This window comes from Enhydra lutris, unplaced genomic scaffold, assembly GCF_002288905.1.
Source record: "Enhydra lutris kenyoni isolate GAN:26980312 unplaced genomic scaffold, ASM228890v2 scaffoldscaffold2, whole genome shotgun sequence".
Classification (NCBI taxonomy): domain Eukaryota; kingdom Metazoa; phylum Chordata; class Mammalia; order Carnivora; family Mustelidae; genus Enhydra; species Enhydra lutris.
The window spans coordinates 8,018,972-8,163,150 of NW_019154086.1; the positions used below are offsets into that span (position 1 = coordinate 8,018,972).

Here is a 144,179-nt window from a genome sequence, read left to right on the forward strand (position 1 = left end):
TATCTTAGAGTAATTATTTCCTTAGCTCTGGTTTTTGGCATCTCAAAGGTTTTGAAGTTTTCTAAGTTTTGTTTGTCTAAGCTATTCAAGACCATACTACCATAAAAACTTCTGCCCAGAATGCAGATTTCCTAGTACTATATTCCTAGAAGTGAAATTATTAGGTCAGATGTGTAAACAGCTTTGTAGCTTGCCAGTTGGTACTTAGAGACGTTGGACCAATTTGAAATGCAAATGCAATATCTGGGTGTATTTATTCCCAAGGTCTGGTCAATAACAATACTTTAAAAATATTTAAGTTTGTGATGAGTCCTGAGACCTTCTCTTTTATATAAGACTCAAATCTTTATACTTTTAATGAGCTTTTTCAATCATATTTGCCTTGTATATATTTTTGTACAGTCTGTGTTATTTGTGGTGGAGTCCTATTCCATTTCATTGTGCTGAGGTTTTTGTATATATCTTTCTATAAAATATATCTATCTTATAATAGAAATGCATTTCATTTTTCTTTAATAGTCATAAATTTATCTATCATCCATTAAAATTAAAATTTAAAAATATTTGATTCTTTAACACATCTGCAGCTTTAAATAGTTAACTGTGGGTATTAAAGACTTATTATTAATCCATTTCCCAAGATTTATTACTTAATGTTTCATATGTGTTACTTATTTTGTACTGTAGGTGCTTGTGGTCTGATATTTTGAGTATATTTCTGGGATCTTGATTCAATTTCATTTGTCATTTTTTTCCCCTTTTTTTTTTAAAAGGGGCAGAGGGAGAGGGAAATGCAGACTCCACCAAGCAGGGAGCCTAAATCGAGATCCATCCCAGGACTCTAGGATCATGACCTGAGCCAAAGGCAGATAGATGCTTAACTGAGTGAGCCACCCAGGTACCTCCATATTCTTGCTAGTTTTATTCTATTAAAATTCACCAAGGAGTTTTAGTATTTTGGAATATGGTATTTTAATTGTTATCTCCTGCAATCTGTATGCAAACTTTGGTGAATGTTTATTCTATTTTTGTTTACCTGTATGTCCTAATTTTTTCTATAGTGAACATGCAGAAATAGCATACATTTAAAAATAAGAAAAATATGACATAAAGGATCTTTAGTGGTAATGAAATGTAAGAGGGCAGCATGATTGTAACTTCATAACTAAGCATTGATTGGAATAGGCAGAAAAGTGTGGATCATTGTCTCACTGGCTTCTTTACATAGATTCATCAAGCTCTCCTGTTTATTGAGGGCTGAAACATTTTATTCTTAACTACAACTCTCAAAGAACCACACTGAGACTTGCAAGACCAGGAATAGTCTTGGCACAATATAAGTAGTTTGTTTGAATTTGCTAAATACGTAATAGTGTCACCTTGATATTTTTTCTTTTTTTCTTTTGTGCTGATAACAATTGCCATAAATTAAATAAAAGGGGTGACTTCTGTCTGATTTCTGTTTTTGATTGAAATGAACTGACTTAGGGGCACCCAGGTAGTTCATTTGGTTAAGCATCTGCCTCTGTTCAAGTCATGATCCTGGGGTTCTGGGATTGAGCCCTGCATGGGAGCCTGCTTGTTCCTTTCCCTCTGTCCCCTACCCCAACTTTGTTCTCTCTTGCACATTCTCTCTCTCTCTCTCTCTCTCAAATAAATAAATAAAATAAAAAAAGAAAGAAAGAAAGAAATGTGCTGACTTTGCTTCCAGACATGATAGAGTATAATAGGGACTGGATTTACCCTTCAGCCTTAAACAGCTAGAATGCTGGACAAAATATATAATAGTTTTTGGAATGTGAACAGCAGGTAGAACAAATCTGTGATCCCTGAGAGATGAAAAGCAAATGAGGTGAGTTTTACAATTGACTCAGTATACTGCATGGATAGACTCAGTGCAGGGAAAAAGGAACTAATGCTCCAGGCTACAAATATAAATTGGGAGTTCTGAGAGGTCAGTGCAGCTAGAACTTATGGGGCTGAGTAAAGGAGGGGAGGAAACCACAAAGAGAGAGCTCTGGATATTTACAGAGAGACCCCTTTAAGTCTTTGGTTGAGTGATCTGCACATTTGTAAGTGGAAACTCCTGAGGCATGGAAAGGATCACCCTGAAGCTGTAAATCAAACAATTCCTGAAGCTTCCATGGAACTGGGAATATTTCTTGCCAGAGTAGAAGGATCTCATAATTTCCAAGGCATTGGGGATTTATCTCAGAGAGCTGTTTTCTTAGTAGTAAGGCTAAATTAGCTGTAGACTAAATTAAAGACTCCTCTGGCTTCAAAGGAGGCTTTGAAAAGGACAAACTGATTCTAAGTGACGTGATTACACCAGAACACAATCCAAAACTAATTGAGGAAATTCAATGGAATCTAGCACCAGAGGGATAAAATTCACAATGTCAGGCATCCAATAATAAAAAAAAATTACCAAGTATGCAAAGAAGTGGGAAAATATCCATAAGTGAGGGAGAGGTCAATCAATAGAAACAGTCTCAGAAATGACAGACATGATGGAATGAGAAGACAAAGATATTAAAACAGCTTTTATAAATACACTCCATATTTTCAAGAAGGTAGAGGAAAACCTGAGATAGAATGGAAGATACAAAATATTTTAGAAATGATACATAGGGATGCCTGAGTGTCTCAGTTGGTTAAGTGTCTGCCTTCAGCTCAGGTTGTGATCTTGAGGTCCTGGGATGGAGCCCAGGCTCCCTGCTCAGCAGGAAGTCTGCTTCTTCCTCTCCCTTTACCCCACCACCAGGTTTGCGCATGCACTGTCTCTCTCTCAAAAAAAAAAAAAAAAAAAAAAAAACAAAAAAACGAAAAAGGCAGTCTTTTACAAAGTCTTTATACGAAGAGAAACAAAGGAAAGTTAGAGCAAAAGTTCTTATCAGAAACTATACAAACTAGTATAACTACTTACAAATTTTCTTTTTTTTTTTTTTAAGATTTTATTTATTTATTTGACAGAGTGAGCACAAGCAGGGGGAGCCACAGGCAGAGGGGGAAGCAGGTTTCCTGCTGAGCAAGGAGCCTGATATGTGGGACTCAATCCTAGGACCCTGGGATCATGACCTGAGCCAAAGGTATATGCTTAACCAACTGAGCCACCCAGGCGCCCCCACTTACAAATTTTCTGTTGAACATTCCATTTAATAGAATATAAGTAATAGGTCTTCTTTAATTAATTAAATTTATTTTAGAGTGGGGGAGAGAGAGAGAGAGAATTTTAAGCAGGTTCCATGCCTAGAGCAGAGCCTCTCACAGGGCCTCTCAAAGGGCTCAATCTCAGAACCCTGAGATCATGACCTGAGCAGAAATCAAGAGTTGACTGCTTAATGGATGAACCACCCAGGCTTCCCAGTTCTTCCTAAGTTAAAAAAAAAATTGTTTTCTTTCTCATTTGTGATTTTACTTATAAAATTCAGCTAACTTTGAATTTTGCTAAATATTTCATAAAACCAAATGATGATTTTTATAGTTTTTTATTTCTATAGTTTTACATTCTACTGTTTTATTTGCCTTACACATTATTTTTCTTTACCTTTTTAATTTTATTTTGATTTTCTCCAGTTCCTTTTTCCTTTTTTTTTTAAGATTTTAGTTATCATTTGAGAGAGAGAGCTCAAGTTCTAGAGCATGGGTGGGGGTGGAGGTAGAGGGAGAAATAGGCTCCCTGCTCTGGGGGCTCGATCCCAGGAGCCCAGGATCACTTGAGCAAAGGCAGATGCTTAACTGACTGAGCCACCCAGGCACCCCTTTGTGGTTGAATAATATTCCATTGTATGTGTGTATGTGTGTGTTTCTGTGTGTGTCTCTATTTTCTTTATCCATTCATTCATCAGTGGACATTTAGGATGCTTCCACGTCTTGGCTATTATGAATAAAACTGCAATGAACATGAGGACACAAATATCTCTTTAAGACAGGGATTTCAGGGGTGACTGGATGGCTCAGTTGGTTAAGCATCCAACTCTTTTTTTTTTTTTTTTTAAAGATTTTATTTTTATTATTTATTTGACAGAGAGAGATCACAAGCAGGCAGAGGCAGGCAGAGAGAGAGGAGGAAGCAGGCTCCCTGCTGAGCAGAGAGCCCGATGCGGGGCTCGATCCCAGGACCCTGAGATCATGACCTGAGCCGAAGGCAGCGGCCTAACCCACTGAGCCACCCAGGCGCCCCAAGCATCCAACTCTTGATTTTGGCTCAGGTCGTGCTCTCTGGATTGTGAGATCAAGCCTCATGATGGGCCCTGTGCTGGGCGTGGAGCCTGTTCAAGATTCTCTCTCTCCCTCTCCCTCTGCTCCTCTCCCAACCTCTTTAAAAAAAAAAAAAAAAAAAAAAAAAAGGATAGTTATTTCACTTCTTTTGAATATATACCCAGAGGTGGAATTACTGGATCATATGGTAGTACTATTTTTGATTTTTTTAAAGGAACCTCCACACTGTCTTTGATAGTGATGGTCCTAGTTTACATTCCCACCAGCAGTGCATAATGGTGCTAACCCTTGTTATGTTTTGTCTTTTTGATAATGGACATTTAACAGGCGTGAGATGTTATCTCATTGTAGTTTTGATTTGCATTTCCCTGATGATTATTAGTGATATCTATCTTTTGGCTGTACCTCTTGGCTATCTGTATGTCTTCTTTGGAAAAGTGTCTCTTTGGGTTCTTTGCCCATTTAAAAATCAGATTATTTGTTTTTTTTTGTTTTTTTTTTAAGATTGAGTTGTATGAGTTATTTATATATTTTCTCCTATACATTGCCTTTTCATTTTGTTGATTGTTTCTTTTACTATGCAGAATATTTTTTTTCTTATTTTAATATAATTTTTTATTTTTTTATTAGCATATAATGTATTATTAGCCCCAGGGGTACAGGTCTTTGAATTGCCAGGTTTACACACTTCATAGCACTCACCATAGCACGTACCTTCCCCAATGTCCATAACCCAACCACCCTCTTACCACCCCCACGGACCCCCTGCAACCCTCAGTTTGTTTTGTGAGATTAAGAGTCTCTTATGGTTTGTCTCCCTCCTGATCCCATCTTGTTTCATTTATTCCTTTTACTACGTAGAATCTAAATTTTATGTAGTCCCCACTCATTTATTTTTGTTTTCATTGCTTGTGGTGTCATATCCAAAAAGTTATCACAAAAACCAATGTCAAGGAGATTTTTCCCTATGTTTTCTTTTTCTTTTCTTTTTTTAAAGATTATATTTATTTATTTGACAGAGAGAGAGAGAGAGTGAGCGAGCACAAATAGGGGGAATGGCAGGCAGAGTGAGAGGGAGAAGCAGATTTCCAGCTGAGCAGGGAGCCCAATGAGGGGTTCAATCCCAGGACCGTGGGATCATGACCTGAGCCAAAGGTAGATGCTTAACTGACTGAGCCACCCAAGCTGTCCTTTTCTGGCTTTTTAAAAAGGTTATCTATACATTTAGAATTTTTACATCTTTTTGGTGAACTGTAACTTTTTGATACAATGATTTTCTTTGTTTCTTGTTACAGTTTTTGACTTAAAGTCTGTTTTGTGTGATGTTAAGGATAGCTGTTTCTGCTCTCTTTTGGTTTCTCTTTACATGGAAAACCTTTTTCCATCTTTCACTTTGAGCTTATGTGTGTTGTTAAAGCTTATGTGAGTCTTTCACGGGCAGCATCTAAGTCAGATCTTGTTGTTGTTTTTTTTTAATCTAGTCAGCCATTCTGTGCCATTTTTTTCCTTAAAGATTTATTTCTTTATTTGATGGGGGAGGGGCAAAGGGAGAGGGAGAGAGGATCCCGAGCAGACTCCATGCTGAATGTGGAGCCCAGTGTGGCACTCCATCCTGTGACCCTGAGACCATGACCTGAGTCAAACACCAAGAGTCACACTCTCAACTGACTGAGCCACCCAGGCACCCTTTCTTGTTTTTTAGGAGAGAGAGAAAGCATGTTAGCTGGGGGTGGGGGAGAAGACAGAGAGCACAGAGCCCTGACGTGGGGCTTGATCTCTTGACCCTGAGATGATGATGATCTGAGTGGAAATCAAGAGCTGGATGCTTGACTGAACCACCCGGGTGTTCCATGTGCCTTTTGATTAGATAATTTTTTTTTATTTTTTAAAAAGATTTTATTTATTTATTTATTTGATAGAGAGAGACACAGCCAGAGAGGGAACACAAGCAGGAGGAGTGGGAGAGGAAGAAGAAGGCTCCCCGCCAAGCAGGGAGCCGGATGCGGGGCTCAATCCCAGGACCCTGGGATCATGACCTGAGCTGAAGGCAGACGCTTAATGACTGAGCCACCCAGGCACCCCTTGACTGGAGAATTTAATGCATTTACATTTAAACTAGTTATTTTAAATTTGATAGGTAAGGACTTACTAATGCCACATTATTGTTTTCTGGCTGTTTTGTTCACTTGTTCCTTTTTACCTCTTTTGTGAATTGATGGTTTTCCATAATGGTATGCTTTGATTCCCTCCTGTTTATTTTTTGTGTATCTGCTGTAGGTTTTTGCTTTGTGGTTATTATGGGGGTTACATAAAACATTCTATAAATAGAATATCTTATAGCTATAACATACCACTTCAAGCTGATACCAGCTTGACTTTGATTATATATAAAAACTTGATTCTTTCACTTCTCCCATTTTATATTTTTGATGTCACAATTTATAACTTTTTATATTGTATATATGATAAATTATTATAGTTATAGTTATTTTTAATACTTTGGTCCCTTAACCTTTATACTTAGAGTTTAATGGCTAACACTTAACTATATTATAGTATTAGAGTATTCGGAATTTGACTACAAACTTACCTTTTCCAGCATGTTGTATGTTTTCATGTTACTAATAGTGCCCTTTCATTTCAACCTGAAGAACCCCTTTCAGCATTTCTTGTAAGGCTATTCTAGAGATGATGAACTCAATCAGCTTTTGCCTGTCTGGGGAAATCTTTTTCTCTCCTTCATTTGTAAAGGACAGCTTTGATAGGTAAAGTATTATTGGTTGGCAGTTTTTTTTTTTTCTTTCAGCACTTTGAATATATCATCCCACTTTCTCTTTGACTTCATAGTTTCTTATGATAAATCCATTGATAGTCTTATGGGAATTTCCTTGTATGTGAGGAATTTTTTTTTTCTCTTGCTGCTTTTAAAATTTTCACTTTGTCTCTGAATTTAGAATGTTTTATTATGGGGTGCCTGGGTGGCTCAGTGGGTTAAGCCTCTGCCTTCGGCTCAGGTCATGATCTCAGGGTCCTGGGATCGAGCCCCATGTTGGGCTCTCTGCTAGGCAGGGAACCTGCTTCCCCTGCCCTCCACCTGCCTCTCTGCCTGCTTGTGATCTGTCAAATGGATAAATAAAATCTTTAAAAAAAAAGAATATTTTATTATAATATGTCTTGAATAAAATCTTTTTGAATTGAAATATTTTGGGAACCTATGATTTTCTTGAACTTGTATGTCTAAATCTCTCCCCAGGTTTGGTGAGTTCTCAGACAGTTATTTAAATAAATTTTCTTCCCTTTTCTCCCTCTTTTCTTCTTCTGGGACTCCAACAATGCACAGAATTTTTTCTTAATGCTGTTCCATATTTCATTAGATTTTCTTCATTCTTCATTCTTTTTTCTTTTGTTCTCCTCTGAATAATTTGTTTCTTTTCTTTTTTTAAGTTTTTATTTTTTCAAATAATCTCTACACCCAACATAGGGCTTGACTCACAACCCTGAGGTCAAGAGTCACATGTTCTTCTGACCGTGCCAGCCAAGTGCCCCTCCTCTGTATAATTTCAAATGACCTGTCTTCTACTTCACATATTCTTTTTGTTTGATCCAGTATGCTCTTGATGCCCTCTATTGTGTTTTTCATTTCATTCATTGTATTCTTTCATACGAATTCTTTAATTCTTAGAATTCCTGTTCTTTTCTGTGATTTCTGTCTTTGTTAAACTTCTCATTTTGTTCATGTATTGTTTTCCTGATTTTGTTGAATTGTCTTTCTGTATTTTCTTTAGTTCACTGAGGTTCCTTAAAACAACTATTTTTAATTCTTTATTGGGCAAATCATAGTTCTCCATTTCTTTGGGGTCAGTTCCTGGAAACTTACTGTTTTTCTTTGCTAGTGTTATGTTTCCTTGATTTTTAAAAATGTTTTCCAAAGTCTTGCATTACTGCCTTCACATCTGAAGAAACAGTCACTTTAGCCTTTACTGAATGGCTTTGGGAGAGAAATACCTTTTGTCAGGCCTATTAAGGATTCTGAGGCTTTCTCAGATCTTGTCTATGGATATCCCTGCTTCATATTTATTTTTCCCTCTTGCAAGTGGGTGGGATTCTTAAGATTTTATACAAAGCCAGGCTGGGTGCTGACAGCTTCCCCTTTGCTTTCCCTGGGTTGGTGCTGAATGCTTAAGTTTACTTTCACCTAATCCTGCAGGGCTTGGCCAGCTTTCTGCAAAAGCTCACTCTAACTGCCCCTCAGGACACACACAGGGAGCTGGCCATAGGATGTGGGTGTATGTGGGTGGGGCATGTTGAGCTTTGTTGTGGGTCCCTGCAGGCCACTTGGGGCATCCCCAGGAGCTCCTACTTGGTCTTCTTGATGGAATACATGACACAGTTAATAAAATCTCTGTCCCTTTGATGCTCTTCAAGAGCCCTTGTCTGCTGGTCTCCAGCCACTCTCTAACCCAATCTCCCCCACCCCGACTCCCAGGTCATGCAGTACTCCTCAGTATTCTGGAGGGGTGAAAAAAAAGTGGGTCCCTTTGGCAGCATCATGGACATCTGGGGATGCTGGACACTTAGTCACTCACTCTCACTATCTCCTGTGGGAGAAATCATGGGCTGAGTAGGTCATTCTTGGGACTGAGATGTGCTGCCTTGGGGGAGGGGTGACATGGGTAAAGAGAAACTCTTTCCTCTTTTTCTCTCCAGTGTGTCCAACATCAGATATTTTTTTTGCTCCAACAGTGTGCTGGAACTTCTCCATTGGATTCCTGGACTTCCACAAAGGCACTTTGTCCATGGGTGACTGTCAGAGTCAGTGTTCTTTAGGGAGAAGATGATAGAAAACTCTCATTTCACCATTTTGATGACTTTACTCTGTATGTTGTAGTCAAAACATTTGAAAGCATTATTCAGTCTATATAGGTGCTTAACACATCAAGAGTAGATTCAAGAACTCAGCAAGCATAAACTGTGGAAATTTAGTGTTATTGTTGTTGCCAGTTGTTCTCCATAATTTAGCAGGCTCTGAGGTTATTTCAGAGAAGACTTAATTCAGAGTTCCAGAAACTACCTCAAACTTGCATATGCTAAAAAGAGACACAAGACTACGTGTTTCACTGAACCAAAGGTCTAGAGAGAGCCTCATGAGGCACCAGATTGGATTCTGGAAAGCCACCAGAAACCAAGTTGTTTCTTCCTCTTTACGTCTCTCTGTGAGGTCTCGTGGTCTTTTATTTCTGTTCTCTATGAGAGCATGCTTCATTCTCTTCTTTCCTTTGCTTTTTTGTCTGCTCAGCCTCTCATCCATTCTCTTCAGTATCCATATAGCCTAAATAGAATGGCTATATCCAATTCTAAATTTCCATAACAGACAATCTGATCAGCCCAGCTTGGCCAGGTATCTATCCTTGGGCCAATCAAATGTGGCCAGGAATATTAAATCAATAAGAATATACCTATGGAAATTACCCCCATAGGAAAGGGCAGTTCTCAGAGAAGAATCCCAAAAGAAGTCTCTTACAACCAGATATCATTGATGTCATTGCAAGGACTTATCAACAAAAGGAAGACCATGACAAGATAATTAATTAATAACTGCCTTATTTTGAAAAACGATATGAGGCAGCTAATTCTTAAAGAATGTACAGGTGCAGATTTTAATATAATAAGCCTGGAAAACACATAAATTCAGTATTAAAATACTTTACTCCAAAATCATTAAAAATTTCAAGTGTGGTTTAGTTTATGTTATTGTTCTAAGTGGAAAGTTTTATTCCTAGTGATTACAGGTAAGTGTGGAGATTTTAAAAATGAGTGTTTGGCTGCTTTGTTTCTTTTTACTTAAACACAGTCTGTATTTTAGCCAAAATTAAATTAGTAAGAAAATGTGATAAAATAAGAACTAGTAAATCAATTTGAATTTAATCAACAGAGGGAGCTAGTTTTAGATATTTAAAATATCTTGGTCAATTGTAATGTTTTAGTTAATGAATTGTTGAAATTTCATAAGGAAATGAAACCCAGTTGTCTGGCTTTACCAGGTGTTTCTATATGACTATAGCTAATGGTACCCCATAGCATGGGTATTAAATGTTTTAGGCTACATATCTTGTTTTACTGCTAACTGAGTAGGGGAAGTAAAATGCGGAACAAATCATTACTCTGGACAGGAAGCAATAGAAAGGCAAATCAACGTTGTTCTTGACTTGGTCCTTTGCATTGTTTTTATACTTTTACTGGAAATACTTTATAGCAATGCCCTTTTGGATCACCATTTAGTTGATCAGTAAATGGGTATCTGATATAGTGCAAGCCCCAGCTGGGACTGAATGATTTTTTTCCCTTGGGGAAAGGCCCTATAGCCTGAGTTAGTTTGCATATGATTCAGGTGGCTAGAAAAGGGAGAGAGTGCTCTCTTGGGGACCAGGCTTCCCACAGTTGAGGAGAGGGGCTATATTCTCCAGCAGGCATGGGTGCATACCCTTTTGTGCAATTATAATTAGAAAGTAGAAATGTGGGATGCCTGGGTGGCTCAGTTGGTTAAGCAGCTGCCTTCAGCTCAGGTCATGATCCCAGCGTCCTGGGATCGAGTCCCACATCGGGCTCCTTGCTTGGCAGGGAGCCTGCTTCTCCCTCTGCCTCTGCCTGCCACTCTGCCTGTGCTCTCTCTAGCTCCTCTCTCTCTGACAAATAAATAAATAAAATCTTAAAAAAAAGAAAGTAGAAATGTTCTGGAGTGCCTGGGTGGCTCAGTTGGTTAAGTGTCCACCTGTGTCTTAGGTCATGATCCCAGGGTCCTAGGATCAAACCCTGCATCAGGCTCTCCGCTCAGCAGTGAGTTTGCTTCTTCTTCTCCCTCTGTGATCTCTCTCACTTTCTCTCACTCTCAAATAAATAAATACAATCTTAAAAAAAAAAAAAACAAACAAACAAACCAGAAAGTAGGAATGTGAAGGAGGGAGGGATTAAGTAACAACAAGCTTCATTAAGTTGTTCTGCCTAGAACCCTTAGTGAAGTGTGGCTTAGGGGTAGGCTCAGGTTGGGGGATAAACAAATAACTGCAAGTAGGCTCTTGGGTAGCTTAGCCTCTTGAGTTTCTTTGTGATGGGAAGTAAAAGTCTGGAGAATTGGCTCTTCCTTTAGAATAACCTCAAGAGTTAAAAAGCTGGGCTCTTGCTAGCCTCACTTGAGCCCAGAGTTTTCTCAAAGAGCCCAGTCCTGCAGGGATTAGCCACTGACTTTTGTCCAGACAACAAACAAACAAACAAACAAACAAACAGCTCAGAGGTGGCTGGAGGGATTCTACCAACAGATTACCAGGGAGGGAATACGCAAGTAGTTGTAGTTGGATAGTGCAAACAATAGTGTGAGAATTGGTGGCTCTTCCTTACTGGGGCATTTGCAAGATCAGTGAAGGAGACTCCAAGAGTGGCTGTGTACATTAAGTGAGGTGACAAGAATGTGCTTATACCTGCAGCTCTGCACTTTCCCCTTTCCACTGGATCATCCTCATTTACTTACAATCTGGGTATAGTGTCTCCCATCTTTAAAAAAGCCTACACTAGATCCTTCATCCCTCTTCAGATGTCAGACCATCTCTGTCTTTCTTCCCAGAAAAACATCTCAAAAGAATTACCTACATTCTGCCTTTAATTCTTTATCTCCCTTAAAGACTATTCTTTAGCTTTAGGATGCTTTTGTCATTAAATAACAGAAAACTGGGGATGCCTGGGTGGCTCAGTTGGTTGCATGTCCAGCTTTTGATTTTGGCTCAGGTCATGATCTTGGGGATCATGGGCTTGGGCCTGTCATAGGGCTCTGCTTTTCTTTCTCCCTCTGCTCCTCCCTCAGGATGTTCTCTCTCTCGCAAATAAATAAGTAAATGAAGTCTTTAAAAAAAATAACAGAATATTCTGAATCAACTGGGGATTTATGAATTTAAATAACAAGAACCCCACAAATAGACCAGGCTTCAGGTGTGAGTTCTAGCTCTGCTTTGTGGCAATTCTCTTGAGTCTGCTCTTCTTTTTGGCATTGCTTTATCCTCAGGCTGGTTCAAGATGGTTTCTGCAGAACTAGGTGTCACGTGCAGAAATGACAGTAGCCAATGGAAGAAGAGAAGCTGTCTTTTCTTTATGCTTCTTTTTAAGGAAAAAGAGACCTTTACAGAAATCTTCCAACAAACTTCCCGTCATGTTCTGTTAGAATTATATCACATTCCGATTCCTAAATATATTGCTAGAGGAAAGTAGATTATAGTGGTTGGCTTGCACCAATCAGGATTTACATTGGAGTTGGGAATAGGATTCTGTCTGAAGGAAGGAAGGGAGAACAGATTCTGGTGAAGTATCTAACGTGTCAGTTTAACTCTTGTCCACAACACTACACTGGGATGAAACCGCACAAGGCTCCAAATTCCAGTGAGCATTTCTTTGTCTTCACCTTACTCTACCTTTTAGCAACATTTGTCTATTTGAGTACACTTTAGCTTCTGCCACATCATGTTCTCTTGGTTTTTCTCTTCTCCATTGTTATTTCTTCTTGGTTTTCTGTGTACCAGGATTGTAAAACAGGACTCATCCTATTTTGTCTTCAGCTTTTTCTTCCCAACACAATCAGATGATTCCAACATTTCAAAGTAAAGAATGAGATGATTAGCTAGGACTTGCAAAGGAGGTGGTGAAGAGTGGGTTTTATGTCTGTTAGTTGATTAAAAATCCATCCTTATAAAAGAGGATGAAGAGACCAACCTCTTTTAAGAAATTAGAGAGAAAATTACTTTAGAGATTTGTAATATAAGTTTTCTCCCACAGTAGGGAGAAAACTTATATTACAAATATAATATATTGCTGCTTCTTCTCGATCAGTTTAGTGAAAGGGTTTATTGGGGAGCACTTGGAGAGTGGGGTCATAGAGGACTGGAGTCTGTGGCTGGCTAGCTGCTCCAATGGCAGGGTAAAGAGGTGATGCTGTGTTGGGGATGTCTGCTTTCCCAGAGTTTTGGACAAATGATGCTTCAGAGCTTCCCATAGACTTTATATAGTACATGCATAGAAAGCAGTTATAAGGTTTTCTTGGATCTGCCCAAGAGAGCTGCTTGGGGAAAAATAAACAAACCCTGGAGATATACTCTTAGATTCTGGGTACTGAGGGGAGGATTTAATGTGACCAGCCATGGGAGAGGCATTTACTTAGGACAAAGGAACTTCATTCCAAGATTTCCTGATATAATGGAGCTCTGAAAAAGCCACAAAATAGTCCCATGAAATAAGAATAAGCTCTAAATAACCTAAGTAACTTTGTTTAGTTTGTAAGTCAATTAAGATCTTTCTGGCCCCATACCTTTTCTCCCTCTCCAGTCTGTTTCAACCCTGAGGAAGGTTGAAGGTTTTAGGTGGGAAATGGAGCTGAAGGTTTGAAGTGAAAAAAATAAAGAGCCACCTATACCATTTTCCCACTAGAGGCAGCCAGGTTGGAGCACACTCAAGCTGGGGAATGGTGGAGAAGCTTCAACTCATCGATTTGGAAGTTGTTACTACTTTGGACCACTTGTGATACTGAAATGAAAGTGTGTTTGTGTATGTGTGTCTGACCAGAGGTAACTTGATGATGTTTTATTATTTAAGAATGTCTAGGAAAGTCACAAAATTGCCTTTGATTTTATTTAAGGAGCAGGAAACAATCAGTTCCATTGAGGGGATGATTTGAACAGGTTGTGGAGAAAAAGAATAAAGTGGTTTTCTGATTATACTAAGTGCATTCCTCTTGCTCAGTGTATCATTAAGATGGACTTTTCTGTCTTCCATCCAACTTCTAAATGAGCTCGTGCCCAAGATCTGTGCTAGATTTTCTCCTCATCGTTGTCTACATTTTCTTGATATGTTATCCTTTCTCATTGTATGGCTTTGATCCACTTTATGCTGCCTTCCAAATGTGTACCAAATGTATACCTTTAGCCCAAACATTTTCTGAGCCCCAGAATCATGAACCCAATATACTGGCAACTCCACTTCCTGCTAGTCTAATAGGCATCTTTACATGCAGATTTTCCTGTCCCCATTTCCCCCATTTGTTTTTTTCCGGTTCTTTCCCATAATTAATAAAGAGCATCAGTTGCTTAACCCCTAAATTTAAAAGTCATTTTGGATTTTCCTCTTTTCTTTGCCGCTTACTTCCAGCCCATAACCAAGTCTTATCAGTTCTATTTGAAGAATATATCCCTAGTCAATCCTCTTCTTTCCATCTCTACTGTCATCCCTTCCTCCTAGTTACCATCAACTTCTCCTGAGCTAGTCCAGGCCCTCCTTCCTGGTCTCTCATCTTCCCCTCTATCCCTGTTAAACTGTTTCTTACATCACCAGAGTGAATTTTATTTTATTTTATTATTTTTTAAAGATTTTATTTATTTATTTGTCAGAGAGAGAGAGCACAAGCAGCAAGAGTGGCAGGCAGAGGGAGAAGCAGGCTCTGCGCTGAGCAGAGAGCCTGATGCAGGACTTGATCCCAGGACATTGGGATGATGATCTGAGCCAAAGGCAGACACATAACTAACTGAGCCACACAGGTGTCCCACACCAGAGTGAATTTTAAACATTTAAATCCAGTCATATCACTGTTCTGATTATATCCTCTATTATGTTCCTATTTCATAAAAATAAAATTCAGGTTCCTAATCATGACCTGCAGAAGCCTTTATGATCTGGTCTTTGTCTTCCTTTTTAAGTTCCTATTGACCATCCTCTCTTTGTTCACTGGGCTGCAGTCACTCTTCCCTGAATGGCCCAGTCTTGTGTTTACCTCAGGGGCTTTGTACTTCCTGTTCCTTCTGCTTAGAATGTTCTTTTACTGACTCCTTCTCAGCCTTGATGTCTTTGCTCTAATATCAGCTCTTTGGGAAGGTTTTTCCTGAGCACCTGTCTAAAGGAGCTCCTTCTGAATCCTCTGTTATTCTCTATCTAGTCACCTTATTTCTTATATCAATGGCACTTATTACAAATTTAAATGATCTTATCTGTTTACTTATATTATTTTCTGTTTAATAAATAGGGGAAACATCCAACAATGAATAGGTATCCTCTGAAGGAACCAGGTAAATCTGAATTAGAAGAGTCCAGAGTGAAATCACAGGGGTCCTGAAGTTTGTTCAGAGGGGAGGATGTCACTTCAAGGTGGGGTTTTGTCCAACTGAGTGGGCCACTGCCCCACTCTGCCATGCTACCTGGGAAGAAGGGTATAATATCCTCATGGTTGGGAGAAGATAGATGTTAGCAGTAATTAGTTTTCTCTTTTCTGCAGCCAGAAGATGATAGAGAAGGAAACTTACTTAAGGCTTGAGCAGGCTCTCGCCAAGAAAATCCTATCAGAATGGCATAAAGGGCAATACTTCTATGCATTCCACTCTGTAATGGCCAGACTGAGTAACAAATCCTTCAGTACAGAGGGCCCAGGTAATGACCTCCTTCCTCAGGGACAGAGGGCTCTACTGGAGCCCTCAATACCTCCTAAAGCTGAAAACAGATTTAGTGTACACCCAACTGATAGAGGATCCAAGGTGACTTGGATAAGGTGCTGTGAGTCACAGAAGTGATAAGAAATTCTGGGATACTATCCTATGTTTATAACTTCCATGCCCTCCTCCACAACCAAATTCAAATTGCAAATAGCAATAGGTGACAATGAATATTTAATCAATGTATTATGGTGGGAAATGCACGAGCATGTGGCCAGACATCTGATTTTGAATTATATCTCTGTCACTTACTGGCTTAATGATACTGGGCAAGTTATTTAACCTCTCTGAATCTTAATTTCTCCATTTAAGGAATAAACTTAACTTTGTTAAGTTGTTCAGGTTTAAGGTTCTGATACGTGGAAAGGGCCTGACAAATGATGGTATGATCATTATGGTGGGAGAGCTTTTGCTTATACCTCGCTGTGCTAAAACACTTCACAGGCATAATAAAATGCAAGGCCTATCTTAACTTTCTTCTCCCATCTCTATGCTAAAGCTTGGAGGATCTGAGACTTTTAGAGAAGCTGAATGCTGTAAAGCAAGAAGTTGATTTCATGTAAATTAGGGTCAAGATTGACACCCAACATATCATTGATGTATATTAAGACATGGAGGTACCTGTGATCCATGCTGGAAAACAAAAGGCAATCTAATTCCAGGGGATAGGAGGTTACCAGGAAGTAGCACTGTTACAAGGTGGCAGGCTGAATCATAAGAGATTAAGTTTAAACAGAGGAATGACAATATAGGTCAGTTCAACTTCTCAGTAGACAAATGGAAAACCATTTGTTTTCCAGTCCAAAGGCCATGAGACTATGTTAATTCCTCCACATATCAGTCAATTTTTTCAAAGCCCCCGTTTTCTAGCCCTTTACCAATGACATCTTACATATCCCTTCAAGGACTGGGTAATTGTTTGCCATGAGGGATGAGACAATTGTACATAAATGTGGGTGGTGGTGGCAGTTGTGTTTTCTGTTGTAAAGCTGAAGAAGCTAAAAGAGCAAGTTTGAGAGAAATAGTAAATCAGATGTAAAGAGAATGTTTCCTGGTTCATTCTCTGCCCTGGGAGGGTCCGGGAATATTCCTGGTCATGGGTTCAAAATGATCTCCGTGTAATGTGGGCGTTTCATTTTTCACACCTATGTCAATATGAACAACCTCCCTTTTAGGTGTTCTTTTTCAGATGCAAGATGAAGGCTTAGATGTCTTCCCTATGCTGAGTTCTGATTTGTCACAAGATATGGCCTTGCTAGCCTACAGGCAACGTCTGTCCTCCTGTCAGCATTATCCCCCAAATAAGTAGCATAATCAGAATGGAAGAAAGCAAGTAACAATTTTTTTTTTCACTTAAATAGCACTGTTTTATTTGTACCATGCAGGTACCACTTTTATAACCATCATTATTACATATGTTTATAAACACTTCTTGAAATGCATTACAGAAGAACTATCACATCCATTCTCTGAAATAACACTCTTCTCAAAGTTTTTTGGACAGAACAGACAAGAGTTCTGTGTAATACAGTGTATGACGCAATGCTTGGTGCATAGCAGCAGTTCTCTGACAAAAATGATCCCTATTGTTATTACTATTACTGTTGGCACTACTCCATGAGGATCACACCCTTAGCCTCATTGGGGGCATTCTTGAAAGTCAAATGTCAGTGTGGTCTTCAGAGATAGTTTGTGGAGGGTGGTAAATCCCAGCCTTAAACTAAATTCTTGTAACTTGTTCCATCTATGGAATACACATGTTCCTACTTCTCTCTCTTCATCCACGCATCCACCCATCTATCCATTCATCCATTCAGTGTGGCACAAACCAGGGAAATAATTTCCTGTTAGTCAAATCATCTAACAAGAAACAGGGATTCTTCAACCTTCCAGAAGGAAACCTCAGTAGAAACACTTGAGAGTGAGAGAATGGATCTCTCGTGGTGGTTCTATGAAGGAAGACTTGTCAGAACCTTTCGGTTAGAGTTTTCTTGTCTTTGGACAGTGCTTAGATGAGCCATTCCTGTCTATTGGTCTCTAACAGCAACTACAGGCCTGAGCTGATCCATGTCCTGCTTGACCTCACATCAGCTTTCTGGCTGCCTCTGCATTTTGCCTGACTTTAATTATCCTGTAACAGCTGCTGCCTCCTTCCATGGTGCTGCCCCAAACCCGGCCTGGCTTCCAGTTGGCTTCATGAGAGCAGGCAGCCAAGGAGCTAGAAGAAAATTTCTCCATGTCTTTGCAAAGGGATGTTTGCCCTGATAGTGTGACTGCTGTGAGTTGCAGAGTCTCTCTTCTGTAATCCTTGCTATTAGCAGTGGTGTTTTCTGCTCTTGAGTCCGTTGTTGCCAGAGATAGCTGGGAAAACCTTGCAGATCACATAAGGAATGTGTCCTTGGATGTGGATCACTTTCATCAGGCAGAGAACCAAAACACTACTCATTCTGTCTCTCTAGAGAGTCACAGTCATGAAAGCCTTAACTGCATGGAGAAGCTAAGCAGCTGTATTAATATGCTGGAAAATACCCCAGCAAAGATATAGGGGCAGGAAGTGGCCCTGGCATAGTGCTCAGCCTACAAGGGCTGAGGCCTTTTCTTAGGGCTCTGTCAGCAGACTTAGAGTGTGGAACTGCTAGGAGTTTTAAGGTATTGGGACAAGGGAACCAAGGAGGAGCAAGTGCTCCTGGGCCTGGGCCTGTGGATTCCTGATGGCCTGATGCCATTCTCAGGACTGGAGGGTCAGTCAACCATTCCAGGACACAAGGGTCATAGGACGGTCACTGGGGAGAGCTGTTTGCTTGAAGCAGCCTGAGCCCACATGATTGGGGTGGAGAATCAAAATCATCCCCCAAACAAGTAGCATAATCAGAATGGAAGAAAGTATGAGGACTGGGTCAAGGAGAGTGGTTCAAGTTTGTGAGGGAGTCACCTTTTCTTGTGGAGCCCATGTGATTCTGGGGGGTTGGGTGTGAGGGCTTGAGTAGCTGTTCAGGGTGCAGAGATGGAATGTGGAGCCGGGAACATGGTGAAATGGGAATCCTGCAAGTTCCTAAGGCTGTAGGATTGATGAGATTCCTCGTTTAGTTGGCCATCCTGACTATAAAACCTTGTCTTATAAGGATCTGTGGAATTTTGTTCATTTCCTTTGTCCATGATGTGGACTGTTCTCACAGGAAAGGCAACTATGAAATTTGCAAGCCTATGAATAACCACCCTTTTAGGTGTTCTTTTTCAGATGCAAGATGAAGGCTTAGGTGTCTTCCCTATGCTGAGTTCTGATTTGTCACAAGATATAGCCTTGCTAGCTTACAGGCAATGTGTGTACTCCTGTCAGCATCAGTAGCTTCTGCAACCTGAGGATTCACATCTGAGGTGCCGGTATTTGGTTAAATGCCTTCCATTTTTTTCTCTGCAACCGCTCCACCATGTCTTTCTGAAATATTTTTTGTCATGTCATCTAATCATTTTGTCCTCTACTAGCAGAAGAGGAAGCCTCTGAAAGTCTTAAATGTTTTTTTTAAACTTGATGCTTAAAAAAATAGAGGCAAGTCAGAGAGAGTTGTGATAAACTTGAGAAAGACTATATAACACACATTTCGAGGACTATTTAACTATTGGTTAAATTTGAAAAATACTAATGTAATGAAAATAAGGGGTGTAGTAGGGTCTCATTTGAGTCTTCAGTTGACAGAATGACCCCTGAAGTCACCAGTGTCTTGGGGCCTCATGATCAAATGAAAGAACCACCAGAGCAGTGCTTCTGAAATGGTGTGTGCAGGTAGACTATTCAGGATCTTACTAAAATGCAGATGCTGATTCAGTAGGAGGGGGCAATGCTGCTCTACCATTCAGACTTGAATAGCTAGGGCTTAGAAGAAGTCTACAGAGTTCTCAATCCTGGCTCTATCTCGGAATTAGTCTTCTTGGGAATTTAAAAAGGACTTCCTTTTTAAACTTCTTGGGAGTTTAAAAGGACTCCAGGTGCCCAGGCTCTACTTTCAGTGATATAATTGGTCTGGGATGGGTCAAGCACAAGTCTTTTTGAAAAAGCTCTTGAGGTAATTCTAATATGCTGTCAGGGTTTAGTATTATTATGGTGAGCTCTAGGAGTCTATGAAAAAAGGTATATACACAAACATATGCATATATGCTTATGTATGCATGTGTATGACTATGTACTCATATAAGGTAAGAGAGTGTTCCTTTTCATTTTTTCAGAGAATGTAGAAAATAGAGAATCTCTTCCCTTTCTGCTTATGATGTGTGAGTAGGGATGGCAGAGAAGAATTGGAGGAAAAAGAAAAATGACTGTCAGCCAAAGAACCACAAAAGTGAACAAGGCCCATCCTTTAACCCACTGAACATCCAAGAGGTCTGAGCCATTGAGATAGGCTGCCTAACACAGAGTTTGTCAACCAAATTGGCCTGTCGGATCTTGGACTATGGCCTGACTGAGATTTTATACTAAAACTCTTTCTGTCTTTAAACCTAAGTAGCTAGCTCAATAAACCGGTAAGGGTAACCTACCTGCCAGTAAGTGATTTGGAAACCTTATTCTAAGCTTGGAAAATTTGAATGCATTGACCATAGACCAAACACCTGCAATAAAAGGGAGGGAAAAAAGGTTTTGACTGTTTATTCAAGCTGAAGAAGTAGGTTCAAGTACCTGATTTCCATTGCATCATTCATTGGAAAAGCAAAAGCAAAAAGAAATGGCTCTTTTGAAATCACAGCTGTCTTCAAGGATGGTGAATGTTGTTAAAAAAACAACTGTAAGTCAAGACCTCTGTTGAAAGAGTACATGGCCTGTTTGTTCAGCTGAGCCCCTTGAAGGGTTTACTTGAAGTTGGGGCTTGGGTGACTTGGGAAGGAGGGGCTGAATGGCTCACCTCAAATTGTATGGAAAATATGGACCTAGGCTGTGGTGGTGACAGGAAAGAGGGGAGAGGAGAGGGAGGGAGAGGCATGAGCAAGACCCATGCTAGGTGTGGGTAGTGAGATATGCCCAGTGCTGAGTGCCCAAGAGACCTTTGAGAGCAGGTTGTCTACATGAGTGTTGGCTGATGTAGGGCAGCCCTGTAATGTCTTCCTATGTTTGCCTTGTGTTCCTGTCTTGGGGTCTCACATGAAAGTGCTGGTCCTAAGTGAATCACCCCAGGGCCAGGGTAAAGAACAAGCCCAGGGAGGCAGAATGGGTGGCCAGGCAGCCTGGGAATCAGAGCTAAAGGAGCTCTGAGCACTGCCCTGCTAGTTTGCAGAAATCTCACGAGAGTCTGGACTTTCCACAGGTCAAGGACTGGGATTTAAACTAGTCCTATCTAGATCTCAAAGGGGCATGGCTACCCCAGCTGCCATGAGGGCCACATTTCAAGTGAGGTTTATTGAATGATGTGATGGAAAAAATGACTAAGTTTGTATGTTTTCCTTATGCATGTGCTTTGAACTATTACCAGTTTATAGTTTATTTGAAAGTAGCTGAACCCAAAGGGTAGAGGGAGTGGGTTATTTTAATATATCATATGGCTAGGATGAGGGGATTTCTTGACTTGCTACTTGAGAAAAGTGACTTATTGAGAATCTAAACTCTGAAAGACTCAAAAACTACTAGACTGTACTTCCTTAGTGATATGACTGGCAATTGTGGGAACACTGACCTTGATATTTGTCCAGGGAGATGTAAGGCTTTAGTCCCAAACCACATGGCTAGAGACTGTGCTCATTTTCCATTTCTGAATTGCTCAGAGCTCAGTTGAAGTCACAAGTTTTGAAGAGTTACAGAGTTACTTGGCAGAAATAAGTTGAATTCTTGGAAAAAGTTTAATGCCTTTGAATCATGTTTAAAGTTCCTGTGGCTGATGCTGGGTTTTAGGAAAGGATTTCCATATAGGTCAGTAATTTCACAGAAAAACTGTTTTCCTTAGCTATAAGGATAATTTAAAACACATACAATATAAATGCACTAATGTATTTTTTGCCCAGTGCATGGGCCAGGGTGCTGGTAGCAGGGCGTTGGTCTGGAACTATGCTGAGGGGGCATGCTGGGTTTGAAATCCTGGCTGAATTCCTCTTATCCAGCTGTGCACCCCTGAGTGGGGCTACATCTGCTGGGGAGGAAGGGATGCCTTTTTTTCTAATGCTCCTGCCCTGAGGGGGTACCTTTCCCTAATTCACACAAGGGTGTCTCATAAGCAGGCAACTGAGAGACCTTAGGAAGTGATGCTGCATGACACTGTTAGTCTCCCTTTGGCTCTTTTGAGATGGTGGTCAGGATGCCTGTCCAGGTGTCCATGTTGAAGGCAGGCAAAAGGAAACTTGGATATGCCTCAGAATGGATCCGTTTGGACTGATCAGTTCTCAGTTGCTTTGGGAAAATTAAAATATTTGCAGACTTGTTATTTAACTCTAGACAGCAAGCCTCTGTATGTTCCTGAATTAGCCTGGGCTTGCCTTATCAATGTATTACATTTTCAAGAGCTTAAAGATAAAAATGTATTATGCCCAGATGGCATTCTCTGACTCTTTAGAGTTTTGGAGGTGAGTGGTGGACACCAGACTATAAGCTCTATGAGGGCATGGGCCTGGTTCTATCATGTTCAATGGTGCATATCCTGCTTTAAGCACAGTGCTTGCTATAGAGTATGCACTAGATACATATATTTGAATTAAATGATGTATGAATGGTGCCTTGTGGAGGTGGATGAGGACAGAGGAGAAAAGACAAATTTCATGTGGTGGCTGACCGAAAACAAAACCACATTTATTTGGGGGCACATTTAAAACAAGTCCTTCTTAAAAATAATTTCTCAGGGAGCTGGCTGTTATGTTAGTAGAAGAGCTAAAAGTCAATAAGATTTTATAAAAGTACATGCTTATTTGTATTTAACTCTAAACATTTAAGTGTCCTTATTGATGGTATAGCTTCCTGAGAAACATGTGTGGGGGGCATTCACTATTTTTTAAATCAGATTTTGCTGAATATCTTCTATGACTGACACTAGGGAGATTATATCCAAGACACAGTTTCTGTGCTCACGATGCACACCAGTGTGTGTAATCCAGAAATGGTCTCTGGAACAGATGTTTCTAATAAGGTGTGTCAAGTGCCATGGCAGAATGCCCAAGGTTCCCTACGTGAGCAAATCTGGGACACATCTAAACCAGCCTGAGTAGGATGAAGGAAGGCTTCCTGGAGGAAGTGGATGTTTTCAGTCTCTCTCAATATATATGGTTCCTTGTGATTAGGTGGGCTGTGGCTTTTCTATTTTCTCAGTCTTCCAAGGTATAGTCCCACTATAGGTTCTGTCCTGGGGTTGGCCATGCCTCCTTCTGTGGAGAGCAGCTCCCACCTAGGAGAAGCTTACACCTGAAAAAACATCCCCATTTCCTCCCCTGCAGCTGCTACTTGACCCCTGTGGAGAAGAACAGAACTATACTTAACATATCTTCCAACACTGGCCAAAATTTGTTGAAAAGAACGTTGTATGCAGGAATTTCTGAATGAAAAATAGCCACTTATTTAAATGTTTTAGCTATAATGTTTTCTGCTTCTAAACTGGCTATATTCTCAGATTAAGAAATTTGAGTGATGTTGTAAAGTTTAGGATTTTCACTTCAAGAATAAAAATTCAAATCACTTGTGTTCCATTCCTTAGTGTCTAGTTTTTGTGAAGAACACTATGACAGGATGACTTTACAAAAAATGGACCATCTCTCCTTGGTGATAGCAAAATAAAGAACAAAAATTTGATTTGGGTTTGAAAGTTTCTATCAATTGAATAAGAATGGTCTCATTTTGAACAGCTTTCATAGTATGTATATAATTATCTGTTGATTACACCCATATCCTGTTCTCATTTAGGATGCATTTTGGAGGGGAAGAAAATTTAAATGTATTGGTTATTAAAATGAGAGGCTAATAATACTCTAGGTAAACAGGTGGTATGCAGGGCACTTACTGGTTGGCTCATAGACAGCTCTGTTCCTTGGGGAGGCAGGACTCTGGTCAAAAATTGAAATGGAAAAAGATAGGGTGGTTTGCTATCTCTATCTGGATGACCCTTGTGTACTTTAAACTCAACTCTAAACCTATCAGCTTCTGCCTTAAAGTTGCTCTGCCTTTGTGTGCCCGTCCTAGTAAAGGTTATCACCGGCCATCTAGTTGCCCAAAGAAGAAACCTGGGCATTTTCCTTTATTTCTCTTTTATTCTTTTCTTTTGCTCTTCACTCCTTACTTCTGGTCACCTACCAAACCCTGTTGGCTCTACCTTTTATTTATTTATTTTTTTTTTAGTTTTTATTGATTGATTGATATATTTTTTTAAGATTTTATTTATTTATTTGACAGAGAGAGCACAAGTAGGGGGAGCCGCAGAGGGAGAGGGAGAAGCAGGGTCCTGCTGAGCAGGGAGCCCAAAGCGGGCCTCAATCTCAGGACTCTGGGATCATCACTTGAGCCGAAGGCAGACACTTAACTATCTGAGCCACCCAGGCACCCCTGATTTATTTTTTGCTGTCCAAGGATTATTGAAGATACTACAGCACAGCAGAAAGATTCAAATGGCTCCGCATGGTGTTTGAAATTCATCCTGACTGTAGCCTGAGTGAACTGCAGGTTGGACATACTGCCAGATTCCAAGAATTTTAATATTTCCTTAGTGTCAGGCTCTACTTCATTGATCTCTTGATCCAGGGCTGAGACCTCAGGCACACAATTATATCTGCTTTCTGTCTCCTCCTGCTGCAGCTTGTTGGAGATATTTCTCACCGAGCCTTTCTGAAGCTGCTTCATCTCACATGTGGCAAAGCTGCTATCTTGTTGCAGAGTTTCTTCCTGGGAATAATGGTAATCTCTGTCACACACACTGGTGCGGATGTCATTGCCCAGGCATGAGTAGTACTTCTCAGTGATGCCACAGCCTGTCTTTTTCATAGTTTTGGTGTGAATTTGGCCTGTGTTGGTGGTTCTGATAAAAGATGGTTCTACTATTTGTTTATTTGTTTATTTATTTATATCTGGAATACATTTATTTATTTGTTTGTTTTTCTTTCTTTTTTTTATGTTCAGTTAGCCAGCATATAGTATATCATCAGTTTTTGATGTAGTGTTCAACAGTTCATTAGGCTCTATCCTTTAAATGCTACTCGAATCCATTCGTATTTTTGTATCCCCAGAACACTTCCCTCAGACCTCCATCATCTCTCACCTGGCTTGCTGGCAGGTAGCAGCTTTCTGATTTCCCTACCTCCTTTCTTACCTCACTCCAGGCCATTTTCCATGTGACATCCAAGCTGATCTTCATAATGTGCACATCTAATTGTCCCTCACTTGCTAAAACCCTGCAGTGGTCCTACACTGCCTCCAGTTAATGTCCAGGGTCCTATGGGTCACATAGCCCTTCAGGAATAAGTCCTGGGGGTCTTACCAGCTCCATCTGTTGCCCATCCCAATTTCCATGCTATAGTCAGCTTTCTACAGTTCTTTGAATATTCCTTGCTCCCTCCTACCTGGGGCTCTTTCTCCTGTTTTCCCTTATGTTTGACATGCTTACCAATCTCCTTTCTGTTCTTCAGATTTCAGCTTAAATGTGACCTTTTGAAAGCTTTTTTTGACTTCCTCAAGTCTGCATCAGGTTTCCCTATACTGGATATTGTTGATCATAGTCTGGATTGTGTGTCATTGCTTGACAAAATCCTCAGGTAGTTGATGAGACACTTGAAGGTGGGGCTCTCTGTGTCTCAGTGTTGTATCTCCAGTAATTACTCTGTGGCTGGTGCTCAAAAAACATTTGTCTATAGTTTGTGGGAGTCCAAAATGGATGATTGCCTTCAGAAAGATTTGATAGCAAATACATTATAATAAATTTTTTTTAAGGAATTTTATTCCCAGCCCCATCTCAATTCTTTACAGTTCTATCTTCCAAATACTGTGAAGTTTTGACAAGTGCATGGAATAGGATAGCCTGTTATGGTAGAAAAAGCCCTAGATTTGGCCAACTTTTAAATTTTTTTTATTTTAACATTTTTATTTATTTTTAAAAAGTATTTTATTTATTTATTTTAGAGAAAGAGAAAGAAAGAGAGATAGCACAAGTGGGAAGGGCTAAGGGAGAGGGAGAGAGAGAGAATCCCAAGTGGGGATTCAGACAAAGGGCTCGATCCCAGGACTGTGAGACCATGACCTGAGCTGAAAGTAAGAGTTGGACACTTAACAGACTGCATCACCCAGGCACCCCTTGGCCAACTTTTAAAAAAATCTTAGTACATGTCAGGCTTTGTATCTGTTATGCACATTACATGTATGATCTCATCTAATCCTCATAAACAGCTCTATTGGATAGATATCGTTATCTTCATTTGACAGATAAATTGAAGCACAGAGAATCAGACCTCAGTTCAAATCAATGTCCTCTCACCTATTAGCTGTGTGACCTTGGTCAAACAACTTCTCCTTCTGAATGTTCATCTTCTCAGCCATAAAATGAGGAAACACTTGCTGACTGACAACTTGGATTCTGAATTTTTAATTTCCTTATATACCACATACATTACACCTTGGCCTCCTACAGGAAGGCCACTGATTCAGTGCTGTATGTCAGTGAACAAATGAATGTGAGCTGTGGCATGGTGATGTTCCAGTCCACCAGCCATCAGGACAACTTTAGCAGCATAGCCAGTGTGTTTGTTCAGTTAAATATTTTATTACAACTTTTTCTTATTATATTATAAAAATATATGGAAATGAAAATAAAAATTTTGATGCTAGTGATTAATAAGAATAACTCACAGTTATTCAGCACTGTGCTAGTTATTAGCCCATTGGCTCTCAGCTTCAAATCCACTCTTCTTTGTTCTGCTTTGTGATGCAGGGACTGGGACTCTGCCAACCACATTTTTCCTTTGCCAGCTGCTTCCTTTTAGGCTCTGTCAATAAGGAACACTGGAGGAGACTGCATGGCAAGATGAGGAAGAAGGGATTTACTCTTTCCTCTTTGCTTCTGGTTTTTTTCTGGTTGGTTTCCTGTTCCTCTCACCAGCATCCAGCAATGCTGCTGCTTCACTCCGGCAGAGCCAGTTCATTCCAGAAGCAGTTTGTTACAAGTTCAGCTGGGTCCCCTAAAATTCATGTACTATAGTTCTAACCTTCAGTACCCCAGAATCTGACCTTATTTGGAGATAGGATCTTTAAAGAGGTAATCAAGGGGCACCTGGGTGGCTCTGTCAGTTGGGTATGTGACTCTTGGTTTCAGCTCAGGTCATGATCACAGAGTCGTGGGGTATTACCCTGCATCAGGATCTAAGCTCAGTGCAGAGTCTGCTTGTCCCTCTCCCTCTGCTCCTCCTCTGCTCTCAAATAAATAAATAAATAAAATCTTAAAAAAAAAAATAAAGAGGTAATCAAGTTAACATGCAGTCATTAGGGTGGGTCCTAATTCACTATGACTGATGTCTCTCTCTCTCTCTCTCTCTCTCTTAAAGATATTTATTGATTTATTTGACAGACAGAGATCACAAGTAGGCAGAGAGGCAGGCAGAGAGAGAGGGGAAAGCAGGCTCCCCACTGAGCAGAGAGCCCGATGTGGGGCTCGATCCCAGGACCCCTGGATCATGACCTGAGCTGAAGGCAGAGGCTTTAACCCACAGAGCCACCCAGGTGCCCCTCTCTCTCTTTTTTAAAGATTATATTTATTTATTTGAGAGAGAGAGAGAGATAGAGCACAAGAGGTGGGAGGGTCAGAGGGAGAAGCAGACTCCCTGCTGAACAGGGAGCCTGATCCAAGACTTTGGGATCATAACCTGAGCCAAAGGCAGCCCCCCAACTGACTGAGCCACCCAGGTGCCCAACTGTACTTATAGGAAGATATGCATAGAGTGCAGATTATGTGGAGAGACATAGGGGGAAGAGAGGTGTCTACAAGTCAAGGCTAGAGTGCTGGAACAGATCCTTTCTTAATAGCTTTCAGAAGAAGCCTTCCTGCTGACACCTTGATTTTAGACTTCTAGCTTCCAGACCTGTGAGACAATAGATTTTTGTTAAGTCACCCAGTCTGTGGTATGTTGTTATGGCAGCCCTAGCAAATAACATACAGTTGGATCTAGGTTGAGATTTCACCAGCTTGCAAAGGCAAACTCATTGAATCCCTACAGAGACACCAGCTCAGCTGGCTGGCACCCCTTTTCAGAAGCCTTGGTCCCAATCCATTGGGACTGTCCTCCAAGCTTCTAAGGTTTAATAATTACAACCTCTTCCCTTTGTTCTCCCGGTGCTATGAACTGAACTGCTTCCTGCTGTTGCTACTTGTGAAAGCTCAGTGTTCTTTTTGCCTTTTCAGTTACTTAGTGAATAATTCTTCATTACCTAGTTAAACATTGTTTTAAATTCTCTCTGTTAAAATAACTAGAGCCTAGGGGGCAGGTTTGCAGCTGGCAGAGCCTTGAGGGAACCACCCTGTCCTGGCTGAGCTGCAGGGTGGGGCCATTGCCCCAGTGGGTCTGGAAGGCCAGGCATTGATCCAAAGAGGATTATTCTCAAGACTGAAAGATCTAATGGAATTTACCATGCTGGGTTTTCTACTTATTTGAAACCTATTATTCCTTCCTTGTTTCAGTAACTATTCCTCCCTTTGGAATAGGGAATGCCTGACCAACTCTTGTATTTGCGAAGCATGTAACTTGTTTGATTTCATAGGCTCATAGCTGGAAAGCAGTTTTGCCTCAGGATGAATCACAATTCTAGTCTCACCTATAACTGATTTAGATATTTAGATGAAAGCTTTGATTTTAGACTTTAGAGTTGATGCTAGAATGAGTTGAGACTTTGAGGGTCATTGGGATGGAATGAAATGTATTTGGTATGCAATAAGGACATGGATTTGGGGGGGCCGGAGGCACAATGCTATGGACTGAATTATGTTCCCACAAAATTCGTATATTGAAAGTCCAAATCCCCACTGTGACTCTCACAGAGAGTGTAGCAAAGAGATCGTTTCTGGCATGTATTAGATACTTTTCTTCTGATGCTAGCAACAAGAATCATAGAGCTGACGTTTTTAGCACAATTGAGACAAAGATAGCAACTCTTTTTTTTTTTTTAAGATTTTATTTATTTATTTGAGAGCGAGCTCGAGCAGGGGTAGGGTCACAGGGTGAGGGAGAGGAAGAAGATGACTCCCACTGAGCACAGAGCGCAAGGCAGGGCTGGATACCAGACTCCGAGATCATGACCTGAACCAAAGTCAGACGCTTAACCAACTGAGCCACCCAGGTGCCCTAAAGATGGCAACTCTCAAGCAAACCGAAAGTGGTGAATTCTGTTTTCTTATTTGAATACACATTGGACTTAGGCCTATTTTCTGAGTCTTTAATTGTTAAGGAAAACAAAGTGAAGAACAGAATAAAATGTTGAAAATATATAAAGATGGGGTCAAAAGGCTTCATAAAACTTAGGGTGTCTTATTTTTTCACAGTAGCTTTTATGTTCCATATGCCATTCAGTTTTCCTGTTCACATGTTGGCCTCCTTAGTTGGGAGCTCCTTGAGGGCAGGCTGGTTATATTCAGTCACCTCTGTATCTCCTATTTTCCAGCACCATGGCTGGACCATGCTTGACATTTAATGCAAATTGATTAAGCTTAAACTTAAATTTTGGAAAAAGATATGTTTCAACTTCACATTGCCATTGTCATCTCAGACCTGTCGATGACCCAGGACGGAGCCAGTAGAGAAAGGGGCAGCTTGGTGAAAGGGGTGTACCTTGTCCAATTTAAACATAGAAATGACTTTCCGTTATGGTGGGTTATTTTGAGAGGGTTAGACATGATTTACATGTCAGTCAGTGGCCAGAATAGTTCTCATGTCTGGAGGGAATTTATGTCTCTGCTCTTCTTTGCCTAGGTTTTGAAACTTTCATTACTTAATAATAGTTGCTATTTATTTAGCACTACTGCATGTCAGGTGCAGTTCTGAGGGCTTTACCTAATGAGCTCTCCTTCAATAACCACAACAATGCTATGAGATGGGTAATCCATCTTATAAAGAATCTGTGGATCTGCAAAGTTAAGCAGTTTGTCCAAGGCCACACTGTGGGAAATGCAATAACTGGGATTAAAATGCAGGTCCTTCGGACTCTAAAGTTTGGCCCTTTCCATTGGTCTTCTTTCCTGCTCAAGCAGAGCCCGTAGACCCTTGGAATGGGACAATGGATCTCCTGACTCTCCACACCAGCATCCTTTCTCCAGGTATAAAAACTCAAAATTCCAATGATCTCTCTGAGAAAGTGATGACTAAATTTTCCAGGCCTCAGTTTGAACTGGTTAATACACTTTCTCTTTCTTATACACCATGCTGAAGGAGACAGTTTACAAAGTGGCAATGTGAGATACAGAAATGAGCAGGGAACGTGCCCCCCCCACCTCCCTGCCGCCAATGTCTCTTATCATATCTGTACTTGGAAGGGTTGATATAATGATTAACTATATTATAGAAGACTATTGGTTACATAGGGCACATTTAATAATATTTTCTCTTTCCGTGTAAATATATCCATAGTGCTGAGCAGCAGTGTTGTTAATCCAAATTGGGGATTGTGCAAAAGTCCTCCCTAAATGCCTTTGAAATGTGTTAAAACATATCTATATATTTTTAAAGAATTGTAAAAGATAAGAGCTGGGGTGCATGGGTGGCTCGGTCAGTTAGGTGTCTGACTCTAGGTTTCAGCTCAGTTCATGATCTTTGGGTCTTGAGACTGAGGTCCACGTCAGGCTCTGCACTCAGTGAGGAGTCTGCTTAAGTGCCTCTCTCTCTCTGGCTCTCTCTCCTTCTGCGCCTCCCTCCACTGCACTCTCACATGCACTCTCTCTTTCTAAAATAAATAAATAAATAAATCTTTTAAAAAAAGATAACAGATATCGAATCATATTTATTGTATCAGGTTTCCAGATAGAAGGCTAGAAGAACTTAAGGCTAGAAAAACTTAAGTTAATTTAGAAATCTCTAGATAATGTGAATAATACACCCAGAGATAGACATGAAAACTTCCCTTGAAATGGAGGTATAGAAAAAGTGGATTTTATTAATCCAGTGTTTTTCTTATTTTTCATCTGTCATTTAAAGGAGTATTGAAATTCTGTATCTTGAACCCTCAGACTTGATCACATTTCTTTACCCTAGATGAAGTGTCTTAAGGGTGAGAAGGCCACCTGGCTGTTTCAGAATGAGATTCATTGGAAGTCCCCGTCCCTCAACTCCTCTGCCCCAAGCTACGCCTTGTCCTTTATAGTCAGCTGATCAGGTCATACTTGAATTCTAATGGTACATCCAGAAGTGACCATCTCATTTACTCATTTGGAGGTGATTGTAAGGAGGAGTCTTTGGGAGAAGTGATGGCGTGGGTGTAGTAGCGGCATCCTGGTGCCCTGTACCAGCAATATTAAGGCTGAACGCTGCAGCATCTCATGCCTGGGGTGGAGGGAAGTGGTGTCCTCACCAGGCTGATCCTTCAAGTGATTTCGAGCCTGTTCTTAACTGCATCTTTCAAGCCTTGTTCTTCTAAGCTGGAGATTTTGTGCTCCCCGTACACCCTCCAAATGTTTTAAATTAGTTAATTAGTTAATTAATTATTGTGTTTTCACATCAGATGAGTAATGTGCCAAGGTCTGAGGAAAACACATGTCACACAATGGTGTGAACACCCCACCATCATGCTTATGAAATACGAAAGGATCCAAACATTTTAAATTTAAAATAAAAAAGAATACAGGGTGCCTGGCTAGCTTAGTTGGTAGAGTGTGTGACTCTTTGATCTCGGGGTTGTGAGTTTGAGCCCCATGCTGGGTGTGGAGATTGCTTAAAAATAAAACCTTGGGATGCCTGGATGGCTCAGTCAGTTAAGTGTCTGCCTTCAGGTCAGGTCGTGATCCCAGGATCCTGGGATCAAGCCCTGCATGGGGCTCCCTGCTCTGAGGGGAGCCTGCTTCTCCTTCTCCCTGCCACTCCCCCTCCTTGTGCTCTCTCTCTCTCTCTCTCTGTCAAATAAATAAAATCTTAAAAAAAAAAAAAACCTTAAAAAAGAAGAATAGTATGATGAACTCCCATATACTCTGCTTTATTTCTCTCTATACAGTATTTTCTTTTGCTGAACCATTTGAAAGTAAGTGGCAGGTATGATGCTTCACTCTAAAAACTCCATGTTGTCTTCTGAGTACAAGGATTCTGTCCTCCATAGCCACAATGCCATTATCATATGCAAGGAACATAACCTTGGTATACAATCACTGAGTATAGTTCATGTTCAAATTTTCCTTTGTCTTTAAAGGAAATACCACTTTTGTGCTAGATGAATTCACACATATTTAAAAATACCTTAGATCATCTCAAATATTCCAGGACTCAAGTTTGATTAATTTTCTATCTCAAACCCAGTCCATATTCAATAGTGTTTCATCTAAGGATATTTTGAAACATGTGACATTTGATGTTAATACTTTTGGAACTCTGGAATAACCCATGCCCAATATTCCCAATGTGTTAAAACTAGAAAGAAAACTCCTTTCTTTTAGCAATTTCTGTTGTTCTCACTGCTGGTTTTTGTTTTGTTTTTATCATGTTAACCATTTTTAAGTGTAGAGTTTAGTGGTGTTAAATATATTCACATTGTTGTGCAATAATCTTGAACTCTTTTCATCCTGCAAAACTGAAACTCTGTATCCATTAAACACTAACTTCTAGGTCTCTCCACCTGCCCCCTAGTCCCTGGCAACCACCTTCCTACTTCCTGACTCTATGAATTTGATCACTCTAGGTCCTCATGTAAGTGGAATTATGCAGCATGTTCGTGACTGGCTTATTTCATTTAGCAGTTTCCTCAAAGTTTATCCATGTTGCAATGTATGACAGGATTTCCTTCATTTTTCAGGCAGAATAGTGTTCCATTCTATGTAAATACCACATCTTGTTTATCCATTCATGTCAATGAATTCTTGAGTTGCTTCCACCTTTTGACTGTGGTGAATAATGCTGCTATGAATATGGGTGTTGTTTTTCTTTTTGAATCCAGGATCCAAACAAGAATTGTATACCCAATATTGTGCTAATAAATTCAGTTTCTGCTAAAAATAAGCTGGTGTTGACTCAGTGCTAGTCATCAGGGACCAGACTCTATCCAAATGCTTATGAATAGCATCTTGTACATGATTGACCTTGATTTATAAACCTTATGCTAAATACAGAAACTCATAGTGGATGTTGGTAAGTATGACTGCACCTCACTTCTGGGATTAGCCTTACACTCCTGGCTTTTCTTCATCCTTATATCCCTCCTTCATTCTGCCTCAGGGAAAATGTTGAGTAAAGAGATAGAAACTGTGTGCATGACCCAGAGTCTTCCTCTCCTCTTCCTTTGGTTGCTGGCTACTCTCATGTGCCTTCTGTTTTGCAATTCTGGGGTTAAGGTGGGAGTAGAGGCTGGCTCTGTTTCAGTGTTACCACAACAGGGTGAATAATCTGTTGATTATATAGTTTGACTCCCCAGCTCAGCTAGTACACAAATATTTGGCCCTCATCTCCTAACTCTTTGTTTTATTTATCAGTTGGTTCTTCCAGGAGGAGGGGGAAAATACTGATTTTTATTGGACTTCTTAAAAACCTCAATTATCAGGGAAACACCTGAATACCCAACTTGACCATCTACCTGCACAGCGGACCCCCTCCTGTTATGTAAGTCTACTCAGGATAACAAGTTATAATTTGGAAGATGGCAGGTTCTCTGTAGACCCAGTAAAAGAAATCCAGTATTGCCAAAGAGATATTAGCATTAAACTAATTTGGCTTTCCCCACTCTAGGGACATTCCTGTTAAGTTTTACTAATGCCAGTTATGAGAGGGAAAATTTTACTCTTTTAAAAAAACTCTATTTAGAAAAAAATTTTTTTCATTGCTGGAAACTGGAGAAAAGCAGAAAAGTACAGAGAGTAAAACAAAAGATACAAGAGCTTATCACCCAGAAATAACCACTTTTCATGTTTTAGTACATTAGTTTCATCTCCAACACACACTTCTCCTTTGAGCTCCAGACCATGTATCAGACATTCCACTTGATAGCGCATCTTGAATGTCTCAGACTACACTCAGCATGACCAAGAATAAACTGCTACTCCTCTCCCCCACACCTGTTCCTTTAACAGTGTTCTCTGTATCAGAGTGTTGGTATTTCCATTCATCCAGCTGTTCACACTAGAAACCTAGGCCAAGCTTGAAAATTCTTTTTCCTTTACATTCCATGTCCAATCCTTCAGAAAATTCCATTGATTTTTTTTAAAGATTTTATTTATTTATTTGACAGACAGAGACCACAGGTAGGTGGAGAGGCAGCCAGAGAGAGAGGAAGGGAAGCAGGCTCCCGGCTGAGCAGAGAGCCCGATGCGGGGCTTGATCCCAGGACCCTGGGATCATGACCTGAGCCGAAGGCAGAGGCTTTAACCCACCGAGCCACCCAGGCGCCCCAGAAAATTCTATTGATTTTAACTTTTCCTTCCTTTTTTTTTTTTTTTAAGTGGGCAGCAAAACAAATCGCTTTATTGAGTGGTAGTAAAGTAATAGTACAAAGCTCCCGAAGAGGGAGGGGACCCGAGAGGGTTGCCCTGATTTTAACTTTTCTATGTGTCTCAGATTCATTATTTATTTCTCTCCCGAGCAGTACTCCCCTGTCCATGCTGCCATCATAGGCCATCTGGATTATGATCGAGTCCACACTGTTCCCTTTTTCTTCTAGCTCACGCATGCTGGCCCCTAGTAATTTGTTCTCTATACAGAGACAAATATTTTCAAAGTGCAAATCCAATGGTATCTTCTACACCCCACCCTCACTTGCTTCCCCTCGTCCCTCAGAGGTAATGACTCTTTAACTGGCCTCCGAGGCCCTGTATGACCTGGCCCTGCTTACACCTCCAGCCCCATCCTACACGATTATCTGCCCAACTGTCTTTACTCCAACCACATGGCCTTTATCTCAGTTCCTTCTCCTTGCTGCGGTCCCTCATACCACTGGGCTCTACCCACTCTGTAGTCTCTACTTAGACAACTTTTTGTGTAGGTATTGTACAGCTGTCCATCACAGCTCAGTCAGCAGAGAAGCCTTCACCAACCTCCCTGACCAGGTCAGACTGCCCCTGACAAGGGCTCTCTGTCAAGTGCATCTCCATCACAGCCCTTAGAATGATTGCAATGCATGTGTGGTTTTTGTTTGTTTGTTTTTAAAGCTTTTATTTAAATTCCAGTTAGTTAACACACAGTGTAATATTAGTATCAAGTGTACAATATAGTGATTCTACATTCCATACAGGTCTGTTTCTTTTTTTTTTTTAAGATTTTATTTATTTATTTGACAGAGAGAGATCACAAGTAGGCAGAGAGAGAGGAGGAACAGGCTCCCTGCTGAGCAGAGAGCCCAATGCGGGACTCGATCCCAGGACCCTGAGATCATGACCTGAGCCGAAGGCAGAGGCTTAACCCACTGAGCCACCTTGGTGCCCCAGGTCTGTTTGTTTCTTAATGTTGGTCCTCCCTCACTAGACTGTGAGCTCCTTGAGGCAGGGAAACTCTCACTATTTGCTCCATATTGTATCCTGAGCACCTAGAACATACTTATTAAATATTTGATGACTAGGGAAATACCTGTCCTTTTGGCATTTTATTATACTCATACTCCTATTTGCAAAAATGGGAGCATAGCGTACCTCCTGTTATATAATTTTTCTCCCCATTTAGCAATAAATGAGTATTTGAATGCTGTTCTTACTGACAAAACCCATTCCCTGTAATTTTCACTGTTTCCAATTTACTCCTTGAGTCTTCATTTGGAAAGTCTACTTTAGAGTTGGATATGGATAGCAGACCTGAATTAGCACTGGCTGCAGCTATGACATCTGATCCTTTTTCAGGGCCCATCTCTGCACCTGGCAACAACCCTGGTCTGTGGAGAAAGGGTAGCACGGTAGTGAGTATGTGGAAATCAGAGAGATGAGTTTTATAGAACTGTTCTGCTTCTGTTCCAAAGAGGTCTGTCTGGATATAAGAACAGTCTCAATCAAGCTACTTCAGGAAAAGTGGCATCTAAGCAGAAATCTCTCTGAAATTGAAGAGCAGAGCCCTAGCTAGAGAGTAGGTTCAGGATCAGAGTGGCCTCAGGACTTCAGTGACAGGAGCCTATGGTTTTCTACCCAGTCTCAGGGTGACCTTTCTTAGCTACTCTCTTCATGTTGGCTTCAGTCTTCTCTTGTTACCTTCCAACTCTCCCTGCTTACTTACCTTCCAGGTCTCTTCTACTCTTCAGAGGCTGGCTTACAAATGGCTTTAGTTTGGTTCTGTCTCCACATCTGGTATCTCTTGATGCTTCCTTTTACCTTTTTTTTTTTTTTTTTTTTGCTCTCAAATGGCAAACTCTGTGTTTCTTATTTCAAATTTGAGATTCTCTAATTGTCCCATAGGATCTTTTTGAGCCAGCTCTGTGTGTCCCTGAACTAATCTCTCTATATATTTGGCTGTCTTTGGATGGGTGCACCCACTCTACTTCAGTTAACAAAGGGGAGCAGCAGTCATATAGTACCACAGATGGTTTCCTGGGCAGCAGAAGGTGTGGGCTGGGAATTTTTCATTAGAGGAGGACTTGGGCAAATCAGATGCTATAACGGACTTACCTAACACAGCCTGTCTAATGGAACAAAGTACCCAACTTCATTTTGAAGTCTCTGTTTCCTCAGTTGTAAAAAGAGGAAAATAATCCATTTTGTCAAGGGGTCAGGATAAAAGGAAATAGGATGACACAAAACATACAGAACACAGCCTGATAACATATCAGCAAATGATACTCTTTTAGTAATAGTGTCATCTATAGCATATTAATATACAGTTGACCCTTGAATAGTGTGGGTTTGAATTACGTGGATGTACTTACATGCAGATTTTTTTAGTACAGTGTTCTTTTTTATGGTTTTCTTTTTTTTTGGATTTAAAAAAAATATTTTATTTATTTATTTGACAGAGAGAGACACAGCAAGAGAGGGAACACAGCAGGGGGAGCGGGAGAGGGAGAAGCAGGCTTTCCACTGAGCAAGGAGCCCAATGCAGGGCTTGATTCCAGAACTCCGGGATCATGACCTAAACCGAAGGCAGCCGCTTAATGACTGAGCCACCCAGGTGCCTCTTTTATGATTTTCTTAATAAAATTTTCTTTTTTCTAGCTTGCCTTATTGTAAGAATATAGTATATAATACATATGGTGTGCAAATTACATGTCATCAACTATATTATTGGTAAGACTTTTAGTCAACAGTAGGCTATTAGTTAAATTTTGGGGGTGAGTCAAAAGTTATATGCAGATTTTCAACTGCACAGGGTTTGGTGTTCCTCACCCCTGTGTTATTTGAGGGTCAACTGTATTTATAATTAACATGTATATTATATACATTAATATAATTGAAATAATATATTTTTAAATTGCCTCTGATTAGACTCGGTTACTTCTGGGGAGAATTTCCCAATGGATAAATTCTTCTGTGAATTGTTATGCCTCTGGGTGGGATAATATTTCTAATGCACAGGGTATAGGAAGAGTGATAGGAATGTTTATTTCTCTGGGAAGATGGTGGTCTATGGGCCCCTCTACACTGATTATATGGAAGTTATCCAAGATAACATGGGGACAATAGACAGCCTGTAAGTACTAACAAAGGCCATTGTGCTGAAGAAGTTGTTGGTCTGAAGCCAGAAACCAGATTTAGACTGACATACACGCTCTCTTTTGTATAGAACAGTTTGAATAATAATAGCTAATGCTTACATAGGGCTTCATATATGCCAGACATAATTTTTTAAGATTATGAGAGAGAATCCCAAGCAGTCTCCATGCCCAGTATGCCCAGTATGGAGCCCCAAATGGGGCTTGACGTCACAACTCTGAGATCATGACCTGAGTCAAAATCAAGAGTCAGACACTTAACCTACTGAGCCATCTAGGTGCCCCTGCCAGACATCATTGATAAGGCTTCACATGTATGTATTCATTTCCCCTTCTTCACAAACACATGGAGGTAGAGACTATTACTATCACCAATTTATGGATAAAGATACTGAGACACTGACCTATTTTTAAAATCCTTTCAATAAACCATAATCAACTGACCTTGCTTTAAACTTATGCCTGTCTCTAGTCCTTAGTCCTCTGGGTACCACATTTGGTACTGCTATTCTTTCAAGACTGGAGTTTTGCCTCTCTCCTTCAGCGTATTCCCAGGGTTAACATTCTTTCATAAACCTCAAACCTGAGGGCTGCCACCAAAGCCCTTAGTACCTTTATTTTTTTTAACAGTCCAGAGATCTTTTTTAAAAAATACCTATTATGCCTTTAATACCTATTATGCCATAAGGAATGGGTTCTAGAAATTCAGATTCCTTTCCAGTGATTTTCACAAAGTGTGCTTCTCTGGTGGAGGAGGCTGGCATTTCAGTTTGTTGGGGCTCAGGGCAGGCTGTGTGGCAAGATGTGCCACAGTGCCATATTGATTATTCTGAACTGAAGTTACTTAAGAAACAACCAGTGCTAGAGGGACACTCTGATCTTCCTTTGTGTCCAGAAAACAGGAAGTAAGTCTTTCATGTGAAAGGTAGCTTCCCTTTACCAGGAAGTATAGAGACATCCTTATAGTCAGAGATTCGAAATTGAGGGCCAAGTAGACTATGTAAATAAACTCCGCATAGATTCTCCACTAATTAATACCCAAACTTTTATCTTAACAATTTTCCAAAATTTTATTGTTTCTTGTCTAGAAAATATAAAAGCTGCCTGCCTTGGTTACTTCTTAGGTCCCATGTCTATGAGTCTCCATTCATATGAATTAAACTTGTTTTTGTCTCCTGTTTATTGGTCTTATGTCAATTTAATTATTACACAAGCTAAAAGAACCAAGCAGGCTAGGGATAAAATTTTCCTCCTCCCAACACATTGAACCCATGTACTTTCCTCTTTGGTTTCCTTCTTTTTCTGATCATTTCCCTTCACATATTTTAGGACCTTATCTTGTCTCTTAAAGTGCTTAATATGCTCAATATATACATTAATTCTCTTGGCAAGAATCTTGCCCTTAACTTATTTGTTAATAGCATTGCCAACAGCATGCTGGGTAATATTGTAGACTCTTCCAGTTTTGCCATGGAACATGCCCCTTTTTGAGCAATGCCATTGCTTGAGCCACATACACACAAGTCTAGAAGAAGGGTGATATTGTAGACATAAGGAAGTAGCATGGCTCAAAAAGGAACAAGTCCATGTTTTCTAAAAGGCCTAGAGAACATATAGTGGGTGCCTCTCTTCTTTCCTTTTGTTTTAGTCATTTTGGTGAACTATTGGAATATGGCAGTTCTGGTTAAAAAAGAAAAAGAAAAAGGAAAAACTTCTTAATATCTTCAGCAACCCTGGATAAGAGGTGAATTGGGACAGAAAACCATAATGGGACAATGAATGAGAGGCTACATGAAGATAAATTGCTCAAAAATAAGTGTCTTTTGGGAAAGTCCCTTTATGAGAGAACTGGAATTGCCATTAGGGCAGGTGTAGAAGCTTGAAGGGCTGCAGATGTGATTCTGTAGTGAGTGCTTGGAGGTGGGGTCAACTTAGAGTCTGGAGGAAGGGTAATATGGTGATAAATGTGAGGGACAGAGAGAGGAACATCCTGGTACTGCTGTTTCTGTTCCAGGGAAGCCCATTTGGATGTAAGGAGCAGAGGATCAATCAAGCTACCTTGAGAAAAGGGGGATTGAGGCAGAATTTCTCTAAAATCTGGTAGTAGACCCTTAACTGGAGCTGGAGGGTGGTCCAGAGTCAAAGTAATCTCAGGACCTTTACAGTCCAAGGGGGAAGGTGGTATATCAGTCATATGCTGGTAAATGCTTAGTAACTGGATTTCAAACAAACAGACAGACGAAAAGGTGCTGATTTTTAGCATTTACCAATTTCTGTGGTGTAAACTCTCCTATCATGGCCAATTTCAACCAACATATATCACTGAACTTGAAGTTGGAAGAAATACATGCAACTCTATTTCTCTAGTCAGTTTAAGTCTATGCTAACACATTAAATGTCAACTTTGATTTTTTCCTGAACTTTCCAAGTTTTCAAGAATGTGGTTTATTATTGTTTTGTAGTAAGAAAAAAGTAACAAAATTTATTTTTATTTTTTTTAAGATTTTATTTATTTATTTGACAGACAGAGATCACAAGTAGGCAGAGAGGCAGGTAGAGAGAGAGGAAGGGAAGCAGGCTCCCTGCTGAGCAGACAGCCTGATGGGCTCGATTCCAGGACCCTGGGATCATGACCTGAGCTGAAGGCAGAGGCTTTAACCCACTGAGCCACTCAGGCGCCCCTCCAATCCTGCATTTTTAAAAAATTTATTTATTTGACAGACAGAGATCACAAGTAGACAAAGAAGCAGGCAGAGAGAGAGAGAGAGAGAAGCAGGCTCCCCACTGAGCAGAGAGCCCCCATGGGATATGGACTGGTGTATTATGGATAAATTTCTCTGGTTTTGCCATTTGTTGAAGGTCAGTCTTAACTTTTGCCTTTGGCCCTCGGGTCCACCTCAGGGCTTGCAACAGGTTTGGTTGAGCTCCCTTCCAAATTTTGACTCCCTATTTTGTGGACATTTTTTCAGAGAGAGGTTGCTCAGAACAGCCTGGTAGGGGTTTTGGGAACCACCTGGACTTCCTTAAGTTCAGATCTGCAGAGGACATTCCAGAGTGATGCTCAGGGACCTGGCTAGGTGGCTCTGAGTAGAGTTTGGGAAAACTATAACCAGTACATGACACTTCTTTCATTATGTTGACTAAAAATTGAAAAGTTATGCTATGGAAAGTGTTTTCTGTATGTGGCATTTGTAAGAGAAAATAAAACCTTGACAGATCTTTTAAAAATAATCATCTCCAGATTTTTTAAAAAAGATTTTTATTTATTTATTTGACAGAGAGAGATCACAAGTAGGCAGAGAGGCAGGCAGAGAGAGAGGAATGGAAGCAGGCTCCCCGCTGAGCACAGAGCCCGACGCGGGACTCGATCCTAGGACCCTGAGATCACGACCCGAGCCGAAGGCAGCGGCCTAACCCACTGAGCCACCCAGGCACCCCTCATCTCCAGATTTAAATGATGAAACAGTTGGCTTTAGACTTGGCCCTGTATCAGATTTTGGTTTCTGGGCTTCCCACTTAGATCAGCCTTATGCTCCTTCTCATACAACTTCCCACCTTCCTGTTTCTGACTCAGGCAGGCCCCCAGCTCATTGTTCTTTGCGAAAGCATTTATTTTTTTTATTATTAAGCTGGGACGAGGTTGTCAGGAGGACTTGGCCTCAGAGGCCCAGGGCTAACGTGTGATGGGCAGGAGTCTAGGACACTTGGGCAGCTTCAAATCAGGTGAGGAAGAGAGACCAGGCCACAGTGTCTGCAGGATGGGAGTGTGAGAGGCTGGTGTGTTCCACCCATGAGCTGGGGACACACAGGTGAACCTGATCTGAGGTAGAAGCTGCAGGTTCTCTGTCCTCTGGACCCTCAGCTATTAACTGGAACCAGAAGACGATCACAGGACAGAAGGTAAGGCTACTCTTGTTTGACACATGGGTGGATATTCCAGTTACCTCCCACTTACAAGTAAGATATATACAAAGTCGTGATCATCCTACTTGAGCCTGGGGTGGATAAAGCATTGGCTCAGGAGCTATAAGTCCTGAATTCTTGCCTCATTTCAGCAACTAACTAGCTGTGTGACTTTGGGGAAGTCACTTAATTGTCTGGGTTTATTTCATGATCTACAAACTGCTTGTTTGAAGTAGTTGTAAACCAGCCTGGGAAGACTCTTAAGGATTTGAGAATTGCTTATATCGGGCTCCAAGTGTCCTGCCTGTAACTCTTTTTCATTGGCTTTTATTTGATTCACTGGAGTATTCCTCTAGTTTCTTCCACCTGATGGCCTTCCAAATCTCGTTATCAGAGTCCTGGTTTTCCCCTTTGTTAAACACTAGCAGAGCCTCCAACAGATTCACCTATGAAAATGGTTCTCAAAGGATGGACGTGAGACCAGGACCAGTAACATCTGCATCACCTGAAGCCTGTTAGAAATACACTACTGGGTATTTACCCCAAAGATACAGATGTAGTGAAAAGAAGGGCCATCTGTACCCCAATGTTTATGGCAGCAATGGCCACAGTCACCAAACTGTGGAAAGAACCAAGATGCCCTTCAACGGACAAATGGATAAGGAAGATGTGGTCCATGTACACTATGGAGTATTATGCCTCCATCAGAAAGGATGAATACCCAACTTTTGTAGCAACATGGACGGGACTGGAAGAGATTATGCTGAGTGAAATAAGTCAAGCAGAGAGAGTCAATTATCATATGGTTTCACTTATTTGTGGAGCATAACAAATAGCATGGAGGACAAGGGGAGATGGAGAGGAGAAGGGAATTGAGGGAAATTGGAAGGGGAGGTGAGCCATGTGAGACTATGGACTCTGAAAAACAATCTGAGGGTTTTGAAGGGGCGGGGGGTGGGAGGTTGGGGGAACCAGGTGGTGGGTATTAGAGAGCGCACGGAATGCATGGAGCACTGGGTGTGGTGCAAAAACAATGAATACTGTTACGCTGAAAAGAAATAAAAAAAAAGAAATGCAAATTCTCAGACATCACTCTAGACCCACCAAATTAGAAAGTCTGGGGTTGGGGCCCAGGTTATGCTGATGCCTGCTCCAGTTTCAGCGTAACGGCCAGAGGCCATGGGTCCAAATCCCCTCACTGGCCTGGTCTTTTTCTTTTTTTCTTAAGGAAGAAGGTGAATGTTTTATTATTAAACTATTTATCTTCTTGCAAGGCTGTTGCTTCATTGTATAAAAATAGTACCAGCAAGCACAGTATATTGCAAAATTAAGATAGTATTCCTCTTTATCTGATACTATGCAACTAACTAACCTTTCTCCACTGTCAGTTATTTCCAAAGGAAAGATCATTTAAGTATTTTGACCCCAGCCCAGGGACAGATGTAAGCAAATTACAATATTCCCTAAGGTTTAAGATTACAATATTATTCTTGAATTACGTAATTTTTTAAAAAGATTTTGTTTATTTATTTGACAGAGATCACAAGTAGGCAGAGAGGCAGGCAGAGAGAGGAAGGGAAGCAGGCTCTCCGCTGAGCAGAGAACCTGATGCGGGGCTCGATCCCAGGATCCTGGGATCATGACCTGAGCCGAAGGCAGAGGCCTTAACCCACTGAGCTACCCAGGGGCCCCTTGAATTACATAATTTTTATAACTGGTTTTTAACCACACATCATTTCAGGATTTTGACTATTACAACTGGAGCCTTGCCTAAAAATCATAGGGTGTTGCAAAAAGGATGCATATTGTGTTTTTCTGCAATCATTAGAAAATCAAGGGATGTTTTCTTCCATGAACATTGTTGCAAGTAGTTTCTTTTTCCATTGGCATTGCTGGAAGTTGCAATTTTTTTTACTAACTTATTATTTTTTTAATTTTTTAAAATTTAAATTAAAAATTTTTTTATTAACATATAATGTATTATTTGCCCCAGGGGTACAGGTCTGTGAATTGTCAGGCTTACACATTTCACAGCACTTACCATAGCACACACCCTCCCCAATGTTCATAACCCAACTACCCTCTCCATACCCCCTCCCCAGCAACCCTCAGTTTGTTTTGTGAGATTAAGAGTCTCTTATGGTTTGTCTCCCTCCCGATCCCATCTTGTTCATTTTTTCCTTCCCTATCCCCCAACCCCTCCCCAACCTGCCTCTCAAATTCCTCATATCAGGGAGATCATATGATAATTGTCTATCTCTGATTGACTTATTTTGCTCAACATAATACCCTCTAGTTCCATCCACATCATGGCAAATGGCAAGATTTCATTTATTTTGATGGCTGCATAGTATTCCATTGTGTATATATACCACATCTTCTTTATCCATTGATCTGTTGATGGACATCTAGGTTCTTTCCATAGTTTGGTTATTGTGGACATTGCTGCTATGAATATTCAGGTGCACTTGCCCCTTGTGATCACTACATTTGTATCTTTAGGGTAAATACCCAGTAGTGTGATTGCTGGGTTGTAGGGTAGCTCTATTTTCAACTTTTTGAGGAACCTCCATGCTGTTTTCCAGAGTGGCTGCACCAGTGTGCATTCCCACCAACAGTGTAGGAGGGTTCCCCTTTCTCCGCATGCTCTCCAACATCTGTCGTTTCCTGACTTGTTAATTTTAGCCACTCTGACTGGTGTGAGGTGGTATCTCATTGTGACTTTGATTTGTATTTCCTTGATGCCGAGTGATGTTGAGCACTTTTTCATGTGTCTGTTGGCCATCTGGATGTCTTCTTTGCAGAAATGTCTGTTCATGTCCTCTGCCCATTTCTTGATTGGATTATTTGTTCTTTGGGTGTTGAGTTTGATAAGTTCTTTATAGATTTTGGATACTAGCCCTTTATCTGATATGCCATTTGCTAATATCTTCTCCCATTCTGTCAGTTGTCTTTTGATTTTGTTGACTGTTTCCTTTGCTGTACAAAAGTTTTTGATCTTGATGCAGCCCTAATAGTTCATTTTTGCCCTTGCTTCCCTTGCCTTTGGTGATGTTTCTAGGAAGAAGTTGCTGCGGCTAAGGTCGAAGAGGTTGCTGCCTGTGTTCTCCTCAAGGATTTTGATGGATTCCTGTCTCACATTGAGGTCTTTCATCCATTTGGAGTCTATTTTTATGTGTGGCATAAGGAGATGGTCCAGTTTTATTCTTCTGCATGCGGCTGTCTAATTTTCCCAACACCCTTTGTTGAAGAGACTGTCTTTTTTCCATTGGACATTCCTTCCTGCTTTGTTGAAGTTTAGTTGACCATAGGGTTGAGGGTCTATTTCTGGGCTCTCTATTCTGTTCCATTGATCTATGTGTCTGTTTCTGTGCCAGTACCATACTGTCTTGATGATTACAGCTTTGTAATAGAGCTTGAAGTCTGGGATTGTGATGCCACCAACTTTGGCTCTCTTTTTGGAAGTTGCAATTTTTAAATCCTCTATACACCACTAATTTAAGACCACATTGCTAGATTAAGTTGTTTACTTAAGGGTTCCGTTTTCATTCCTCAATATATTTTATGTATTTCTCATATGCTTCTTCACTCATTAATTCATCCAGTTCTGAAGGGTTACTCAGTGTATCTTGATCAGCCAGCCATCTTCATAACAAGATTTGTTGACAAGTCCCAGATTTTATACAAGAGCTTCATTATTTCAGTTACTTCTCCTGATAGAGGAGAATAGAATTCACTATCAGCTTTCTCACTTTCCAAAACACCAAACTCATCTTGTTTTCCACTTTTGTCCCAACTGCAGGCAGACTACAGTAAACAACATTTCCCAAACTTTTCTGTACAAAATTGCTGATTTCCATAGTCTCAATACCATTTTCTGTTGCTATCCATTCATGTTTGTCTGGGAGTTAATGTACAGAATGCTGAGCAGAGGCTTCATGCAGCATCAGGCCAGTAGCACCTGCCCTCAGCCCCCCGTGTCTTATTATTGTACCCCATTTTCCAGACCTACCCCGCTCACACACCTTGTCTTCCAGTGATGTCTAATGATTTGTATTTCTCCAAGTACTCTTTGTTCTTTTATACCTTTGGTGTGTTCATTCCTCCTTTTCTCTGGAAAGCCTTTACCCTCTCCCTTTCCTCTCATAAATTCTTGTCCTCCCAGGTGAGCTCACATATTACCTCAGCCATGCAGGATGTCCTCCTAAGAGAGCCACTGGCTACAAAGGCAGACGTCTTCTTCCAGTTTTTGATGATTCTTTCATTCCACCATGAAATCCATCTATCCACCCCTTATTTCTTGACTGAAGCATATGTAACTGGGCTTGTGCCATATTCTGGGATATAAGATGACTTGACTGGAGCTCACAGCTTACTGCGGGAGACAGACAAGTAGCCAGGAAATGACAATACAGTGCTTCAGTGCACCCATAGGAGCAAAAGCAGAGAGCAGTGTGTACACAGGCAAGGGTTGCAATACATGTAGGTATATTGCAGAAGCTTTATGAAGGCAGGAAGGACATTTATCCTGAAGGAGAAGTTTTGCAGGCATCAGGAAAGTATGAAGTCTGGGTCGCCTTTGGTAGAATTTAGACCCTGAAGCATTTTGTTCATTCTGCTGGTTCTACCCTCCCACACCTGTTACCACTCATTCTGGAGAAATCAAGTTAAAATGAGCTGCATGTTGGGGTACCTGGGTGACTTAATCAGTTAAGCTTCCAACTTTTTTTTAAAGATTTTATTTATTTATTTATTTATTTGAGAGGGAGAAAGAGAGAGAGAGAGAGAATCTGAAGCAAATTCTGCACTGAGTGCAGAACCCCACTTGGGCTTGAGCTGACCATGGTGAGATCATGACCTGATCCAAAACCAAGAGTCAGACATTCAACCAACTGAGCCATCCAGGTACTCCTAAGCATCTAACTTTTGATGTTGGCTCAGATCATGATCTTAGGATTGTAAGATGGAGTCCCGTGTCAGGTTCTGGGCTCTGAGTGTGGAGGCTGTTTAAGATCTCTCTCTTCCTCTCCCTCAGCCCGTCCTCTTCCCACTCCTAAATAAATAGATAGATAGATAGATAGATAGATAAAAAATAAACTACATGTTAAATGCATATGTATGTATGTATTTCAATTTTTGACAGGAAACACAAATTCTCTGAATCAGAAAAAAGATAATTTATTATGCACAGACCATCTTACCAGTTCTCTGCATCCCTATCTCTATAGATAATGTGATGAAAGCCTGATGTTACTGTGAGTGTACAATGGGGTTGCACCATAGGAGATGAATGCTGAAATTATGAGACTCAGAACTTATATAGGGCAGCTGGCACATGGGTCTGTTTCCTCCATCTTCCTCCTCCTGAGAGAGAAACCTTTATTCTGGAATATAAACAAATCCTCTCTGGGGAGGGATGACAGTCTTTACTTTTCCCTTCCTACCCTGGAATATAAGGAAATAGCATCAGAGGCTTCCTTTCCTTAGAGGGTGAATGGGTTACTACTTGGGCAACTAGAGCTCAGTCCCCTGGGAGTCTTCTGCTAGGGTAGAACACACTTCAGCACTCCCATCGAGAGACAGGAAGCTAGCATTTTTGTGTACCAACTCCTGGCTCTCAGCTGCAGGTCACTCTTGGGCACTTCTGATGAGACCACCTGCCCTTATAACTGAAGAATGCTCTCAGGCAGAGTGACGCTTTTGGTGTGCTTATACGAACTGTCTGTGGGTGACCTCCAGGATAGACTGAGGGGATATGGACATGATACCAATTATGTGATCTTACCTGTCTTCATGTTTCTAAAATGGAGATCATAATATGTAACTGCACTGGATTGGTGGGAAGATTAAGTGCATCAGAATTCATAAAGTGCCTCTCACATTTCTTGAAAAATAGTTGATACTCAATAAATGATAGCTTTAATAGTAATAAGTTAATATGAGGGACCAGTGGTTCTTCTTTTGTAGCTGACTTAAGACTTGTTTCTATCGCTGTAGGTTGTGTTAGAGTAAACAGTTGACTGGGGTCAGAAGGGGCAAACTATGGTTTTAGGAATAGAGATTTCCCTTAAGTGAAGCTACCCATTTGCACGGAATCTATTCCTTTCAAGCGTTATAAAGCCAACTAGTCTAGTAAGATATAATTAGATTGTTTTCTCAGTATTAAAGCTTTTGCCAGTGGCTTGTACATTTTGTTGCTTGGTAGGGAAAATAAAACTTCCACAGAACGGAGTTATTTTGCTTATAGCTATAAAGAATATTTATCAGTTCATGCTAAATCTCAGAGCATATCCAGGTTGACATGGTTGCCAACTGGTTGTGTTTTTTTCCTTTGTACTAAATCTAATTGTAGACATTATCACACCTACAGTACATGTCTGTGCATGCATCCCTACTAGGAAGATGTAGGGGTGGGGGGAAGGTAACAGCTATCTGCTTATGTCAAGAGAATGGGGCAGGTGGGCTTGGAAGTATATGAAAAATAATAAGGGAACTTGGTGACCAGGATCTATTGTGAATGGAGAATTGAGTTTTATTCTCTTTTTGTTTTAATAGGAGGGTGGAGCGGAGCTGCATATGGTCAGTGTTGTTCATACTTTGAGAGGTTCTGGGTGACAAGATGCCATGAGAGGGATTGCGTCATGTGTTATCCTCAGTTCTACCAGAGGTGGTGATTAGAGCCATGGAGGTGGAAGTGCTGAGCTCCTCCCAGTTGAGGTGTGTGCGAAGTGTCAGTGTTGTGCATGTTCTGTGTGGTGGGCTCAGGAGGCTAGCTGCACACCAGCCCTTGCCCCTTCTCTGTGTTAGCATTTGGCTATCAGATCCTTCTTTTGGGGGAAAGTGGACTCAAGCCCGTAGATGAATCATGTTTTGTGCAAGGCAGTCATGTTATTCCATTTGTATTTCCTGGAGTTTGGTCTGAGGTGGTCAAGTGACTTAGGAGAAGTCTGATGGGGATTTTAAGAAATATCTTCTTCCTGGTAAAAAGAGATGAAGGAGAAAAGACCTGCCCTTCTTCCTGCTTTTGGACTTGTTGGTACCGTGGCAGCTATTATGTGATCATGAGGGGCATCTCCATCACACGGAGAGTACGACAGAATGGGAAAATGGAAAAATTACGTGTTCTTGATAACGCAGAAGGATGAGCGTCTAGATTAGTCTGGGACTCCATTCTGCTGGCTTCTTAAAATGTGAGACTTCTATTGTTTAAATGACTTCAATGGGCTATTCTGTTCTTGAGGCCAACATGTCTTGATTGACAGAGCTCTGGTTACAGCACAAGTCTGGTCCGGGGGAGATAACAAAGACGCTGACATTATGAGTAAGCATCCATGGAAGAGAAGAAGAACTGAGGCACAACTGGGACCCCTGGAGAGTGCTCAATCACCACTGACCAGGACAGAGAAAGGATGAGGACTCCTTGCTGATCAGGAGGACAGCTGGTGCTCCCCACTGCTTGACAGTGCATGAGAGCAGGAGTGAGACCGCAGAGGCCACTTTGGTGAGGTGCAGAGGACTGGAGCAGCAGTGGCAGGCAAGCCTTGCGGTTCTCTCTGTGGGAGATGCAGGAGTCAGGGCCAACATGATATTATAGCTCTTGTAACCTGTTGGTGGTGGAGGAAATGAGCTTTGGAGCCAAACAGATGTGGGTCCCGTTACTTGCTTGAGCAGAGCTTCAGTTTCCTTCTCTGTAAAATGAAGAAAGTCATCTGCCCCATTGGATTCTTATAAGGATTAAAATACATTAAAATAAGTTAACTTCTCTAATCTGTAATATAGTAGAAGTTTATGAAAAGGTAGTTATTATTATTTAACAGACACATGCAAAGGTAATGAAGATTACTTCATGGTGAAGATACTTCAGTAGAAACCTGACCACTAGATGCTGAGTGAGGTAAGGCCAATTTGAGTTGAGACTTGCAAGAGTAAACTGGTGTTGACCTGCTTTGATTAGTCTGCTAAGAGAGAAGCCCCTGGGGATGGAGTTTCTGGAGACCATTTCTCCTCTGTCCCCAGACACATATCTGAAACAATAGACTTTCTTGTGTGGGGGAAGAACATTAATATTTGCTACGACATTGTTTTCCCCTGAGCAGTGGAGGAAGACAAAGGCAGAAGATGTGCAGTGCTGATATAAGTGGGAATGCCACAAAGTTTTACAAAGTTCCCAAGGGACTGGGTGGGGGCTTATCATGGGGTCTCAGACTCCTGAGAAGAGGGAGGGGGAAGATCATAGAATGTTCCCTGCCCATCCTATCATTGACAACCTTGGTTATAAAACACCAGAGGTACAAATGTAATAGCCAGAAACAGAGGCTTCCTGCCCACGGATATGAGGGGGAGATGGACCAAAATAACCTTACAGCACTAATAGCGGACTCTGAGAAGCCACCCCTTCTCTCCTGGAGCCCCTATCCACACACCCCTTCTAAGTAATTTCTAACCTTTTGGTGACTCACAGAAGGAAGAGGAATAGAAGTTACTGGCGTTTGTAGTAACAGGATGAGACAGTACGAGACTTCCTGTTGTGTGTGTGTGACAGCTGGTGATAAGTGGAGGGCTCTACACAGGAAATCCGCTCAGCTTCTGCAATGTGACCTGCCTGAAGCTTGGGTGCTCCTTCAGTCTGGATGTTGATGGCAGGACAAAGGGACGCCTGGACCATGGGCGATGTGGTAGAGAAGAGTTTGGAAGGGCCTCTGGCACCTTCTACAGATGAGCCCTCCCAGAAAAGGGGAGACCTGGTAGAAATCTTAAATGGGGATAAGGTAAAATTCGATGACACGGGACTCTCCTTAATTCTGCAGAATGGCCTGGACACCCTCCGTGTGGAAAATGCTCTGACCGATGTCATCCTGTGTGTGGACATTCAGGAATTCTCCTGCCACCGCGTGGTGCTCGCTGCAGCCAGCAACTATTTCAGGTCAGCACACCTAGGATTACAGTCAAACTGGGTGCAGGTTGTAAGGAAAATCAGTGACGATGTGAGAGCCCAATCTAACTAGGTGGCCATTGTTGCATGTACAGTTTGTATAACTATTTAGATTTGTGTGTCTATTCAAGATACAAGAAAGGAAGTTATTAAACCCTAGATTTTAGGGTTGGAGGCATATTAAAGGAGAAATTGGTATCATTTAAAAACAATGTTTATATATTACGGTGAATCTTCTCTGTATGTGTCTTTGTTCCAGAGGATGGAAAATTACTGAAGTCATGGGGATTTTTTCCCCCTTGGTTTGACTAGTGTGTTGGAAACATGATGTTGTCTTTGTTCACCAATAGAGGTAGAGAAAAGTTTGTGGCCCCTCGTTTGGAGTTATCAAATGACTTGCTGAAAATTAAGGGCTTCTATTGTGCACAGGGGTTGGATTAGAAAAGAAAGCATAACAAAGGTGCTTTTGCAGTGAGGAGCTCCCAGTTATAACACACTCTGAGACCTGGGCTCCATCCTGTCCTGCCCTTCTTGACATTGGGACTCAAGGCAAGTCACTGAGTGCTATTGAGTTTCTGTTTTGTCATCTGTTAGCTGGGGACAATGATTACCTTTCTGGATTGTTGTGATAACTAAATGGGAGAGGGAAAATGCTCTTACACAGTGCCTAGGGTATAGTAGATGCTCAATATGTCTTTGTGAAATTCTTAACCTCATTCTGTTTGGTTCAGATTAGAACCGTTTAATGAGTATTTACCATGAGCAAATGCCTGGGACAGGAATGTGGGAGAATCAGGAATTCAATGAATAGGGCTGGATCCAGAGTTCTCCAGATCACTGTAGACGTGGTGAGAACCAGTCCCTAAGGGAAATGAGGATGAAGAAGGTATTTGCGGAACTTGAAAAAGAAATGCCTTGGGGCGCCTGGGTGGCTCAGTGGGTTAGGCCGCTGCCTTCGGCTCAGGTCATGATCTCAGGGTCCTGGGATCGAGCCCCGCATCGGGCTCTCTGCTCAGCGGGGAGCCTGCTTCCTCCTCTCTCTCTGCCTGCCTCTCTGCCTGCTTGTGATCTCTCTCTGTCAAATAAATAAATAAAATCTTTAAAAAAAAAAAAAGAAATGCCTTTATAATTCTTTTAAATGATATTCTTCTTAACTCTTGGTTCTGGCTGAGGAAATTAAAAACTACCTATGAAATATCTTGAAAAGTATTGTTTTTTCATTTTTCTGAGATGTTTAGAGGGAAATTTTTCCTTGGACTTCGAAGAGCAGGGTCAATGGGCTGTTGTGGAATTGATTAGGTCCCATATGTAGACAAGGCAAGGGGACACCTGGGTCGGCGGGAAGTAGTGCCTGCTATGTGCCAGACAGACACAGTTATCTGATTTTATTTTTGTAGTAGTGTGGTGAAGGTGGCTGATGTTCCCTTTTACAGATGAGGAAATGGAAACCCAGCTTTACATATGTAATCATTGCTAGAGCAGGGATTGGACACATTGTAGAAATCCTTGTTTTTTACTGTAATACAAATTGCCCCTAAATTTAGGGCTTTGTTCCACAGGAAATATATAAAAGGTAACGGGTAGGCACAACATAAAGATGGGTTGAGAAAGATAGACACATTTCTTACTCACCAGTTTCGAGCATGGCTTTTGCATTGATCACAACCACTTTCAGAAGTAAAGGAAAGTCAACTTGGCTCAATATCCTGAGTACCCATTTTTAGGTGTATTCATTCTGTTTTGAATCACTGGAAATTGGTTGTCATACAAAGGTATACCCGATTAGCAGTTTGTTAGTGGCTTGGCATAGGACTGCTGGCTATATGCTCTCCAGTGCGTCGCTGGTTACTCTGGTCCTTTTGAAGGTGTTTGGGCTCAGGTCCTTCGCTCCTCGATGATGTGGGATCCTTAGGGAAAGTGTCTACCAGCCCTCAGAGGAGGTGGTACAATGAGTTGCTGGAGACTCCCACATGGTGTGCATGTCAGCCTGAGGATGAAGAGTCGCTTCCAAAACTGCCTGGTCATGGAGGGAAATTCCTTCTATTCTTTTCTTCAGAGCAGTGACTTTTGATTCTTATCTTGGTATTTCCAAGATGACTTTTTTGCTATAATGAACACAGGCCTGACGACAGGAATCTTTCTTCTAGTACTGTGAGCAGAGCTCTGGGCCACCAGTGTCACACATGCTCTCCCACAGCAACCCTGGGAGGAGGGTCTCTGCTAATAAAGTGACCAAGTGAGATTTGGCCCTAGGACTGATATTAAGTCAGACATTGCCTCACTGCCTGTCTTGCTTTGCTTCTAAGGTTTTGAAAGGGGTTGGGAGCCAAGTTCCTTTTATGCTCACACTTTGGAAGGGCAGAGAGTCTGCTCTGTCTGAGAGGCTTCTGACACAGTCCTCTGTGCTTGGGAGGGCCTGGAAGCTGGCTGTTAAGTTATGTAATTTTCCCTCCTTTTTTTTTTTTGAAAACATAAATATTTTCCACGGAGTGATGGAACCATAGTGTATTCAACCAGTCCCCTGTTGACAGACATTTGGATTGTTTCTTATCTTTTCCTGTATAACAATGCTGTAATGAATGACCTTATACATGTCATTTTATATGCATGCAGGACTATCTGGGGCTGTATTTCTAGAAGAGGGTTTGCTGAGTCAGGGAGAAATGCATCTGCAGTTGAAGGGGATATGCCAGATTCTCCCTGTTAGAGGTTCAGTTGTTGCGCACTCCCCACAGGCTTGCCAAAAGAGGATGGCTTCCAACTTTTGGATTTTTCCCAATCTGACAGATGAGAAACAGTATCTGTTTTGTTTTAATTTGCATTTCTCTTAATTTTTTAAAAAAGATATATTTATTTATTTGGGGGGAGGGACAGAAGGAGAGGGACAGATAGAATCTTAAGCAGACTCCCTTCTGAACACGGAGCACATGGGGCTCAATCCCACAACCCTGAAATCATGACTCTGGGATCATGACCTGAGCTGAAACCAAGAGTCAGACGCTTAACCAACTGAACCACCCAGGTGCCCTTTATTTCTCTTATTCTTAATAAGCTCAAACATCTTCCCATATGCTTAAGGATTGGCTGTAGTTCTTTTTCTGTGAGCTCTCTCATACGTTTCCAATTTTCATGTATATTTTTTTTTTAAAGATTTTATTTATTTATTTGTCAGAGAGAGAGAGAGGGAGAGAGAGCAAGCACAGGCAGACAGAATGGCAGGCAGAGGCAGAGGGAGAAGCAGGCTCCCTGCTGAGCAAGGAGCCCGATGTGGGACTCGATCCCAGGATGCTGGGATCATGACCTGAGCCGAAGGCAGCTGCTCAACCAACTGAGCCACCCAGGCGTCCCTTCATGTATATTTTTTAAAATTAAGATTTATTTTTATCAAAGTACTACATGCAGATAGTTAACAAAGAGTCAAATATTATTTTTTTAAGGATTTTTATTTATTTGAGAGACAGTGAGAGAGAGCATGAGAGGGGAGAAGGTCAGAGGGAGAAGCAGACTCCCCATGGAGCTGGGAGCCCGATGCAGGACTCGATCCAGGGACTCTCAGATCATGACCTGAACCGAAGGCAACCGTTCAACCAACTGAGCCCCCCAGGTGCCCAGAGTCAAATATTATTTAAAGGCTTATAATGACAAAAGTTTCTCTTTACCTCCTCTACCATTCGATTTTTCTCATCAGAAGCCACCATTTTTGACATTTAGCTGTTTGTTCTGGTATTATATTTATATTTCTTCAAAATATGCTTACTCCTATTCTTTTCTGATTTCTCAATGTTAGACATTATTTATTGATTTCCTAGCATGTCTGATAAAGACTTAGCACTTATACCTAAATCCCTTACCATACACTTCCTTTCCCTATAATCTCTCAGTATAATGTTATCAGTTTTTTGGGTTAAGTTTGTATTAAGAATTTACATTATGTCCATGAAAACATTGTTTCCTGTTGAGCCAAGTTGTGTGATAATGTTTTACTTTGTTTCTTGTAAAGCCTTTTATCTGAAGTTAATAATTCATTCTTTTTTCCATTTGCTTAATTTTGGGGCTATCTTTCACTCACAGCCTCTCACCATGATCTTTTATGTGGTTCAGTGCATCAGAGAATCTACCGATTCCACTCCCCCTGCCCCGAGAATCTTCCTCACTGACAGCATTTTATACATGTTCTTTGGACCTGCTGCCCAGCTATTATTGAGCTGCATATATAACCCTGGTGGCTGTAAACAGGGACATTACTAGTAACTCAGACAATGTAGTTCCCTTTGGGGGCCTATTTTAAAGTCTTGAGTGGAATGAGGAAGTTGGGAAGATATATAGAGTTGAGGCTGAGAAAAGGGCAAAGGAGAATAAAGCTTTAAAAGTAGCTCATGACATACATTAAATGTCAGATGTCCAATTAGTCTCATGGCAGGAATATCAAGGGAAGCATGATTTGACATTAATAATAATTTTTTTTTAATGTTGTAAGATTATTAGTGTCTTTTATAAGATGACTAAGAGAGCCGCCATTTGTCTTATGCCTTTGGACATGTCCCTAAATCTAAGTCTTTGCAACTGATTGTGCATTCTGTGTACTGAACCCAGGTCCCAAAGGATCTCCATCTAAGGAGGTGGTTCTTGCCATTTTGGGGGGCATGGAGCAACTCACTGCCACTTTGGTTCATCCCATAAGTGATGTTGACCCCTGAGGGCAATCATGCTGTGGGTCCCAGGGATGGCTGAGGGAAGGAGTGGTGAGGAAGAGAGGGATCATCAGGTTTCTCACAACCCTACCTCATAAGTGGCCTTTCTACATGAACAAAAAAACCTTTCTACATGAACAAAAAAGCTTGCAGACTGAGGCTGAGTCAACAGCAAGCTCCTTTGTTGCTGCTGATGCCCCAGATCTGCCTGGATCTTGGCTCCTGCCTTGTACTTCTGTACTTCAGTCTCTGGATCTGTTTCCCTGAGGCCATGATGAGGGGCCTTTGGCCACTGGCTACAAAAATCAAGCACAGGTCAGGAATGGGAATGGCATTGTGGGATGATCTGTTAATAATATTATTATATATTAACCAGTTACTGTATGACAGAAAGTGGGGTGAGAAGCTACTCTCAAACCACGTGTAGAAGTTATAAGTCTTTGCTTTTGCTGCATAGTAGTGTAAGGTGTCTACAAAGGAGCCAGCAAGCGTGGATGATAGTGTAAGTGCAAAAGAAAACAAGAATGAGTTAAGGCCCTCTGGTCTGGATTAGAAATCTGGCTAATGGTGAGAACATTGAAGATTGCTGTTGCTACAGTGGTGAACTCAAGCAAATTGGAAGAAGTACTGATTGTACTTCTAGCATGAGTTCCTGCATTTTATGCTTTTAATATTGTTCATTTGGCAGAACCAATGTGGTGGTTAATATTTAAGTACTTTAGGTCTATAGTTTTAAAAAAAATTTTTTTAAAGATTTTATTTATTTATTTGACAAAGAGAGAGAATACAAGCAGGGGTAGTGGGAGAGGGAGAAGGAGGCTTCCCACTGAGCAAAGACCCCGATGTGGGGCTTGATCCCAGCACCCTGGGATCATGACCCGAGCCGAAGGCAGATGCCCAACAACTGAGCCACCCAGGTGCCCCTAAGTCTATAGTTTCTTACCTGCAATTCTAAAATCCCCAAAGTGCTGATAATTGAAGAGCTTTTCATAACTTATTTGGTGGACAGATCTGTGTCTTAAACTGCATTTGTCTGATGGAGACATCTATCCTGAACTGAGGGGAGGCTACTTAGAGTCTGTTTATTCCAGTTAGGGCCACTATTCATATATTCGCTGCTGGAGTCCTCGTGTGCTGGATCAAGGAGTGCTGGAGGTGCTATGTAACATACAAACTACGGCAATACCCAAACGATTCTGAATGCCAGAGCTCATTTGACTGCAAGATTTGGCGATAATGTATTATGGGACTTTCTGATAAAATTTGTTTCATTTTGGTGTTATTCTTCTACCTTGTTTCATCAGAATATTTGTAAACATAAAATACTTGTAAACATAGTTTACATACAGTTTTGCATCCTTTTTCATTATAATCTCCCCCAGTTTCAGAACTCCTATTTATTTTGCTGTAATTTTTAATAGATGCATAATATGAAAATCATTCTCTCATTGTGCATGTAGGTTACTTCAATATTTTGTTTTTGTAAATAATGTGGTAATAAACATCTCTGTAGTAAGTATTTTTTGCAGTTTGGAATCTGGAAAGGCCAACATTTTTTGCGTCCTTTCTGCATACCAGGAACTTTGCTGGATTCTCTTTCATTTGGTTTAATCTTCACAATATCAACAATTAGGTAACAACAAGTAGATAACGTTATCTCGGTTTTACCCTCCAAGGAACTCACTTTGATAGGAAGGGGGCTTCCCCATTGGGATCCAAACTGAAAACAGATCTTTCCATTGGGCAGAAATGTGGCTGTTGAGACATTTCCTGTGTAAGACCCTTAACTCCCTCTCCCCACCATGCACTAGTATGACCTACATGGGCTGAAAATGAGGAGAAAATATAAAAATTATTGCCTCTATGTGCATGTGCCCCTCACCTTGCACACATAAACAGGATACTATGGGAACATTCAAGCCAATTTTTGTCTGGGGGCTGAGATAACAGACCCCATAGCAGCAAAGACTCAGCATGCCTTAGGACACCAGTCTGGGTCAAAGGATTAAATAAGAAATAAGGGAGCAGGTCAGGATGCAAGGTGAAGAGACAGTATGCTTTGAAAGTATAGGGTCTCAAGAACCTATAGGATATCATTGGAGCAGGAACAAATAATTGCTTGGTATAATGGAAAGAATAGCGTCTTAAAATCTTGTCTCTGGCATTTGATTCTATACCCTTCCACTTATTGGCTGTGTAAATCTTGGAGGAATTGCTTGGCCTTTCTGATGTTCAGTGCCATTCATTATACAACACAATGAAGCTAATGATTTGTGTTTGTCCCAGTAAGTTTGTGAAATACACATAATAAAATAGATTCATTTATGAATTTATTTGCCTAAACATTTTATGCAGGATAATGACTCAGATTTCTTCATTCTAAGGAAGAGAAATCAACTGGATTTATGTAGGTAACTCACAGAGTGCCCCAGAAGGCCAAACTCAGAAAACAGACAGGGGCCAGGGAGGCCAGGCAGTAGCCAGGACCACAGCCCAAAACCACCCAGAACCATGTGGGGAGGACTCCCTCACTGCTGCAGGATCCTGGAGGCCAAGGCTAGTGCAGTTCTGACCATGGGCATCTTTGCCCTTGCAGTTCATGGAAACCGGAGGCTGCTGCTTCTCCTGTTACCTCCGCTGAACGGGCTCTCCTCTGTCCCTGCTTCTTTGCATTAGCAGCTCCCAGTTCCTAGCCTGGAGTTAGTTAATCTGATTGGTCCAGGCTGAGTTACACATGCCAATGCCTTAGCTGTGACAGAGGCTGGGTAAGTGTGCCTTGGACCTTTGCAGCTTCTGGATCAGGAAGTGGCTTCTGCCACACACTACATCTCATTCCGAGGGAGAATTGCCATACCTATGAAGGGCTTCAGATGCTGGGCAACCAAAAATTGGCAAGAGTTTATTACATGCAGCCATTATGTGCCAGACCTGCATTAGGTGCAGAAGAAGGGTTAAGGCATCCTGAAAAATATGCAAGTGGCAGAGAATTCCATGACTCTTGTCTCATATGCATCAGAGATAAGGATCCTGAGATATTACAGGCAAGAGGACAGTTCTTTTGCACTTTCAGTTGTTTTCTCCCTTCAAATCTTGAGTAGCCCCCCGCATATCTGCAAGTGTGTGGTGTACAGGTGTCAACCATCATGCATGATCTAGAAATTGGCTGAAAGTGAGCTATGAGAAGGTCTTTGACAACATTACAATGGCTGGCATTTAGCAGACAACTTGTAAATATTTTATGTCAATACAAACTTGTTACTCCTCTTCAGTCAGTGATTAGGTAGCATCCTGGTCAGAGCAGGAAGTCCTCACAGAGTTGGGAGGCTATTGCACAGCTTTACAAAAGGGAAGGATGATCAACTGTGGTCACCATAGTAAAAATTATGCGGAGCGGTTAAAAAGTCCAAAATGCTTCAGAATGTTGTGGATTCAATAAGTTACTCACATGACTATTTGGACACAAATGTGCTAGGCCTACATAGTGAATCCTGCAGATCTTTTTTTAGAAGTGGGAGGTAGTGGGCAGAAGTTGCTGCCCCAAGATAGAAGTATAATTGGGTCCTTTGAATTTTTTAAGAATTTTATTCATTTATTTGACAGAGAGAGCGAGAACAAGCAGGGGAAACAGCAGGCAGAGGGAGAGGGAGAAGCAGAATTCCCACTGAGCAGGGAGGCCGATACGGGACTCAATCCCAGGACCCTGGGATCATGACCTGACCCCAAGGCAGACGCTAAACTGACTGAGCCACCCAGGTGCCAGGGTCCTTTGAATTTTTAATGAAATGTCATTTCTGGGAGTGCCTGGATGACTCAGTCCGTTGAGAATCCGACTCTTGATCTCAGCTCAGGGCTTGAACTCACCACCGTGAGATGAACTCACAGTGGTGAGTTCAAGCCCTGTGTTGGGCTCTGCACTGAGTGTGGAGCCTACATAAGAACAAAAATAAAAATTCATTTCTGTCATCTCCACCCCTGGTGCCTAGGGCATGTGGGTCATCCTATAGTCAAGACCAGAAAATCCATTCTTCTCCTGTTTTGAATAATGTTCCATGGAGCTCTCAAATAAAACACAACAGAGAAATACTTTCATCATCCACATCTCAAGTTCTGATCATTACCCCTATGTTATGTACACAGACATGTAGCTGTCCATTTACAAAAATGCCTTTGTAGAGTAGATTCTAATATGGTGAATACCAAACAGTCCATGAGAAGAGCTGCCCATATGCAGAACATCTGTGTTTTTGGTAAAAGTGCCTTAGAGCTCACCATCCATCACATTGCTCAATGTTCCTATATTAGTCAGCATTCGTTTCGTTGCCAGAGATAGAAACTGAGGTCAAATCAGCTTGGGCAAAAGAGGAAGGTATTTGGCCACATAGCCAATTCATAGGAAGGGCCGGGATGTAGCAGAGCCTGGGAAGAAGAGGAACCAGGGCCTTGAACACAGTCTGGGTATTTCTTTCCACCCTCCTTTGGCTTCTTTCTCAGGTGGGATTTCCCTGATGGACTTCTGCCACACGGTTGGGGGTTTGCTTGTTGGCAGCTCTGAGACTCACTTCTCTTTGGTTGGTTCCAGAGAGAAACTGAGAGGCTAGCTTCAGTTTGAAAAGCCCCCAGGAAAGACTCTAATTGGCCCAGTTTCATTCAATTACCCAAGCCTAGACCAGTCACTGTGTCAGGGAGGTGGGGCACAATGATCAACCCAGTTTAGGTTAGGAGTCCAAGCTTGGCCAAAGGGGATGTGGGTGGAGGGGAGTGAAGAAGGGGAGATTGGTAAAAAGGTAGAGAGCTTCTATTTGAGCCACATGATTTGGACGGGACTTGGGAGAGCATTTCCCAGAATGGGAAGGTACTGGACTAAAGGAAAATAAATGTACATTAAAGAGGGATAATAAATCCTGGTTTACTTTCTTTTATTAGCTAACTTATTATACTTCTGTCTTAGCTCTGGCTGTCAGGAGGCCCCCTGCATGAGCTTTCCTTAGCCTAGGTTTCAGTGATATATTCTCCTCCTACTTTAATTACTTAGGTCTTCTTGCTTTTTGTTGTTACTGGTTTGTCTTTTATAATACCTCTGAGGCTTTAGTATGAGCCTCTTTAAGTTATTTCGCGGAGGCTTTTTTTTTTTTTTAAGTGAGCTCTAGGCCGAATGTGGAATTTGAATACGACCCTGAGATCAAGAGTTGCATGCTCTACTGACGGCCAGCCAGATGCCCCTAGAGAGGCCATTTTTTTATAAAGATAAGTCTCCTTTGCTATGAAAAATATCATTTAGGCAACCTACATCTCCTCTGCAAGCTGTAAGAGTAGACATTATTTTATTACATCTAACTTTTGTGGAAAACTTTAAGGCCACAGTAATTATAGGAGTTTTAATACTGCTATGACTTTGAAACATAATCAAACCAAAAGTTGCCTCATAGCCCTTTCTGAGGAGACACTCAAGGATCTACAAATTTACCCTCCAGCAAGTTTGCTTATGATGTATCAGGTCCAGGGTCAAGTAAGAACTCACACTGACTTTCACTGGGCACCTGGGTGGCTCAGTTGGTTAAGTGTCTGCCTTCCGCTCAGGTCTGATCCCAAGGGCCTGGAATCAAGCCCCTCATTGGGCTCCCTGCTCTGCAGGGAGCCTGCTTCTCCCTTTCCCTTTGCCTGCTGCTCCCCCTGGTTTTGTTCTCTCTCTCTCTGTCAAATAAATAAATAAATGAAATCTTAAATAAATCACTGACATTCAAGAGATCGTGTGTCATGTAGAGTAAGCTCTACATGGGATAAATATCAAGGGCATTTTTGTGTTAGGGGAATTAGGAGAGGGTCAGATGGCCAGTGAATAATTCTTAAAAGGTGGGGTTAGGGATCACAGCACTCTAGGTTGATTGGATGAATGCATGAATTGGATAGACGAATGGAATTTCACTAAACCCACTCTCTACCAGACATTGAATTTACAAAGATTGATGAGTTCTGATTTCCTATTGATTTCAAAATCATAGAAGAAAGAGAGGCAAATCAGTGTTTCAGTACAGGGTGATAAGTGCTACAATGGAATTCTGCTTATAGAAGGGGCATTAAATCAGACTGGAGGAAAAAGCAATCAGAGAGGGCTTCCTGGGAGAGTTAATATTGCAGCAGAGTTTTAAAAGATGAGTAGGCATTGGCTAGAAGGTGCCCAGTGAGGGAGAGAAAGGGGGAAGCATTCCAGGCAAAAGGAAATGCATCTGGGAAGGAATCATGCAGTGTAAGCATGGGAACCAGAGGTAGCTGAGTAGGGTTGGAGTAAGGATATGCACGGGTCAATAAGCCTGAGAGATGGGCAGGGTCAGACCATGAAGGTTTTGTTGGGCTAGAGTGAAGAGTTTGATATGTATCTTATGGGAAGCAAGAAGCCATGGTAGAATCGTTAAGCAGAAATATGATTCGAGATCTCTGTTAAAATAACCCTTTGGGCTGTGGTGTAGAGGCCCTGTCAATCTAGGAAGACCCTCAGGTGGTTGCAGGCAGTGGCCCGGCCAGCGGGCATGGGGAGACAGTCTCAAGTGGCATTCTGTGTCCTCCAGGCAGCTAGACCACAGAGAAGCTGCGAGAAGGAGAGGCCCTGCAAGGTTGTGGGACTAGGAGACAAACTCAAATGGAAGCCAAACCATACTTTGGCGAGGGCCAACTCTGAGCTTCAGAACTGGGAAAAGAAAGCAAAGGTGAAGTAACTTTATAATTTCTTCACTTACCATGCCATCCCCTTTTAGAGGAAAGCCCAGAAACACAAATCATTTTGAAGTAACTTAAGTTTTGAACTTGAATTTTTTGAACACCTTGAAGGAGATATGCACCACAGCTGTTATTAAAATCTGTTCTCTCTTATCTACATCTATGACCTGGACAAATGCTAGCTTTAGGGCAGCTTTGTATGAGTTTCTAAAAGTTCTCTTTGGGGACGCCTGATTGGCTCAGTTGGTTAAGCATCTGCCTTCAGCTCAGGTCATGATCCCAGGGTCCTGGGATTGAGTGTTACATCAGGCTCCTTGCTCAGTGGGGAGCCTGCTTCTCCCTCTGCTTGCCTCTCCCTCTGCCTGCTGCTCCCTCCTGCTTGTGCTCTTTCTCTCTCAGACAAATAAATAAATAAAATCTTTAAAAAAATAAATAAAAATAAAAGTTCTCTTTGGGAAGACCGATTAGAAATAGATGTTCTCTTCTCTGGGGTTGTCACCATCCACCTGAGGGCATGAGACTTAGGGGTTATAGCGCGGGCTGGATTTCAGACCCACTCTAGCAGCTATCTGAGCAGCCCTCAGTACAGCCCAAACTATGGTAGTTCTTCTTCATCTTTGCCTTTAAAACTCTACTCCACTCCCAGCTGGAGCATCTCCTGTCTTCCTCTCCCCTCTCCCTCTGGATCTGTATCACAAAAGCCTAAGGACCAGGCCTGGAAGTCCAGATTCCTCCATGGTAGCTGGTAGAGGGAGAACTCTGGAACACCGAGATGATCAAATTTGCTCTATCACAATAGGGATAACTTATGACTTGGGAATACCTTGTGGTGAGGATAAGGGCCAGTGCCAGTTCACATGTTTCCAAGTGGTCAAAACTAGGAAATGCTCAGAAAAATCTCAAAGAAGAGGCTGATCCATGACTTCTGGATAATGACAAGGTAGGTCATAAGGAAGCCAGCATGGGGTCCTTGGGGGGTTGGGATGGAACGTGTTTGGAAAAGGGGATTGATAAGGAGCCTCCAGGACAACAGCCGGGTCAGGATGTGGCAGTGGGCAGTAAGCACAAATGCTGAGCCTGCTCATGGCCCAGTGGGAAGTGAAAATCAGAGCAGACCTCATTGAAGAGGGAAGTGGTGTTTTTGTCAGGGAAAGCCAGGTTTCATCTCTGGTAAGGAGAAGGAAGATGTGCCAAAGCTAATTAAGGTGAAGAACAATCACTATGTTTTGTATTGTAAGATCTAAGTCAGGAGGGCTTAGGGTAGACTTCATGGGCCTGAGATTCCAATTTGGAGAATTACTAGATAATCCAGTTCTCTTTGTAACACACTTTGTACCAGGAGCTCATTGTTATTTATTCCTTTTTTTAAAATTTAATTTTATTTTTCAGTGTTCCAAGATTCATTGTTTTTGTACCACACCAGTTCTCCATGCAATATGTGCCCTCCTTAGTACCCACCACCAGGCTCACCCAACACCCCCACCCCCTTCCCCTCCAAAACCCTCAGTTTGTTTCTTAGAGTCCACAGTCTCTCATGGTTTGTCTCCCCCTCCGATTTCCCCCAACTCACTTCTCCTCTCCAACTCCCATTGTCCTCCGTGTTATTCCTTATGCTCCACAAATAAGTGAAACCATATGATAATTGAGTCTCTCTTCTTGAGTTATTTCACTCAGCATAATCTCCTCCAGTCCTGTTCATGTTGATACAAAAGTTGGGTATTCATCCTTTCTGAAGGGTGTAATAGTCCATCGTATATATGGACCACATCTTCTTTATCCATTCGTTTGTTGAAGGGCATCTTGGTTCTTTCCACAGTTTGGTATGTAGCCATTGCTGCTATGAACGTTGGGGTACAGGTGGCCCTTCTTTTCACTACATCTGTATCTTTGGGGTAAATACCCAGCAGTGCAATTGCAGGGTCATAGGGTAGCTCTATTTTTAATTTCTTAAGGAATCTCCACACTGTTCTCCAAAGTGGCTGCACCAACTTGCATTCCCACCAACAGTGTAAGAGCGTTCCCCTTTCTCCACATCCTCTCCAACACTTGTTGTTTACTGTCTTGTTGATTTTGGCCATTCTAACTGGTGTAAGGTGGTATCTCAATGTGGTTTTGATTTGAATCTCCCTGATGGCTAATGATGATGAACATTTTCTCATGTGTCTGTTAGCCAATTGTATGTCTTCTTTGGAGAAGTGTTTGTTCATGTCTTCTGGCCATTTTTTGAAATAATTATCTGTTTTGTGTTTGTTGAGTTTGAGGAGTTCTTTATAGATCTTAGATATCAGCCCTTAGAGGAGCAATGTGGGTTTGGAGATTGTAGTGTCAAATAGGCAAATCCACTTGGCTGGCAGGACCAAGTACAGGATGGCACTGCATGTGTAGCCTCCTTCTATCTACTTACGCATCCATCCATCCATCCACCCAACCATCCATCCAACAAATATTAAATGTCTACTGTGGGCCAGCAAATAATTGAGAGAGAAGTAAAATCCAGCCCTTGCCTTTCAGAGCCTTATAAATCTAATAGAGGAGAAGACTAATTAAAAATAGACCATGTAGGGGCACCTGGCTGATTCGGTTGGTAGAGCATACGACTCTTGACCTTGGGGTCATGAGTTCAAGCCCCATGTTGGGTCTAGAGGTTACTTAAAAATAGACTTAAAAAAAGGGTATGTAGAGTGTACAGAGAAGTCTTTCAAACCCAAGGCTGTTGAGGTAAACAGAGGCACATGCTGGAAACTGTGGTTGTTGGGCATAGCTGCAACAGAAGATGGGGGAGAGGGTGCATAGACCAGACTCTAAGGGGCCTGGAATGGTAATATTGACAGTACATTAACATTTCATTTTCTGGGCACTTTTAATACAATCTTCCTTAGCATTTGGGCCCATTTGTTATTCATTATTCATCATGTCTAATTGTGTCAGTCAGGACTCTTCATTGCATATGGCAGATACTCAGTTCAAACTGGTTAAAGCATATTTTGAAAAGAAGTTATTTGCTTACATAATTTAAAAGTTCAAGGTATTGATTTTAGGTCTCTCTACGTCAATTATGTTCACATAATGTCATCAGGAATCAGTTTCTTTCTCTGTCTCTTGTCTCTACTTTCCTCTGTGTTGGTTTCTCTCTTAGGGAGGGTCTTCACACATGGAGGCAAGACACTATCCAGCACCTCCAAATTTTATTTCTCCCAGCTCAGCTGTTACAGTACAGAACTTCTCTTTCCCAGTGGTTCCAGAAAAAGGTCTAGAGTTGGCTTTGATTGGACTTGTTTCTTTCCATGCCCATCCGTGAACTGCTCCCTGTAACATGGGAGATTAATATGGTGACTTGGGCTATGCTCACCCTTAGTCTGGGAGGTGGGACTAGCTCCCCCCAAACCTCTCAGATATTGGAAGAGGGATAGTTTCTTAAAGGAAAATCTGGGTATGCTTACTAAAAAGATTAAGAATGATGTTGGATGGGCATAAGAAGAACTGCCTATTATATTTTTGTAGTTGAATCATTGCTGAATCCTGGCCATAAACATTTCCTGTGATTGATGTTCTATCCTGCTTGATCTTGCAGGACAGAACAAGCCCTTCTTTCTGTTATACATTTGGATGGGCTGAGTTACATGGCATGCTGAGGTCTCAGCAATAGTCCAATGGGGCTGGGAGGGACACTGGTTCTGTAGAAACATAGCTGGAGTTCTGGTCTTCAAAGGGTCAATGTGCAGTGTCCTTGAGGAGTGCTGAACTGGGCAAGGAGTTTGGCAGAAGACAGTTCTTTCAAGGCTTGCTATGTAGAGTCAGATGGGGGCAGTTCTGGGTTTCTAGCTCCTCTGTCGGTTTGGAGGCAAGACTCAGCCAACAGCTGGGGGCTCAGGGAGCTGACTCCAGGCCCCAGGTAGAGATGGGGCCTTAGGCCTCATGGAATTCTAGGAGGCTGGAGCTTAGAAGGTTCATCATGGAGCCCAATGCGGGGCTCAATCTCGTAACCCTGAGATCATGACCTGAGCCAAAATCAAGAGTTGGACACTTAACCAACAGAGCCACCCCGGTGCCCTAACATTTATATTCTTAAATAGAATTAAATAGAATTTAACTCAGTTAACCAATGTTACAGCTTATTCCAATACAGAATATGTGTCACTGATGCACAGTTAGTTTCAGGTATAAATGGGATGGTGAGGGGATTAGAGGAAGGACAGAGCAGGGAACAACATGGGTGGAGTTAGCCTAGGAATGAGATAGTGGGGATGATGGGGTGGGTGTTGGTCTATGGGCCTGTGATTGGGGTTAGAGTTATAGGAGGCAGGGGTTTCAGAGGCAGATGTGGAGGCCCAGGGACAGGGGGTGAACCATAGTAATGTTGGGCTGGGTGAAAGATTCTGAGTTGATTATATTTAGGAACTGCTGGGGCATGTTAACACTTATCGGAGGTCTAAGTGGAATGTTCATTCCAGTGTGGCTGTGTCCTTCCTTTCCAAGCTCCAGGCCCTGGACTTGGAGGTGTAATGGGTATGAGGGTAGAGGGCATATAAGACATGCCTTATGGATCCGATTCTTCCAAAGGTGTTTGATAATTTTGGAGGGGTAGAATACTGTCCAAAGGAAAACACACCGGCATTAGGAAGGACAAGTTCATTTGTTCATTCATTCACTCGTTCATTTTCTCCCCAAGTATTTACTGAGTCCCTTCTAGGCTCCAGGCACTGTTCTTCCCCCAGGGATACAGTGGCGAGCATGGTGCAACCTATGCCCTCACTCAGCTCATGTTGTAGTGGGGAGACCACTGTTAAATTAGTTAATTTCAGGTTGTGACAGATTGTAAAGAAAAAGAAAGGAAGTGAAGATGTTAAGGAGTGACTAGATTGGGGGCAGCATCGGGGAGGGCCTCTCTGAGGAGGTGAATTCTGAGCAGAGACCTAAATGACGTGAGCAATAAGGCTGGCAGAGCTCGGAAAAGAGTGTGGCCCAAGCTGTGTTTGGGGCCACACCCTAACTTCATTCCAGAACACTCTTAGGCCCATAGAGGTTTTTATGGCTATTGTGGGAGACGAGCTCACTTGCCCAGCCTCTATTTTGGGATTGGCACTGACTCACTGCTGAGTATTGGGCAACTGGCTCCCTACTTGAGACTATTTCTATTAGAAATGAGGATCTTAATAGCTACCTCTGTTTTACAAGAATCTCATGAGAATTGGTCAGTGTCTGTCTAGAAAGTATTTTTTATTACACAAAAATTTATTTATCTCGAGTGTAAGCCAAGGAGTAAACAATTAGCAACTAACTCAGCTTTGTTTCACAGAGTGAAATTTGGTCTGGTTCTGTTGGTGCTCTCGTTCAGCTGACCCCTAAAGGTAGCCTTGAACTCCTGCTGATTTTCTTGGTTTCAGCACACTGTTGAGCTCCAGACTAAAAAGCCCAAGGTTCTCATCTCCATTCTATTTCTGACAGCCCATATGGCGTTGGGCAATTCACTTAGGTTCTACCTCTATAGTCTATCAGCTATAAAATGGGTATAATAATCAAAAAAGTACTATTCTTTGTCCTACAATGTGCTAAAATCATAAATGTAAGAGATTACTGTTATTAAAGTGTAAATCTAGGGATGACCCACTTTACATAGATTATATACCTTTTATGGGGTCCCAACTTGGCCTAGGTATTTCCATGGATTGCCCAAGAGAGCAGCAGGGGGCCTGGGAGTTTGGTCTATGAGAAATATGTAGATCTCTTCTAGTTTCACCTTGTCAGTATTGAGCATGATTGTGGCACAGGAGAATGTATTTAAGTGACAGAAAATCAGTGACAAAGTCTCGGAAAAGAGCAGAAAAATACTGGCACTTTGGGAGCCAAAGCAGGCAAAAAGAGCCCTAGAGAGAGGACCCTATCTTTAGGGCACTTCCTTTCTCTCTCCCATGAACATTTATTGAGCTCCTACCATGTGACAGGCACCGTGCTAATGTCTCTGGACCAGACTGTGTGTAGCCCTAGCCCTTACTCTGTTCTGGAGGGGCTGTGGACAGCAGTGCAGTGACTCTGACACCCACTTACCTGATAGGCACCAGGCCAAATGCTGGCAAGTCAAGAGTTGCAAGACAGAGTGTGATGGGCCTGCCTATTCTAAGTATCTCCCAACAGCCTGCCAAGATTCCTCTGACCTGGTCTAAAATACCTTTCCCTAGTAAGTGCTGGGTATCATGCAAACCACTTTGTTTATATTATCTTACTTATTCTTCACAACAGTTCACTGGGGTAGGGACTATTATCATATCATTTTACATAGGGGGAAATGAGGTTTGCTCACTTGTACCAAATCGTGTAACGAAGTAGCATCAGAGCCTAGTCTAGACCACAGCCCCCTTTGCCTTCCAATAGCTAGCACTGCAGACTCTTCTTCCTGCCCTCTCCTGGGTTCCTGGAGCCCCTTTGCTTGTGCACACATCCAGTCACACACACACAGAAAGCCGGAAGTGCCTGAGAATTTACCTACTTCTGGGATGGCCCATAACTAAGACTGTCAGCAGGTGCTGGAGAATCATAGATCAGCTTCTTTGCCTCTTATGGGGACAGCTCTGGAGTGTATTCACCAATGGTCCCACATAGGATCAAGCAGAAGTTTCTGTATGACTTTTGTCTTGCTTAACCTCCTGCCTTCCCCTGTTCTGTTCTTCCTATATCCCTAACACATCACTAGCTGATAAGGGTCAGCTTCTGGGCAATCAAGAGTCCCACTTGGGTAGGGGCTGAGCTGAAGCAGGATGTTACTCAATGACTGATTCCAACAGAAAATTCAGAAGCTGTGTCTAGCAGTGACAGGCCTGATCAAGAGTTCAGATGATCCCAGAGATTCCAATAACCGTGTCACATGGGAAAGACATAGGCTTCAAAAGAGCCCCTCAAAGTGTAAGACATAGAATTATATAACTTATATAATTTATATATATAGTATATATATAATAATTTATATGCTTATCTTGTTTAATATTAAAACATCTCTCTATTGGGCTTTTGCAGTTCTCATTGGGATATTTGAGATCATATAGATTCAACAAAATTCATATTTTATTAATCTTAAAATCACATTGCAGGTGAAATAGCATTTCTAAATTTCACCTTGGTGGGACTCTGTCGATATGTTGCCTCAGTTATGTGAAGCCTCATTTGACCCCATCATCACTGCCCACCCTCTCCTGCCAAAAGTCCCATTTTCCATATTGATGTACATAACATTCATGTGGGTGACATTCACTTTACCCCCGAGATGATGGCAGATCTGGGTGATGCTCTAGAGCTTTGCCATCTAATAGAATAGCCACTAGGTGCATACAGCTGTTGAGCAGTTGAATTATGACTGGTCTGAATCAAGGTGTGTTTTAAGTACAAAATATACATGAGGGATTTTGAAGTCTCAGTGTGGAAAAATGAATGTAAATTATTTCATTAATAATTATGAAATATTTGTTACGTGTTGAAATAACATTTGAAGTGTATTGGGTTAAATGAAATTAACTTTATCTCCTTTTACTTTTAAAAACATCATTACTAGAAAATCTGAAATTACACATATGGCTTGCATTATATTTCTATTGGGTGGCGCTCCTCTAGGGACTCAAAAAAAAGGGAGGCTTAGCAAGTGAAGTTGTTCAAATCCTGGAGAGGCTGAGCTGGGAAGAAATTGTGTGCTTGCTGTGATGGCAGGGTTCTTTATGGGATCAGGAGGCAGCAAGGTGGGTCCTGTGTGATACCACCTCACAAGGTATATGGTTCTGCGGATGGGGCTGTGCATCTCTGGTCAAGAGAATTTACGGCTGACAAAAGTGGCTTGTAAATCAGCCATCTGCCCAAATGACATCACTGCCTCTCTGCTTCCAAGTTGCATTTTAGTAACTCTGCAGAATTCACATTTTTACTTTCTTTCTTGCTGTCATATTCCCTAGGAGAAAGAGGCCACTTGAGGGAAGAGAAGAGGAGGAGGGAGAGAGGGGTGGGAAGATTACTGTTGATTACAATAAGGAGCTGGGAAGGACACAAGGAGACCCTAGGGAGAAGATCTCATTGGTTAAAACAGAAGGTTCAAAAAGTCAGCTAGTCAAGTGATTTCTCTCTCTCTCTCTCTCTCTCTCTCTCTCTTTCTTCTTTCTCTCTTTTTCTCAATCTCTTTCTTTCTGGGGACTTTTGATGTTTATGATTGTTCCTGGGACACCAGAAGCAGTTACTTTGGTTTTGCAGATTAGGAAATGGGGTAAAAAAATCGATGAGGGATTCCCAGAGATAAATAGGAGGTGTGGAGAAGGGAGGAGTAGCAGGATTTAGGAGTAAATCCCTCTGTGTTGGCATGGAAGTCCCAGTTTGGGGAAGTGCGTTCTGTGACCCTGGGGCCTTCCCATTTCAGTGACTTGGCTAGGAGATAACGGCTTTCTAAAGGTCTTGTTCATGTATCTGAAGTTCAGGAGGTCCAGTTGCCTAGCAAGGTGGCGACTGCCTCAGTTAGTAAGGTTTCTGGGATGAGGCTTTGGCATTGTCACAAGCCTCCAAGCTCTGTATGGGTGCAATTAATGCATTACTCTAAAGGTACCTGTCACCAACAAACTAAAGTGAGAACACACCTGTTAAATATGTTCTTTTTGAGTCCTGCTTCTGCTCCCTTCAATGGCTCCCCATTGCCTACTGAATAGAAACCGAACTCCTCAGCCTGCCTCCAGTACCTTCCACAATCAGGACCTAGGTTATCTGGCTGCACTGATCTCTCCCCACCCTCTCTCATAGCCCCTGGGCTCCGGCCAAACCACCAGCCTGCTAGAGCCTCTGCATGTCCCACACTCTTGCATCTACTTCTCGTGTTTATTACCTGAAAGTCCTAACCACAGTTGTCACATAGCAACATTTTTTCCATGAGCAGCCATCTCTGGCCAGTACAGCACTTCGTAAGTCTTTTTGATCCTTGTAGACTATAATTTGTGCATATGTGTCTTGCTAGATTCTGGAGTACTAGGGGTTAGGGGAGAGACTGTTTATATTAGCCAGCCTGGGCTGTCATAAAAAAAAAAAAAATACCATAGACTGGGTGGCTTCAACAACACAAATTTATTTTCTCACACTTTTAGAGACTGAAAGTCCAAGATCAGGGTGGCCAGCATGGTCACCTTCTGGTGAGGACAGTCCTGGCTTACAGCCACTATGCTCACATGGCAGAGAGAGAGAACGAGAGTTTGGTGTCTCTCCCTCTTCTATTAAGGACACCAATCCTATTGGATTAGGACACCCCCCCCTTTACAACTTCATTTCACCTTAATTATCTGCTAAAAATGCTATGTACAGGGGCCGCCTGGGTGGCTCAGTAGGTTAAGCCTCTGCCTTCGACTCAGGTCATGATCTCAGGGTCCTGGGATCGAGCCCTGCATTGGGCTCTCTGCTCAGTGGGGAGCCTGCTTCCTCCTCTTTCTCTGCCTGCCTCTCTGCCTACTTGTGATCTCTGTCTGTCAAATAAATTTAAAAAATCTTAAAAAAAAAGTGCTATCTACATTGGTGGGTTAGGGCTTCAATATATGAATTTTAGGGGGACACAGGTCCAGAGACTGCCTGATATTTAAATCCCTTCCAGCATTTGAGGCCCTGCTGGCCAGGCCTGGCTGTAGGGCCAGCCTTCAGGCCAGAGGAAACCTGGAATGAGGACTGAGAATGAAGTCAGAAACCTTGTTTTGGGATACTAGTCATTGAGAAAGTACAGATAAGGCCTGGGCAGGAGAGGGGACCCACAATGCTCCCAGAACAATCTCTAGCACTCTGAGCCATTGAAGTAGTTTTTTGGGCCAGTAAAGTAGTTCTAGATCCCACCAGTTTGGCCAGTGGGGCTCTTATTGTCCCTTTAGATCTGGGACTGCTGTAGGGACCACAGTTGGGCACAGCAGTTCAGTTTAGTTAAGTACCAATTGAATGTCTGGTGTGTGCTGGTTGTTGGAGGAACAGAAAGCAATCATCCCAGGTCTTGACCTTAGGAATCTCGCTGTTCCATGGGGGTAGATGGGTGTGAGGGGGGTCTGTTTAAACCTAGAACTAAGAATCACAGTAGGACTCACATTCATACATCTCTCTTCCAGGGCCATGTTCTGCAATGATTTAAAGGAAAAGTACGAGAAGAGGATCATTATCAAAGGGGTCGATGCTGAGACCATGCACACTCTTCTGGACTACACATATACCAGCAAGGCTTTGATCACCAAGCAGAATGTGCAGCGGGTCCTGGAAGCTGCTAACCTCTTCCAGGTGTGTGAACAGTCTCAGTATTCTCCTCTGGAGCAGGGGAAAGCAGCAACTCCCCAGAGATCTGCCCAGACTGGTTTCCAAGCTCGTACCTGGCACACATACATACACCACACCCACACACACACACACTTAGCTGGGCCTCTGCTTACTTGGAAGTCCGAAGAGGCTCCTTTGGAAATTTCCTGAGAGATAGTGAAATGCAGCATTCACTTCTTAATACCATCAAGCCAGGACAGCCTGGTGCCTGGAATCACTACTTGGTTCCTGACTGCAATGACTACAATTTGCAGAAGCCTAATTGGAGCCAGGGGTTCTGGTCATCACTTTAATATGTCACTTCTCTCTCTCTCCCTCTTTTTTTTTTTTTTTTTAAGATTTTAAAAAATTTATTTGAGAGATACAAAGAGCAGGGGGAGAATCTCCAGCAGACTGCGTTGGTCCTGGAGCCCGATACAGGGGTCGATCCTCACAACCCTGAGAGCACAGCCCCAGCTGAAACCAAGAGCCGGATGCTCAACTGACGAGCCACCCCAGCACCCTTCATATATGTAACTTCTAATCCTTAGCACAACAGGGGGAAATGGTTACTTCTCCCTACTTTGCAGGTGGGAAAAGTAATAATGTACAGAGAGGGGGTTATTTGAACCCTGGGCTTTCCGAGTCCAGGCGCAGCATTTTTGCAGTATACCATGCAGTCTCTCTGGGAGCATTGTCTAGATTTGAGGGACTGCAGGACCTTGCCTGGTCAGCACTTTGTGGTGGGTGTGGAAGAAGAGCACTTTTCATGAGGGGTATTACAGAAGATAAAAGAACCCTTGGAATTAAGTTTTATGGTTTCCATTTGACTATGTTGGTTTCAATCCAATTACAATTATATTTAGCTTCATGGGATAATTAGACACATAGATTCTGTCGGTTGCATCCATAGTTATCATAGGGGCCCCACCCCCATTACTGTTTTTGCCTAGGTCTAAAAGTACACCTTGGACTTGGTTTTGCCAGGTTAAGCGGATTGTCTCTCTGAAGATGTTGAAATTTATGACAGAGTCCAGGGACAAGCCTGGTCATTCGCAGGGACTGGGACAAACATCAGATCTTATGCGTGGTTTGGGACTTTGGGAGGTGGTATCCTCTTGGATCCTCCGTAGGTCAGCATTTAAGGGGAAACAAAACAAAGTCTGGGAAGGTGGGGAATGAGAGGTCATGAGTCAAGACCATGGACAGTGGGATTATTTTTGTTGAAGCTGGAGTCTAGGCAGTATCTGTGGAGTCCAGCAAGGAAGGGAGAGTAGAAAGTGGGAGGAAACTCTATGAAACAGCACTGATGAGTTCCGAATAATTGTTTGCCAATTTTATTGTCTCAGTTTCCTCAGGGCATTTTAAAGATAACAGAGCAAGTTACTTCTGACAGGGCTGGTCACGCCTTCTGGTGATGTGTCCAAGTCGGTTACCTACCCCTACCCCCAAAGCCTTCCCCCTTTCTTCATTCTGACTTGCTTACCCCTTCAGCTGTTTACCCCTTTCAGCTTCACACCTTACCCTTTCAACTGGCAGGAAAATACTCTCCTTTCTGTGGAGGGAGGGTCTTAGCAACCTCACGCTCAGCAGCCCCCACTGCTCCAACAATCTGACCGCAGGAAATACCTTCCCTGATAGGACCTCTATCTAGTTCAGCTTTTGCCTGGGAACTACAAGACAGCTGCATGTATTCTACCAGGGTGTGTGCGCGTGGGCGTATTTGCAAATCTTTACTTAGCCTCTTTATTTTCAGTATGATGTCTTCCTGTGTCTTCCTCAATTTCTGGAGTCCAGAACCTCTCTGGTCTGGTTTCTCCAGAGGATATATCTTTTCCAGCGGGAGTGGAGTTGTTTGATCATAAGAGGTGGAAGGAGTCTCAGGAAGCTTAAATTCTTCTTAAAACCACCCCTGGTATTAGCCCCACCTGCCCTGGCCTTGCTCTTTCTCTGGGATTTTAATATTTCTGCTTTTGAGGGTTCTGAGGGACAAACTCCTTTGTAGGCACTTGGTCTGACCTCTTTCCTCTCAGCAAAGCCATTTGCCAGTCTTCATAGTCTGTGGTTTGGGGTTACTGATAACTCCCAATTTCATGGAGGAGGGAGTTTGTCTTTCTGTTTCTTGTTCTCCTTTCAGTTTTGGGTGATTTTAATAAAAACTCTTCAAATAGTAAAGAGTTTTGTAATGTTACAAATATTTTCCATTGGTTATTTGACTCATAATTGTTGGTTATGACTTTTTTATGTACAAAATTTAAAATTCGTGTTTTGTCAGATCTATTGTTCATTTCCTTGATGTTTTTTGCCTTTGTTACATGTTTTTAGAAAGAACTTCCCCACTGCTTAATTATATCTTATTCACTTGTAATTTCTGTTAGTCTTGTTACGTCCACACCTTTGATACTTAAATCTTTAATGTATCTGGAAATTATTTTGGCATAAAGTTTCTCCATGTCCTCATCCTCCTCCTCATTTTCTCTCAAGTAGGAGTAACTTCAGTAGAAATTTTGGTTTTGATCAGAGGTGGAAGGAAGAGGAAGATAGAGACAGGTTAGAGAGAAAGTGTGCTCTGTTTATTAGAGAGAAAGTGTGCTCTGTTTATTATTGATTCCCCTATTCTGGTAATCCCTCACCTCAGAATTTTCCAAATCTCATTCACTTTCTAGGCAAAAAATAACTAAGTTTCTCTTTGAGGCTGTTTTACTTATTTTCCTATGAGTGTTAATTCTTATAAAAACAAGAGAAGAGTGCTCTGGGCATCTGGGTGTCTATTGAACCCACTTTCTGATTTCTCTTGCTTTTGGATGACTTGCTTTGAAGTCTCAGGCAAAGAAAACTGGGAATATCTTCATGCTTGAAAACACCACAGGGGACAGAAGTTTATAGGTTGTTGAAATCACTTTGTGATTTAAAAAAAGTATGTATTCATTTGAATGGATAAAATATACCCTTGTTCCAAATTCAGAAAAACAGAAGGGGAGACAGTGGAACATTTTGCCATGTTCACTCTTAACCATGTCTTGCTATCCTTCATATCCTATGCACAGTGTGTGTGTGCATATATTACTCCCACTCATTGTCTCCAGTTTTTTAAACATGAATGTTAGCACACTATACACCCCATTTTGCATTTTGCTTTTTTGGGCTTCACGATATATTTTGGAGATTGTTATAGATCAGTATGCATAGAGAGTTTTCCTTCTTTTTTTTTTTTTTTGAAGATTTTATTTATTTATTTATTTGAGAGAGAGTGAACATGAATGGGGGGAGGGACAGAGAGAAAGGGAGAGGCAGAGACTCCCAAGTAGATTCCCTGCTGAGCCTAGAGTCCGACCCTGGGCTCGATCTCATGACCCCAAGAGCACAACCCAAGCCAAAACCAAATAGGATGTTTAACCTACTGAGCCACCCAGGTGCTCCTTAATAGATCCTTTCTTTCTTTCTTTCTTTCCTTCTTTTTTTAAAGATTTTATTTATTTGACAGAGATCACAAGTAGGCAGAGAGGCAGGCAGGCAGAGAGAGAGAGGGGGAAGCAGGCTCCCTGCTAAGCAGAGAGCCCGATGTGGGGCTCGATCCCAGGACCCCGAGATCATGACCCAAGCCGAAGGCAGAGGCTTAACCCACTGAGCCACCCAGGTGCCCCCCTAATAGAGCCTTTCTGATGGCTGCAAAAAATTTTTGGGGTCTCCTGAGAAATGAAACATGTCGAGTTATCTTAATGGTCTCTTAGAAGGCAGAGTGGTAGAGTGTAAAGAACATGGGTGCTGGAGTCAGGCAGAACCTGGGTTTAAATTCCAGTTCAGGCATTTATTTGCTGTGTGGATATGGACGGATTACTTAGATCGTCTGAGCCTCAGCTTTCTTATTTGTAAAATTAGGATGATAACAATACTTTTACCTACCTTTTAGGGAGAGTTATTTAATGAGATGCTATTTGTAAAATGCCTGACACATTATAGATACTGGATAGAATTTTCTTCCCATTATTTGTACATTAATTTTAACTTTATTTTGGACAGTTAGTGCCTTGAATAAACTGGGCTGACATTGAGCTGTGAGAACATTTTCCTATGCCATCCCCAAATCTTTGCTTTTTCCCATATTAGGATTATAAGAGACCATGGTTTAAAGTTTTGTTTTATCATATTCATATGACACTTGGTTAGTAGAATGAATTGGTCTGGTGCTATATTTAATTAACACAGAATTATAGGTGGAGAAAAGAGTGACAGAGTGGGCATTTTATCTTGTTATTTTAGAACATCCACAGAGGCCAATACCACATTTGTGGGACTGAAATTGATGGGAATCAGAGTATCTTGGAGTTCTCTACCCTATCTGGTGGTAAAGGTTTTTAGTTGTCACACCATCGCTGATGCTCAGCTGCTCCCTCACTTTCTCCTTCTCTTTTCTGCTCTCTTGGTATTATCGATTGATTGCTTCTATGCAGAATTTCCCAGTCTAGAAAGAGATCTTTCAGTTGACCCAGCCAGTCACCACTATTGCTATATGAAAAGGGCTTTCTGTGTGAGGCAATTTCGTGAGTTGCTGGCCTCATGAAGACAGCTAACCCTGGGGTCAGTTACCATTACCATTGTCAGTTGTCATTGGTCCAATCTGCTGTGCCTAGGGTGGGATAGTTTCTTTTAGGAGGAAGGTTAGTGTGGGGAAGATACTGAATGAATTGCCCATAAAAGGAATTTTCAGTAATCTAACCATAATTTATTGGTGAATATGGGAGAAATGTATTTTCTCCAAGTAGTTTCTAGAAAGGTAAGAGTAAGAGAAGCACCTATGAGTAAAGGCCTGGGTGACCCTTCACATGGAAGGCAGGGTTTTTGAGATGAATGTCATCTAGTGGGGGCCCCAAGAACTTGCCTTAGTTGGAACTTCAGGCTCTTGAGTTCTATATGAGCAAGGCAGTTAGAAGCTATAGAGACTGTAGACTGGGACAATGGCTCTAAGAACTTGGTAAGGGTCTTTGGTTTTAGAGAACTGCTGTGTTCGTTTGGAGAACTTTGTCTTATTTGTTACTTTCATTTTTATTATTAAAAACTCATGAAAGAATAAGGGCTTATGAGTTTATCAGCAGGGCAGCAAAAGTTGTGAGGCCATGAAGACCAGCTCACCCCTCATTTAGTTTTGGGACAGAGGATGCCTAAGATAACAGAGCAGCTGGTTAGAAGAAGGAGCTTAGAAGCCAAAAAGAGATCATGTTGTGTCCTGAGGCCTGACATGAGGAAGGAAAGGGGTCTGCCAGAGTGGGAGCCTCGTCATCTGGCCTGAGCCTGAGGAGAGACAAGCCACAACACGCTTTGGGCTGACATCTGTACAGACGAGGTAGCCATGTGGTCAGAGGCTGACCCTGATGGCCTGGGTTGGCTTCTTGGCTTACTCAGTATGTGGATCATAGTCCATAAATATTTGTTGAATCAATGAAGGCATGCATTGTTCTTGCTCATTATTAGCTGAATATGTGGACTGCCTCAGAAATTGCTCAAGACCCCATCAAAAATTGCCTGACTTGCTTTAAGAGGACACTAAGAAGCCCACTCCCGACTTTAAGAAATGTTGTAGGTAGTAGAGGAAGAAGTATTCCAGGGTTAATACTAATAACTGCCTTATTTTTAAGTACCTACTAAGTGCCAGGCACCTAGCAAAAGCAGGTCTCATTACTGCAAGTTACAGATGAACCTCTGTTGTCATTGACAGGGACCCACAGGTTGTATGGACCCAACATCAGAGTAGTCAGTTGATCCAAGCAAGGAAACCAGCCCAACTATTTCTTTGTTGCTATCTAGATAAAATCCATCTGTTGACTGATGCCCCACACACCCTCTTTGTCAACCAGTGTTACTTTGTGGCCACTGTAAGTGTTAAGACATTAGGGTTAGTTTCCTGGTCCACAGGCAGTGATAGTTGTGCTTTTCAGAGCATTCACTATGTGGCAGCTCTTGCCTGTACTGTTTCATTTAAAATGAAGTCAGTATTTTTACCCCAATTTAAAGATGGGAGAAATAAAATTCAGTGATATAAAGTTAAATGTTCATGGTTTCATGGCTAATGTGAGAGGAACCTGAATTTCACTCCTGTCTGCTTATGCTAGCCTGTGTGTTCTCCACTGCACACACTGCATCCATCCCTAGGTGTGAGGCCCAAAACAAGTCATGATCCTAAAGGCAGCTGGGGCTATCAGCAGCCTCAGGGGAGACTGCCCAGTGGAAAATTCTGGGAACTAGTGGGGCCCTGTAACTGTGTCGGGGGCGAGATTGGCACAGCTGCCACCCCTCATGCCAACTCCCTCTGGGAAAACTAGGACACTTGGGGCTGCCAGGTGTCCCCATCTCAACAGTGAGCCTGCTATTGTCCACACTGTGTCTCTTTAGTCTTTACAGCTCTGTGTTTAATCTCAGTGGTGACTTTGATTTTTAGGTATAACTTACATTTAGTAAAATGTACACATCTTAAGTATATGGTTTTTAAATTTTTTACATGTGTTTGCAACCATGTAACCACCACCCAGATCAAGCTCCAGAACATCCTAGGCATCCCAGAACACTCTCTTTAGAATCTGGGTTGCTTATATAGTTATAAGGGGTGTTTACATAATGCCAGGACATAGTAGAAAGAGGCATCTGGCCCAGACTTACCGTGGTTATTTGCATCACTGGTCCATGCTGGCAACCTGCTGGAGCATCTGTGTTCTCATCAGTCTCTCTGATCATTGATACCCTCGCCCACTGCCATCAGCTGAAAATCCTCAGGCCCACCAGGTTCTGGCCCTCAGTCTTTGTGGGCCATTTTGCATTCTCTTTGTCCCATTTAGAAGGCCTCCTCAGGTCTGCCAGTCCTCTCTGCAACTTCTGTGTCCCTCTCAAAGACACACAAGAAACTTCCATTTGCTCTCCTGTGCCAGTCTGGAACTATAGGGAACTTGGAGCGACTGCCATAGACCCCCTTTGTCTAGAAACAATGCATTCCAGCTTCTCTTCTGTGGCTGCTCTACTGGGGTTCTGCTTTTCTGATTTCATTTTGGCAGTCAAGGCACACATTCTTTTGCTCTCAGATCCACAACCTCTAAGGAGCTTTTTGCATCTCCCTTACTCTAGAGTTTGATCTGGGTTGGGAGGCAGGAGATCTCAGAGACCCACCTGTTTCTCACACTTTTACTAGACTCTTTCTCCTCTTTCTTCCTGTCCTGGGAATCATTGTTGGAAAGATGGCTCCTACATTATCATCCATTCTCCTGTATGTACTGCTTTGATATAAACTTTACGCCTAGACTCTTTGGCATTCTGGCTTTTCCAATTCAAAGGGCCCAGTTATGACCACTAATTGATGTTTTGAAACTATTTTTCTACTATAGTACTGAAAGTGTATTTAGAAACTCAAAAACCAAAATTGTATTCTTTTGTCTATCCTGTTACCCCTTCCCTGGATGTGAAAGCCTGAAATGCCCTAGTTGTTGCCTGTAGGTTGTTAAAATTTAGGAAGTGAGATATGGGTTTTAGTTGTAATGAAAACCCATGTTGCTACCAGATTCTGACTTTTACTTCTATTTAATTACCTCAAATTACTAACCATTCTCTATGTGCAAGGTACTTACAGGAAACTATCAGGGGGAAATAAAGATAAAAGTTATAAATATAGATCACATTTATTTAACCATTTATCATATTCTTTCCCCTACATGATCCCATTTGATGTTGACATTTCTGTGAGTGGGCTGGCCTGGGAGTACCCTCACAGTGAGACTGCAAGATGGGCTTTATTATTCTCAACACTTTCTAGAAGAAGAAACTGTGGCTCACAGAGAGTTCAGCTCATCAAAGAGCAGGTCATCAAAGATTGAAGCTATGATCTGGGGCCTAAATCCAGAACTTCTGACTCCCATTCCTGCTACTTACCACTACACCTAAAGCCTCAAAAGCAAGGATTTCCACTGAGCTTTCAAACCACAGAGCAATCCAGTCAGACCCTAGGGCAGAGTGCCCAAGTAGAAAAAAGTTCTGGGTCTGAAGGAGGTGGCATTGAACTGTATTTCATAGAATGGGTAGGATTTTGACACATTGCAGCTGGGTTGGAGGAAATGTATCCTAGGCAGAGAGAACTTTAGGCAGAGACTTAAGTTTTCACCTTCTCTACCTGCTAACTTTATTATAGCTATCTGCTCATGGACCTGCTTCTCAGGATTTGGCTTTGCTTAGATGCCCTACTGGTTCTGCGCTCACCCTCTAGCCCCCCTACATAACCCATATCCTGAACATCAAATATGTCCCAGAAACAGTTATTCCATTTAGTCCCTCCCTGGACTTCATTCTGTTCCTGGGCTGAGTCACAATTCTCCAGCTGTGGCTCTGGCCCATTGAATGTTAGTATGGCCCATGTAGTCCCCCTGCCCCCCATATGTGCTACTGGCCTGTTGGGGGCCCCACTGGTTCCTCTGAAACTTCAGGAGCTGTCTGTTGGCAGAATCTTGACCAAACTTCCCACACCCCTTGCTTTCCCTCTGATTCCACTTCTGAGGTCAGTCTACCTCTATAGTTGTGTCAGTCCCACAGCACTGCCCCACCTTAGTGAGCACATTTTGCAGGTCTTATTCCCTTTCCTGCCCACCCCATATAGCTTCCAGGGACCAGCAGACCCCTCAGCAAAGTCTAGAGCAAGGATTGAAAGTTTGGAGGGAGCAGAGGACATCCTGGGGGTAGGGGACACATATTCCCATTGGTCTAAAATAGATGTATACCTGAGAAAGAGGGAAAGGGGAAGGGATGGGAGATTAGGATCAGCAGTAATTTACAGTTTTCAAATATGAAGACTCCTCTTTTGGGGGGCCAGGAGGAGCAGAGAGAGAATCTTAAGTAAGCTCCACACCCAGTGTGAATCCTGATGTGGGGCTTGATCTCATTATCCTGAGATCATGACCTGAGCCAAAATCCAGTCAGACACTTAACCGACTGAGCCAGCCAGGTGCCCCTGAAGACCTCTCTTTGACATCAGTACACACCCCATAGGAGAACAACTTTACTTTTCATAACTATTGTCTGAGAAGAAAAATGGTGACAGAAGATTTATTGTGAATTCACAAACAATTCACCAAAAAATCACAACAATTTCAAGTGATATTTTTTTAAGATTTTATTTATTTATTTGACAGAGATCACAAGTAGGCAGAGAGGCAGGCAGAGAGAGAGGAGGAAGCAGGCTCCCTGCTGAGTAGAGAGCCCAATGCAGGGCTCGATTCCAGGACTCTGAGATCAGGGCCTGAGCCGAAGGCAGAACCTTTAACCCACTGAGCCACCCAGGCGCCCCTGATTTTGGTTTATTAATCTCATCAACAAATTATGATGATAATTTCACAATCTTCACAAACACTGATTTGTTGGGACTTGAAGGTAAGAATACCAAAGTCTATACATACCCTTTGCAATAACTGTAAGGTCATCTGGGGACTGTGGTCAATGAAATTGCTTATTTGGGCCAAAATAGGGTTCAGTTTTTCTGCAGTTGATTTGAAGGCACCTCTGGGAGCTGTGGAATTACACTGGTTAAATCTGTTAAGACCCCATATTCTGGAGAGCATGAAGGGAATCAGAGGAGGGCCAGTGGAGTTGGGGAGCAGGGGGTAAAATCTCACTGATGCAGAGACTTCTCATGGGAACAGCAGCCATGTCTCAAGTGGTTTCTTTGATTGTATTTTTAGTCTCCCTCTTCGAGAGTCAGGTGCCTGACTGTAACCTTTTGCTCACATGTCCTCTCAAACAGGAAGTTGGCTGTCTGTTGCCATTATCTGTCATAGCTCAGCTTTAATAAACAAGTTCATGTGTCATTGGGACAGGCTGAGCAAGAAAATTTATGCTAACATCCTAAGTAATCTTGACTATGAAGAAGCAAAAAGCATATATATTGTAAAGAAAATAATTTATATGTTATTTATATTATATTTACAATATATATTAGTATTAATTAATATTAAATTATAAATATATGACTAATATAAATATAAAACAATTTATATGTTATTTACAATATATATTGTAAATATAATATAAATAACATATAAATTGTTTTATATTTATATTAGTCACATATTTATAATTTAATATTATTAATGCTAATTAATATTAATTAATTTTGTTTAACTGTTTATTTTTAATTAAAATATTAATAAATATTAATATCTATATTATATTTATAATATACTGTAAATATAATATAAATTATATAAATATAAATTATATAAATTATATTTACAATATATATTGTAAAGGAAACAATTTCTTGTTCCCATGACTGCCCTGTATATCAGCAGTTTCCCAACCACTGGTTAGGATGCTGCTCTATACCCCTCGTGCTCAAAAGTGTTTCTTGAAGCACTTTCTTGAAGTATTTTGGTGGAAATGTAGGCAACTTGGAGATCTGCACTACTCTTGTCCTCATAAGTCCTCTTCAGACTCTCCTGGAAGTTTGTTAGCTCAACAATGTGACAGTTACAAAGGCAGTACAATGGCCAGTAAGATGAGTGAGCTAGCCATGACCTTGAATGCCATCTGTACCACCTACTGGCTGTGTGACCTAAGGCAATGTATTTAACTCTTCGAATTCTCTGATTCTTCCTCTGTGCAATGGTCTGGGCCTGTGTATATGTATTCTTTTAGTAATATTACTATAAAAATATGTAATAACAAGGCTGGTATTTTATATATATACAACCTCATATACTATATAGATATATAGTATATAAAATACCGGCCTTGTTATTACTTATAAAGTAAAAATATTCATTAAAAAAATAAAACATTCATTAATTAAAAAATGGATGGGAAAGTATCTAACAGATCTTGGTGCATGCTGGGTATCCAAACTATTTTCCTTCTCTCTTTCTTTTCCTTCTTTTGGAAGAATTTGTGCTAGGTGCTCTTGGAAATAAAAACACAACTATGACCTACCTAGAATCTGCCCTTGAGATGCTTGACCGTAGTACAAGGGAGAAATGTAATCAGTGCTCCACAGAGGGGCAAGTGATTTGCCCAGTGGAGCACTGAGGAGGGAGGAGCTGATTCCATGTTGGCAACTGGAGAAGCCGAGAAGGAGGAAGTGGCTCTTGAGAAAGAACCTCATGAATGGATAGGATTTCTCTGTTTCTTTTCTCTTCTCTCCTCGTTCATTCTCTTCCTTTCTTCTTAAGCAAGTATTGACCCAGAATTAAAAATATCCAGAGGTAGAGAAGGCTTAAAGCACAGTCTGGTTAAGACCCTCTGGTTCTGTCAGCCTGGTTCTCCCTCTTGTGCTGGCTTTGTCCTCAGGTTTATGGATAATAGAGAGCAACTCAGTGTCTCCTGTAAAGTCAATTTCAGGAAAACTGACACATGTGCAAACAGATGTTTGTACACCATCGTAGGGGTTCACAGACTCTGGAGCCCATCCATCAGTCCCAGATTTAATACTCTAAATGAAGAAAACAGCCCTTATGTAGATAAGTTGGTGGTCATGGTACTCTTGCCCCCCATTTTTTTTTTTTGAAGTTAACTTGAAAGGGGCCTTTTCAGTTGAAAGGGTGAACCATCCTGAATCCTTTCTTAAAAAATGGATCTCTGAAGTAAAACTTGCCTAGGCAGGGAGAGCAGGATTTTAACAGATAGTGATGAGGGAGAAAGCTGGTCCAGGCTGATGAAGCAGCATGAGCACAGAAAGGCACTGTGACAGGTGAGCTTAGAAATATTTGGGTAAGGTGAGCAGACAGGTCTCACTGTGGAAGGGTTCCATCAGGGCGAGTTCTGGTGACAGTGCATGACTTGAGGGGTAAGAATAAGTGTTTTGTTACATGCATTTCTCACAGTTATAGTTTGACACTTGTGTGATCATTTGATTAATGTCTGCCTTCCCCATTGGTCTGTCAGGTCCAATGAGCATAGGCGCTATGTTTCTTTCTGCTCAGCTCTGTACTCCCAGCACTGGTTGATGGCCTACTACATAATGATGTTCAGGACACATTTTGGAAATTAACAGGTAGATGAATGGAGGGATGAACAGTTTCTGGGTGGGGAGCGACACTTTGGATCAATGTTTCTCACAAATGTGAGCTCTTTCATGGTTTCCTTCTTTGCTCATCAGTAGTCATCAAGCAGGGGTAGAAATTAGCACCTTGTCGGCCAAGCCTTCCTTTGGGCAGATCAGATTATTGGAGCTCTCCTTGGTGAGGAGTGCAAATCATGGTTGACATCTGCCAAGTTCTTGATTTGTGCACACACAGTTTACCTAAGGTAGCTTGAAATGGTCTAAAAACATGCGTTTTTGGAATCAGATAAGACTGGTTCAAATTTTAGCTCTACCTCTTATCAGCTATAAATTTCTGAGGAAATTACCTCACTTCTCTGGATCTCCTTTCCTCATCTATAAAACAGGAATGACAATAAATAGCTATAGTGTTGTAAGGATTAAATTATCTGGGAATATAAAGGGGCTGGCTCATAGGGGGTGTTATTTTTTACATTTTGTTTTATTTTCTCATCGTGTACTTGAAAATCACGAGGAAGTATTTTATTTTTTCTGATTTAAAAAAAAAAATCATATTGGGTGCCTTGTGGCTCAGTTGGTTGGGTGTCCAATTCTTGATTTCAGCTCAGGTCATGATCTCAGGGTCATGGGATTGTGCCCCACTTTGGGCTCCACACTGGATGTGGAGCCTGCTTGGGATTCTCTCTCTCTCCCTCTCCCTTTGCCCTTGCACCCTTCTCCTGCTCCTGTACTCTCTCTCCCTCTTAAAAAAACATAATAATAATAAATAAAATAAAACAGCAACTTCATGCTCAATGTAGAACATTTGTTCTAAACAGCAAAGTCTAAAAGACAAATTAATTGCTTTATCGATAACACTGCATTTGAAATAAACATGGATAGCATTTTGATGTGTTACTTTCTAGTGTTTTCTCCATTCATGAGAAACTTTATTTCTTTGTTTCTATGAGAAACTATTTTAAATAGAGAATTCTATCACATGGCACTCAAAGCAAGGGAGTACAAATAGGTGAAGAGTGGGGCACCTGGGTGGCTCAGTCGGTTAAGCATCTGCCTTCAGCTCAGGTCATGATCCCAGGGTCCTTTGATCCAACCCTGCGTCAGGCTCCCTGCTCAGTGGGCAGTCTGCTTTTCCCTCTCTCTGCCGTTCCCCCTGCTTGTGTTCTCTCTGTCAAATAAATAAATAAAATCTTTAAAAAATAATGAAAAATAAATAAATGAAAGAAAAGTAAGTCTTCCTCTCTACCCTGACCCCAGCTACCAGTTCCCCTGCTCCTCAGAGACAACCGCTATTACCAGGTTTTTAGGTGGCCTCCCAGGGCTAGTTTACATATTTAGAAAATCTATTTAATCATCTTCTCACGCAAACACTGCAATAGTGTACCTGTCCTTTGCACTGGAGGCCGCCACAAAAGTGAGTTCCGTTTCAGTGCTCATAGGCGTCTGTGGGCAGGGCCACGTAGGGCTCTGGTGACAAGTTCTGAGGGCTAGCAAGGCTTGGTCTCGGTTGTGCATTTTTACTCTTTGAACTGAAAATCTGCAAACAAGAAAACAGGTGTTAGAATTCTCAGTCTCAACCGTTTCTACAGTTGCTCATGCGAGGAACAGATTGCAGGCAATGGCCAGGGCCAGCAGACAAGGCGGTCTGAAGCAGAATTCAAGCTTCTCCAGCATTTCATTGACACTCAGTCAATGTTTCTAAGATTTTATTTATTTGTTTGACAGAGATAGATCACAAGTAGGCAGAGAGGCAGGCAGAGAGAGAGAGAGAGGGAAGCAGGCTCCCTGCTGAGCAGAGAGCCCGATGTGGGACTCAATCCCAGGACCCTGAGATCATGACCTGAGCCGAAGGCAGCGGCTTAACCTTCAGTCAATGTTTCTAAACTGATGGCTTGAATGAGTGTTCTGACATGGAAAGATAATATGTTGCAATTGGGATTGATTAGAAAATCAGAGATGTGTGTCTCCTAGAATGCTCTGGAGTGAAGGCCAGAGCCTAAATCAATATGGCTTACTCTGAGACCAGTCCTGCTCCACTGCCCCGCTACCCTCAGTTCATCACTGGAGCGTCTCGTCTCCTCTGCAGTTTGCACCCCATCGGATGCAGGTCTGTCCGTCCAAACTCTCACTGGGCTATCTCACTGCCTTCAGACCAGCCCTCCCTGCCGGAAAGACCAGGTTCTCTCTACTCAGACTTCCTCTTTCCCTCCTGTTAATTAATTCATCAACCCAAGAACACTGAGAACTTGACCTTTTACTGACCCAGGGGACAAGGAGGGGGGATAGGAATTTGGACTTGTTCAGAGCTAAGCTCCAGAGAGCAGTGAATAAGAATGAACTGATGCATTTGAATATTGTACACCTGAAACTAATATAACACTGCATGTTAACTATATTGGGATTAAAATAAAAAACTTAATAGGGCACCTGGGTGACCTAGTCGTTAAGCATCTGTGTTTGGCTCAGGTCATGATCTCACCGTCCTAGGATAGAGCCCTGTGTTGGGCTCCTTGCTCAGCGGGAAGCCTGCTTTTCCCTCTCCCACTCCCCCTGCTTGTGTTCCCTCTCTCACTGCCTTTGTCAAATAAATAAATAAAATCTTTTTAAAGAACCAACTTAATAAAAAAAGAAGCTGATGCATCTGAGGCACCTCATCTGTAAAATGAATATTAAATAATATAATGGATATGACATGCTTTGTAAGTGGTTAAGTGCTATATAAGCATAAGGGGCTCATATTTTTATAAGGATGATGATAATTTAAAACTAAGACATAGAAACCAACAATTTTACAAATGAATTTTTATCTTACAAAAGTGCTACTTATTCATTTTAGAAGATTTTAAAAATATGTTAAAAAAGTAAGGGAAATTCTCAGAGTCTTATTAGAAAATGTGATATCTTACAGTACATATACAGTATCTGCCCTTTCTATCCCTCTGGGACTGTGTCTATGGGAGGATTATTTTTCCTTTGGCAACAAATTTTGCCCTGTGATTTACTCTGGCCAATTAAGTGTGAGTGGAAATGACACGTGCAACTTCTGAGCTGAAGCTTTAAGAGCCTAGTAAGGCTCTGCCATCTTTTTTCTCCTGTCACAAGACTGGCTTTTCTGTCATTCTAGATCTTGGAATGAAGACTTCTGTTGGACATGTAATGGGATTGAAAAATAATCATTTATTCTTGTCAGTGCCTGAGATTTGGAGGTTAATACAGCATAAATTGTCCTAAGATACCTGATACAATGAAATATAATAACTGTTAATATTTTGGTGTATATCCTACATGCTTTTTTCTATACCTGTATTCTATATTTTTTTATAAAAATAGGATCATAATGTACCTATGATTTTGTGAAGTGCTCTTCTCATTTCACCTGCAAAATTTTAGTATATATCTCTCTCTAAAACACAAGGATTCTTCTTGAAATATAATCACAATACCATGATCACACTTAAAATGAATACTAATCCAAATAAGGTCCAGATTTTGCACAAGGTTGATGTGTCTCTTACACCTCTCTTCATTTCTAAGTTCCTTCTCCCCACCTCTCTCTCTCGTTTACCCTTGTGATGTATTTGTTGAAGAAACTGAACTGATTCCGTAAAGTTTCTCACAGTCCAGATTTTGCTGATTGTATATTCCCATGGTACCATTTAACATGTTCCTCTTTCTACTATATTTCCTGTAAATTGCTGATTAAATCAAGAGACTTGATCAGATTCAGAGAACAGATATTTAAACTCAATACATTATGAACAGTTTTGTTGTATTAATGACTACAGAGTTGTCAAAAATAAGAATCTATGTAATTTCTTTAGCTGGTCCTCTACTGTCAGTCATTTGGATTGTTCTCATTTTTTGCCACCATACACAACTTTCTGATAAGGCTTCCTGTGGACTGATGGTTCTCTGGCCTGATTTGCTTCCTTCTGCTCTCTTAGTTCCTGCGGATGGTGGATGCCTGTGCCAGCTTCCTAACAGAAGCCTTGAACCCCGAAAACTGTGTTGGAATACTGAGGCTGGCGGATACACACTCGTTGGACAGTCTGAAGAAGCAGGTTCAAAATTACATCATTCAAAACTTTGTGCAGATTCTGAACTCTGAGGAGTTCCTCGAACTTCCCGTGGACACTCTGTACCACATCTTGAAGAGTGATGACCTCTATGTGACCGAGGAGGCTCAGGTGTTTGAGACTGTGATGAGGTGGGTCCGGCACAAACAGTCAGAACGACTCTGCTTGCTCCCCTATGTCCTTGAGAATGTGCGCTTGCCACTTCTGGACCCATGGTACTTTGTGGAGACGGTGGAGGCAGATCCTCTTATCAGACAGTGCCCAGAGGTCTTCCCGCTGCTTCAGGAAGCCAGGATGTACCACCTTTCAGGCAATGAGGTGAGTTGACATTGAATGAGCCTGTAGTTAAGCAACGAAGTAGAGGAGTCAGCGGCCTTACAGAAATATAGGTGAGGTTGGCTTACCAATCTTTACAGCACAGAGGAGGCACTGTTCTGTTTGTGGTTTGAGTCAGGCAGTTCCAAAGGCCCTGGATTTCTGATCTGTAAAATGGGGCTGATATGACATAAACACCTACTGAGAGGACTGAGTGAGATGGGAAATCACTCAGCACCATGCTGGGCACATCCTCCCTCATCCCAGGGCATAAGGGTGGAGGTTGGTGGGGGTGACACACATAGGACGGAATGTGTCCTGTCTGGTCACCATCCCATAGGAGTACTGCTTTCCTAGTTTGCCTGCTCTGGAGAACCACGAGTCTCTTGGATATCCAGTGACATTACCTTGGTCCAGACTGTCATTGTTTCCTTCCTGATTTTCTGAAAATTCCCCAAAACTCACCTTCCTGCCCTCAGTCTGGCCTCCCTCCAATTCATTCATCAGCTGGATGATCTAAAACTCAAGCCTGAGGGCACCTGGGTGGCTCAGTCTTTAAGCAACTGCCTTCAGCTCAGGTCATGATCCCAGGGTTGTGGGATCGAGCCCTGCATCAGGCTCCCTGCTCAGCGAGAGGCCTGCTTCTCCCTCTCCCACTCCCCCTGCTTGTATTTGCTCTCTAGCTGTGTCTCTCTCGGTCAAATAAATAAATAAAATCTTTAAAATTAAAAAAAAAAACAACTCAAACCTAATTATTGTGCTCTTGGGCTTACCCTCTTCACAGCTCCCCATGACTCTCAGGGTAAAGCCCACACCCTTCCTGCCTGAGCTCCCAGAGCCTCGCTTACCTACTTTACCTCTGCCCACTTCTCTAGCGCCATCTCCAGCCTCTCCCCACTGCTAGGGTCCTGTGCACTGCTTGCAGTTCCCCAAAGTGGATGTGCTTTTTCATCCACTAATGCAGACTAAGGTTCAAGTGCTTTTTTCCTCTTTCCGTCTAGTTGACTTCTGCACCAGCTGCAAAAAGTTAAAAGCACCACCTCAGAGACCTCCCTCATTCCCCTAGCACCTGGTGCATTGGTCTGTCGTAGCACCAACCGTCACATGGTAACCATTGACTTCCTCATCTGTAAATGTCTCTATACTGGCAGCTTGTTATGGTCAGAAATATGTCTTATTGGATTTTCCATCTCCAGACGTTAGGAGAATCCCTGTTATAGAGTAACTGATTGGTAAATGTTTGTTGAATGAATAAATGGGTACCAAGATGATGAATACACATATCATTTGGCTGTACCTGGTTCTCCTTAACAATTTCTGAAGAAGTGTTTTATTCAAAACTCCATAAACACAAAAATAGGCTTAGTGGAAAGGAACAAAACCATCAGGAAATAATAATATAGGGACAGCGTGTTAAGTTTATATGCATGAACACACACACCTATATACCACCGTACAGTAATTCTGGGATAGGCTTCTAAACCTTCATTAGGCCATTGATAGAAATCCTAACCACAAGTGGTTTAGAAATTATCTGTCTGAGGCCACCGGAGCCTCCTTCTTTTCCTATATGTCCTTTTCTATTTGTGTGTTGCCCTCAGATCTGCTGTCATTGATTCACTCTGCAACTATCCTGAAATGTTTAGTAGAATTTACCAGTGATACTATCAGAATCAGGAGGTCAGGAGGGTTCTTGTTTTTTTAATATTTTATCTATTTATTTTAGAGAGAGAGAGAGAGAGAAAACGTAAGTCAGGGAGAGAGAGGGACAAGCAGACTCTGCACTGAGCGCGGAGACTGATGTCAATCTCACAACCCTGAGATCGTTAACCCAGCCGAAATCAAGAGTTGGATGCTCAACCAGCTGAGCCACTCAGGTGTCCCAGGAGTTTTCTTTGTGAGATTTTTAGCTACAAATTGTATTTCTTTAATATATATAGGGTTGTCTATTTCTTCTAGAATGCTTTGGTAGTTTGCATCTTTCAAAGAATTTCCCCATTTCATAGAGGTTATGGAACTTACTGGCATAAAGTTGCTCATGGCATTCCTTTATTATCCTTTTAATATCTGTAGAATCTATAGTGATGTCACATCTCTCACTCCAGATATTAGTAGTTAATGTTTCTTCTCTTTTTTTCCTGATCAGGCTGGTTAGAGGGTTATCAGTTCTATCAATTTTCACAAAGAAACACCTTCTGGTTTTATTAGTTTTTATGATTTATTTCATTTATTTGAATCTAATCTTGATTATTTTCTTTCTTCTGCTTACTTTGGGTTTAATTATCTCTTGTTTTTTTAAATTGGAAGCTGAAGTCATTGATTTGAGAACTTCCTTATATTTTCTAGTATTATCAGTAGTGCTATAAATTTCCTGCGAACTATTTTAACAGCATCCCATATATTTTAATAAGCTATACTTTTATATATGTATGTATGTATTTTTTGCAAATAAATTCTGAACACCAACTGTGTGCCAGATATGGCACCAGGCACTACAAAAACAGTCTCTGCCTTATGGTCTATCAGAGAAGCTGAGACACTAAGTGAATGAACAGTGATGAGTAGACTGAAAGAGAGAGTCCAGGCAACCATATGGGTCCTACCACATGCTGGGTATGTGGGTTGCTGGCAGATGGCTCAGCACTGGGTCATCAAAGCCCTCATAAAACTGCAGACAGTGTCTGTCTCTACAACTGCTCTCAGTTCAGTGTTCAAAGTATAGAGTCTTGCTCAACTACACTTCCAATATTCTAGCTACTTTTATTTCTGCTTCCTGTATCCTAAGTCCCTAAAATACAGGTAATAAAGGTTTTCTGCCGATAAAAATTACCTAAGTTGCTGCTATGAAGTATGTACTCTGACTTTGGTATTTGCAGTGTGTGGGAGAGTGGCATTATGAATTTTGGGTTTAGGAGAGGAGAGAATTCTGGTATCTGGAAGAGTTTCCAGTGGCAGGAACTTGGGCTTTATATTTAGGCAGATCTGGGCTTTAATCTTGACTGCACAATTTATTGACAGTGTGACCTTGGGTAAGCCAGTTAGCTGCTTGAAAGCTCTGTCCTACCTATAACATGGAGATAATAATGCCTACCAACTGATACAGTGAGAATTAAATAGGATAATGAATGAGATGTGGTTAGCACAGTGTCTGGTGCATGGTTAAGGCCCCACAAATGAGACCATTCTCATTCTTTTGCAATTCCTTTATGGTGCACTATTTCTCACAACCAGGCATTTTCTCTCTCTAAATCTATGATTTCTCTTTTCTTTTTTTTTTTTTTTTTTAAAGATTTTGTTTATTTGTCAGAGAGAGAGCACAAGCAGGGGGAGTGGCAGGCAGAGCAGGCAAAGCAGGCAGAGGGAGAAGCAGGCTCCTGCTTAGCAAGTAGCCTGATGTAGGCAGGACTCGATCCCAGCATCCTGGGATCATGACTGGAGCCAAAGGCAGATGCTTAACTGACTGAGCTACCCAGGCATCCCAGATTTCTCTTTTCATTGTGTCCAAGGGTTCTGCTTTTCCCCCAATCCTCCTCAGGGCACTTTCTCATTCCTATTTTACAGTCTGGGTAACTGAACCAACCAACCATTGTGATCTTTGAATTGGGGTATCAATTGCTAGTTCATTCCTTGAAACTCCGTCTGCTCACTACTTGAATAATCCTGGGTTTCCTCCTGATAATAGTGGTCTAAGTCTGGAGGCTGCTCTTTGAACACAGTTATCCCCTTAACCTTCCTTTTTCAAACTTCAGCTCTTCTTGTCCTATCATCATCTCTCCCTTTTAACCTTATTCCTCCTCTAAGTTTGGGGAGGTGGAAAACAGTGGGATCTTTTAGAACCCTAAAAGCAGATGTCAATCTGCATTCGATTTAGGAGTGGTAGCTAGTACCTTCATGGAGAGAAGTCTTTGGGGGCAGAGATAGTTTCCCCTTTATTTCATTGCCTCCTAAATGTCCAGCGACCACCTTGATTTATACCCAAAGTTGCTCTGGCATGCGTGGCGTCTCTCACTCCTGAGTGAGGCAGAGGCTCACCCCTGAGGACAGCTTTGTTAAAGCAACATGGTCTGTTCTGTTGGTCCCCTAGTATAGGCCTTGTTAATGAATAGTCAGCAAGGTGCAACTGTTTGTTCTATTTTTAACAATCTGAAAAGAAACTAGTTAGGCCTAATTGTTGCATGTGATTCACTGGCAAACCCTTCTGTGTGTCTGCAAAAACTTGCACATCTCTGACTTCAAGACTGGCCTCGTCATGATGCCTTTGGGGTTAATATTTTGTCAAATGTAGCTGAATTTACAGTTTGATAATAGTGCCACCACTTAGGAGTTCTGTGGTGCCAAGTGATGAGGTGGGTCTTAATATCTAACGATGCCATCAACTAGATGGTTGTATTAGTTATCTATTGTTGTGTAACAAATTGTCCCCAAACTTTAAGGCAATAAACATTTATTATCTCACAGCTCACAGGAATCTAGGCATGGTTAATTTGGGTGGTTCTGGCCCAGAGTCTCTCATGAAGCTGTAGTCAAGCTATTGGCAGAGGCTATAGTCATCTCAAAGCTCAAACAGGGTTGGAGGATCAAATTCCAGGCTCACTCACAGGATTGTTGACAGGTGTCAGTTCCTTGCTGGCTGTTGGCTGGAAGCCTCAGTTTCTTACCACGTGGGCATCTCCACAGCAGCTGGCTTTTCCAGAGAAAATGGTCCCAGAAAGACTGAGAGATCCATCAAGATGAAAGCAGTAGTGCTTTTTATTTTTTTTTAAGATTTTATTTATTTATTTGACAGAGATCACAAAAGGCATAGAAGCAGGCAGAGAGAGGGAAGGAAGAAGGCTCCCTGCTGAACAGAGAACCCGATGCGGGGCTCGGTCCCAGGACCCTGGGATCACAAACCAAGCCGAAGGCAGAGGCTTTAACCCACTGAGCCACCCAGGCACCCTGAAATCTGTAGTGCTTTTTAAAACCTAGTTTCAGCACTGATAAATCTTCACCTCTGCTGTATTCTGCTGGCATAGAGGCCAACCCTGGAACAATGTCGGGGGAACAACATAAGATGTAAATACCCTGAGGTGGGGATTGCTGGGTGCCACTGTGGAAGCTGGTTACAATGGTGATCTAGACTGGAAAAAAGTCTGTATTGGGTCCTGGGTTACCTAAATCATTCATTCATTCATTCATTCATTCATTCATTCATTCATTCAACAAGTGTTCATAGAATCCCACAACCTCCAAGCACTATTCTTGATGCTGAGGATCTATTGGAGAATAAGGGCTGTTTCTGCCATCAGGGACCTTATAGTAAATTACAAAGAAGTAGGAAAAGTGTTGTGATAGGGGAATTCAGGACTGTGGGAACATGTGTAGAAAGTCAAGAATGACTTCTTGGAAGAAAGGACCAAGGGACATTACAAATAATGCCTGTGACTTAAAGGGTAGGTGGATGGGGAAGTGGTATGGGAAATCAAGGACAAATATTATGGGAGGATCCAGATAGCAGGAATGCAGAGTTTTCAGTCAATGGGAGCAGTCTTCCACAGCCTAGGACTCAGGAATAGGGTCCCAGGCTGGGAATCAGGAGTAAGATCACAGCTAGTCCAGTCCCCTACAGGCCAACAGGCTATTGAGGCAAGAGAGCAGCCACTGTGAAGAAGACGGGGCCTTCAGAGGGAGGCCAAGGTCTGGCTTTCAGAACTGGAATAAAGGTCATACAGGGACCAATTCTGGGAAGCTAGTGCTATCATCTAAGCATTGCTCCGCAGTCCCTAATTCTTTTGAAAGGACCAGATTGGTGCTGGAGTTGCATCTCAGCTGTGGGGAGGGGAGATTTAGGGACATGAAGCAGGGCAGATAGTGGGAAAGAAAATGACAGAGTGGCAAAATTTGTCTTTGGTGCCGGCTCATTGCTCAGATCCTGTCCTGCCAGCTTGGTTTCTCACAGTGCCTCCAAGTTCCCAGGACCACCCCTCCCACCCTTATCCCAGCTGTCTTCTCCACTGTCAGTGCCCTCAGATTCTGCCCATTGCCCTCCCCCACTTCTTTCTGCTGACCTCCAAAGGAGAGCCCTGCAATATACTTTATGGCCATGAATTGAGTATGAAAAATTTACTGTATCTGACTCTTTGGTACAGAAAACCAAAGTCTCTTACTTTGTTTGGTCTGCTTATTTGTGACCCTTGAACCTCAAGATCGCCACTTGAGGGGGCAGTTTATGCTACTGTAACTTGTTTGTCACACCTGTGGTCAAAATTGAAGTGTCATAGCCTGTGTGAGGTCAGCCTGACCTTGCAGACTGCTTTGGTCATTGAGAAATGGGTGCTGCCTTTCCGTCTCCTATTAGCCCACTTGCAGAACCTGCCCCACTGAGCCCAGGGGATGGATGGAACCAGGAAGAGGGCAGCTCTCCCTTTTCCCCAGTAATGCTGATATGACATCTCTAGCTGCTCCTTCTGCCATGACTGTTAAGGGCTGTGCCTATGCCAGGTGCTCCGCTTATCCCTCTACATCACAACCTCATGAATGCTCACAATGACTTGGTGACACAGAAATGATCTCAGGCATTTATGGAGATTGTGTTGCTTCTCCAAGGTCACATAGCCACAGGTGGTGAAACTGGGACTAAACTCTGGTGTATTTGACTTTCAAACCTCTGTTCTTTCAGCTGGGTTCAAATTTCTATGGTGTGTGGGTTTTTTTGTTTGTTTGTTTTTGTTTTTGCTTTGTTTTGTTTTGCTTGTTCAGGGCTCTGAAGGGTCATATCTTTGATGTTGGGACCCAGTCCTCCAATGTCCCTGGCCACACCATGCTCCTGTTTGAGACTTTTCCCCTAAGTCTCCAAGTGCTCTTGTGTGCCTACCATCAGGACTTCTCTTTCAGAAGAGGTCTGGTGGTGAGCAAAGTCTGGGATATCATTAAGAAATTGAAACTGGGAGTGGGGGAAGGTGGCCAGAAATGAAATTCCAGGGTTCAAACCTTCAGACTGGACAGGAAGGGTGAAGTATTTTTGATGGTAAATGGACCTGGACTTCTTAAGATAGCAGCAAAAGCAACAATAGGTAACCTTTGTTGAGTATTTAATATATATGCTGGGCCCCTTCCAGGCCAGGCACACTGCATGTGTGATACCATTTCATCCTTACCACAGACCTATGAGGTAATTACGGCTCAAGTCCCCATTACACAGATGATGGAGCTGAGGCTCAAGGTGAGGTCACATGGTGGCAGAGTTGGGAACTGGGCTCTGCTCGGTCTGGCTCCATAGCCTGGGCTCTGAACCTCTGTGTCATCCTGCCTTTACGTACTCCCATTGGTTTTCCAGATCATTTCGGAGCGCACCAAGCCCAGGATGCATGAGTTTCAGTCTGAGGTATTCATGATCATTGGTGGCTGCACGAAGGATGAACGGTTTGTGGCGGAGGTTACCTGCCTGGACCCCCTGCGGCGCAGCCGCCTGGAGGTGGCCAAGCTCCCCATGACGGAGCATGAGCTGGACAGTGAGAATAAGAAGTGGGTGGAGTTTGCATGCGTGACATTAAAAAATGAGGTCTACATCTCAGGTAAGCAGGAGCCAACTGATGCCAAAGCAAGTCCCCAGGGGCACTATGTATTTTCTGAATGAGAGCCAGGCAACCGACTTAGAAGGATTACTATGAATGGTGATGATCTAGCTCTGACAGGTCAGCACATGGAAACCAGGAGTTTAGGTGATCCTATCCTGGAAAGCACATTCTTACTTAATGGAGGCTAATCTCTGAGCAGTTGTACTAGGATCTGGGGAAGCAGCAGACAGGTCCAGTCCTGTCCGGAAGAAGGAAAGTGATACTAGAGCTTATTTGGTATTTGCTAGAGGGGTATGACACTGAGCTGGGCACTAGGTAATGAATAAAAATGTCTGCTGTTCACCCCAAACCTGAACCTCACCTCAAATTTATTGTTATACTTTTAAAGATTTTTAAAAAATGTATTTATTTGACAGAGAGACACGCAGTGAGAGGGGAAACTCAAGCAGGGGGAATGGGAGAGGGAGAAACAGGCTTCCCACAGAGCAGGGAGCCCAGTGCAGGGCTTGATCCCAGGACTCTGGGATCATGACCTGAGCCGATGGCGACGCTTAACTGACTGAGTCACCCAGGTGCCCCAACTGTCGTACTTTCAGATGCTCCAGTAGCACACAATACTTTGCCATTTCTCACTTCTAAGTTACTTGCTTATTTACTATTACACTGCGCCTGACTCCCATTAGTCCTTGAATTCCAGGAGAGTCAATACTGTATTGCCAGTACCTAGCCTTGCACCTAGCTACTAGTAAATGCTTAATATATATTTATTAAGTGACAAAGTCTCTATCATCTTTATAGCACAGTAGGTGAATTTACACTTTGGTGGTATTTAATCATTTTCCTCTCACATCAACTCTCTAAGGTAGGTGATTTTAATCTCCAGTGTACAAATGGAGAAAATGCAGGCTCTGAAGGGTTATGGAATGTATCTGAAGACAGGTCACACACTGGTAAACATCAGGCAGGGTTTCAACCCATGCTCTGAGTCCCATGCTCTCCCCAGCTCTTCTTGGGGCTCCTGGGGAGGAGATAATCATCCCTTGTCCTCTCTTGGTGGCTTTCTCTAATCTGTATTTGTTTGGGGAAGAGCTTCTTCCCAGAACCAGTATCCTCCAAAGTCAAAGTCACATCATTTCTTCCCTGGGAATGTTAATGTCATAGATTATGTGATAACTTTTGTTTATCTTGTAGAAATAATTTTTTAAAGATCTTATTTATTTATTTGACACAGAGAAAGAGAGAGAGAGAGCACACAAGCAAGGGAGCAGCATAGGGAGAGGGAGAAGCATGCTCCCCGTTGAGCAGGGAACCAGATGCAGGACTCGATCTCAGGACCCTGGGATCATGACCTGAGCCAAAGGCGGAGGCTTAACCATCTGAGCCACCCAGGTGCCCCACAATAGAAATATTTTTTGATTGCTGTTGAAGATTCAAATAATATAGAGAGTATAAAGTAAAATATGGCAGTTTCTCTGTGCCATTACCATCTTACATGTTTTAATTTTTTTTAAATTAAAGATTTTTTAAAAATTTATTTATTTGACAGACAGAGATCACAAGTAGGCAGAGAAGCAGGCAGAGAGAGAGAGGAAGGGAAGCAGGCTCCCCGCTGAGCAGAGAGCCAGACATGGGGCTCGATCCCAGGACCCTGAGACCATGACCTGAGCCAAAGGCAGAGGCTTAACCCACTGAGCCACTCAGGCGCCCCCATGTTTTAACTTTTTTACAAAAATAATTTTATATTGGTTTAGAGTAAGCTAATGCTAGTTGCTGTCACAAATGCTAAATCTCAATGAATTATTGCAATAGTATGTGGGGAGAGTGGACCTGCTTCACTCAGTCATTCAGAGACCTAGCCTCCTTCCATCTAATGATGCTGCTGTTTTCCATACGTGGCCTTTCAAGGTTGATGGAATTCAGGAAGAGGGAGATACTGAACGAGTTGAGAAAGCACACCTGCTCATAACAGCCTCAGCCTGGATGGAGGCATCAATCTGCTTACATTCTATGGACAAGAACTAGCCATATTCCCTGCTGCACCACCAGCCCCCATGGAGGGGGTCTAGGAAATGTAGTTTAGCTGTGTGCACAGGAGGAAAAGACAGGTTTGGCAATCATAGTCTATATCATATATGCTACACACATTATATTCTACAGTTTGTCCTTTCCTTCACTTAGATTTGTTGTTGTCTATTGAAAATTGACACAAGCAGTGCATGAAGGCATGCTTGTTACACACAGTTAAATCACAGAAACTTGTACTTCAATTAATGATTTTGGACATAATTACATATCAATATAATGAATCTTAATTATGGATTAAGTCTATTGAATGAATGAAACAATTTTTTTAGCTTTTATTTTCCCACTGGAAAAAAATACTGCAATAGGCATTTTATTATTTTATTATTTCAAGGATTTTATTTATATATTTTAGAGGTGGGGTGGAAGAACAGAGAAAGAGGGAGAGGGACAAGCAGGCTCCACACTGAGCACAGAGCCCCCCACACAACACTCAAACCCATGACTTGGAGATCATGACCTGAACCAAAATCAAGAGTCAGGCACTCAACCAACTGAGCCACACAGTTGCCCCACAATAGGTATTTTAATACACATATCTTTAAGAACTTGTGCTGCTGTTTGGAGAGATTCCTGGAGGTGCCTTTTGTAGTTCGTAAGTGTCATGATTGGGTGTTCATGCTATTGTGTGACATGTGCCTCCCTTAAACCTTTTTACAACCATGGCACATCACCCATCTGATGTGAAAAAAAAAAAAAAAAAGATTTATCAATTTAGAATTTTTGTAGATATTGTTAAATTGTGCTCCAGAAAGGTTGTAACAATTTACAGTTCAACCAATGTTGAACCCATTTTCTACATCCTTGCTAACATTTTTTATTATTGATTTACATTTTTAATAGCCTAGAATATTTAATTCATTAATTCAATAATTAATTCATTAATGATGGTAGCACATTTTCATATATTTATTAGCTAACACTTTATTTTTTTTAGCTAACACTTTCTTTTTTAAAAAATTATCTATTCCTACCCTTTGTCTTTCTATTTGTTTGCCTTTTTGTTAATTTTTTGGAGGTCTTACTATATATCCTTTGCTGTTTGTATTGCGAATAGTTTCCCTCAGACTATGATTTTCTTTTAACTTTGATTTATATTGTATGTAGTAACTTTCTTTCCTATGTGATTCTGTGTTTCATTCATGTCATGCTTAGAAAGCCCCTCCCCACCCCCAAGATCATCAACATCTTCTATATACTCTCCAGTTATTTTTATAAAACCATTTACTTTTGAATTTTATTTTCACCATAATGTGAAAGAAGGATATAATTTGATTTTTCTCCAAATAGCCAATTGTTCTACTACGATTTATTTAATGATCCTTATATCTTTCAATCTCTTCTGTATTCTTGTTTTTCATTGGTCAGTTTGTCTCATCTTATGCCAATACCACAGTGTTCCATTATCATAGCTTTTTAGTATATTTTGGTATTTGCTACGAAAGCCTTCTTTTTCATTCTTTTTCCAAAGTTTCTTAGGAATTTTTCCAAATTTACTCCTCCAAATGAAATTTAGAATGATCTCTTCAAGTTCCCTGAAAAGTTCCGAAGGCACTGAATGCATCAATTATCTCAGGGATGGTTGACATTTTTGCAATAACCTGTCTTCTCATCTATGCACATGATATGCTTCCCACTTAATCAGATCTTCCTTTACATCTTGCAGTAAAAATCATAAATTTTTCTTCTTTTCAATATAGTGTACATACATTTCTTTGAAAGCATATAGTTATTTTATAACTCTTTTAAAAAAGATTTTATTTATTTGAGAGAGAGTGTGTGTGCATGTGTGAGGGGGGAGGGGCAGAGAGAGAGAATCTCAAGCAGATTCCTTGCTGAGTGTGGAACCCAATACAGAGTTCCACCCTATGATCCTTAGGCCATGACCTGAGTCAAAAATCAAGAGTCGGATTCTTAACCAACGGAGCCACCCAGGTGCCCCTCTTTTATAACTTTTGACACTACCTTAATGGGATCAATGTCATACACAGTGTTTTGAATAGAGACCTCTAAAAGGTATACAACCCAAGGAAAAATGGCTAAACTATATGAACAAAAAAATTCATGGAAGAGGAAGAAGCTCGGTCTCCTGAGCAGCCAGGAAAAACCAAACTATGACATTACTTTTCTCCATCAGCGTATACAATAAAACAAACAAACAAAAAAACTCTCTTAATATATGTCGTGGATAGGAGAGGGGTAGGTGAACCAGGATAGCTGTACAAGGCTCTTTGGCAACACCTATAAAAATTCAGAGTGTGTGCTCTTGACTTAGAAGTCTCACTTCTGGGCTCTACCCTGGAGAAACACGTACCCAGGACACAGAACATCATCAGGGATACATATTGCCCCACTAGTGCACATTTATAAGTCTGAAAAGTACATCTTTGCTTTGAGGAGTTGGTGGTACTCTGTGCTGATAAGGAATGGAAACACAAAGCTGATAGAATACTAAAGTCACCAAAAGAGTCAGTTCCCCTTTGTCTTGATCTCTCACCCTAACTGAATTATGTATTTTCAGTTTATTAAGGAGAGTGGTCTTAAAGGTTTTTTTTTTTTTTAAAGATTTTATTTATTTATTTGTCAGAGAGAGAGTAGCGAGAGTGAGCACAGGCAGACAGAGTGGCAGGCAGAGGCAGATGGAGAAGCAGGCTCCCTGCCAAGCAAGGAGCCCGATGTGGGACTCGATCCTAGGATACCAGGATCATGACCCGAGCTGAAGGCAGCTGCTTAACCAACTGAGCCACCCAGGCGTCCCAAGGAGAGTGGTTTTGAAGAAAATATTTACCAGCTCATTCTCAAATTACCTATTGTAAGCATCTCATTCTTTTATAATAAAAATTATTTAACAATAGGACAAATCCCACTTATTTTTTTTTTTTTTATAGATCAGAGATTTGAACTGAGACAATTTTGTAAGATTTCTTAGTGATTTTTCCAGGTTTGTATTTGTCTAAATAAGTAAGCAAACAAAACTTAAGGTGCCTTCTAATTTAGCAGCTGGTCAAGGCCCTACAGTCCCTACTGGCAAAAGTCCAACCTCACCTGACCTGCCTTACTTCCTGCCCCTTCACTGCACAGACATGGAGTCCAGGCACCTGCTGGCTCCTACCCACCTATGCGGACTTGATGCCACTTCCCTGAAGACTTCTCTGGACCCAACTCATTCAGCCACTTCTTCTCTGAACTCAAAGCACAGAGGTGACACATGACACAGTCTGGTACACAATTCACCCCAGCCTCATACTGGCTCTCTCTTTTCCCCTGCGTTGGCTCTGTCTCCTGATCTAGACCATTTTCTTAAGGAGGAAGCTGTATTTCTGACACATCTAGTGGTTTCTTAAATGCTCTATTTCTCTTCTAGGTGGCAAAGAAACACAACATGATGTTTGGAAATATAATTCTTCAATCAACAAATGGATTCAAATTGAGTATTTGAATATAGGCCGCTGGAGGCATAAGATGGTGGTGTTAGGTGGCAAGGTTTATGTGATTGGAGGTTTTGATGGCTTGCAGAGGATCAACAATGTGGAGACTTACGACCCCTTCCATAACTGCTGGTCAGAGGTATAGGAGATTTATTTCTATGAGTGACTTTGTATTACTACTTCAAAGCTTTAAAAAAAAAAAAAGAAAAATATATGCCCATGTAGGCATATGGCTTTCTGATCTCTCTGCTCCCACTGAGAACATTGTTGGTAGCTCTGAGCTTCTCTCCTAAAAGGAGCCTGTGCTTCAGCATTGCTGATCAGGTCACAGAAACAACTTCCTTCCAGGTGGGGAAGCTCTGGGCGGACAAGAACCCCAGGTGTAGAGGGGAGACTTGGTCCTAAACTCAGTTGGCATATCTTAGCTCAGAGTCGCTATCTCCCCAGATGCCATCTGCCCTTGTTGTCTCCACAGTGGGCATACAGGGATCCCTTTAATATACTGTTTACTGAGTCGGAGTAATTTGGTAGTGTTTAGAGCTTAGCCCTTATTTATTTGCCTATTGGTGAACAATTTACATGCTGCTTGCAAGACTTTAGCTATTCAATCTCAGGTGTATATCATTGCTAGTTAATGGGCATTGAGTTTCAGTTACACAAGGTGAATGAGCTCTGGTGGTCTGCTACAGATAATGGTACTGCAGTTTATGCTTAAAAATGTGTTAAGAGAGATCCTTTTGTAGTTCATAAGTGTGATGATTGCATGTTCACACTGTTGTGTGACATGTGCCTCCCTCGAACTTTTTTATGACCTTGGCACGTTACCCGTCTCATGTGAAAAAAAATTTGTCAAGAGAGTAGATCTCATGTTAAGTGTCTTTACAATAATAATAATAATAATAATACGATCTCACTTCCTGTATTTTCAGGTTATGCCCAATTTCAAATTTTCTTTCTCCTTATTAGATCATATGTCAGAATATGTTCCACATTGGGGGAGTGTAAAACCTGGTCATTAGGGGCACAAGCAAAGGTAGCCAGGTCGTCATGGCATCCAGCCAAGATCTGTCAACCTGAAAAGTGCTGTATAGCCCTTAATTTATGGGGGTGTGCCCCAGATCTGCTCAGCTGTTTAAGTCCTGTTACAGAGTTGCACCATGACTAATGAGGGCCATGTCCGTGGTTAAGAGGCTCTGGGAAGTCCCCTTAAGTGCTGTGGGGTTCACAGGCTGGGAGTACAAGTATGGCTTAATCCCCAAATCTTATTTTGCCCCAGAGTGGGAGTCTGCTTACCTATGACCACCTGAAACCCTTATACCAGCTTTTCTTCCTAGATAGAAGCAATAAGGACAATGCCTGGCACATAGGAGGCACTCAGTGAATATTTTTTGATTGAAGGAACACATGAATGAATACAAATATGCATGTTTGAGAAAGCATTTTCCTCCAACATTGGCTGGTTTCATCTGTATAAACATTTATTCCCATGTACACCTTTCCTCACCTGATAGCTGGAGTTTGGAAGAAACTCAGCCTGTTCTAGCCCACCCTGAGCTTTCAGGGAAGGTGGTAAATGCATGCTTTGACCTCTCTGCATCTCAAAGGGAGTCAAGCCCAAAGGCCTTGTAACCTCAGGCAGAGGATGCGCAGACTTGCGTCCCTTAGCTCCTGGCCTGTGTTGTGTGAGCCACCGCAGCAACCTGGCAGCAGTCTGTAGCTGTGTGACTGACAGCTCCTCCTGGTGCCCTGTGCCTCTGCAGGCTGCGCCCCTTCTTGTCCACGTCAGTTCCTTCGCAGCTACGAGCCATAAGAAGAAGCTCTATGTGATTGGGGGAGGACCCAATGGGAAACTGGCCACAGACAAGACTCAGTGTTATGACCCCTCAACTAATAAATGGAGTTTAAAGTCGTCCATGCCAGTGGAGGCTAAATGCATCAATGCAGTCAGTTTCCGGGACCGCATCTATGTTGTTGGTAAGTGAATGAATAGCATCTTATTTATCTGAGCCCACCCATGCAGCCTTGCAGGGAGATCAGATGAGGCCCTCCTGGGAACTCAGATTCCTGGGTGATGTGGGTGAGGTTGAAAAAAAAGAAAAGACCAGATTGGAATTTACCTTCCAGTCTTGGATGCAGAAACAGCTCACTTTTAGGGGACATACAAAGCAGACTGACAGTGGGATCCAGTGGAGGAGCCAGAAGCTGCTACAGAAACAAAGTGTATTGTAAACATTAGCAAATGTACAGATATTGAAATGTGCACAGTATATGTGATAAGTGACCGATAAATGGTAGCTATCATCATTTCTTATTTTGTGTTCATGGGAATTTTACCCTTTCTACTTGCTTTGGGAGCTCTGACAAGTTGCATTTAGCCAAGAGGAAAGCCTGGCTGGTCAGACCACAGTAAGCATGTAATTGTTAAGGATGATGGATCTCAATCCTGACTATTCATGAGAATCACCTGGGGAGCTTTTTACAGAAATATGCATTGCTGGAGCTTACCCCAGACCAATGATATCAGAATGAGAGGGAGGACGCTGGCCAGCAGAGCAAGGTGTTTTGAATGTGCAAGTGATTTTTCCCGTGCAGCCACGACTGAGAGTCACTGATGTAAGGAGATGCCAAAAATATGTAACTTCAGCAAATAAGAGCTAATCAGAGAAGGCTTCCTGGAGGCAAAATACAGGAAGAGATTAAGGAAAAAGCCCTTCTCACCCTTGCTTCAGGTTTCCTGTATCTGTATGGTGAGTCTCATGACTTCAAAGCTCATCTTAAGATGGTGACTCGGACTGGTGTGCCAGGTCATGCTCAGTCTACAGAGAGATGCCACCTCCTCTAGTCACGGTCATGTGTTGATAGCTTCTATGCACTAGGCCTTCTGCAGGTGCTTTATGCCCATGGTCCTTCTGGTGTCTTAAAATCACCTTGGTCTCAGGGATTACCGTTACAATAAAAATGTGGCAGAGCTGGGATGACGAGCTGAGTGCACCCAATGAACAAGATGGTATTTCTTCTAGGGAGCAGTCTTAGGGTACATTTTGGCACTGTGTGAAACCAATTGTCGTTTAACACCTGATTAGCACCTGACCACAGAGTTTAAAGGGCTCTTTGAAGGGTTGCCAGCGTGAGACTTACTGCCCCTTCTACCCATTCAACCTTTCTGGAGAGCCATGAATCTACCTTTTCTATTGGCAAGATGGTAGATTTTACCGAGCAGAAGTGGGATTTTTGTGGGTAAAGGGGAAGAAAACCAGAACAGTGAGATGCCCACCGTGTTTCCCTTCCTCTTCAGGAGGGGCCATGAGAGCGCTGTACGCCTACAGCCCCCTGGAGGACAGCTGGTGCCTGGTGACCCAGCTCAGCCATGAGAGGGCCAGCTGCGGCATCGCGCCCTGCAACAACCGGCTCTACATCACTGGGGGAAGGGACGAGAAGAACGAGGTCATTGCCACGGTGCTGTGTTGGGACCCTGAGGCCCAGAAACTGACAGAAGAGTGTGTCCTGCCCCGGGGGGTGTCACACCATGGCAGCGTCACCATCAGGAAGTCTTACACCCACATCCGGAGGATCGTGCCAGGAGCCGTGTCAGTGTGACTGCGCAAGGGCACCAGGTGCCGGGAGATCGCCCTCTGCACCTGTTGCCCGGGTTCATGCCACTAAAGACAGCAGGCTGGCCTTGAGCTACGGGCCCTACACCTGGGCTCCCCATGGGGGCTCCTTGGAAGTCACAGCTTTAGGACACTTGAGACCAGCCAGGAATGTTTGCGGGACCTACCTCAGGAGGAAAGAAGAAGACTACTTAACATTCAGGACACACCTGTCCCATGCCAGGTTCTGTGCCAGGCACTTGTGTGTATCAATTCATTTAGCCATCATAACGACCTGGTGACTGGGTATGATCACTTCAGTTTTACAGCTGAGGAAACTGAGTTTCTGAGAGGCTAAGGTCTTCGCCCCTGGTGACTCTTATTATAAGTAGCTAAGCCAGGAATCTAAACCCAGCTCTTCCCATTGCAAGGTCAGTGGCGTTCTGTCATGTTGTCTATCTCCGAGTAGGAAACAAAACAAACAAAAGCTGGTTCATTTTTCTTCTGACAAGTTTGCTAAAAGGATTCACTCAGAAAGGCAAGGAAATAAAGTTGGTTTTTTTTTTTTCCCCCTTTTCTTTTTTTCTTCTATTAGAGCCTTCGGCTCCTTGTCAAGAGTGTCTTGTATGTTGTTCTATCTAACAGGACTGGGAGATGGCTCTGGGAAGACCTATATGCTTAGAAAGAGATAAAAGACTTTTCCCCCACCAAAACCTTTATTTCTTAGGATCACAGAGGTACATTCAGACCAGAACTGTCCTTGCCAGACAGAATTGTACCTTCAGCACAGGCCAGTGCCCTCGCCTCTTCATGCCCAACACCTATATTGCAGTATAGAAAGGGTTTTCCAGAGACTCAGATTACTATTTTTTTTTTTAATGTAAAAATTCCCTCCCTGCTGGCCACTGCAAGAATGAGTGACTCTTTTTGAACCATATACTTTCTGCCTTTTAGATTGAGATTTGAGTCCATGTCCCTGAGTCCCCACCTTCCTGGAACCTTAGTTTTCTTTTGAAGCCCTTCTGTTTGGTTTTTGGATCAGTTTGGCACAATTTGGTCGCAAAGAATGGACTCTGTCCACTCTAAGAGATAGAGCTTTCAGACGAGCTCACTGGAAATTCATTCTAATCTCCAAATTCGGGAAACAGATCAAGAGATCCTGTTTCATGTGCTGTACTTTAAAAGCAACCACCATGGTAACAACATAGTAACTGCATTACCCAATGTGTTTTATTTTCATCATACTATTTCAGATCTTTTTACAGTTTTATTTCATGTCAGGTGCAGCAGACTGTGCTTGTACTTCTGAATAGTTTGGGAAGTTAGAGGTATTAGAGTTGGTAGCTGAATTTTCATAGAAAAGTTGTGGTTAGAAGCTAAAGTTCAAAGCTGAAAAAAAAGACTTGGAACATTACAAATAAGATTTCTATGTACACTTATGTCACTGGGGATAAATATAAACGCTTGTTGGTGTGTGAAAAATTCTGTGCCTTGGGGTCAGGTTAGGTTCAGCTCCCTGCTCTGAAAAGCAGGGTGGGAAAATACATATTTGTGGAAATATAGAACACATTACAGTAAGTGATGTACTTACTCATAAGCACTAATAACCTTAATGAAGATTTCAACTGAAACAATTTAATCTAGTTCCATTTAGCAAATATTCAAGGAGTTCGCTCTGTTTGTCAAGACTTGGGGACACCAATGAATAAGACAAATTCTTCCCGACCAAGAAACACTCAGTAAACCAGTAACCAGGCCACTAGTCAACATTATATTTTTTCTTTTCATCAAGTTGGAGAAAAATGAGATGTATATGGAGTTATGAGGTTACATCCATGTCTTTATTGCCCTCCCAGGGGCATCTTAGAAAGCTGTGTTCTTGGGCCAGTGATGTGGCCATTGCTTACATATTTGACTTTATTTGAGATCGCCTTCGGAAACCATTTATGAGCTACAGGAGAAATCATTTTCCCAAGATCATTTCAGGGAAGAACTTCCAAGATGGATATCCAATGACAACATCAGTGGCATATGCAGAGAGCTCCCCTCAGAAAGAGAGTGTTCCTTGTCATGGCAGTCCTTTGATAAGAACAATCAGCAAATTTTGCGCTCATCAGTGAATCATCCCTACTCTGGGAAAGGGATTTAGGATCTCTGTGTTATAAATCTGGTTCTCACTGCAGGACCCAAGTATCAGGACTAGTTCAGAATATTTAAATGAAGGCAAGGGAAGGATTCTATGTGATTTTTATGTCATCAGATATGCAGGCGACTTGTAAAATCTCAGGTGCCTGACCCTTAAGAAATAGAGATTCTCAACAATGGCATGGGTTGGCAGACAGTCACACCTGTTAAGATGGTGCAGAGTTCTGTACTTAAAGCTGCCAGTCAGCAGCTTTTAGAGAGAGAAGAGTTCAAGTAATTTGGTGAAACTTTCTAAGCATATTGGGATTTAAGCTTCTAGGCGCCAGCCCGGATGGAGGCTCTTAAAATCTAATTTCCATTTGCAGATGAACAATCCCATCAAAAAATTTTGTTTGTGTAGCTGTCATAACCCATCCCACCAGCAGGGGGAAGAGGCAGGTGGGTGCCAGATGAGCTAGAGGCAAAGGGCTCCAGGGACTGAGGCAGGGCAAGGGGCTCTTCTTGGCCCAGCAGACTGGATCTGCAAGCAGGTTGTGTGAGGGACCTCCCTGGCCAGGAGGAAGAGGATGAGCTAGGAGGAGAAAGAGGAAGTCAAGTTTAAGGATACAGGTCTAGAAAATGATACCATAGTCTCTAGATTTTGTGAGCATGACTCCATTCTCAAAGGCAAAAGAGATAAGGAACAGCTAGTTCAGGCAAGTGGGTTCCAGGAGAAGAGAGGCACAAGTTCGAACAGGACTGGCAGCCAGACCCACTTGTTGGGGCGGGGGGCTCTGAGCTGCCTGGCTGGGTCTTCTATTTTACTGGACCTAAAGAAAATGAGGCCCAGAGGCTGTGATGGGATGGAAACTCTCGGAGAGGTTAAAGGACTCTGGTTGCCAAAGCTGATCTGAAATGGACAGGGAGCTAAGCTCACCTGAAGTGAACATCCACAGATAAATGTCCTCTTCTTAGCCTTCACCACATTCTGCCATCAGTGGCTTCAGGAAACACACATGCTCACACACTGCTCTTGAACTCAAACTGTGCTCTCAGGGAAATAGAAATATAGTTTGCTTATAGCTGTGAAACTATAGCTTTGCTATTTATAAAAGCACTTGAGATACTATTGTCGTTTACGAATCCTACTTGATTTGAATAAGAAAAGTACTCAGAATTTTCAAAGTGAGTAGATACCGCTGGAATTTCTTATATAAGGTCCTTGGGGTTGCAAAATCATTTTTTCCCTTAATATCTGATTTGAGTGTTGTATTAGATCTCAGAATCTGAAGAGTCAAACTTCATGGAAATCCACAAATATCTCAGATGTGGCCCTTGCAAAACCAATTTTGACCAATTTCATATTTATAGGTAAAAATGTCAATGCTAACTTGACCTAATCCTTTCAGCATTTTGGCTACATGAATTTGTATTTTTTAAACTATCAAACTAAGGATATTGTTTATACATAAATATACAAATAAATTTTGTATTTATTCAATAATGTGTGGAATGAATAAGAATGTTGTACACAATTACTAGGTGAAATTTTTTTTTGCTTGTTTTAGTTAATATGAGTAAGTAGTATCTGAATAGAAATTAATTTAGGAGGTGGGAATTTAAAACATTTCTGCTGGTTCAACAGGGTTTCAATAAAGTCATAAGCTAGAACTGATCAGCAGTGGTCTAGAAAATGGCAAAAAAGTAGACAGCTTTTCCCTCCCTAAAGTCTCATTGCCACTATGAGCATGCTTTTACCAGCCCACTTGCAAGCTGTGGGACTCTCATGCTGCCTGCCTTACTCCTTCTTACAGGAGGCCCTTCTAGGTTTTGGATTTCTGGTCTGACACTTAATCTTGCGCCTGGGTGGCTCAGTCAGTTAAGCGTCTACCTTCAGCTCAGGTCATGATCCCAGAATTCTAGGATCGAGTCCCACATCAGGCTCCCTGCTTAGCAGGGATTCTACTTCTCCCTCTCCCTCCACTGCTCCCCCTGCTTGTGTTCTCTCTCTCTCTCTCTCTCTCTGTCAAATAAATAAATAAAATCTTCTAAAAAGTAAAAGAATAATAAAAAAAAAATTAACCCCGCCTTACCAACATCACTGTGTTTTTTCTGAAGCTTTAACCAACCTGTGTTTCTCAAATCAGGGCACTTGGAACTTGGCAGTTGAGACAGAGAGCTGTAGTTTTCGGCCACTGGAAAACTTGTCATCAGTTTAGTTTGTTTTGGATAACATTACAAAGATCCTGTGCCACTGAAAGGGAAAACCTGAGGTTTTAAAGAAATGTGGAGTCACATGAATAACTTTAACCATTCGTCCTGTCCTCCCTGGAAATGGAGGTTCTGGCTCCTCTACTTTGGGGACTCTGGATGGAAAAGCTCGGGAAGCATAGCCTCATCTCCCTGGTGGGAAGTACTCTGGAGTTAATCCTGGACAACAGCTCAACAGCCAGCGCACCGTTGTGAGCCAAGAGGGGGTTTTGACCTTAAATTCACTGCTGAGCTCTCCAGTTTCCCTGCTGGGTCTAAGTGGTAATCTGAGGCCTGGGCTGCTCGGCCAGGGCCTGGCATCTGCCCACCTTTCCTTGGCCCTCACGCCGCTCTCGGTGGTCTCTTCTAGTATGTGGCATCCTCTGGACCTGTCCCCTTTTCACTGGGGATATGGCCTTTATATAGGATCTCAATTCTCCTCTACCTCCTGTGGGCTTGAGCCTCATTTTCTGTTTTTCTTTTCTTTCTTTCTTTCTTTTTATTTTTTTTAAGTTTTATTTATTTACTTATTTGAGATAGAGCGCCAGTGAGGGGAGAGCAGAAGGAGAGGTAAAGGGAGGGTGAAAGAACCTCAAGCAGACTCCCTACTGAATTCAGAGACCTACATTGTGGGGCACAGTCTCACGACCCTAAGATCATGACCTCAGCTGAAATCAAGAGTTAGAAGCTTAACCAACTGAGCCACCCAGGTGCCCATTTTCTGTTCTTATATGCTACCACAATTCAGACCCTTGGTGTTGGGAACTAATTTGGGTCAGGTCTCCCCAACTCCCAAGCTGTCCTGTATCAGCCTGCCTAATTACTAATCACTGTGGTTTCACTTTCATGCTTGTTTCTAATTCCTAGGAATTTTCCTTCTTGCATGCTCAGATATCTCCTTTGTTATTGGTTCCTGCATGGCAGGCAACCTGGACACCCATGCCTGCCCTCATCTCTGGTCATCTGTCTGAGTCCCTAACCTGCTGCCTCCCCTGGGGTGTTCAAACGTAGAAAACTCATTACCCTTCCTGTGTTGACCTCTAGCTATCCTAGCACCATAGTATCTTTCGGGTCCCCTAATTTCTGTGTTTCAAGAAAAATCAAAAGGAGATAGGATACTGACTGTGGCTACAAATTTTTTTTTTTTTTAAGATTTTATTTATTTGACAGAGAGAGTAGGCAGAGAGGCAGGCAGAGAGAGAGGAGGAAGCAGGCTCTCTGCTGAGCAGAGAACCCAATGCGGGACTCGATCCCAGGACCCTGGGATCATGACCCGAGCCGAAGGCAGAGGCTTTAACCCACTGAGCCACCCAGGCGCCCCTGGCTACAAATTCTTTAAAAAGGTATGTGTGTAAGGAAAATTTCCTTTTCATTTAGTAAAACTAACCCAGTTCCTCCAAGTTTGTAGTAGAGGGAGAAACTCCCAGTGGGGACAGAGAGTTGGATCTCATAGCCTCAACTCATCCCTGTAAGGAAAGAGTCCTATACATGGCTCTTAATTTCCCAAAGGACATCACAGACCAGGCTGGAACAGCTGAATAAGACTTTACTAATGACTTAGAGATGCTGTAGGAAAGTAAGTACGAAAAGGAGCAATGCTTTGGGTGATGAGGATGACAGGGTTCAGCTGTCTTTGAGAAGCAGCATTATCCTTAGGTGGGGGGTGGGGATATACGTATGTGTGCCTGCGTGCGCATGTGTGTACATGCTGTCAACAATAAACAAAGCTGCACACAGCTAAATCAGAGAGAACAGATTTTATCCAGCAACTACTGACAGTAGAGGAAAGGGCTGAGCCCCATTCTGCTTTGTGCAGAGCTGAACAGGTACTAAAGGGAAAACTGAGAGGAGGAGAGAGGGAACAGGTGGGCACTGAGGTAGAGGCAAGGAAGTGAAAAGCCAGAAAGCATTGGTCAGTAAGTGTGCTTAGCCCTCCTGTGTCTGCCAGCTGGCAATGTTGAAGTTAGGGTTCCCTCCTTCCACAGAGACTGGCAGGCAGAGGCCCTTTACTTCCTGGTAGTTACATTCAAAGGAATGGCTTATCGGGTCCTTGAGAAAGACACTCCTGGGCTATAGGAGGTACATAGCTATCTCAAAGGCACAGAAGATGGATTTACTGTTGTAAGCCATTTTTAGTAAATGCTCTAAGAAGGGAAGGTCTGGGGCTTATCCTCAGGTGTTGGCTACAGCACATGGTTAAGTTCTTTTGACACTCTTGAGCTTTTCCAGACAGAAACACAAAAGGAAGCCTGGTTCATTCCAAGGATGTATTCTTAGGTAGCCATGATAAGTTTGATCACATCTGTTAGTGCAATAGCTTGAAAGGAGTGTTCACGCAAAGATCTTTTGCCATTTGGGACACCCCAGGTATATTTGCTTTATGGAACAGAGACAATAAAACAGATAAGTGTGCCTACCACTCGTACTGCTGGTGGGGGAATTTTAAAAAGGGGCTGCGTGTTTTCTACAACTCAACATAAGCCCACTGTGAGACCAGGAGTGCTATAACCTCTCCTTCTAAAATATTCTAAAGATAAATAAAGAGAATAATAATGCTAAAACTTCTTTCAACTTATATAGGCCAGAGTGGTGCTCTCAAACTTTTTGGACTATATCCCACGATTTCAAAATAGAAGCATTTTCAATATTTTCTATTCTAGTTCTTCTTAAAATGCTGTTCAAAATTTATTAAGTTAATTTCATCACCTACCAGTGGGTCACAAGTCATAACCCACACCTGAAAAATACAGGGCTTCTGGGCACAGACCCAGACAAAGACTGTGTAGGGACGAGGGGAGTGGAGGTTGGTTTAACACAACAGAAACTGGAGGAAAACATCTACCTGCAAGAAGAAACTCATGAGTTCTGACCTTAGACAAACAGAATTTTTGTTGGTAAGGGTCTATTCTTTTATAACATAAGTATAGTAATGGGAGCCTCTATTGTGTAATTTTCCAGAAACATGACCCAGAGCCAGAAATAGTCAGAGATTGAGACAGTGACAAAACCAGCCTAGGCAGAAATGCTGTTTTTTTTTTTTTCTTATCAAAATGCATCCCAGAAAAGGTCACCCTAGAAAGGAAACAATACATTAGACTTTGTTCTGACTAAATCATAAATAGATGTTGGTAGAGGGAGTAATGGAGTTAGTCCTTGTGAAACAATGTAGCAAATGTTTATTGAGCACCTACTACATGCCAGGCACATTCTAGGTTCTAGGGCTCCACATCCTCAAGTAAAACAATGTCACTGCTCTCATGAGCTACCATCCTAATAAAGAAAGATCGACAACAACCAAACAAGTATATAAATAATGCCAAGTAGTGATAAATGCTGGAAAATCAGGGTAATTTTTTTTTAATTTTTTTTAAGAGTTTATTTATTTGACAGAGAGATCACAAGTAGGCAGAGAGGCAGGCAGAGAGAGAGAGGGAAGCAGGCACCCCGCTGAGCAGAGAGCCCGATGCAGGGCTCGATCCCAGGACCCTGGGATCATGACCTGAGCCGAAGGCAGAGGCTTAACCCACTGAGCCACCCAGGTGCCCCAAATCAGGGTAATTTTAAACAGGGTGAGCAGATGTGCTTTCTGATAGAGACTACTATAGAGAAACTTGAGTGAAGAAAAAGTGCAGGGCCTGTGAATGCCTGGAGGAAGCATATTCCAGGTAGAGGGAATAGCCAGTGCAGAGGCCCTTAGGCAGGAGGCTCAGTGTCTTTAAGAAACAGCAAAAAGGTCTGTGTAGCTGAGTAAATTCTGAGTGATGATAATGAGTCTCAAGGCCATTGTAAGCACTTTGTGAGTGATCAGAGTAAGATGATAGGGCATAAGACGAGTTTAGTAATGCTAAAGATTCACAAATGTTAGGTACCGAAGCCTATGGCTTCACATTCAAGTCTGCTGCATTCCCAGTGGCAGTTAGGAACTAGGATCTGCTGAACGCAAGGGTTTTGTGATAGCAACAAACATTAAACTCTTTTTCGAAATCCTTGGTTTTTCTGATCCTGCCCTGTGTGCTCGCATTAAGGTAGGCTGGGCTGCCTCTCCCAGCTGCCTAGTTGCATGAGCCTGGGCTGGGTGGGGTGGGGGGAATGGGGTGGTTGGGAAAGCCTCTCAAATAACTAAGATCTATCATTCCCTGCATCAATAGAAATGGCAGTACTCAGATCCATGGGCATCACTCAGATCACAAGATCACTAGTGGTGATGGTGGTGGGGCAGGGCAAGGGGGATGAAAACTGGAACTTCAAGTCAGTGACTCCCCTAGGAAGCCTAGATGATATTTGGAAACCTCTTATCAGTAGCCCAAAATAATGTGGCCTGTGGTTAGCACATTAAAAAACAAATAAAAATCATTGGTGGTTAAGTACAAACCAGGAAGCTATTTAAAAAAAAAAAAAAGACCTCTCGGGTGCCTGGGTGGCTCAGTGGGTTAAGCCGCTGCCTTCAGCTCAGGTCATGATCTCAGGGTCCTGGGATCGAGTCCCGCGTCTGGCTCTCTGCTCAGCGGGAAGCCTGCTTCCCTTCCTCTCTCTCTGCCTTCCTCTCTGCCTACTTGTGATCTCTCTCTGTCAAATAAATAAATAAAATCTTTAAAAAAAAAAAAAAGACCTCTCTGAAATGTGTGGCAATTCTAGATGCAAATTTCTAGATGCAAACTAGAAATTAGGTGCTAAAAGTGTTATTTCAGGATGACTTCAGAGATCGCGTCTTCCCAGGAGGCGTTTGGAATCCTCAATGGGAACAGCCTGGAGATGAGGCGCATTAGAATGGGTTCCAGTGTTGTCGCACAACCTCCCTGACTCCCGAGGAGGGTGATGATACGGGCTGGGTTTTAGTGGCCTTCCAGACTATAACACCTTGTGCAGAACCTGTGACCTGGCAGGAAGAACGTACGGGGGCGGGGTCCTGAGAACGGGCCGCCGCAGCCATTGCCACCACCATTATTGATCTCCTCCCGGACCATGTACATCCATTAGAAGTTGAACAGTGAAAACCACTGAGATCTTTGGTTCGGACTGTGCAATATTTTTGAAAATTGGCAACACGGGGGCCACATTTCTACTTAACAACTGGCTGGAACAGAGTAGGGAATGTTCTCTTTAGAAAGGGGTGGTGCTCTCCAGTTTACCAGACTCCGCCGACCTAGCTTGGCCCAAAAGCATTTGAGTTTGCAGTGTCTGACAGATACTGTCTAATGCTTGCACCGACTCTGCGAAGTACATCCATGCTTTATGAGAAAACTGAGGCTCAGAGATGTTGAGTAACTTCTTAGGGTCAGGGCTGGACACAGGTCTGTGGGTCTCCCAAGCTGGAGATGCTTCTGCTATGCTCGCTGGGCTTGCGGGGAGGGGCTGTACTGGATGCCGTGATGACACAGAACCCACGTGACTCCATGATCGTTTGATATGAGGATTTAGATCATGCGTGTCGCAGTTCCAGAGCCACCCTGAGAAGTCTAGAAATACATATTGCTAACTCACTATGTGATCTACACAAGGCCAGAGACCTCGAACAAAACAACAAAGGGGTTGGAGAGGACTCTCCGTTGACTTCTGGCCCTGACAGACTCTCTTGCAGAAGGCAGGGCTGCACTTTTAAAGGCGTCCACGTGGGGGCAGAAGATGATCGTGAGTTCCTTAGTTACTAAGCGACGATGGGGGCGGCGCCAAGAACTCTCGGGGTTTATTGTCTTAAAAGGAAAAGTCTGGGGGGAACCGCCAAGCCCTAAGTCTCTGTCCTGTCCCCCTAGTTCCGTGCCAGGCCCCCTCCTCAGAGTGAGCTCCCTAGTGGCTACGACCTGTTCTTTTCTTTTTTTAAGATTTATTTATTAGAAAGAGAGAGCGAGAGAGCATGCGAGCAGGGGGGAGGAGTCGAGGGAAACGGAGACAGGCAAACACTCTGCTAAGCAGAGCCCAACTCGGGGCTCCATCCCAGGACCCCGAGATCGCGACCTGAGCCAAAACCGAGAGTCAGAGGCTTAACCGACCGAGCCACCCAGGTGCACTGTGGTCTGTTCTATCCTGAAGTCATTGAGTCTAACACACTACTGATTAAGATGCCTCTTTATTTTAGGTGACCCTAACAAAGGGAAGATGGTACAATGCCTTAATGACCGAATTTCACACTGCTTGGTCACACCGGCATTCCTTTGCTTTGAAATTTGTTTTCTCTCTCTTCAGAGAACTAGCCGTTTACCTCCCCCTTTCACTTGAATTCCTTAGCATGACATAGGCAATCTTTAGCACCTATTCTCAGTAATAAAGCATAAATAGAACATCATTTGCTCAGGTGTCTTACAGCAGTTGCTTGGTGCTTTGCAAGAAAATATAGGATTGTGGTCAATCCCCCTCTAATGAATATTTATTTCACTAATATAAAACTTATACCCCAATGTTCTATTGCCTTGCTTTCCTGTACATGGTAACTTTTTGTTTCAGTGCCAAATCATAGCATTATCATCTTGAAATCATTTCTTAGAAAAGGCTAATTGAGATATAATTGGCATACAATAAACTTATCTTTTTTAAAAAATATTTTTTTTTGGCAGAGGAGAGCATGTAAGCACAAGGTGGGGTGGGGGTGTTGGCGAAGCAGAGGGCCAGGGAAAGGCAGACTTCCCGCTAAGCAGTGAGCCTGATGTGGGGCTCAATCCCAGGAACCTGGAATCATGACCTGAGCTGAAATCAAGAGTAAGATGCTCAATTGATTGAGTCACCCAGGAGCCCCTAAACTGTACATCTTTAAAGTATACTATTTGGGGGCACCTGGCTGGCTCAGTAGGTGGAACATGTAACTCTTGATCTTGGGGATGTGGGTTTGAACCCCACATTGGATATAGTGATTACTTAAAAAAAAATCTTTTAAAAAAGTTTACCATTTGATGTTTTGACGTATGTATACATTTATGAAACCATTATTACAAACAAAATGATAAAACCATTCACCATCAAAGGTTCTCCTGCTCCTTGGGAATCCCTTCCTCCCATCCATCCCCATCTCTCCATCACCCCTATACAGGTAAACAATGAACTGCTTTCCGTCAGTATAGATCAGTGCACATTTTCTAGAACTTTTGCATTGTCTAGTTTCTTTATATAAGAACCATACAACTTGTATTCTTTTTTGCCTGGCTTTTTTCACTCAACAATTATCTTGAGATTCATCATTGTTGTGTGTATCAATACATTCATTTCTTTAAAAAACTTTGTTGAGATATTAATTAGATGGCACAAAATTCACCTGATGTAAGTATATAATTCAATGAGTTTTAGTACATGTACAGAGCTGTGCAAATGTTGACCGAATCTGATTGTAGATCATTTTTAAGATCCCCAAAAGAAACCTCATGCCTCTTTGCAGTCACTCCCAGTTCTACCCCCAGCCCTAAGCAACCACCATTCCACATTTTGCCTCTCTATGTTTACTTACTTTTGACATTTCATACATACAGAATGATACAATATGTGGTGTTCTGACTGGCTTTTTTGATTTAGCAATGTTTTCAAGGTCCTGGTATGTTGTAACACATATCAATGTTTCATTTCTTTTTATGGTCAAGTAATATTCCATTGTATGGATATAACACAATTATCCATTTTTCCATTGGTGGAAACATTTGGGTTGTTTCCACTTTTTGGCCATTATGAATAATGCTGCTATAAACATTTGTATACAAGTTTCTATGTGGACATCCCTTGCATTTCTCTCAGGTGTATAGTTAGGAATGAAATTGCTCAGTCATGCTATAACATTCAAAACTCCCACCCTGTTTAACATTCTTAAAAAAAAATGCCAGACAATTTTCTAAAGTGACTGTACCATTTAAAGATTTTATTTATTTATTTGACAGACAGAGATCACAAGTAGGCAGAGAGGCAGGCAGAGAGAGAGGAAGGGAAGGAGGCTCCCTGCTGAGCAGAGAGCCCGATGCAGGGCTCAATCCCAGGACCCTGGGATCATGATCTGAGCCGAAGGCAGGGGCTTTAACCCACTGAGCCACCCAGTTGCCCCGTGACTGTACCATTTATACACCCTATAACAACGTACAAGGGTTCAGTACCTGCACGTCCTTGACATTTGCTATTGTCTGTGTTTTTTTATTGTATCCATTTTAACAGGTATGAAATAGTATCTCGTGGTTTGGATTTCCATTTCCCTAACAACTAGTAATGAGCATTTTTTCATATGCTCATAGGCCATTCTTATATTTTCTTTGAAGAAATGTCTCTTGAGAGAGCCCAAAGGTAACATAGACCAGAAAGGAACAGAGACACCATACAGAAGCAGCAATTTTACAGGTAATACAATGGCCCTAAATTCATCTTTCAATAGTTACTCTGAATGTCAGTGGGCTAAATACGCCAATCAAAAGACACAGGATATCAGATTGGGTAAAAAAGCAAGACCCAATGGTATGGTGTCTGCAGGTGACTCATTTTAGACCCAAATACACCTCCAGATTGAAACTGAAGGGGTGGAGAACAATTTATCATGCTAATGGACATTAAAAAAAAGCTGGAGTAGCAATCCATACATTAGACAACTTAGATTTTAAACCAAAGACTATAATAAGAGATGAAGAAGGTCACTATATCATAATTAAAGGGTCTATTCAACAGGAAGATCTAAGAATTGTAAATATTTATGCCCCTAACACAGGAGTAGCCAATTATATAAACCATTTAATAACAAAATTAAAGAAACACACTGTTAATATTACAATAATAGTAGGGGACTTTAACACTTCACTCACAGCAATGGACAGATTGTCTAAGCAGATCAACAAGGAAACAAGGGCTTTGAGTGACACACTGGACCACATGGACATCACAGATATATTCAGAACATTCCATTCTAAAGCAACAGAATACACATTCTTCTTGAGTGCACATGGAACATTCTCCAGAATAGATCACATACTGGGTCACAAACCAGGTCTCAACTGGTACCAAAAGACGAATTATTACCTGCATATTTTAGGACCACAATGCTTTAAAACTTGAACTCAATCACAAGAGGAAATTTGGAAGGAAAACAAATTCATGGAGTTTAAAGAGCACGCTATTAAAGAATGAATGGGTCAACCAGGAACTTAAAGAGGAATTTAAAAAATTCATGGAAGCAAATAAAAATGAAAACACAACTGTTCAAAACCTTTGGGATGCAGCAAAGGCAGTCCTAAGAAGGAAGTACATAACAACACTAGCCTTTCTCAAGAAACAAGAAAAGTCTCAAATACACAACCTAACCTTATGCCTAAAAGAGCTGGAGAAAGAACAGCAAATAAAGGCTAAACCCAGCAAGAGAAGAGAATTAATAAAAATTAGAGCAGAAATCAAGGAAATAGAAACCTAAAGAACAGTAGAACAGATCAACAAAACTAGGAGGTGGTTCTTTGAAAAAAATAACATGATTGATTAAACCTCTGGCCAGACTTGTTGTTGTGTAGCCAGATTTATCAAAAAGAAAAGAGGACTCAAATTAATAAAATCATGAATGAAATAGGAGAGATCACAACTAATACCAAAGAAATAAAAAAATATATAAGAATATATTATGAGCAACTATATGCCAACAAATTAGACAATCTGGAAGAAATGAATGCATTCTTAGAGACATATAAACTACCAAAACTGAAATAGGAATACATAGAAAACTTGAACAGACCCATAACCAGCAAGGAAATTGAAGCAATAATCAAATATCTCCAACAAACAAGAGTCCAGGGCCAGATGGCTTCCCAGGGGATTTCTACTAAACATTTAAAGAAGAATTAATACCTATTCTTCTGATGCTATTTCAAAAAATAGAAATGAAAGGAAAACTTCCAGACTCTTTCTATGAGGCCAGCACTACCTTAATCCCCAAACCAGAAAAAGATCCCACCAAAAAGGAGAATTACAGACCAATATTCTTGATGAACATGGATGCAAAAATTCTCACCAAAATACTAGCCAATAGGATCCAACAGTACATTGGAAGGATTATTCATCATGATCAAGTGGGATTTATTCCTGGGCTGCAAGGGTGCTTCAACATCTGCAAATCAATCAGTGTGATGCACTACATTAATAAAATAAAAAGCAAGAATCATATGATCCCCTCAATAGATGCAGAAAAAAACATTTGACAAAGTACAGCATCCTTTCTTGATTAAAACTCTCCACAATGTAGGGATAGAGGGAACATACCTCAATATCATAAAAGCCATCTATGAAAACCCCACAGCGAATATCATTCTCAATGGGGAAAACTGAGAGCTTTTCCCCTAAGGTCGGGAACACAGCAAGGATGTCCACTGTCACCACAGTTGTTCAACAACTTCTAGTACTAGAAGTCCTAACCTCAGCAATCAGAAAACAAAAAGAAATAAAAGGCATCCGAACAGGCAAAGAAGTCAAACTCTCTCTCTTCACAGATGACATGATACTCTATGTGGAAAACCCAAAAGACTCCTACCCCTCCACCACCAATTGCTAGAACCCATACAGGAATTCAGCAAAGTGTCAGGATATAAAATCAATGCACAGAAATCTGTGGCACTTCTATACACTAACAATGAGACAGAAGAAAGAGATTAAGGAATTGATCCCATTTACAATTGCACCCCAAACCAGAAGATACCTGGGAATAAACCTAACCAAAGAGATAAAGGATCTATACTCTCAAAACTATAGAACACTCATGAAAGAACTTGAGAAGATGCAAAGAAATGGAAAAATGTTCCATGCTCATGGATTGGAAGAACAAATATTGTTAAAATGTCCATGCTTTCCAGAGCAATCTATACATTCAATACAATCCCTATCAAAATACCATCAACAGCAGTGCCTGGTGGCTCATTGGTTAAGCATCTGCCTTCAGCTCAGGTCATGATCCCAGTGTGTTGGTATGGAGCCCGACATCGGCTTCCTGCTTGGTGGGGAGCTCCTCCTCCCTCTCCCTTTGCCCCTTCCCACAGGTCGTTCTTTCTCTCTCGCTCGCTCGCTCTCTCAAATAAATAAATAAAATCTTAAAAAAAAAAAAAAAAGAAAGAAAGTCTATTCTTTCCCCCACTGACTTGTCTTGATAAAGAAGAAAAATGGAAGGACATCCAGTCGGCAAAGGATGATTTAAAATTATTTTTATTTGCAGATGACAAAAATATCTATGTGGATAATCTGATGGAGTCACTAAAAAATAGAAAATAAACCAACAACGAAAACTTTTAGAACCAATAGGAGAATTTAGTAAGTTTGCAGGAAACATTAATATACAAAAAGATGGATTGTAATTCTATAAACTAACAATCAATAATCAGAAATTGTTATAAAAATCAATATCACTTCTTGTATTCTTCTGGAAATCTGATAAAAGTAATATGTCATCTATATACTTTTACTCTATACTTGTTTGAGTTCCTAAAGTTTTATGTCCTGGGACACTTGCTTATCTAGTTCTGAATGTGATTCCAAATCCCAGATTATTGAATATGGTGATGCTAACACATGTCCATGAATTCTTTAATATTCTTCCTTAAAGGGGGGGGGTGAATTCCCCTCCCTTTAGGCAGGGCTATATTTAGTGACTCATGTATAAAGAATGGAATATGATCCAAATGAGTATGTAACTTCTGAGATAAGATCATAAAAAGCCTCAGGTCCTCTTCCTTTCTTTCTCTTGGATCACTTGCTCTGGGTGGAGCCAATGGCCATGTTGTGAGGACACACAAGCATCCCTGGAGAAAGCCCACATGGCAGAGAGTTGAGGTCTCCTGTCATAGCCATGCTGAACTCCTCTGTCTTGGAAGTGGGTCCTCCAGCTCTCAAGCCTTCAGATGATCACAGCCCCAGTCATCCACTTCACTGGATTCTCAAGAAAGACCCTGAACTAGAATCACTAGCTGAGCTGCCCACAGAAACCATAAGATTACAAATGTCTGTTGTTTTAAGCTATGAAGATATAGGGGAATTTGGTACATAGCAAGGGATTACAGTGTATAGAGTGGAATGTGGAGGGCAGAGGAGAAGCTGGCTTAGGGAGGTGCCTCCCACTGCCCTTCCCCAGACAGGACTTGGGACATCCGCAATAACATCCAGAGACATCTCTCTAGGGCAGTCATCCAACCCAGACCCCCTTAACTGGGGAGCAGACAGGAAGGAGGAGGAATGGCAGTCTTGCTGAAAGGCTATAGGGGAGGACACTGGAGACATTGCCCTGGACCACCCTCCCACCATCCCCCTGTGTGAACAGAAGGACGGCATCTCCAGAGGATGTGGCCTCAGTGCCCCAGACAAAGCGGGGGCGGGAGGAACCCCAGAGCTATCTGCTGGGAGGCCAGGGGTGGGGCCTGGCTGGAGGTCTCCATGGCCATGGAGCACTCAGGGCCTGGGGGTGGCAGGACTGGGCGGCGATGGTGCAGCTTAGACACCTGACAGCCAGTTCCAGCCACTCTGCAGGAGGTGGCACCCGGGCAAAATGATAATCAGTCACTGATGGCGGGTTTTCCCTCTCCTGTGGACCCAGCCAGAGGGGAAGGGGACCCTCAGCCCGGCACAGGGCTGCCACAGGGGACCTCTCACACATTTGGCCACAGGTTGACCGCATCATTTCAAGGTCACCTGGGCCTTTTCCTGCCTTCAGCCTGAGCCTGGAAAGAGAAATGGTCTTCCCAGTGCTTCACGACCCAGATGCCACCTCCTGGCTGGGGACTGTCAGCACACAAGGCCTCCTTCATTCCTGGTACCACGGGTGAGGGCGGGAGGAGGCCTGGAGTCCCCCAGACCCCCCAGTTTAGTCTAGACCAAAGTTGTCTATACTCCTTAGGGTGCAGCCCTAGAGAGATGCCCATTTTCCATCCAACATAGTGTTTATCTTTGTGTATGGTGTAAAAGAATGGTCAGGTTTCATTCTTCTACACATAGCTGTCCAATATTCCCAGCACCATTTATTGAAGAGACTGTCTTTTCTCCACTGTATATTTTTTCCTGTGTTGTCGAAGATTAGTTGACCATAAAGTTGAGGGTCCATGTGTGGGCTTTCTACTCTGTTCCACTGGTCTATGTATCTGTTTCTGTGCCAGTACCATGCTGTCTTGGTGATCACAGCTTTGTAGTAAAGCTTGAAATCAGGCAACGTGATGCCCCCATTTTGTTTTTCTTTTTCAACATTTCCTTAGCAACTCAGGGACTCTTCTGGTTCCATACAAATTGTAGGATTGTTCGCTGCAGTTCTTTGAAAAATGCTGGTGGAATTTTGATCAGAATGGCATTGAAAGTATAGATTGCTCTAGGCAGTATAGACATTTTAACAATGTTTATTCTTCCAATCCATGAGCATGGAATGGTCTTCCATCTTTTTGTGTCTTCTTCAGTTTCTTTCATGAGTGAACATTCTGTAGTTCCTTGAGTACAAATCCTTTACCTCTTTGGTTAGGTTTATTCCCAGGTATCTTATGGTTCTTGGTGCAATAGTAAATGGAATTGATTCTCTAATTTCCCTTTCTGTATTTTCATTGTTAGTGTATAAGAAAGCAACTGATTTCTGTACATTGATTTTGTATCCTGCCACATTACTGAATTACTGTATGAGTTCTAGTAGTTTGGGGGTGGAGTCTTTTGGGTTTTCCATATAAAGTATCATGTCATCTGTGAAGAGAGAGAGATTGATTTCTTCATTGCCGATTTGAATACCTTTTATTTCTCTTTGTTGTCTGATTGCTGTTGCTAGGACTTCTAACACTATGTTGAACAAGAGTGGTGAGAGTGGGCATCCTTGTCGTGTTCCTGATCTCAAAGGGAAGGCTGTCAGCTTTTCCACATTAATAATGATATTCCCTGTGGGTTTTTCATAGATAGATTTTATGAAGTTGAAGAATGTTCCCTCTATCCCTATACTTTGAAGCGTTTTAATCAGGAACGGATGCTGTATCTTGTCAAATGCTTTTTCTGTATCAATTGAGAGGACCATGTGGTTCTTCTCTCTTCTCTTATTGATTTGTTTTATCACATTGGTTGATTTGCAAATGTTGAATCACCCTTGCAACCCAGGGATAAATCCCACCTGGTTATGGTGGATAATCTTTTTAATGTACTGTTGGATCCTATTAGGTAGGATCTTGTTGAGAATCTTAGCATCCATATTCATCAGTGATATTGGTCTGAAATTCTCCTTTTTGGTGGGGTCTTTGCCTGGTTTGGGGACACACGTAACATGTCTCTGAAATGAAAACAAGTTTATGGAACAATATTCCCCTTCCGGGTATGATATGCTAATCTGATCTGGTCTGTTCTATTCTACTATTGTATTTTACTCCATTGTGTTCTATTCTATTCTATCCCATTTTATTCTGGGAGACAGAGGAGGAGAGGAGAGGTGATTGTGGGGGAGCCACAATCACCTCGTAAGACTCTTCAAGAGAGAATTTCTTCTGACACAAACAGCAGCTGCTCTGAGCAAGCCCTCCTGTGTCTCCCCCGGGGTCCCAGGCTCTTGGCAGCAGAGACTATATCCTATTCACACAGTACCCCGCCCCCTATTCACACAGTACCTCTCCCCCCGGGAGAGACTCGGCATTCTCAGAACCAGCACACCTTGAAAAAGGTCCTTCAATCAAAGCCGGAAGTTCAGGGGAGGAAAGCGTAGCTCCCAGTCTGAGTTTTGCTACATCTCTGTCATTTGCATATTGAAGCCCTTCCTCCTGGGTTTACCGGCCATGGGCTCTCAGAGGTCTTAAGTTCTTAGTTCCTATAGAGTGCATAGCACTCAGGAGACCCCAGAATCTGGGTTCAGGGTCTGGCAGATCCCATGAGTGAATAAATGAAAGGCCTATTGTCCAGTGGTAGGAGCAGAGACTTTGGAGTCAGTGAGACCTGAGGGCAGTTCTGACTTAATCGCTCATTCACTAGCTGTGTGGTCCTGGGTAAGTCACTTGGTTTCTCTGAGCATCAGTTTCTCGCTACTTATTTTGCAGGGCTGGTGTGAGGATTAGCAAAAATGTGTAAAACTCAGAGTGTCTGGGACCTCAAAAATAATACATGCAACGATCGTTGTTAATCATAATTACAACCACACTCACTAGACCGTCTCAGGACTACTCTGAATACTTCAGGTGTACTGCTGTGACTGAGTTTTGGGGGATGCTGGGCTACTATTGTTTTCATCCTAGGCAGAAAAGAAATACTCATAAACCCCTAGGGGAGGAAGCTAGTTGTTTGTCATGAACAGCCTTAATAATAAAAGGAGAGGAGAAAAAAAGACACACACACTCCAAAACAAACCAAGAACATGGGCCCTTGCCAAGCATTCATCCTGGTTACAAAGGAGAGTTGCATTCTTGGAAAATGAACGGAACGACTCTGGTCCTGGCCAGTGTCCAGCAATCTGCAGGGAAGACGTAACCCTGGTCTCTGGGGACACTCCCAGTCCACGTGCAGAAGAAGCACGAGGTGTGTTCATAGAGAAGGACCAGGTGAATGGGAATGGTGGAGCATGAAAAGTCATGCTCATAAGACCTGGGAAGCATCTGTCTTTCCTAGGCAGAACTTCATCAGTGCGGGACTTAGGAAATTAGTGTTTGGGTTTAGTGTTTAAAATATAGCACTGTAGTTTTGCTTGAACTCATTGAATAAAATCTTGTAACTAGTGAATATACTACGGAGTTTAAATTATCCTGATTAGAAAACACATTTTCAGTGAATTAAAGACTTTGAAGGATACATCATGACTGATGAATTACTTTGCTCTAAATTCGGATTTTCCTTTATTGTCCACTAGATGGCGGGATAGGACCAGGCTAGATACCACAAGCTCAAAGGCGCCTCTCCAGCACAGGTTTAAAGGGAGGGAACCATATTCTTGTTTGGGTTCCATCTAAGATTTTTTTTTCCCTTTCAGAAAACAAAGGTAGGGACACCTGGGTGGCTCAGTCGGTTAACTGTCTGCTTTCGGCTCAGGTCATGATACCAGAGTCCTGGGTTCGAGCCTCATGTAGGGCTCCCTGCTCAGTGGGAAGCCTGCCTCTAGCCCACTTCTCTCTCTGCCTGCTTCTCCCTTTGCCTGTCGCTCCCCCTGCTTGTGTGCTTTCTCTCTGACAAATAAAATCTTTAAAAAAAAAAAAGAAAAGAAAACATGTTTAAAAAAGAAAAGAAAGGTAAACAATTTAAGTACAACTTTTTAAGGACCCTCTCTAACACACAAAGGAAGGTATGCCATTTCCCTGTCTGAAGCTCTAAGCGCAGTGTTTTCCTCTTATATCTGAGGAATAAACAGTTGATGGTACCAATTAGTAATGAGTGAAACCCTACCCTGAGCCACATGCTATGCTAAGAGCTTCATCTCATTTATTCCTCACAGAGAGACTAGAAGGTGTTGCTTCCATTTTGTTTAAAAAATATTATCATTTTGTTGCATGGACATTTAAAAAAAAAAAGATTTTATTTATTTATTTGACAGAGAGAGACACAGTGAGACCAGGGAGCCCGATGCAGGGCTTGATATCAGGACCCTGGGCTCACGACCTAAACTGAAGGCAGATGCTTTACCCACTGAGCCACCCAGGCATCCCTGCATGGATATTTTGTAAGTAAGGCCTCTGATACAGGAATTTCAAACGTGACTACATCAGCCAAATGAAGGATCTGACTGAGAGTGTCTGGGGAAGCTGGCCTCCAGAAAGAGGCCACATTTGAATGCCCAGGTTTTCATTCCTGGTGGTGACAGCAGTGTGGCAGAGCTGTATGCTTCTTGCACAAAGGAGGAGGAAACATCTGGGCAAGTGAATCAGCACAAGGTCAGTCCAGAAGCAAAAAGCAGAAGCTGTAGGACAGAGTAACCTATAACTATAATCACTAGAAGCAAAAAGGCTCCTTCCTTTCCAATCTGATCATGTATCCAAATGAGTCAGCCCAGGGGTCCTTTATTCAGCCTCTCCCAGGTGCCCGGCAGAGTGCTGGGTGCTTTTATTATGACTTAATCCTCATTTACCCCTCACAGCCGCTCGACATAGGTGCCTGGAGCATGGGAAGAAGCGCAGGCAATCCCACGGAGTCGATAAGGTTATTTACTCGGCCTTCCCTCCGCAGCCAACATTCTGCTTAGGGAAGTAAGGAATGAAATCAGGAAAGTTTGGGGGGACCCCACTGGGCAGAAGCCAGAGGCTCAGGTATAGAGGTTTGTTGAATACGCTACAAGGGAGCAGCTGGTTGGGCAGCGAAGGTGAGGCCGTCTGCCAGGAGGTGGGGGCCTATGGCTATTTTGAGGTGGGTCCCTTAGTAAACTTGGCATGCATTCAGCTCCATGGTCACTGTGGCTCTTTGAACCTACTCAGGTTTCCATGACTCAGGCCTGTTGCCCAAAAGCAGCCTCTACAAAATGAAGGTCTTTGCCGCTGCAGAACTTGCAATAAAAATCCTTCCATTGGGGGCGCCTGGGTGGCTCAGTGGGTTAAAGCCTCTGCTTTCGGCTCAGGTCATGATCCCAGAGTCCTGGGATCGAGCCCCGCATCGGGCTCTCTGCTCACCAGGGAGCCTGCTTCCTCCTCTCTCTCTCTCTCTGCCTGCCTCTCTGCCTACTTGTGATCTCTGTCTGTCAAATAAATGAATAAAATCTTTAAAAAAAAAAAATCCTTCCATTGTTGGATCGCACAAACTAGGCCTTGAAAAGAAGAGTCTTTTTCTTCAACATGAGTAGTCAAACTTCAGAACTTGTTTGTGATCAGCCAGGATCTAAATGGAATCCACATACATTTCTTTTTGCTTGTTTTAAAGATTTTGTTTATTTCTTTATTTAGAGAGAGAACAAGCAGGGGGAGGGGCAGAGGGAGAAGGAGAGAGAGATTCTCAAGCGGACTCCCAGCATAGTGCAGAGACAACGTGGGGCTGGACTCAGGACCCCGAGATCATAACTTGAGCCGAACCAACAGTTGGAGGCTCAACCAGCTGAGCCACCCAGGCATCCCCAAATGCATTTCTATCATGCACTGGATTCAACAGAGAAAAGTTTGTGACACATGGAGAGAAATCAAATTCATCCCAGTTGAGATCCATAATGACAGTGTCTGAAAATGTTCCCTGCCCTACCCTACCCCCCATGATTTATGGAAGTCATGAACAAATTGAGCACACACAACTAGGAGAGAAATTAAGTATTAGAAGGAAATTTTCTTTAAATGTTTTATTTGTGAATTTATTTACTCAAATTCAACTACTTCCTGGGTGCCTGTGTGGCTCAATCGTTAGGCATCTGCCTTCAGCTCAGGTCATGATCCCAGGGTCCTGGGATCGAACCCAGCATTAGGCTCCCTGCTCAGGGGGAAGCCTACTTCTCTCTCTCCCACTCCCCCTGCTTGTGTTTCCTCTCTCGCTGTGTCTCTCTCTGCCAAAAAAAAAAAAAATAATAATAATGATAAAATATTTAAAAAACCAAAAAACCAAATTCAACTACTTTCTATTACAAAACTGGGTTAAATTAGGACTTCATAATTTTTTTTTTTTTTTTAAGATTTTATTTATTTGTCAGAGAGAGAGAGAGGGAGAGAGAGCGAGTGCAGGCAGACAGAATGGCAGGCAGAGGCAGAGGGAGAAGCAGGCTCCCCGCCGAGCAAGGAGCCCGATGCGGGACTCGATCCCAGGACGCTGGGACCATGACCCGAGCCGAAGGCAGCTGCTCAACCAACTGAGCCACCCAGGCGTCCCAGGACTTCATAATTTTAAACCAAAGTCAGATCATGGCATTTTTCTGCTTAAAACCCTGTAATGTCTCGCCACTTCCCTAGAGCCAAGGTTCTCCCAAGGCCTGCAGAGCCCTGCACACTCTCGTTCCTCCAGATTTCTCTTGCTAACCTCATCTGGTTTCTTCCTTGCCTTTTTAATTTTTTTTTTTAAAGAATTTATTTATTTATTTGAGAAAGAGAGCATGAGGGCAAGGGAGAGGCAGAGGGAGAGAAAGGAGAGAAAGAGAGAGAGAGTGCAGCAGACTCCCGAGATGAGTCTCCATCCCAGGACCCCGAGATCATGACCTGAACTGAAAGCAGAGGCTTAACAGACTGAGCCACCCAAGTGCCCCTCTTCCTTTCTTTTTGAACACATCACTTCTACAACTAAGAATAGATTACTCTTTGTAGCTCCTAGAAATCCCTCCCTTCTGTTTTCTACATCAAGACTTAGCAAATACAGCCTGTAGACCGAGTGCCCATTTTTGTATGGCTCACAAGCTAAGAATGGTGTTAACATTTGTAAATGGCTGGAAAAAAAATCAGAAGCATACTATTTTATGACAATAAAATTATATGAAATTCAAACTTCGGTATCAGTAGATGATAGTGTCACATGTTATTGAACACAGCCAAGGCCATTTCAAGAGGTCCCCACCATACACTCGGAGCACAGAGGGGCCAAAGATGCTACCCTTTAAGATACTATTATAGGTCTTGAATTTTTGCACTGGCTAAAACCTATATATTCCATAAGAACAATGAGAGAAGCAGGGGCACCTGGGTGGCTCAGTCATTAAGCATCTGCCTTCGGCTCGGGTCATGATCCCAGGACCCTAGGATGGAGCCCCACATCAGGCTCCCTGCTATGTAGGAAGCCGGCTTCTCCCTCTGCACCTCTCCCCCTGCTTGTGTTCTCTCTCTCACTGTGTCTCTCTCTGTCAAATAAATAAATAAATCTTAGAAGAAAGAAAGAAAGAAAGAAGCCCTTCTGCTAAACCAAACATTTCTATCTAATTTGGGGTTCTGTCTCATGTTAAAATGACTACCATTTTCTCCAAGAAAAACTTGGTGTGGTGTCTCTTAGAACATATATATATTCTAAAAAATATATATATATATTTTAATAAAAATGTATGTATATATTATCATAATAAATAAGTTATATTACATATAATGTATATTATGTAATATATATTTGATATAATAATAGGTTACATATTATATCAAATATAATGCATTGTTATATTAGAAATATATATGCATAATACATATACAATGTGTACATAATAATAAATATAATACTAATACATAATAAATATAACACTAATATTAAATGTTTTATATATTTAATAATACATGTACACAAATATGTGTGCATTTATGTCTGAAGATTGTATTTAGCATAAAGTATAAAGAGGAAGTATGAATCATTAATAATCCTAATGGGGTAACCACACTAGAGATTTTTGGCATATTTACCTCAGTTTTTTTATATATACATTTACACATACATAATTTTTTCTTAGCTTAATTTGATTTCTCATTAAATACATATTTTTAAAAAGATTTTATTTATTTATTTGTCAGAGAGAGAGAGGGAGAGAGGACAAGCAGGGGGCGTGGCAGGCAGAGGGAGAAGCAGACTCCCTGATGAGCAGGAAGCCTGATGTGGGGCTTGATCCCAGGACCCTGGGATCATGACTTGAGCTGAAGGTAGACACTTAACCGACTGAGCTACCAGATGTCCCTCTGATTCAATATTTTTATCTGGAAGAAAATACTATTTCTCACTCCACTAGAAATCTTCACTCTAACATTACCTTTAAAGTTTAATTTTTATAATAAATTATAGAATATATAGTTATTGTAGAATATATACTTATTTAGACAACAAAGAGCATAAACAAGGAAACTCAAATTGCCATAAATCTCATGTATAGTCAAGTACCATCAATACTTATATATAAACATTAATATCTGATATCCAGTGACTTAGCCAAACCTCCTTCTATATCACCTGGGTCTAACTTCAAACCTTCAGCAGAATCCAGAGACCCTGCATTTACCCCAGCGCCTCAGTGAAAATCAACAGGTAGAATAGCAAGTAAGTCTCCTGGGCTAACACTCTCTAGCGGGGGCTAAACTGAGAACGTGGGTAAATTCGTCTGTTGCTCCTGAGTAAAAGGGTGAGGGCTCATAGCATATGCAATGCAGAGGATTCCCCACATATGTAGAATCACACTGTAAATATTACTTTGCAGCCTGCTTTCTCCCCACGCAACAACACATCATGATCCGTTCATGTCATGGTATCATAATTCTTCTAACATGTGTTTTTTATTTATTTTTATTTATTTATTTTTTAAGATTTTATTTATTTATTTGTCAGAGAGAGAGAGAGGGAGAGAGAGCAAGCACAGGCAGACAGAATGGCAGGCAGAGGCAGAGGGAGAAGCAGGCTCCCTGATGAGCAAGGAGCCTGATGTGGGACTCGATCCCAGGACGCTGGGATCATGACCTGAGCCGAAGGCAGCTGCTTAACCAACTGAGCCACCCAGGCGTCCCCAACACGTGTTTTTTAATAGTTGTGGAATATTTCATCCCCAAAATAAAACTGTAATTGATTTAGCCTCTTCCACTGGTGAACATTCAGATGTTTGTCAATTTTTACTATTTTAATAATCATAAGCATCTTTGGGCATTATTTCCAAATATTCAATAGAGGTGGACTTGCTTGCCCAAGCTAACTGCATGCAGTAAGGGTTTTGTTGCATATTTCCAAGAGTCCTTAGAGCAAGATCAAATTCTCCCCTTGGTCTAGGTAGGGTATTATCACTTAACAATAAAGCTTAGTTAACTGAATAAACAAAGCCATTCTATCTCATTGTTATAACTTGAATTTCTTTGATAACTGAAGAGGTTAAGTATATTTTCATATTTATTATTCATTCCTACTTCTTTTGTGAACTGCCTTTGTTTATCTTTTATTTATTAATCTGCAAGGGCTCATTGGTCTTTGAGGTTACTAACCTCTTGTCATATATGATGCAAATATTTTCCTCAGTTTTTCGTTTGTCTTTTAATTTTTTATAGTGTATTGTATTATTATTGCTTCCTGTTTTAGTCCTAGAAAGAATCCCCCACACTAGGATCCCATGACCCTTTCTAAAGTATGAGAAAAGAAACCTCAACAGTCTGGGCTTCTAATTATTATGTTCTGTAGCATATTTGCATTCCTCAGGGCCCTTTGCTCCTAAATACCTCAGTGTGTATTTCCTTAGATAATCACAGTGCAGTATTGATTTTATAAATTACATTGATATAACACTTTTATCCCACACACCTACTCCCTGTGTTTGTATAGCCCCAAGCTAAAAATTATATACATATAAAATATTTTTATATATAATTATATTATATAATATATATTACATTATATATTATAAAATTTTATATATATAAAATAAGTAATTACTACACCCAGTGTGGGGCTTGAACTCACAAGATCAAGAGTCACATGCTTTACCAGTTGAGCCAGCTAGGCACCCCATATATTTTTAAATAATTGAAAAAAACTAGAAGAATATTTTGTGACATATGAAAATTATATGAAATTCAAATGTCAATGTCCAAAGTCAGTTTATTTATGTGTCACATTTTACTGGAACATGGCCATGCCTGTTTGTTTCTGTTATCTTCTGCTGTTTTGTGCTATTGTGATAAGACCTTATGGCCTGCAAAGCCTAAAATATTTACTACAAGCCCCTTTACAGAAAAGGTTTGCTGACCCCTGACTTGGGCCGGTGTTTTGTCACCGTTTTCCACATCTCTCATATTCTAACCATCCTTGAATGTTTGGTTTCCATCCCAGCCTTCAGTCAAGCTGCCTCTTTAACAAATTCAGCCACAATCAGTAGTACCACAGGCTTGATCTTGTTTCCTGGTCTAAAATAATATTTTAGACCCAATATTTTTTGACTCCTGCTATAAGCCACGCATAATCATAGCTACTTAAGATAGAAAAACGAACCAGACACACTCCTAGCCTTTTTGGTAAGTTCTTTTCCTACTAGATAAGATAAGAAAAAATTATGATACTATAGAGCAAGAAGGTGATAGTGATATTTACACAAGATTTTACATTAGCTGGACATCTAACTTAGTGAGGGGTAGGGGGAAGACGCTGGCAATGTTAGGTTGTGCAGTTTGAACAAAGTTTTGAAAAAAGCAAGGGAGGGGATCAGGAGGGGAAGGTGTGTCCAGGGCACAGAGTGGAGGAGGGAGCAGAGGCAGGAGATGTCCGCTCTCCTGGGAGTTCCGTGGTGGGGCTGGGCCAACTCTGGTAGGTTTATAGAATGATAGAAGTAGACAGAAGCAGATAGAAGGCCATCTAGCTCATCCCCTCCTTCTGAAGATGAAACAATAAAGGCCCAGAGCCATGAAGTGATTTGTTACAGGTCTAAGGCTTTGGAAAGTTAGAATGGAAATTGAGATGTCCTGGCTCTCAGTGACTTCATTATTCTTTTCCCTAAATCATGATGTTTTGGGCTTGTATTGGTGAATATGTAATATTGCTGGCTATTCAATGAAACACAAAATGAAACTAGTGCTATAAAATACCAAGATTCAGTAGACCACCGAATCAGAACCTCCAGCCAGTCACTTCTTGTCTCAGATCTTGGGTTCTTTATGTGTAAACGAGCTGGGCTAGATTGTTGCTAGTGTTCCTTCCCCACTCTAAGATTATTCTATAAATGTATTTCTATTTCTTTCTTTTTTTAAGATTACTTATTTGTCAGAGAAAGAAAAAGAGCACAAGGTAGAGGGAGCAGGCCAAGGGAGAAGCAGGCTCCCAGGGAGCTGGGAGCCTGACTCAGGGCTCCATCATAGGACCCTGGGATCATGGCCTGGTCTGAAGGCAGATGCCTAACAACTGAGCCACCCAGGCACCCCTGTATATCTATTTCTAAAATATTTTACTATGTGGCCTTTGGTGTAATCACACCTGGCTTTTCATTTCCTTCTGCAAGCAATGACACAAAGCTTCTAAGGCTTTGTATTCATCACATCCTCGATGAACTAAATAGCTAATGTGTAACTGAAGAGTGCGCCTGGACGGCAAGGAGAGGGGAGTCAGTGTGGGCTGGAGATGTCCGAGAGCAGGGGAAATCTGAACCAACTTCTGGAAGAGGTGAGGGCTTGGCCAGGAAGGCAGTAGGGTGTTCCATGAAGAAGGAAACATGAGTAGGGTGTGGGACTTCTGGCCACACGGGGGGGCCTGGCAGGAACTATGCTTCTGGGGAGGGGGCTGGATAGGGAGCCAGGGAGGCAGGGGGGACCCCAGATGGAGGAGATCCTGGTCCCGCCAGGCCACAGCATAGACTCAATGCAGCAGCCCAGGGGAAGGGGCACGAGATGCTTTGGCCAGAAGGACAGGCCACTGTCCAGGAGCTGGTTTCTTTAAGCACAAAACAGGCCCCGTGGGCTCGGACCTAAGATGTTCTTGGTTCTACATCCTTCTTCTGTTTCGATTAGGTGTTCTGTAATGACACAATCAATTCTCAGAACTGCAAATGGTAACACCGTGAACAGCACAGACTCGAACAATGATCCTGTTGAAACCAATGGTATTTCAAGCATTTAGAAAAGGTCTGATGAACAGAAACTCTTCCCTGGTTTTAGGAGGCTCACAGGTGATAGTGTTGCTCACTTGCTCCTTCTCTCATTGGTTCCTTCCTTTCTCCTTTTGTGTCTGACTTTCTGTCACTGTGTTGGTTGGACTTAGTCTTATGTTTCTAATTTTTTTACATACCAAACTACTTCAAATGCTTTTTTGGAAGTGGGTAGGATATAAATAAATTATTAAAGTTTCTCTAGATCTATTTTCTTCACTATCTCATTATACTCGTAATTACAAAATAGCTCTTTGATGATAGAGCCCTTTTGGACAGAAGACCAGAAATCCTTGGTAAACCCATGTTATTAAACCTAGTTGAAGTTAATTTACATTTGTTTAGCATTTTAAGGATCAAAAAAGTGGACAACAGTGCAGCTCAGTCAGTTGAGTGGCTGCCCCTAGCTCAGGTCATGATCCTGAGGTCCTGGGATAAGTAGGCATGGGGCTACCTACTCAGTGCGGAGTCTGCTTTTCCCTCTCTGGTTGCTGCTCCCAGTGCTTTGTGCTCTCTTTCTCTGACAAATAAATAAAATCTTTTTTAAAAAGTGGAGATTTTCCTTGATGTGCGTTATTTTATTTGAGCCACAATCTCAACAGTGAGCTCTTCCAACCTGATTGAATTAAGTCAGAAATCATTGTGTGAGCAAGAACATGTTCTCATCATCACTCTTGCATCACCAGAAAGGAAAGGACGGGGAGTGGGAGGACAGTCTCAGGAGAGCCAATGGCACATTTCTCTTCCCAGCTCCCCTACCACCAAATGACTTCACGTGGATAGCTTGAACTTGGCCTTGGCGGGAGTACTTACACCCAGGAAATCAGAAAATACCGTAAGTCAGCGCCCTTCCCCCAACCCGTGAGAGCCAGGTTTGAAGCATTTGCTGGCAGACTTCTGAAATTATGACTCATGCTCCTGAAATGACTCAGCTGAGGGTAATGCTGAAAAGGTCAATGCCAGTATTGTGCACCTGAAACTAACATAACACTGTATGTTAACTGTAGTGGAATTAAAATTAAAAAAAAAAAAAAAAAAAGAGGTCAACTCCATGTTCTAACAAGAGACCATTACGGAAAGGGGCAAGTCAAGGACAAGAGGGGAGCCAGTTTCTGGCCCCGCAGCAGAGCTCTGGGACAAGGTCTGCGCAGCAAGGACCCAGACAGGAGACTGCATCAAGCCCTCACCTGTTTGTGCCTGGGTTTTAAGGAACCTGGCCTTGAACCTCAGCGTCAGAGTGTGCAGCTCACCTACCGTCCAAACACAGCAGGACACTGAGAGAGAGGTTCCTCTTACACCATGGAGATTCCTGGAATTGTGCAGATGGGAACTGCTGGGAAAATCATCATTGCTTCAACGCAAGGGAGAGACTTGTGCTGCCAGTAATTTCCAGCAGATTATCCAAGTCACTGATCTTCAGTGAAGAAAAACATGCTGAAATGATCAACGTGCTCTCAGCTGGGTTACGCAGAAGCAGAAGTGGAGTCAGTACAAAAATTCTCAGGGGTGAATATTCCAGAAATGTTCAGAAGGGCCTGCTGCCTTTTCTTTCTTTCTTTTTTTTTTAAAAGGTTTTATTTATTTATTTGACAGAGAGATCATAAGTAGGCAGAGAGGCAGGCAGGGGGCGGGGCGGGGGGGGCAGACCCCCTGCTGAGCAGAGAGCCCGATGCTGGGCTCTGTCCCAGGACCCTGGGATCATGACCTGAGTCAAAGACCTGCTGCCTTTTCTATACCCATTCTCATCTTTACGGAACCAGAAGGAAGTCTATTATTCTACTAATCCATCCCTTTACTCCCAGGAAAAGGGGCTAAGGGTAGGCTGCTCCAAGATGGGTCACTTTGGCATAAAGATTATTCTGAGTTAAAAGTAATAAATACTCAGCAGATGCAGGAAAAGCTGTCTGCCTCCCCCATAACTGCCTAAATTTAAGTTGGAAAGCAGAGCCTGCAACAGGAAGAGAACTATTAACGGAGACTCTCTGCTTAAGGAACCTATCTGCAGAACAGGGCAACCCGGTTTTTCCAAACATCTCTTTCCGCTTTCTTGCTAATAAGCTTTCTCCCTTCTGTGTCCTCAGACCCTCCATCTCTCCGTAGCTCCAGGAAACTTCCTGTGGCCTCATTGTTTTTGGAATCCCTTGTCTGTCTGGATTCCCCGTACATATGGGATTAAATTGGGTTTCTTCCTGTCAATCTGTCTCATGTCAAGTTAATTCTAAGTCCAGCAAGAGGAACCATAGGGCAGAGGAGGGCCTTCCTCCCCAACAAATGTATTGACTGTGATGCAGATGTAATTCTATGGGAGACTGTCCACTATTTCTAACAGTCCTTTGCTCTAAGTCTGCAGCCTCAGTAAGATGTTGTCCTTGTGATTTAGACCATTTGACCAACCAAGACTAGAAAAATCATACAGATTCAGGGACTGTATCAAGGACTTTAGCTATTGGTTTTTAAGAAGTGTTCGTATAAGAATATCTCAATGTGGAAAAAATACTCAACCAACAGTCCACTTTCTAAAATATCCACTGTAAGTTCCAGACAGACTTAAAACTGCTTTTCAGTTTCAATTTCAGAATTGGTTTGAGCAGGATTTGAACCACAAATACTCCACAATGAGCACTTAGTAATTATTAACTATTAAGAATAGGGACACAGAGAACCATATTCTATCAGCACAACCAAACTTAATTTTAAGTACAGTGTTTCTTTCTTTCTTTATTTTTTTAAACGATTGTTATTTATTTATTTATTTGACAGAGATCACAAGTAGGCAGTGAGGCAGGCAGAGAGAGAGAGGGAAGCAGGCTCGATCCCAAGACCCTGCGATCATGACCCGACGATCATGACCCGAGCCAAAGGCAAAGGCTTTACTCACTGAGTCACCCAGGCGCCCTTAAGTCAATGTTTCTAACTCAAATGACTACCTCTGGGCCAGGCATGTAGCTCCTGCACCATAGCCAATAACTATTTTCTGAACATTCCCATGCTCTGTATTGTCTTCTCCTCTGTCCCAGCCCATCCCAGGACTGAGTCATTCTGCTCAGTTTGTAGAGCTCTGCAAGACTGGGGGGGGCTGTCTTCTAAACTATAAGCAATCACCAGACAACACTCCAGATTGTCCCTACACAAATGTCACTCATTCACTCTGTTTAGATATGCCATCCTGAGTAGGAGATGGAGTTAGAGGTGGCCTCTTGCGCAGAACCCCACAGGCTCAGGGCAGGGGTGAGGTGGGGGCGGTGAAGCCTATGCCAGATCTGCAGGTGGGAAGGGGAGAAGAAATGCTGAGTGAGCCCTTGTAGGGTAGTGGTACCGAGTTCACTGTCCGGGGGCTGTCTGAGCACTGGCAGCATGGAGGGGAAACCCACGCCAGCCTCCCTTCCACTCACCGCCTCCCCAGTGGGGCTCCCCCCATCAGCTCTGCTGGGCCAAAGAGGATCCCAGCAAACAAGGCCTGGCTCCGAGACTGTTCCCACCCCTGGGGGGCCCCCAGTGAGGGTAAGATGAACACATCAGAGAAGCCTTGTATGTTGATGTGGAAGGGGCTGACCATTGGGGGGGCGGGGCTCCCCAGGGCAGATGAGAACAGAAAGGAACAAGGTGGGTTCTGAGAATGGCCTGCGGGTGAGGGCCTCTGAGTGTCCTCAGTCCCCTTCAGTTTCCTGTTCTGGGCAGACTGACAATGGTTTCACCCAAGCACTGAGGTCCTGGAATTGAGGGGAGGGTGCAGAAGGGTGCCAAACCATAGGAGCAGAGGCGAGAGCTGTGGGAAAGAGGCTGGTGTGCCTTCAGTGCCTGCTTTGGGGCCTTGGTGGCTTCAGGGAAGAAGTACACAGGGACCTTTGTTCTGGGGGCAAAGCTTCTTGCAATGGAAATTTGAACATCTGACGAATGAGGGAAGTATTCAGCAAAAATTCAACTTGACCAGCAGTTAATCCGCACTTACTCTGCGCCAAGGCGTGGCAGGAGGTTCTTCAAGGGAACTGGAGGTGTGTGGGATGGGGTGTCCGTCCTTGAGAGGACTCAGGACACTCAAGAGCAGGGAACACAGATCCACAGTTAAGAAATAATTCTTGAAATGTTTTTGGTGCAAAAAGATGGTTTTATTAAAGCGTGGTAACAGGACCTGTGGGCAGAATGAGCTGCACTGGGGTCATGAGGAGTGGCCCATTTTATACTTTCAGATTGCAAGGGGGTTAGGGATAGCCCAAGCTTCCTAAGTATTTTGGAAACAAGGTTTCCAGGATCCAGAGGGGACTAGCTATTGTTAGGAAAAACTCATTTATTATCATTGAATGAAAGCTCAGTCATGGGACTCTTCAGATGTATATGGGTGGGTCATATGCTTGGGGATGTTTGCTAACATGTACCTGGAAGGGGGGGAGGGTAGAGATAAAAGAAGTTTCCAAAGGAATTTTTATATGTTAAAGGAGGCTTACAGGATCCTGGGGGTCTGGCCAAGATTGCCTTTGCCCTTAGCAAAGTATTACCATCCAGGCAGCTGAGCTCCTGGAGGAAGGTCACTCTGCCTGCTTCAAGGACTTGTCAGTGGGCTGTAAGTAGTAAAGAAATGTAATAAATTTTCTTCTGCCTTTGTTTCCCACATCAAGAACACGAGTCCCATTTCCTAATTCATATGAAACTATTCATACTAAAATTTGAGTGCATTTTCATAGAGGGGATATAGGGACATTTAAGAAGGCAGATTTTATTATAATGCTTTATTTCCCCAAAGAGGAACCTGGAGTCACAATGGAATGAGTAAACGACTTTGTTTTTGTTTTAAGTAGGTTCCATGCCCAATGCAGAGACTAACTTGGGGCTTGAAATCATGATCAAGACCTGAGATGAGACCAAGAGTCCAATGTTGAGCCACACAGGTGCCCCTCAATTGTTTTTTTCTGATAGTACCTCCTAATCCTATTCCTCTAGTCTTCCCTTTGGATTACATTACAAAGTTTGTAGAACTTTGGGGTTGGTGTTTGTTTTGGCAATGTGCAGAAGGGATGAGAATGAGCTCTTTACAGTAGGAGAGAGCTTTGGTGCCCTCTACTGGTAGATTCTTCAAATTGCAGGCCTCCACTCGTTCATGGAATTCGTTTTGTGGGTTCCGCAAGAATTTATTTTTTAGGAGCGACTGGGTGGCTCAGTCCTTAAGCTCCTGTCTTTGGCTCAGGGCATGATTCTGAGGTCCTGGGATCCAGCCCCGCATCAGGCTCCCTGCTCAGCGGGAAGCCTGCTTTTCCCTCTCTCACACCCTCCTTGTGTTCCCTCTCTCACTGTGTCTCTCTCTGTCAAATAACTAAATAAAATGTTAAAAAAAGAATTTGTTTTTTAAAAAGTGAAAATGTAGGCTGTAGATACTAAGTGTAAATATTCATTGGTGAAACTTTGTTTCCATTATCTATATATGATGTAGGATCTAAATGATTTTCCTGTTAGCAATATTTAGCCCCAGGGAACTACACCCACCAGGACAGGGTCAGGGTGAGGGGAGTGAGGCAGGACTGAGTAAGTGCAGGATTGGATCCTATCTCTACTCAAAGTTTTGAAGTTTAGTTCGTCATGGATATTGTGCATTAATTTTTATTTTTAAAAAGTATTGCATTTAAATATTATTTATTTTGATTACTGTGCTCTTTGGAGCTCCCTTAAGTTTTGTGCCCTAAATAAGTGCCTTCCCTCCCTCTTCCGGACAGTCACTGTGCTTTACCGAGGGGATGGAGAGGGTTGACCAGCCTGGGGATCTGGGAAGAGGGGGCCCACGTGGGGATGAGAAGGGACAATGCATGTAATGTCTTCTCTTTTTTCTGTGGGCAGGAGGGGAAGCCACGGATGAGAGTGAGGGGCACAGACAGAGGGAGAAGATTGAGCATGGCTGATGAGGGGACAGGAGAGAGAGAAGGTCTGGGACAAGTGAAGCTCCTCACAGAGCACTGAGCCCTCTGTTGGGGTGGAAGGGCATGAACTAGGGAGAGGAGGGCAAAGATGCGATTCTGATGCACTCTGATTCTGCATCTGAGACAGACAGGTGGGGAAGAAGGAAGGTCAAGAGATTGCTGGGTGGGGTGGGAGTGTTAGGGAGCAGGTAAGGGGTGGGCAGAGGATTCTGGGTAATTGTTTAAGAGGCTGTGGTTGAAGAGCGATCAGACCAGAGAGTGCGAACTGGAATTTGAAATTTCAAAGGAAATGCAGTTGTAGGTGAAGCCATGACTACAACATGACTTTCTTGCCAATAAGTTGAGTGTGTGGGAGGGTATGTGAAAAAATGGTATACCCTTCATAACATAAGGGCTCCTTAGACTTGAATGTTGCAGGTCTACTAAGTAAGACTTGGAAATACAGTTTCTCTAAGAATAGATGTTGGTGATCTATGACAACAATGGCCAGAAACAATGGTCAAGAAACAGATGGTTGGTGGGGCACCTGGGTGGCTCAGTGGGTTAAAGCCTCTGCCTTCGGCTCGGGTCATGATCCCAGGGTCCTGGGATCGAGCCCCACGTTGGGCTCTCTGCTCCGCAGGGGGCCTGCTTCCTCCCCTCTCTCTCTCTGCCTGCCTCTCTGCCTACTTGTGATCTCTCTCTCTCTGTCAAATAAATAAAATCTTAAAAAAAAAAAAAAAGAAAGAAAAGAAACAGATGGTTGGAAACAAAAACAGATACATTTTGAATTCAAACCCACGGGCTTTCTCTAGTTCCCTTCCTCAGCCTTCAGGTCTCAGATTCAGTGTTGCTCCTCCTGGAAGTTGCCTCCCCTGCTCCACCCACCCCCATCTCTCCCCTCCTGACTCCCAGCACAGACCCCACTCTTTGCCCCAGGGCTCTCCTCCTGTTCAGAGCACCATCAGGGGCCTCATCTTTCCTGCCCTCCGACTGTCACCTTCTACTGTTCTTTACCTCACATTAACTTTCTATGAACTAGCCCTTTAAAATAGTTCCTTTTTAGGGGCGCCTGAGTGGCTCAGATGATTAAGCATCTGCCTTCGGCTTAGGTCATGATCTCCAGGTCCTGGGATGGAGCCCTGAGCCCTGCATCTGGCTCCCTGCTCAGTGGGGGAGTCCCTCTGACCCTCCCCCTGCTTGTGCTCTCTCTGCCTTTCTCTGTAAAAAAAAAAAAAAAAAAAAAAAAAAAAAAAGAAGAAAGAAAATAGTTCCTTCTTAGAAGAAATAACCATCTGAAGTTTTACAGAATTTGTACAGTATTCTCTTTCATTTATCAAAAGATATTACCTAGTCCTTGAACTCAAACCTGTGCAAATAAATTGAGATGCCACATAAATATACACATGCATGCACGAGCACATCAAGTAAAACACACACATGCACACAGACGCGGGAAGTGAAATACACACAGCATTTATGTGCGCATAAAGTAAAATCAGATGTTTCCTTTTCTTCCTCCTCCCGCTCCTCCTTCCCCTGAGTTTCCTTCCTCGGGGCCCCTCTGCTCCTCTCTGGTCCTCCCAGCAGCCACCTTCCTTATGCTCAGAGCACTGCCCCCTCTGCAGTCCTGCTGCCTCCTCCAGTCCAGACCCCCTGGACTGCCCCACCTGCTGTCTCTCTCACACCTCTGCTCAACACCAGCCCAAACCCATGTTAGGGCCAATTTAATGTTAAAACCTGTTTAACTGTTAGGACCTGCTTAGCCAGAGCAACTCCATATTGCCTAGGTAACCATATTATTGTTTACATGCACGGACTTCATTCTGGGAATAAACACCCTGGTAGTTCCTGGTATGGTTCCGGGTATCGATTCCAGGAGTAAACGCCTTAACAATAGAAGCCACGTACCTTGGGTCTGTGGTTATGCCCTATAAAACCAGCCTGTGAGATCGGGAGGGGGTTTCTCTCTTTGGAGGCGGCCTGGCCGGTCAGTCTGACTTCTAATGCTTGGCATAGAATAAAACTCTACATAACTTTCACTTTATCTCAGTCTCGTTCCCCTGGCTGGTCAGTCCAACTTTTAATGCATAGAATAAGGCTTTGCATAACTTTCACTTTGTCTCAGTCTCGTTCCTTTGATAACGGATCCCAACATTCTGGGGGCTTGTCTGGGATTCAAGGAAGAGAACTGAGTCGGCATCAGAATTTCGGTGGAAAGCCTCTGGAGCTAAGATCTCGAGATTCTATCCTGTAGGATCTGGTCTGTCTGTCTGGTTGCGGAGCTCCAGGGTATAGCCCACCGGGGAGAAGCTGGACGCAGCATTGCTCCCCAGGGCTGGAGTGGATACAGGGATGCCCCATCCCTCCACTGGGAGATTGCCAGGGGGTTCGAATCCCCCTAGGTGGTCAGGGGACCTGCCAGGGCGTTCAAGTCCCCCTAGGTGGTCAGGAGACCAAGAAAATCCCCACCAGCGGCAGGTTGTATTTTTGAGTTGGGATTATATCTTGCACACCCTTAGACTTGGTATCTGGTTGAGGAAGGGCTGCTGGGTCTGGTCTGCGGTTGTCTTTGTCTTGTCTTTTTGTTGTCTGTTATGTTGTTTGTTATGTTTGAAGAAATGGGGCAAGCGGAGAGTAAGGGACCTATGACACCCCTAAGTTTTGTTCTCCAGCATTTCAAGGATTTTCAAGGTAAAACCACCCAGTTGGGTGACAAGGTTTATCCAGGAAAACTCTCTAAAACTGGGAATCCTTTCTCTGCCTTCTGAGAGCACTCCCCCTTCTGTTTCTGCACTGACTTGGGTGTGGCCTGCATAACTGGCCTCTAGACTGTCCTCGGTGCTTCCTGCACCATGGCTCCTTCCCTCTTTACTGTCAAGGAGCAAGAAGAGCAGCCCCTGGACCTAACACCCCCACTCCAGATCTTCCCACCTGTGTCTCAGGTAAACATTAAAAGTGGAGTGGGTCCAGGTGAAACGTAAATCAGTATTTAAACTAAGTTAAGTTTGTTGGTTTAATTAAGATAGACATATCTTTAAAGTTATAGCAGTAAATGTGAAACTTCAATCGAAGTTTACTGAAGGTCAAATAAGCTCATACTATTTGTTAAAATCTGTTAGCAAAGAAATAACTGAACTGATGGTTAATTGTCTGTCTCAAAGTTTTAATGGGTAATTGTTAAAGTAACTTTCAAAGTCTTTGGTAACCTGAAACTTTAAAGTTTTGATTAAATGAAAAATGGAATTAAATTTGTTGGACATCTAGGTCTTAACCAAATGGGATAAAATGCTAAAGCATTGAGTACTTGATGTAGGTTTATATTTTTGACTTCTTACTGCAATTCTGTTGTAACTGTTCACAATTGGTTAATACTTAACCATCACTAGAAACTGAAATGTTTCTAAGAATAGAAAATTCTGCTAACTGTAACTAAGACTGATGGAAGTAAGGGAAATAATCCTATATGTAAAAAAGTAGGAGATACATAAGAAAGATAAGGAATGGGACTACATTTTGTTAAAGAAAAGGTAACTTTGTCCTAAATGAGATGGTTGTTTGAAAAGAAATAGCTTGGGACAAAACCTGGATACAAAAGAAAGTTGTAAAAGGTTTGTGAAGGGAAATTTTCAGAAAACAAACAAACAAAAAAATTTAGTTATGGTCAGGACAGACTACCAAAAGAAAAATGCCATAAGGTTTTTATTAAAAGTTTTAATGTTGTCTGAAAAACCAGAGGAAAGGCAGTTCACTGATAATAAGTTTAAAAAAACTGTACACACAAAAAAGAGGGCCTAAGAGAGTAAATAGTTTTGTCTTAAAGTAAAAATATCTGGTTGCACAAGAACATGAAAGGAGATAATAAAAACTAAACTTGAGAGTGTATAGTAAGTCGTAGAAGGCTTGGGGAAAGTGACTTTTATTTGCCTTGGTTTATAGGTTTGAAAGGAAACAATGAAATATGTTAAAAATTTGACCATATTAGATCAGTTTTGATGGATTTATTCACAAGAAGGGAAAAAAGACTAATAAATCTTTTTCTGTAAAATCTTTCTGTTCAAATGAGGCATAGTATTTAAGGAAGGAAGACTAAAGCCCTGTGTCATGGCACAATCTATATTGGTGATCCATTCAAGTAAATGTTAAAATCAGAGGGCAGTAATTCTTGCTTTTGCCAGTCAGTCAGCCCCAGATATAAGGAAGAAACTTCAGAAAATTGAAGGATTTGAAGGGAAGAATCTGACTGAGTTAGTGGGACTAGCAGAAAAGGCATTTAACAACAGGGATACACAAGAAGATGAAAAACAGACTAAAAAAATAGTTAAAGTTTTGGCATTACATGAAGTGGAAAGGAGACAGGAAAAAAACAAGGTCAGTGGAAAAGAAAAAGGCAGGTAGGAGATGGTCAATGGAAAGAAAAGCCTAAACATAGAGAAAGCAGGTGGGAAGGCTTAGATTCAGATCAGTGTGCTTACTGCAAGGAAAAAGGACACTGGGCTGGAGAGTGCCCTAAGAAAAAAATG

General features: G+C 42.2%; 1 protein-coding gene and 1 pseudogene across 1 annotated transcript; one reads left to right on the plus strand and one right to left on the minus strand.

Moving 5' to 3' along the window:
• Nucleotides 1-29,234: 29,234 nt before the first annotated feature.
• Nucleotides 29,235-39,113, minus strand: LOC111149318 (annotated as a pseudogene).
• Nucleotides 39,114-49,994: 10,881 nt separating this feature from the next.
• Nucleotides 49,995-108,618, plus strand: LOC111148794 (kelch like family member 6). The gene is made up of 7 exons (XM_022505609.1): nt 49,995-50,287; nt 71,790-71,955; nt 87,934-88,383; nt 95,696-95,933; nt 101,383-101,585; nt 103,207-103,420; nt 104,742-108,618. The coding sequence occupies exons 1-7, from the start codon at nt 49,995-49,997 to the stop codon at nt 105,041-105,043; spliced, it is 1,866 nt and encodes a 621-aa protein (XP_022361317.1). The 3' UTR covers nt 105,044-108,618.
• The last annotated feature ends 35,561 nt before the right edge of the window (nt 108,619-144,179 follow it).

Bases quoted from the DNA above. Each gene is read 5' to 3' on its own strand.
- LOC111148794 (XM_022505609.1), top strand. From the start codon at position 49,995: ATGTTGATGGCAGGACAAAGGGACGCCTGGACCATGGGCGATGTGGTA. The intron at 71,956-87,933 runs GTGTGTGAACAG...CTGCTCTCTTAG, and splicing joins AAGCTGCTAACCTCTTCCAG to TTCCTGCGGATGGTGGATGC. The intron at 103,421-104,741 runs GTAAGTGAATGA...CTTCCTCTTCAG, and splicing joins GGACCGCATCTATGTTGTTG to GAGGGGCCATGAGAGCGCTG.